This window comes from Pelecanus crispus, chromosome 26 (assembly GCF_030463565.1).
Source record: "Pelecanus crispus isolate bPelCri1 chromosome 26, bPelCri1.pri, whole genome shotgun sequence".
NCBI lineage: Eukaryota > Metazoa > Chordata > Aves > Pelecaniformes > Pelecanidae > Pelecanus > Pelecanus crispus.
This window is the reverse complement of record NC_134668.1, coordinates 840,620-944,061: the sequence shown is the minus strand read 5'-3', so window position 1 is coordinate 944,061 and position 103,442 is coordinate 840,620. Positions and strand designations below refer to the sequence as shown.

At 57.0% G+C, this 103,442-nt stretch overlaps 4 protein-coding genes across 5 annotated transcripts in view; 3 read left to right on the top strand and 1 right to left on the bottom strand.

The window, feature by feature from the left end:
- Positions 1-315: 315 nt before the first annotated feature.
- R3HDM2 (R3H domain containing 2) lies at positions 316-64,660 on the bottom strand. 2 transcript variants are annotated; one of them, XM_075724919.1, is made up of 28 exons: positions 64,104-64,660; positions 60,829-61,096; positions 36,603-36,734; positions 28,111-28,309; positions 26,923-26,964; positions 25,120-25,206; positions 23,393-23,519; positions 22,183-22,261; positions 21,354-21,413; positions 20,527-20,667; positions 20,028-20,136; positions 18,747-18,842; positions 17,129-17,160; positions 16,977-17,030; positions 14,302-14,534; positions 11,160-11,344; positions 8,350-8,439; positions 7,461-7,703; positions 6,730-6,856; positions 6,260-6,303; positions 6,068-6,184; positions 5,344-5,498; positions 4,918-5,018; positions 3,961-4,130; positions 3,632-3,776; positions 3,443-3,543; positions 2,599-2,683; positions 316-986 (listed from the first exon to the last, which is right to left on the bottom strand). In XM_075724919.1, exons 3-28 carry the CDS (start codon positions 36,686-36,688, stop codon positions 643-645), a joined length of 3,252 nt encoding a protein of 1,083 aa, XP_075581034.1. In that variant the 5' UTR covers positions 36,689-36,734; positions 60,829-61,096; positions 64,104-64,660; the 3' UTR covers positions 316-642. The 2 variants fall into 2 exon arrangements, with proteins under 2 accessions (XP_075581034.1, XP_075581033.1); XM_075724918.1 differs by lacking the exon at positions 16,977-17,030 and having other exon boundaries at positions 6,068-6,303.
- A 2,967-nt stretch (positions 64,661-67,627) lies between these two features.
- On the top strand, positions 67,628-70,305 carry LOC104028420 (inhibin subunit beta C). Its single transcript, XM_009479438.2, has 2 exons — positions 67,628-67,973; positions 69,563-70,305. The coding sequence occupies exons 1-2, from the start codon at positions 67,628-67,630 to the stop codon at positions 70,303-70,305; spliced, it is 1,089 nt and encodes a 362-aa protein (XP_009477713.2).
- A 9,834-nt stretch (positions 70,306-80,139) lies between these two features.
- Positions 80,140-82,014, top strand: LOC104034724 (inhibin beta E chain-like). Its single transcript, XM_075724927.1, has 2 exons — positions 80,140-80,440; positions 81,254-82,014. Exons 1-2 carry the CDS (start codon positions 80,140-80,142, stop codon positions 82,012-82,014), a joined length of 1,062 nt encoding a protein of 353 aa, XP_075581042.1.
- Positions 82,015-100,501: 18,487 nt separating this feature from the next.
- Positions 100,502-103,442, top strand: part of GLI1 (GLI family zinc finger 1) — a 5,796-nt gene continuing 2,855 nt past the window's right edge. Inside the window, exons 1-2 of the mRNA XM_075724873.1 lie at positions 100,502-100,535; positions 101,805-101,862. Coding sequence (XP_075580988.1) covers positions 100,502-100,535; positions 101,805-101,862 — 92 coding nt within the window. The remainder of the gene's footprint in view (positions 100,536-101,804; positions 101,863-103,442) is intronic.

Below are 103,442 nucleotides of genomic sequence, written 5' to 3'. Positions count from 1 at the left end.
CAGCAGCTGGGAAAAGAGGCTACAAATATCTGACGGGGGCAGGGGACACGACACCAGCCTCAGGTCAAAGTGCTCAGCACTCCTCTCCCAGCCTTGGCAAGCCATGAGCTTGCAGCCCTCGGACGTGCCAAGCACGGGGGCAGGACCTGGGCAGGAACACACCCTCCTGCGAGGGCCCGTTCCGCTCCCTGGCTGTCACCTCACCCCGAAGACGCAGCACGGGCAGCCCCTAGCACTGGTACTGGCAGAGAATGGGAAAGCAGCGTTAAAGTGATGGACAAGTTTTCTTTTTATATTTAAAAACAACCCCCCAAATAAAATAAAACCAAAAATACCCCCCCCCCAAAATAATAATCAGATTAAATAAAATGTGCAGTGAACATACCAATCAACACCTGTATGTGCGGTTCAACACAGTGCTTAACAAAACAATATACACAGGGTAAGGTGGGCGGGCATGGGCATCACTCCAAAAATAATAATAATAATAATAATAAAAAAAAAAATCAATTTCTTGTCTCTTAATTATGTCCATATAAATATATCCAGGAAGGAGGGTGAGAGGAAGGGAGGGCAGAAAGGAAAAGAGAAGGCAGAGGGAAGTGCCCGCAGTCCAGTGTGCTCTGTGCTCATGCGTGAGCCCTACTGTGAGCTGGCACGCTCCAGCACCCGCAAGTCGTAGTTCTTTTTGGCCACACGCAGCTTGAAGCGGCTGAGGGAGTTGTTGAGGCGGAGGGAGGCGTTCTGGGCAGCCAGCGGGCTGGGGAACACGGCCACGATGGTGTATAAGGCAGCAAGGTCACTGTGCCTGCCGTTCTCTGGAGTCCCGTTGCTGTCCCCACCGCCCCCATCTCCACGGCGCCCCTGAGTCTCTTTGAGCCACTGGATTTTGGCACCGGCCATGGCGAGCTGGGTGAAGAGCTTGTCGGCCTCTGTCCGCGTGATGCCCTCGGGCAGGTCCGTCACCTCCAGCACCCGGCCCAGCACTGCGGCGGGAAGAGAGCACGTGTCAGCGGCAGCAGATGCAGCAGCGCAGCGAGAGCTGACGCGCGGGCTCCTCACCAGCTCTGGGGCTGGAGCAGTCACCTCTACTTTGCCCAGGAAAGCAGCGCTTTGCTAAGCTGCCCCCACATTAGGAATATATTTTTTTAAGCCAGTCACTTCTTCCCCTTCAAACTGCTCCCTGCAGTGCCCCATCCTGATCCTTTCCGATGCCCGCACCCTGGTCCCCCCATTGCCTGCTTCAAGAGGAGACTGGGACCCCCACGTGCCCAGGGCTTCCGCAACACCAAGTCCTCCTTGCGTCCTTTGGCCAGGCTCGGCTTTTCGGTTAGGGCTTTCCCGGCTGCTCTGCCCCATCTTCCTACGCTGAGCCTTGGGTACCAGGATGGGGAGCTAACCCAGCTCGCCTGCCCTCTGTCCCTGGGAGGGAGGCGGACAGGCTGCACGCACGTCGACACGTGCGGATCCCGAGCGTGACGCTGTCCTGCGTGCTTCACCCACGGGGAGGATCCCCTTGTGTGCCCAGGCCAGTGTCAGGCCAACCTCTGTGCCTCTGCCCTGTGGTACCCAAACACTTCTGCTGCCTCCTGGCTCCAGCCCTGGCTTTCGGGCTTAGCGGAGGGCTGGCCGAATGGATTCTTTGCTAATATTAACGTGGCATGTCATGAACATGCCAGCTGCAGGGAGGGGGGCAGCTCTCCGGCAAGCAGCATTTAAAGGGCCCCCTGCAACCAGCTGCTGGTGGCGGTGGTGGTGACATGGAGGTGACATGGGGGACAAGTCTGAAGCCTCCAGAGAGCCAGGGAAGACTGCCTCCATTCCAGGCTCTCTGGCTCCTGCCCAACTCGCAAGCCTTGTGTTGCTGCGGGGAGAAGCCAGACCCGTGCCTCTCCTTCCCTCCCTGATGACAAAGTGGAGACCCCCCAGGGCGAGGAACAGGGAGCCCCTTCCCCTCTGGAGAGAAACGATCCGCTGGGGATTTCCGCCCTCGCAGCCACCCCTGGAAGATCCCAAAGCCCTTTACAAAGATGAGGGCTCTGCAGCTCCTGGCCCCACTGGGAAATGGAAGCACGAGAGGGCAGGGTCGCTTGGGAAGGCAACGGTGGGAACAAGATCTCAGGGGTCTGGACACTCACTTTCTGCAGGCAAAGAGGAATAAAATCTCAGGAGTTCTGCCAGCTCCACCTGCTCCATCATTTCAACCCTTACAGAGGCAGGAATAGGGCCCAGGTGTCCTGGTGCTCATCACTGACTCTCCCACAATTTCTCCCCGCTCTTCCTCAAAAGCTTTGGTCAGTGCCGGCAGTGTTTACCGGGTTCCTGAGAGCAACCCCCCGTCCTCCCACCTCCCAGCGGGCCCAGCTGACCGGGACCGGCTCTGCCGCACGCCCCAAGCCCGGCCTCACGTGGGCCGTGCGTGTTTGTGCGCGCGGGGGAGGCGGCGGCAGGCAGGAACCGCTCTCCGCAGCCACCCCCAGCAATGGGTTCTGTGGGATGGTGCGGGCAGAGATGGCATCTGGAGTCTCTGCCACCGCCAGCGACGCCCACGCAGTGGGCAGAGGGCAAAGAGGGAACTGCTTGAGGAGGGCCACTTGCCTACATCACTTGTCCCAAGGTCAGTGGATGCTGACTTGAGGGCCTGTCGCTTGCTCCGGTTTCCATGTTTCATTCCAGTCTGCCCCTTAAAGAAGAAAAATCGTAGCGAGTCACCTGAGGAGACGCTGCGGCCTCACAGTGCCCACAGAACACCCTGGGAGCGGGGGGGAAAGACCAAACTTGACTAGGCCACGGCTGTGGAGGGGAACGAAGACACCTGGGTGAACCTTGCACCCCTGGCACCTTTGAGGTTACACTGCGCTCGGGTAAGTTAGATGAGATCAAGGCACAGCCATGGTTCCAGGCCCACTCAAAGGACTTGGGGCTGACACTGCTTCTGGGCAAAGCTGGGAGCAGGATGAAATTCTAGCCCAGTGCCAGGCTCTAGGGAAATCCATTTACAACGGCAGCTCTGCCGAATGGATGGCAAGAGCCCGAATGGACGGCAAGAGCCTGAATGGATGGCAAGAGCCCAAATGGACGTCAAGAGCCCAGACAGACGTCAAGAGCCCAGACAGACGTCAAGAGCCCAAATGGATGGCAAGAGCCCAAATGGACGGCAAGAGCCCACATGGACGGCACGAGCCCACATGGACGGCACGAGCCCACATGGACGGCACGAGCCCACATGGACGGCACGAGCCCACATGGACGGCACGAGCCCAGGGTAGGCAGCCTGCTACCTAATCAAGGGGTGTGCAAGCACAGGGCAGGGTGTGAGACTCACTTCTTAACTACTTCTGGGCCCTGCCCAGGCAGGGCTGTCCAGGGGGAGAGGAGGGGGCCAGTCCTGCTCTGCTCCCAGGACAGTGAAAGGGTGGGTGGGGGTTTGGCCCAATTTTACCTGGTGTGCATTGTAGTTGGGCTGGTTGTGGAGCAGTGGTGGAGGACAGATAGACAGATTATACTGCAGTGGCTGGCCCAGCAATGAGTAGCGCCCATCACCTGCAGAAAAGAAGCAAACGTTTGTAGGGGTCTGAAGAAATCACAGGGAAGTCCCAGCTCTGTGCTTACCTTGTTACCTTCCCCTTACCTTGTGCCGGGCCCATGGGCCGGGGGAACTGCGTGAGGACAGGGAGGGGGCTCAGCCCCGTGCAGACACTGTTGAGGTTGGTGACAGGAGATGGTGTCGGGGACTGGGTGGGGGACGTGATGGGGCTGTTCAGCTGGGTGCTGGCCTGGGGGAGGGAGAGCGTTAGACAGCCCCGGTGCTTGCGACCGGTCCCACGCCTGTCTCACCACCACGGGACGAGCCCACCCCCAGCTCCCAGCCCATCCGGACAGCACGGATGCTGGGGTCCTCTCTCTCCCACCAGGCTGCTCCCAAAAGATGAGCTGCCTGCTTCCCAGTCCTCTCAATACCTGAGCACTGGTGTCTGGGTTGTACAGGTCTCCTGGCTTCTGCCCCCGCTGGTCCAGGCTGTAGTACTTACAGTGGCTCCACTGCACCACAGGGGGATTCTGGGGGGCCTGGGGGCCGTTGGGGACGTTCAGCTGCATCACAACCACGCCAGGACCTGACGGAGACACCCCTGGGGAGAGACGACGGCAGCGGTATTGCCCAGGCTCCGCGCACTGCTGCTGCTGCTGCTGCTTGCCGGGGGGGCAAGAGGCAGCCTACCTGTCTGCGCAACTTCGCACTCTTCCCTACAACACCCCCTCCGTACCCCCTCCTCTGCCGCTCCCGCCTGCTCAGATGGGCTGAAAAAAGGCCCCGCCAAGACCCAGTCGGGATCCCTCTCTGAATTCACAGCTTATATCAGAGAGCAACGGCTTTTAATCCAGGAGAAACGTGAGCAGAGGGGACAAGTTAAAGGCAACTCGGGTGACCTCTCTGAGCACCACAGCAAAACTTCAGGCAAAGGATCTCATCACAGAGCTGGGTACAGAGCTCGAGTATTCTGGCTCCAGCTCTTGCAGCGATTCACCAGGCCCCAGCTCACTTCCCTGCAGCTGGGACAGGATGCAGGAATCCCCGTGCTCCTCTCATCCCCAGCACTCCCCGCTCCCCTGAGCTGCCCTGGTGCCACCAGGCCGTGTTGCCAGCAGAGGGAGTGCGCAGCCCACAGCAGCTCCGCTTACCCACCCTGCCTGCCCACCGTGGCAAGGAGATGCCAGGCACAGGCCAGCATCAGCCTGGAGCAAAGTCGCTGTGCCACGTCCTGGTAATTCCCAGTGGACCACGGGATGGGTAAGACTAAGGAAACCCAAGCTGCCAGACTTGGCTGTGAATTGGCAGCTCTGTTCACTGCAGCCTCTACAAAACGGGATCCAACCCGTGCAGAATCAGCGCCCACCCTGACCGGTGGCCCCTCTTACCTGAATACTGCTGCTGCATCTGTGGCGGGCTGCAGGGTGACGGGGACTGTGGCATCTGATACTGCTCAGAACCTGGTGGCTGCAGGAACCCCACCGAAGGGCTGTGAAGGAGAGAGTGCTCTGGTGAGGTGCCGGGGATGGGGAGAAACAGCCTGCCCATCTGCGCAGGCAACCACCAGCTCCCTCAGTGCTGGAGATGGCTGGAAACACAGCCGCCTCGGGAGGAGCACGGGAATCACCGCATGCTGCAGGACAGCTGTGTCCAGAAGCGCTGACTAGGGGAGCTAGGATTGAGCCAGCTCAAGAGATGAGCAGCATCTGCGGTGCCCAGCCGTCTCCTCTAGCTGCGGGAGCAGGATGCTGTGCCCTTTCAGCAGGGCAGCAGGACCCCCTTCTCCCCAAGGCAGGCCAGAGATACAGCTTTACCTGGTGCCGTTCTGCTGGGCAGTTGGGATGACGCTGTAGTAGATGGGTACCCCTCCAGCCTGAAGCCCCCCCTGAACAGACTGGCTGGCTGGTACAAGCACTGGCTGCTGGAAGGGCTGCTGGACCACGCTCTGGGACTCATTGGCCACGGGAACCTGTGCAGGGAGGAAAGAAGCGGCTCTATGGAATGACAGGTAACACAGAGCAGGAGCAGGGAGAACTGGCCGCAAAGAGACACCAGCGAGGTCCGTACAAGGTAGAAGAGATGCCAGATGGCTGGCTGCTGCAGCCCAGAGCCATCCTGCTCAGACAAAAATGGGTAGACGTGGCACTCTGGGAATGGTTTAGTCTAGTCTGCCCTTGATTGGTTTAGCGTGGACTTGGTAATGTAGGTTAATGGTTGGACTGGATAATCTTAAAGATCTTTTCCAACCTAAATGATTTGATGATTCTAGGATTCTAAGGGCAGCCCCTGCCAGCTCTTCTGTGAACGCAATGGTGAAGGGACCAGCCGCACTCAGTCCTCCTCAAGATACGTCCCACACAGATTCAAATGCGGACGTGCCCTCCCCGAGCTGGCAAGCACGCACTATCTTCTCAAGGTGAGTACGTCTCCATCTTTGGCTCCATCACTCAGGCACAGGGACAGGGCACTTCCCACAAGGCCTGCACCGCTGAGACCCCCTCCCCAGCAGCCCCTCATCAGAGAGCAACCGAAGCCTACCTGGTACGAAGGCAGTGGGGTGTACTGGACCATCAGGCCTTGCATCTGGCTCCCCATACCGCTCCTCTGGCTGCTGAGAAGGCCAGGGGGCTGCGCTTGCTGCACTCCCATCATATTCTGCATCTGGCTCCCCATGCTGTTCCTCTGGCTGTTGAGGAGCCCAGGGGGCTGTGCCTGCTGCACTCCCATTACACCTTGGTATGTTTGCTGCTGGTTGGACATCATTGGCTGTAAACCTGTCAGAACAGGGCTTAAATGGAGCAGCTTCCCAGCTGGCCACAGGAGACAGCCTGACACTTGGCATATGAGGGCTCAAATCCTGCTTTGTGCCCATCTCTTGCTAAAGAGTGGGAAAAGGGCTTCCTTTACGGCAGATGTAAAGAGATCTGAAGGAAGCTCCTGGCTTTAAATCCACCTTCCAGCACCTCAGCACATGCTACATGCTGAGAGAGAGGGAAACGACTAAAACAGCCATTGCAGCCAGGCCAAGTTTCAACTTGCCTTTGCACCGTCAAGAGGCACTCTACAGTCAGCAAGTCCAGCAGAGACTGGGAGAAAAGGAAGTGCAGCCCGGCCCCAGACAGTGCATGGGAGATCCTTAGAGCCAACAAGAGTGGCAGGAAAGGGAAACATGCCCCCTCCCCACTTCTACACCCCCTTACCAGGCTGCTGGGACTGCTGGGGGAGCTGCTGAGTGCGCTGGGAGCTGTAGGCCACTGGGTGACTGAGAGATCGGTATTGCTGGCTGGAGTTCGGGTACTGCCCAGGAGGGTAGTAAGAAACCTGAATCTATCAGAATCAAGAAAACACGGTGATGAGAACACAAGAGGGAGTGGGACCAAGAAAGCTGGTCCCCCAGGACCAGTTTTCTCTCTCACCTGGCCTGGCTTCTGCCGAAGGAAACCAACCAGGGCTTTGGCTCTGGCCAGATGATAGCTCCTCAGGGAACCGCAGCCCCTTCCCGCTCCTCCCAGCCTCCACATCCAAGCCTTTCCCAGCACAGTAGTGCAAGAGCACAGTAGGCACAACTCTCATCACAGCTCAGGGGAACAATCCTAGAGGTCATAATGCCCTGCAGGACCCCAAAGAGAGCTTAGAGGTGTCGGCCCTGAATGTGGTCACTGTCCCTCCCCCAAGAAATGGCCAGAGGTGTCCCCAGAGAAGTGCCTTGTGAGCTCAGAGGGACAAGAGGGCAGAGATCATCCTGTGCCTAGTGAGGCTGTGCGCTGACCCGCAGCTTGGACCCCCGTGTGTTGATCCATCACAAACGAGCAGCAGAAAAAGAGGGGACCCGCTCGCAAGGAACTGTTCTCTGGACTGCTCCCCAGCAGCCCCTTGCCTGCCAGCTTTGGGCCGAGGTGCACGTCCCCTCCAGGCTTGCGCATGTCCTTACTTGCTGGGGAGGCTGAATGTAGCCCTGGGGCTGCAGCACCTGCTGTGTGGGGGCCGTGTGCCCTGAGGCCGAGTAGTTGGAGGTGGGAATGGGCTGCCCAGGGGTTGCCATGATGAATCCTGTCTGCTGAGGATGCTGGGAGATGAGGGATGACTGGAACATCGCCGAGGAAGGATCCGGCGCTTCCGTAGAGCCCTGTCGGCTGAGGCTGATCTGCCCAAAGGGGTTGCTGAGTTCGTCCGCCTGCATTGGGGAGAAGTGGGAAGGATGGAGGAGGACAGCATGTAGGACAACAGCATGTAGGACAGAGCTCTGCTGAGTAGATTGCAGACCCCTTCTCCCTACTCTCCGTGGAGGAACTCGCCCAAGAAAGGTCCCCAGCAATGAGCCACAGACCAAGAGCATTCTGCAGGACAGGGGTAGGGGCATGCGAGCTGCTGGGGGGGCCCGAATGCTCAGTGGACACTGGTGACATGCGGGGGGGGCCCCACACAGGCAGGGGTAGCCCCAGCCCAGAGGCCACGTCCCACGGGGCACGCGCCGCTCCCGAAAGACCCAGCGGAGACAACACAGGGGCTGACTGAGACCACAGGGCAGTCATGGCCCCTGGACCCCAGCGCTGGGCACCAGCGTTGCTTCCTGGTGGAGCTCTGGGCTTGGCACTTGCTCTTCCCCAGGCTCTTTTCAGTGCCCAGCCCTGGTGAATCAGGGTGAATCACAGCCTCAGGCATCCCACTGCCTTGTCCCCACTGCAGCGCAGAGCCTCCATGAATCCCAAACCCACGGGGTGCAGCGTCCACGACATACCTGATTAGCAAAAGCTCATACAACACAAACACAGCACACGAGTACAACAGAGACAGTGCAGAAGAGGAAATGGGGTTTATACCAAGTTGTACTGCTGGGGTGGAGAGACTGGCAAGAGGACTTGGGGGCAGGAGCTTGGAGAATACTGAACAGGCTGCAGCGCTGGGACCGGCTAAGACCAGCAGAGAAGGGAGCAGAGGAGAGAGATTTGGGTAGGAAAAGGGCGGGAGGGGAAGGAAGGATAGGAGGAAGGAGAGAAAGAAGGAACAACAAGGTTAGTCAACTGAGCCCATTGCAAACACACATAGGAGGGCATTGCAGAGGGTTGGAAAGCATGGAGACCAGAACGGGGGAGCATTCCTCTCTCTGTGAAGACACACAGCCCGGCCAGTTGCTTTGTGGAAGCCGGGAAGGCTGACCATGGCCGCAAAGCAGCGCTTGCCTGCATGAACAGCGACGCAAGTTCACAAAGGCCAGCTACGGCCAACAGCAGCAGGAGAGCCCCTTCCCCCAGCACAACCTCTGTGCCTCTCCCACTCTACTGCCCGCTTGTGCGTGGCACTGACGCCCAGCTCTCTCTGCAGTGCTTCTTGGCCTTTCCTCCTGGTAATAAATATCTTTTCTTCACTCCTGCCTTCTGTAGGGGCCCCTCTCACTTTGTCACTGGGAGGACCTGCTGATGCCCGTTTAGGACAACACCTGACTCAAGCACCACACACTGTGCTTTGGGCACCAAACCTGTAACGGTCAGCACGGGATTGTTTTTTTGAACATTTGCTTTGACCTCTGGTGGTTGATCCATCACAAACGAGCAGCAGAAAAAGAGGGGACAGAAGGTGGATGCACATGGGGGAGGCCACACCTCAAATGCTGTGTCCAGTTTTGGGCCCCTCAGCACAAGGAGGACATTGAGGTGCTGGAGCGTGGCCAGAGAAGGGCAACGGAGCTGGGGAAGGGTCTGGAGCACAGGGCTGGTGGGGAGCGGCTGAGGGAGCTGGGGGTGTTCAGCCTGGAGAGAGGAGGCTGAGGGGAGACCTGATTGCTCTGCAGCTCCTGGCAGGAGGGGGCAGGGAGGGGGGTCGGGCTCTTCTGCCAAGTAACCAGCGATAGGACGAGGGGAAATGGGCTCAAGCTGCGCCAGGGAGGTTTAGGTTGGATATTAGGAAAAATTTCTTCACGGAAAGGGTAGCCAAGCATTGGAACAGGCTGCCCAGAGAGGTGGGGGAGTCCCCATCCATGGAGGGGTTCGAAAAATGGGCAGAGGTGGCACTTTGGGACATGGTTTAGTCTAGTCTACCCTTAATTGGTTTAGTGAGGAATTGGTAATGTTAGGTTAATGGTTGGACTGGATGATCTTAAAGGTCTTTTTCAACCTAAACGATTCAATGATTCTATGATTTCTATGATTTTCAGACCTTTTGCCAACAGTCAAACACATGAAAAAAGTTTTTCCAGGACCTAAACCAGCCAAACAGTAGAAGATATAAAATAAACCCCCAGCAAGACACAGTGATGCTACACAAGCTCCAGCAGCCTGCTGTGTGTTCAAATCTCCCACCCAGGGCACTGTGCTCCGTCCCATGCCATGCTACAGCTCCAGACAGACACTCCCTGCTAGCCTCAGCGCTGGACCCTGCCTACCCCAGGGAGACACCTCATCCATACAACTGAGATGTTTCCCTTGAGTCTTAGTGTCCTCTGCAAACAGATCCACAACTCTGGAGCCAGTCCAGGGCCCAAGAACTACAAGCTCCCCCCATCCTCATACAGACGGCAACAGACAGCAAGGAGCTGCTCATGTTATCCGCAGGAAAAGCTGTTTGAGGAGGCTTGTTTCCTCCTCCCATCCCAGCCTACTGAAAACACTTAGAACCATACAACAGCCCAGGTTGGAAGGGACCTCGGAAGATCATCTGGTCCAACCTTTCATGGGAAAGGGAGCCCAGGTAAGATTATCTAGCACCCTCCCTGTCCAGTGGCATCTTGAAAACCTCCAGTGTAACTTCCAGTTCTTGTAGGAGACATCATTAAGTATGAGGTGATGAACCTGAAAGGATCCCTATAAAACTCACGGGCAGGCTGAGGTCCAGCACTGACACACCGCTCTGAGTAGGGCAGGATGGGAGGACTGAGGACACTTCCCGTGCACACCACCCAGCTCTGCACCCACTGAACACGAGGCAGCTTTGCTCTCCAAACGTGCCCCCCGGGGCTGGCTCCCGCCTTCCCCAGTCCTGCAGTGATATAGGGGCAGCTCTTGTGCCGTGGTTTTTCACAGCCTCAGGAGCAGAGCAGAACAAAGTATGTTGGAATGACAGCCACGAGTGCTTTCCAGAGGGCTCCATCCTCAGAAATAGCCCAGCAGGCTGTGGAACATCCCTTGGGTTTAACTTGGGGAGGGTCTGGAGAGTCCAGGCACAGTTCCACCCATCCTCCACACACCCAGGCATGGTTCCAGGTCTGCCTCTCCCCAGGACATCAGGCGACCAGCCATGGGATTTCAGCACTGGGGAGCTCAAACCCAACTATCGCTTGTGACAGTCCCTCACCAGGAGGGCAACTGGTTCCAAAACGTAACCCTGCCACTCAGCACAGGGCTACAGACCCCTTGCCAGGAGGGCTGCTGGCCCAAGCACACACAGAAGAGGCTGGCAAGTTGAGATGTGGCGCAGCATCATATTCAGGCTCAGCAAGGCCCCGAACCTTCTCCTGCTCTCTGCCAATAGCACCGAGGGACTGTCACTCCCTAACAGACAGCAAGCGTGAGGACACCCAAAACCCACTGGGCAAGCGTGAGTCCAGAGCACCCTGGGTGTACGCTGGCTCTGCTTCTACCTCCCACCTGTGTGCCCGAGGAGCTTACCGAGCCCTGGACACCGGGCAGCGACTCACCTGGGATATCATGTGGTTACTCATGGCTGGCTGCTGCTGGGCTGCAGGTGGAAGTCCTTGGGGCTGCGGTGGTGGCTGTTGGGGTGGCTGCGGTTGGGGCTGCTGGGCTGTGCAGGGTAGGAGGCCGCGGCTGGGCTGTGAAGAAGGGGACTGGCTGCATGCTTCAGGGGCACCTAGTACCAAACCTTGAACAGAGAAAGGCATGGCAGAGTTGGTACCTGGGAGAGAAGGACATTGATTCGTTGATGTCACTACCTCCTGTACTGCAGCCAGATTGCATTCTTTGCTGTCCACATGGGAGCTTCCACAGGGGACAGGGTGAGCAGGCTGCTGGCTATGTCACTGGTTTGCTTCACAGCAAACCAAGGTGTCGACACCCTCGGGATTCCGAGTGATTGTACCTCTCTGCTCCCCGTGTCCACGTCCACACACCCTCCACAGCTGGTCACAGCACCTCCTTCTCCCCCAGACCCGTGCATGCCCTGCCCCACACAGGGAAGACCAGGATGCAATTCTTGTTCCAGGCTATGGCTATGAGTTGTACAGCTGTTATTCCCAAGAGCGTGCTCTCTTCCCTTGTTATTCCCAAGAGCGTGCTCTCTTCCCTGACCCCAGCCTAGCACCCTCACTCCGAGCGCACAGCCTGCACAGCGGTCCCCAGCCACAGCTCTCAGGTAGCTGCTGTTTGTGTAAACCTCCAACGCTACTCAGAACGGCAGGGAATTAAAAGGCCAACGGCAGGCTGGTACGATGAATCTGCCCACAGGACAGTGCATGCTCGGTGCAGGTGCTGGCACGATTGGCACAGGGTCATAAAAACACATCTGTGTTGTAATTGATTCTTTGGAGGGGTGTGCTCTCTGTCTTGTCTGGAAAGCACCAGGCACAAGTCAGGGCTTTCTATAAATGCCACAGGCCTTCTGCTGGGAAGAGGAATCTGGCTGTTAACAGCAGCACCTGCCTGGCGGAAGGCTCCCCACCCCAGCATGAGGAGAGATTCCAAAAAGAGGGAGCTGCCAGAGACATGCACGTCAGCTCAGTACCACAAACCAGGCTGCGGAAAGAAGCTGGAGAGCTGTTCCCAGTCGCAGCTCAGTTCTGCAGCTAGGCATGGCCCCTGCTCGGACAGCAATACGTCGTCGTGATCTGCTCGAGTGCTTGCCCAGAACAGAGAGGGGAGTGAGGGAATCCCAATTTCTGGCCACATAGACCCAGCACACGCACACCTTTCGAGTAAAAGGCCAGGGGGTGGCATGCCAAAAGCAATTCCTTCCCGTGGTAGGAAAAATTGTTAGGAAAGAGTGCGATACATGCTGCAGGGCACCCAGCTGGGAATTGCTCTCCTCAGGATTTCAGTCTTACTTCCAGAAATAAAAGGGCTGTGAAACTATTGCTTGATGCCCAGTAGCTGCTATTTAACTAATTCTGCCTCTGATCTACTGCATTTCAACAGCTAATCTTCAGGCATTCTACTAAGGAGGTCTGTATCATCAGCCACATGGTGCAAAGAAGGACATATTTTGCTGACAGTTGCCCAGGGGCTGAATGCTGAGATGGGAAAAGAGCCCCAGAGTCCTGAGCACTTCTTCCCCCCAGAATAAACATGAGGATATGGAGGGTGGTGGGTTTTTTTTTCCCCCAAGTGAAAATTCCTTTGCTCCCCCCCCCCCCCCCCCCCCAAGACGTTTCTAATCACTCGCCATTATATAAAACCTGGAGATAAATTGGCTTCTGTTCTCAGGGGAGACCTGGAAGAAAAATACAGAAAAAGCAAAAAAGCAGATCCTCTCTTGCTCTGCTTTGCACATGGCTGGGACAGATCTTCAAATAACTGCTCCCATCAGTTGATGAATCAGTCCTGGAGGTGGTTGCAATAATCAGAATAAGTGCAGCCCTGAGCACAATGGAAAAAGGGTCCCAAGAGATGATGTAGGCACCTTCAAACTGCAAGATGAATGTGCAGTTTTCAAAGCCGGCCTGGGTGCTGGAACAGCAGCCTGGCTGCCTTTTAGATCCATCCCTTTTATTTGAAAGGGTTCTTGTGGAGCAGTCTGATCACCCACAAGCACCAATCTGCCTCCCCTCCCCAGTAAAATGACAGCTCTCAAGCATTTGGGGACCTGCTGCCTGCCAGTGAGAACGGAGGAAGCGAGACAGTGAGACAACACTGGATTTTGCTCACTGATATTGCACAGCAATTGTAACCAGCTACCATATGGCTCCTCAGTTACCACTGGACCATTAAAACGAGAGCAAAGACTTGTGGTGCCTCTTCCACAAATGCCTTTCACAAGCAGTCAGTTGAAAATAAAGGGCTCTGCTCCCCACCGATAGAAGGGCTGGGACCCTGCCAAGTGCAGCGCGCATCCCCTTGGGAAGCTGTTGTCAGTAACAGATTACCAGTGATGCCCCACAGTAACATTCTCCGTGCATGGGCTACCCTTTGCGTTACCTAGATGGAAAAGGAAGAACGGATCTGAAGCAGGCAGAGAGACTCATGATCCTAATTCCCCTTGGTGCTCCTGAAACCTTGAGCTGTATTCAACAGCTCTTGAAGAGCTGCAGGCCCAGCTCCCTGCCGTTATGTTTGCTCTCGGGAGTATAGTGAATCATTTTGAGAGAACATCGTAGGCAGACACCAATTAACACAGCCTTTGGCCGATGAGATAGACTGTGTGTCTGATGAGATACGCTAATTGGTGACACCCTTCCCTGGACCTCCTTGCTGGAAAGCAAGGAAAAGTGCCAGATGGTTCACCCTGACTAAGTCTCCTTAGGGCTGTGAGGGATTGTGGAGAGCAGAAAGGAATGGCAACATAACTTGCAGCACAGCAGGGGAGAGAAAACAAGGGGAGAGAAAATTGGTAGCTTGAGTTCCAGGGTATGGGACTAAACAATCTCCTTTGTCTTGGATAACTCTGCTAAAGGGAAGGAAGATCTGAGGGTGAGTAGGGAAAAAGCAGATGATGAACCAACTGGCATATCCCTGCCGAGGTACTGAACACATTCAGGTGATGCCAACCATGTCCCACTTTAACCAGAGTCACCGACCAGAGCATCACGAGCCCCAGTCCCCCAGCCTGAAGACTACGTCTGCGAGGCGCCCATTGGCAGAAGGTGTGCAGGGGAAACAGTACAGTACCTGCCCGGGACGTTCTGCTGGCAGCGCTGCCTTTGCTACTCCCGATGCTGTCCCCCCGTGTCAGGATGGAGATGCCACTGAAGCTGCTGGCTTTGGTAACAGGCGGTCGCAGGCTGCGGATGGAGCCATCTGAATCTGTGCTGCTCCATGGCCGAGGCTCCAGGGACTTGATCTCGCTCTCTGTGCTGCTCTGGCGGCTGCCTGAGGCCCGGTTCAAACTGTCCCGGTTGCCCCTGCAGAGACCGGAGGAGTTAGACCGCACCTCCAGCGGAAAGCGGCAGCGGCAGGACCTGCTGCATCAGTACCGCCGCATCGGGGCGGCGAGCCTGGTCAGCAGCTGGCTCTGCGACACAGCACGTTGGCACTTCGTATCGGGATCTGACAGCAAACACACACCCTGGGTCACAGCTTTCCTGGGCATGCACTGTGAAGACCCAGACACTGCTGATCTTCCTCAGCGTGTGTTGAGAGCTGGCTCCTGGCCCTTTTCCCTAGCCAGATCCCAGCCTGCAGGAGATGCCAGCAGGGTCAGAGCATGATCCCCTGCTAGAGCCCTCCTTGTCTCAGAACAGGGAGCTTTTAACAGAGCCCTCGAGACAAGGCTGATTGATATCTTCCGAGACCACTTTCCACACCAGCCCTGGCAAGGCTTTCTGCCCAGCTGGAACAGCTACGTGCTGGGACAGTGCCACGCTCAGAGCTGTGCTCCCACCGGTCACCCTCCCTTAGCCCCAGGCCAGGTCTGGCCACAGCAGGACTCTAGGGAGTATCAGCAATAAATCCCAAGCAGTGAGCCTGGTTTATCAGCCCAGCTAAGGATCACAAGCACGGTAATGGGTTCCTGGGTCGTCACTGGGAGAGTGGTGAGGAAGGCAACGCTGGAAGAGATGCTCATATAACGCTGCAGGCTGAGCCTGGCAGCAGCTCCACGCAGTTGTGGAGGGGAAAAGACAGCTGTGGAAGGAACTTCTGAGGTGATGTCCTGGGCTGCTGGGAGCATGCGAGTGCCAAAGAAAATATGTCTCTTGGAAAACCAGTTATATCCCTAAAGAGGTGAAGGAACAGGACTATGCAGCCTCAAACCCCGAATTACAGTTGACCTAACAAGCATCACGGTCAAGCTCTTGGGCTCTCTCCAACCAAACTCCGAAGGCTGCTCCTGGGGATGTTCAGCGAGGTGGGAGCGATGTCTGTGTGTGTGGAAGGGGCATGGAATGGCATGTCACGGCATGTCACAGCCTCTGCTCTGACTCGGCTGCAAACTCTGGTTCCCTGAGAACCCAGAACCCTCTCAAGCTGATTACTGCTAACCCAGCAGCATAAAGGTTCCGCTTTTTCTACGAATGCTCTCCAAACTCCAGGCACACTACTGCACCCTTGCTCTCTGAAAGCACTGCCCTAGGAGCTCCAGCCATGCCTTTCTCTCCAGTAGCCTTCCTACAGCCTGTTTCCAAGTGTGTCCACCAGCAGAGAGCTCTCTGCAATCAGGTCCATGTCTCAGCAGCGTGAATACAGGACTTCCAAGCGAGTGAAACAGCTGTATTGCTCTGAACGCCGGGCTTTGAGGGCGGTAGGTCTCTGGAGTTCACACAGACCTCACCTCCAGCACCACCACTGAGGGAACCCCAATCTCCTCAAGAGCTTGTCTATCTCTGTCCAGAGCTCAAAATGGTCCCAAGACCCACATATTCTCCCCCGTCCCACTATGAGAACCACAAAACAAAGACAGCAGGTTAACCAAGCTCTTTAGGACTGGGCACAACAGTCGGAAAAACTCCTAGCGCAGCCCTGGCTGCAGCTCAGCTCCTAAAGCTGCAATCGCATCAGCAATGGGTTTGCCACTTGCCAGGTGAGTTTTACTGCAGCCCCATGGCTGACCTGAAAAGTTGAACACCCCCCGCCTTGAACACCACTGCCACAGGCAGATTCCAGCACACAGTCCCTGTAACTGTGCTGAGGACACTTGATTTGCCACGACAGTGTCCCTCCAAGGATGGCCTGAGCCATGTGACGGACTGAGGAGAGGGGCAAAGCTGCTCCTACACTTGCCTAGATCCTCCTGTCCTGTTCATACTCAGAGATGCTTCATCTCCAGAGCTTTGGCTATTAAACAAGAGGACAGCAGGCATGAGGGTCTCTCCATTTTCATCCTGTTCTTTATCCTCCTACCTTCAGCAGCCTCCTGCAGCAGGGGTCTGTGCAAGGTGAGCCATCAGGCTAACTCCATCCTTTCAGCCCTTTCATCCACAGGAAAACTACTTAGTAAGAAAATGCTGCTCAAATATGTCCCCAGTGCCCTCTGCAGCGTACTCTGGTTGAAATGGAAGCCTGAGACACTTCATTGCTACCATTAAGCAAGCCAGCCTTTATAATCAGGGATTAGGGACAACCCCACCTTATCTGGATGCTGATCCTGTCACTGTAAGGGCAGGGGCTTTCCTATCCTTTTGGGAAACAAGAGGCGGAATGGTTTGAAAACTGCTGGAATCCTCCGGCTTCCCCATTCCTCCCTGCCGTTCCCACCTTCCACCCCTCCATTTTAACTGATGAATCAGCAAAAAAGGACTCAGAAATTGATGTTGCAAAAAATACAACTTCAAGAACTTCACAAGCAGCCATGCATGGGGTAAACTTACTCAGCAGGACAATGTACAAAATAAGTCACACAGAGATACCTAAAAATCTGCCTCCGTTTGTGAGAACTAGAAGAAAAGCCTTCTTTGGAGATTCTGTCGGTTAACATCAGAAAAAAGCATCATTATAGAGTCATGCAGTCCTCCATAGAGAAAGCCAGAGGTACAAATAGTGTCTGCTAAACAGTACTAACCTGCTATCAGTGAGATATCCATTCTGGCCAGTCTGGAAGCGCGGAAAAGACATGGAGATGGGAAGGAAAGAAAAGGGAGACTTAGTAACTTTGAAAGCAACAAACCCAGGCAATTTCAAAGCAAAGAGGAGCAAAGCACTAGCAGTATGGGGCTCGGACACAGTTTGCGTTGTGCACCAGTTACATGGTCACTCGGGAGTCTTGCTGAGCCTTCTGCACACCAGTCCCATTTGGCTCTCCATCCAGGCCCATTAGGAACCTTTCCTGCTACCTGCGACCCTGAGATCTCTCAAGAGTTTGCAAACCCGAGTCCTCAACTCCCTACTTCATTGCTCCAAGGCAGCTTTGATGGTAGCTTTGTCAACGGGACAATCAAGGCCAGACATACAAGGGTCCTCATTTGCTAAGTGCAGGCACAATTATCAGAGCCATGGAAAAAAAAAGGCAGAGGGCTCAAAGCCCCCCAGCCCACCCTGCGATAGTCACCCCTGCCTCTGGAAACCAGATGCAAAGCACTGGCTCAGCCCACGAACACAGAGCAAGGGTAAGGATACGCCCACCCAGCGCTGGGCTACCATGGGACAGCGCCCGCTCTAGGCCAGGGCTACAGGCAGAGCTGCTTACTGACACGTCTGGGGGTTGGACTAGAAGATCTTCGAATGTCCCTTCCAACCCAAACCATCCTATGATTCTATGTCTGGATGGCTTTGGGCCTGTGCACGTAAGACAAGTCCATGATCACACCTGGCTGGAGAGTCATCAGCTGAAGCCTGGTGACTTGACCAGGGCCTCGGCACAGCAGCTGCCTGAACATCCTCCTTGGGCAGGCACATGGCAATTCCCATTAGGACAAATGAAAGGCGTCGTCCCCTTGACGCTCAAAAGCAGCAGGCAAGGAGCTGGACTTTGAACATGATCCATGGCAGATGGGCACTTGGAATCGTCCCTGATTCCATCATTTGCCACTTGGCGCAGCATGGAGAGCTTCCTCCAGCTGGCAGACAGTACTCAACACAGCAGAGCACAGCAGCCTCTCTGAGCCAGACGTGAGCAAGGAACACAGCTCCGGCTTAGAGGAGTTCCACGTAGGGAGCAGAGATCTCAAGGAAGCAATAACCAAGCTGGACACTTCGTAAGAAAGACAATAAACGTACTGCCCCGATTCATCCTGTAAAGGCACGGAGCCCTGCCTGATACTGCAAGGCCAGCACTGCTTGGTCAGCAGGTCGAAGCTGCAGCACTGGAGAGAAGCTGGGGGAGACAGCTGCTGCTCCTTTCAGGTTCATCGACTGATTTGCTGGTCATCCCAGAAATGCCACTGCATAAGCTTATAATCCTGCCGGGCAGCAAGGAGCAAAACTGCCTCCTCTCTCAGTCCCCACACGTCTATTGCCCCCTGAAACAGGCAATTTAGGGAAGGAGCAGACTGGGGTGTGGCTCCTCTATCTCAATGTCTTAGACACCTTTGTTAGGAGCTGGAATTCAATGGTAGATACCAAGAACACGGGGAAATTTGTAGAAAAGGCAATGACGAGATCCGACCTCTTAGCATACTCGAGGACACCTTCTGCCACAAAGTTCCAGGAGGGTACCTGGCAAGTGAGTCATCCAAGCTTACCTCTCGTGCAAATATCCGCTCCCTGACCCGCTGATACTCTTCCTCTCGCTCTTCTATAGATTTGCTCCTTCTCCCATCCTGCAAGGGGAGTCTGATCTGAAGGGACAAACACATCTCAGCGGGTCAGCAGTTGCCAGCGGGAGCAAGGGGCGCAGTCAGCTGCTGATATTTTTATGTAGCAGTGTAAGTGGATGTGGCTTACGGAGTGTGTGCCTGATGCCTGGATGCAATGACACAGCCTCTGCCTTTGAACCTACCTTCTGGACACCTATGTCTAGGGATGAACATCCTGGAGGTCTTAGTGCACTCCACCTCCTGGATCAAGCACAACCACTCTACCTGAACTCTGCCTGATTCGGAAACGACAGATCAGGAATATCACCATGTGCTTCTGAAAGACAGTCTGTTCCCAGGGGTCAAAAGCTAAAGGCCGCTCTTTGGAGCATATGCCAACACAGCAAACTCCTGCTCAGTCATGGATTCTGTGCTTCGTGGGTAGCTGCATCACCTGCAGAGTGCCACCATGGGGAAACCAGAAACTGATACTGATTGCAACGACCAGCTCCCCATCCTGATGACTTCAGTTCAGAAACATGACCCAAAGCAAGGAACAGTGGTATGCTGGGGCGACGTAAAGATGGGAGCTACAAGAGCAAAGAGCATGAGATCCCTGGTGAAGAGGTCTCCTGTCTCTTGCCCCATTTTTGACGTTCAAGATTCTGTCTGACACAGAAAACAGCCACAGATGAACAAGCTAGCTCTGCGTTACGGGTGTGGTGCCACCTGTGACAGCCTGAAGGCAGCCAGAGCTTCGGGAGGGTTTTTAGCTCCGATGACTGGCAATGCTGCTGAGCTCAAAGTGTTTCATTTTGCCGATGGTTTCCTTCCAGCAGCACTGCGAGGTCCTGATGACTTCACAGCTTGACTCGCTGCAAGCCCCAGGGAGGGGTGGGAGAGATGCTTGGCAACACTCAGCTCATGGGCATTTCCAAGGAAACCTTAGCAAAAGGCTTCACCTTAAAGCCTGGCCCAGCCACCAGTTGATATTCAGGGTACAGAAAAGTACCCCCCCCCTACAACCCACACAAATTCTTCATACATTTCCACAGTATTTTGTAAAGTTTCATGATATATCTAGATACTGCTGCTTGGGTGGGGTGGAAGCTTCTATTAGAGAAGGTTACTGCAGGAAACCCAAGAGAAATTTAGGGTTGTTCTCATCTTAGAAAAGTTGCATTTGACTTTCATAAAGTATGCAGATACCCCACTGCCACCCCTTACCTGATTATCATCTCGGTCCATGCTGGTATCATCTCGTTTCAGGATAAACCTCTGCGGGAACTCTGCATTCTTCTCATCTTTGATGTGCTCAGAGAACCTCTGCTCAGGGCTGCAGGAAGAACCAGCCCTTGTTAGAAGGGAAAAAATGGAAATAGAACTGTCTTCATAAACCCACTGCTTTGCAGGGAGTGAGGGGGCGTGCAAAGATGTTTGTTGTGTTAAATCTCTCCTCTGTCTGATGGCAACAAGAGCTCCTGCCCCTTCTCTGAGAACTAAACAGGGTTAGGAAGGGCTTGCAAATACCTACACTTAGGACTGAAAGTGAAGGATTCTTCTCTTCTAGACAGGGGACCTGCCCTTCTTATGGAGGCAAAAAAATGTGGTGTGGAATCCGTCTCGCTCTGGACCACGCCTGGGCTCTGTGTCTGGGGGCCAGGTAGCACCATGCAGGGAGGGGAAGGGGATGCCAGCCCAGTTGTTCTCCCTCCCTCCCCCTTACATTCGTGTGTTACTGGTCTTGTTGATAATGACCGCCTTCCCGGTTTGGTCAACGTTATGGTCCATGCCGAAGTAGGCAGCTACCCGGTGTAGCAGCATCCTATGGTATGAGGTCATCTGAGGGAACTTCTTAAACTGATTGCTGCGAAGAGGGGAGAAAGCATTAGAATTTAGAAGGCCTTGAAATGGACGATGATAATCTGACAGCAAAAGAGAGATCAAGGCCAGAGACGCCTTAACCAGATCCCAGATCAGACCGTGCCACCCATTCCAAGCAGTCAGTCAGGATTCAAGTGCTGCTGCTTGCACTGAGCGTGAGCATGGGCTTACACTGCTCTGCCAGAGTTGGGCTGATTCAAGGGCTCGAGCTGAATAGGTCTTTCCTGAAACAAGACCAGCTTGTGCAGAAATGCACGTGTTTGTTTCTAAGCAGGAACAGGAGCCAGAATCAGAACTTATCCTGCGACTGCTCTGATCCTGTTAGATCAAGAACTTTGCAAGCTCTGCTGCAGACACCTGTTCTATCTCACGTTCTGGGATGTGAATCCTGCCCCTGGTTTCTCTACCCCCAATTTACGCTAGGAAGAGAAGCACAACAGCATTGATCTCCTTCCCAGTGGATACGGTGTTAAAGCAACTAATACCCAATCAATACGATACTCAGAAACCCTGTGTATGAACAAAAGGAGGTGGAGGACGTACAAGAGAACAGGCCTCCTAACCAGCGTGTCCGAAAGACACTCCCTTCTCCCCCGGCTGCCCAAGCTCCTAAGCTGTAAGTTACAAACCAAACCTCTTTTGCTTGACACAAACTTGATGATCACTTACTTGTTATCACTAATAAATTCCAGAATCTCCTGTTCTAACTTTAGTAGCATCATTCTATCCCTGTCAAGAAAAGAAAAAGGAAAAGGCCACCGTTAGACAGTGAAACACAGCTTTCTGTGCTTGGTACCCCCCTCCCTGCAACAGAGAAAAGTCACAAATACCCGGAGCAAGCAACACTACTAACGAGGCTTCACACATCCTTCACAGGAATGAACTAAAAAACTCCACATTTTTTCATATGCGGTAAATTAATTGCCAGATTTTTTTTCAGTTTAAAGTTGTTTTGCTAACAGTGCTTGGCTTTTGGTAATATTGAATCTCTGCTCTGCTGGAAGCTCCATTGGTAGAGACTCCAGCTTTGCTATTCCTATGCCAGCATTTGGCTTGATTACATTTATTACTGACACAGCAGCGGTTCCTTTAGAGGTTGGTATTTGACAATCATTTCTAGAAAGGGTTTTAAAGCAATCAAGATTCCTTCCTGCTCGCATTCAAACAAATGATTTTTCCTCTTTCTCTCTCTCCGTAATACACAATTATATGTTTTGATTGACTGCAGTATATAAAATTACAGTTGTGCTTTTTTGTTTCTACACTGCTCCAGCTCTAATAACGCTCTCTGAATTCCAAAACGGAAAGCACACTTTCAGGTACTTTCTGTAGTTGCTGCAGTCCCCCCTCCTATTCTCCTAAGATCCATGAATACACACATACACACACACACGCACACAAACACCACGGGCTTAAGAGTCAATCAAAGAAGCATCGGTCGCCAGGTCCTCCCTCCCTTCACTCCATCAGCAAGTTGTTTTACCAACTAGGGACCTACCGTGGGTTTTTTTTCAGTGTATTTACTAAAAATTCATGCAAATCTATTCCAGTGGAGTCTGTATATTCCTGGCTGGAATCTGAAACAACAGCAGCAGCAGAACAGATTAACAAAACACTGCGATAGAATAGACTGAAGGGAAGAGGTGTGTGTCTTGCTACCCGCATGAGGATGATGCCCCTGCATTGCTGCCGCAGGAAATTCACCCTCATTCTCAGCGCCGACTATTCACGACAGGAAGAGAGGAAGAAAAGCCCACCTTGTTACAGAACTTCACAGGTTGAGACACTTATCACCTGGGCTCAAGTCCAGTGTCTAGCACAGGCTCTGAACGCAACCTCTAGGTCAAGTTTCTCAAGCTGTAAAACAGGGACGGGATACCCCGTCCCCCGTGGGCAGCCGGAGGGCCGGCACGCTACATACAAGGCACTACGAGCACAAGGCTCCACTGGGACGCTGGCAAGAGGGGGATCAGATCAGTTCGTGGAAGAAAGCCTTGCCCCTACAACCAGCCTCTCAGAGCACGCCTGGGCTATTCCATGCTGTTACAAGAGGCCCCTGCAAGTGGAGGACACCATACTTTTGTACAAGCAACTTCTGCACCTTTGATCCCTCAAGCTATTTAACTGGAAAGCCCTGGCGGCCCTGTTCTTCCCCTCTCCCCGCACCCTTTTTAATTTAAAAGTAATCACAGAAAAAACAGCAAGCGAAACTGAATCTGCACCGGTGCAGAGTTGCCATCTGTACAAGGATTGCAGGTGCAATTTGCTCACCAGATTAAATGTGTATCTTTTAGCCATTTCTATGCCCCCAAAACCATACACAGAAGATCACACAGCAGAAACTTAGCTCACCTCCCTGCAGCTTCACATCTTGCCACCTGTGGCAGGTTTTATAAAATCAAATCTAAACTGAAAGCAGAAGTCTGTACAGTGGGTCTTCTTGGGTTTGCACCCGCACGTTTAAAAAGCCACCAGACCACTACAAACTATGCAGGAAGCCTGCAAGTCTGTTGGGGCACATGCCAACCTAGAGAAACCCTCCCTCTCCCTCCGCATGCTTTGCTCCAGAAAGGATGTTATAAAAACGATACATTCCTGTACAGTCATCAGCAGAGATAACCGCTCTGCTTCCAACAACTGTACCACTGGCCAGCAGAATCCTCAAAGCGGGCAAGACAGGACCTGCCCTGTTCAAACGAGCACCTGACCTCGAGACAGCATTTTCCTTGGTGCCTTTTCTTTATTCTTGTCTTTTTCTTCTTTCTCAGCCCCATCTTTCGTGGACTTTTCCTCTTCTTTGTCAGAGGGGCAGCTGACGTGCAACTGAATGATGTCCTGGAACAAAACAAACCAGGCTGGTCTGAGTCACTTGGACACTCCCTGGAATCACTGCCATGGCTGGAGGTGTTGGCAGCTGAGAAAGGCATCACGGAAAGGCAGGGGACTCAGGTCGCAGATCTGAGACATTTCCTAAGAGGCCCCGTTCCGAGAGCAGACAAAGCGGCCTCTCTCCCCACCCTCCTTCCAACAAGAAGCCTTCGGCAGGCTCTGAGGGGCCTCTCAACAGCATCTGTCACTGTTGAAAACCTTGCCTTGCCTGGATCACCTCAGAACCTAAACCACATGCTTCCCTGTTCAAAGCTGACAAAATGCTATTACGTTTTGGCCTCTGGAGTGCCCAAGGCGAGGTAGGTCCCGCACCGTTTCAGTAAGACTCTACCATCTAACCTGGAAAGGGAAAGGGCACGAGGAGAAAACGGAACGCACAGCAAAAGCTTATGCAGTGCGATGGGTGCTCCCTGTGCCACATGGGGCTTTCTGATGCTTCTCTTCACCTCCTCTCTTGAGTTGCAACTGCCCAGCATGGCCTGAGGATTCACTCTGCTCCACGGGAAGAAATGTTAAACACCAGCAGGATTGTCAAAGGTGATGTCAGACGATGCGCTGCTCAAATTCAACTTAAAACTGACTATAAAACCACTACCCTTTGTGCCAGCTGATCTTTCCCTGTCCTTCTGCCTTTACGCTAGTGCAGTTCCGTGGCACCGTGATGTGTGCTCACAGTCCTCCCAGTGACCCTACAGCTCTTAAGTGAAACCCACAGGCAGGAAAGCAGCCTCTGGAGCTGGGAGCCTCAACACAAGGAAGGCTTGGAGGCCAAGTACCCCGTTCAGCACAGGGGCGAGGTGGTCTGGGCAGCCCTCAGCCCTGGCACAGGCCAGGTTTGTCCTTGTCCTTGAAAGTAGCGTAGAGGTCTCTGGTCTACACCACAGACCGAAGCTGGTCTTAGGTGTGGTACTGCGTCATCTCAACGAAAACGGGCTGTAGCTAGCCACAACCTGATGTACAGTGAGCCAGCTCAGACCTCCGCACGCTGCACCATCTGGTGCTTCTAAAGCTTGTCTGGGCAGAGAAAGCTCAACCCATCTGCTCTTGCCGGGGCAGACAGGTTCTCGGTGCCTCCCTGACTGCTGCCCACCTTCAAGCTTCAGCTTCTCTGTCACTGCCCACAGTGACCACAGATGGGGATCATCTCTGCAGAGCACTCCATATCACCTCTCTGCGAGCTGGCTGCTTTCAGTCACTGCACCCTGAGCTGCAAGGAAAGGGCTTGCATAAAAACTTCCTTCCCGTGGCCAAAAACCCCAGGGGCTCTGTGAAGGCAAAATGCCATTCCATTTTTTGGGGGTGTAAGCCTGCACAACTGGAGTAGTTGTGGGTGCCCAGTGAGTTGCAGATGATTCCTTGTAAGAGAAGGGTCGTGACTGTACACATACGAGCAGTGCTCACAGGCATGACCGCTTCCTTCAAAAGCAGCCTCCTGTTGGAAATTCTTGGCTCTGAGAGGCACAAGCTCAGGACAGGACATCACTTCTAGCAAGACGTGGATTTTCCAGGCTTCCACACTCCACAGCTTGTCTCATTCTAGGCCTACCTGGGACTCCAGCAGCCCATCTACAAAGGGGCTAGACGATTCTTCACATACAGCCAAACTCCTGACCAGTTTAAGCTTTGAATTAGACTGGAGAAGGAAAAGAAAGAGTAGAGTTAAGACACCTCAGCCAAAAACGCAAGCACTTAAGTACATGCTGCTGCATTACCAAGCCGCTCATGCAGTCATTGTTAATGAAACTGCTAAAAAGGAGGACTACCAAACCAGCTTCTTGCAGCAAACAGGAATATACAAAGGCTTGGAGTCCTAGAGCAAATCAGTTATTTTCTTCCTTCAGTCTTTGATTAGGATTTGAACCAACCAAATTTTAGGTGAGAAAGTTCACTGCCTTAATTCATGCACTCTTTGACCTCTTCAGCCAGAGCAATTCCAGCCTCTCCCCTCCTCACCTGACAAGAATTAAAGCCATTAACAAAGGATAAAGCTGAAACCAACTGTTTTATTGTTTTTTAAGATGTGAAGATGGTTACTGTTCTTAATTAAAAGGCTGTCATCCCATTTGCACCTCGCCTGTCTGACCTGATGACTTTGGTTATTTTGGGTAATGTAGTAGTGCTTAGAGAAAATGCTTAAAATAAAACCTGCACTTTCAGGACTCTTGGCAAGTTGACTCACTTGGGTGACAAACAGGAAAAAAATATATCAACCAGTCACATGAGAACCCAGGCAGGATCAACAATATGGAGAAAGGCCTGAGGTGCACAGACATATTCTGCCCTAGGTATGGACAGGGCAGGAACTGGGATCGCAGCCTGTTCGGGTACTGCACAGAGTCCTGGCTTTTCAGACCAAACAGAACCATTAGAATATTTTTTCTGAACATTCTGTACGCCATAAGCAGCACATCTCTTTCACACATTACTTTCATCAAAACCAAACCCAGGCAGAACCCCTGTTAGAAATTTAACCGTTCTCCCATGCCTCAGGGCAGAACCTGTTTTCATTTGGGTTTGAACTTTTGTGAAAGATAAAAAAAAAAAAAGCAGGGGAGAAGAGACCTTTGCCCTCCCAATCACAGTTTTAAAATCAAGCCCTGGCAGCCTAGTTGGATGTCATAGCTGACCCTGTGTTGAGTAGGAGGCTGCACTAAATGAATCCTAGCTGGACTGGATGGACTCCTGAATTACGCTATGTTTCTATAACTGCCAAGCCTGGAAAATTCATGGCTACTTTTGATGAATTGCCTCAGTAGTTATTATCAAATTTTGCAAAGAAAAAACTGGGGTTAAGGCTAAGAAAGGTAAAAACAAAACCCAAACAAAACAGAACCCCACAATGGCTGCATTTTTACCCTGAGATTTTTGCCTACAAACAACGTTCTAGAACAGTGGTGTCCCGGAGCTTATTACTAGCAAAAGTTTTGGATTCACTAACATGCACGTGCCATCATTATGGGAGCAAATGTGGTATTCCCTGAAGAAAAGGGGCCTTATATGAAACCGCACAGTTATACTTAACTCTGGTTTTTAACTGGAGGGTGGAACAGGCCAGTGCACTGCCCTGTCCCTCCAGGGACACCTCTGAATTTAATTTCTGGTGTTTTGGGCTCTGGGGAGGGGACAGGTGGGGCAGTTAATAGCAGCAAACCGTTCGTTCGTGGGTAAGCGTGCGTTAAAAAGGAGCTCTCATGCTCCAGCGCACGAGAAGTTACTGTCCTGAACCATCATCATGTGCTGCATGTTGCTTCTGGAGACGGGAAAGACTTGAGAGCACCATCCTAAGGCTGGGATCATGATTTGGCTCAGAATGGTCAAAAGAAGAACGGGACGTCAGAAAACGTCATACCTTGGCTCTTTTTCTGGCATGTCCATGACTTGAAGTTCGCCTCTGTGGAGAAAGAGAAGGCAAGAAGCTTCATCGGAATGTGTACACTGTGAATGGTATCTGCTGTGCAAGGCAGCACAACACTGAGCGTGTAAAACGACCCTGAAGAAAATCTCTACCTGACAGCAATGGAAGCACCTGCAAACAGGAAGACCTGGAGAGCTGTCCTGTCAGGCCCCAGGTGGGCAAAAACTGCTCAAGAGACTTTACGTGGATTAGACCCAGCTCCTCTGTTTCTGACAGAACCAGCATAACTGTGAGATCATGGGGCATACAGGTGGAGGTGCGTGACACACTTCTAAGTGGGAAAACTAGAACTCTTCTACCATTCCTGGGACACAACGGCGATTCTAACACAGTGGATCATGAGACACACACTGCTGCTCTGATTTAAGAGACACCGAGTCATCTGTTATCCCTACCTTCTAAGAAACCTTTCCCCTTTCCACATTCCAAAGTGACCACAAGTCAGGCTCTTTCTGAGCAACACCGGTGTCTGCCCATGCAGTGGCTGAACAAATCTGGCACCAGCCACCAGCTTTAAATGCAGAAGCATTCAGCAGGTTGTTGAGGGTGGGCATTTCTTCAAGCTCAACGCTAAGCCAAAAGCACATGTGACAGGAAAGCAGAGCAGCAGGAATGAGTCCCAGCACGCTCCTAATGACGCTTGCGCAGCTTTTTTTTCCTTGCTGAAATGAAATCCCAAAACATTCACTTCCTATATGGGCTTTTTTAACAGCAGCAAAGCAATGGCCAAGCACCGTTCCTGAAACCAAGCTCTCCCTGGGATGCCTTCACTTCACATTAAGTCATTAACCGATCCTTAGGTCAAAGAAAGGAATAAGAGGGAGGTAACAGCCATGGGAGCAGAACCTGGGGACTGAGCACAAGTGCCCCCAGGAGCACACCAGTCTCATTTTCTCCAGGGCTCAAAGAATATTTAAATTATTCCACTCTGAGCAGAACAGATTCAGCTAAAGGGAGCAGCCTGCGAACACCACAGTCTGTACGGCGTGGTATCCCCTCGGGAGGTGGTAGCGCAGGCTTAGACCCCTAGAAGGGACAGCAACCAGCTTGTGTTTGCCAAGTAGGAGAGGGCCCAGCTCCGCAAGCTGGCGGAAGGGACCACCCACTCGTCTGCGCACTCACCTGAGACTCCTGGCGCACGCTGACCTCCTCCCCGCCATCCTTCTCCACCTCCTCCTTGCTTGGTGACCTGGATACGTATTTGGTTTTGTTCACAGATTCCTCAACTACCTTTTTTTCAGACTCCTTCATTATTTCCAGAGACTCCTGCGCTGTGTTGCTGTTTGACATCTTCAGAGCCCTACAGTGCAGCAACGGGCACCTGCCAGAAGAGGTGACAGAATGGGTAGAAGGGAGTCAGGGAGCAGAGAGAGTTTTTATCTGGAACACAAACTCTTGCACATACAGGTTGCAACTTCCTTGCAGCTCATCTTGCGTACAAAAACCCCAAAGCAAGCACTCCGACGACAGCCCACCCTCTCACCCCCTTGGATGCAGTCCCTTGCAGCACCTGGCTCGAGGGGAGCTGGCAGGACCTCCGTGATTCTCACCAGGACTCTGGAGACACCAGCAGGGCTGAACAAAGCCTCTGAGATACACAGAGCTCCCCGGTGCAAGCACTCTGCCCTCTAACTTCTTTGATGCGAGCGAGAAACTGGGGGTAGTCTTAATGCTAGCAAACATCCAGAAGCAGGGAATTCAGCAGGTGAAATAACCTCAAGCAACGAGAGGAGGTGTGCTCTGCCCCAGGACAAACAACAACAACAAAATATGCATTTTTTTCCCCAAATCCCAGCCCAGTCCTTGAAATTACTCAAATCTTCAGTGAGAAAACAGCCTCGTACCCAAGACATTGCCCTGGTTCCTCCTGTGAAATAAGGTCTCTCTAGCTGCCTATGGTTAGATACTTCAGGAAGAGTGGGAGTCAAACAATAACAGTCAAATTACAGATTAAGACAGAAAAAAAATAATGCTTCCCGACATAGTTGCGTTTAATTGCTTCCTTTTGATTAGCAAGAACACAGGCAGCCCACAGAGCCCCTGAAACCACCTCTGAATTCGAGCGGAATCTAGACAGGGCAGCAACACGTGCCTCAGTCTGCCGACAGTCTTAAACAGGAGCAATGAACATGTCACATATCCATTCATCAAATTAAGTGTTAATTCTAAACCGATTGCCTAGAACTGAAACGTCAGCCCTCTCAGCTAACTCAAAGCAGGCTGCTTTGAGCTCGAGCAAGGGCTAAACCAGCTTACATAGGACTGCAGAGGGATTCTGGTACTGAGGAACACGTTTGGAGAGACACTGCCTGCGCAGAACCCAGCGTTCGTCCTGATGACGGACGGATAAAGGCAGGATAAAAGGCAGGCCCATTGAGATAACTTTCCAAAGAGAAAAGGGGAAGCCTGAATTTGAGAGAGGCTCAAACAAAAGGCACTGGAAAACACAGCTGATGTTTAACAACTTGTTTTATTAATTACTTTGGCAGAACATGGCTGAAAAAGAGTCAGATCTCACAGAGATTTATCGACTCTTGGCTGTGCATGGGAACTGCTAATATTCATTAACTAATTCAACCTCATTCCCCTTTAATTTGTGGGGCTGCTGAACATAAACCACATTCTTATTGCACTACTGGAATCAGCTCCAGCTAGAGAAAGCAAGAGAGCACAATCAGCTGCTTCTAGTTCATGGATTCCTACAGGGATTCGTAACAAACTTGTTCAGAGATCCAGGGCAGATGCCCTGTTGCAAATGGAAAACGCTGTGTGTTACAGGCAAACCCCCGCGGCAGGGCTGCAGCCGGAGAAACCGCAGTTACCACGTAGCCAGCGTGCCTGGGAGATGCCAGCCCTGCACTGGATCCAAGCAAGAGGATAGGGCAGGACGCTTACTGACAAAAGGAGGAAGCTACGGTCACCTTCGCTTTCCTTCACGCCTGTCATCGCCCGTTCTAGACGTATGATCAGTTTTCCCCCAGCAATAAGACTCCGTGCTGTCAGTTCAGAGTCACAGACAGGAGAACCAGGAAAGGAAAAAGTTCAAGGCCTTGATGAGTTGTGTGGGAAATACCCCCATTGACCCCAGAAAATTCATGAAAAAAGGGTGCAGGAAAAGCCAAAAAAGCTGGCGTGGGTGAATGTGACAGGGCTGCACTGTCTGTTTTATGCACAGGAACCAGTATAGAATCGTAGAATTGTTGAGGTTGGAGAAGCCCTTTAAGATCATCCAGTCCAACCATTAACCCAGCACTACCAAGTCCACCACTAAACCAGTTAAGGGCAAAGCAGCAATTCCATCTTTCCTGGCTTGGGGGCTGGATTATTTTTTAATGAAAGTAAAAGCAGGAATCACTAAGGTTGGAAAGGATCTCTAAGATCATCAGCCCAACCATCACCCCAACACCCCCATGCCCACTAAACCATGTCCCCAAGTGCCACCTCTGCCCGTTTTTGAACCCCTCCAGGGATGGGGACTCCCCCACCTCTCTGGGCAGCCTGTTCCAATGCTTGACTACCCTTTCTGTGAAGAAATTTTTCCTAATACCCAATCTAAACTAAGATTAACCCAGAGAGATGGGCGTCACATTGGTATGTTTCAAGGCAGATGGGCGTCTCCGTAGAAGAGTGACTGTGGATGCTATGGGTTGATATAGGCAAGCGGATACATCCCAGCATCGTATGAAAACAAGGTATTTCTCACTAGAGAGAACGGCTGGAAGATCCCAGCCGCTGTTCATGTGCATTCATCCTGGAGCAGGAAGGTTACGAGAAACTCACTGTTAATTCCATAAGCAAATTCCTACGTAGCACACCTGAAAGCGGTAAGGCGAGGACACGAGGGGCCGGAAGGCTCTCTTCTCACCAGAGGGGCAATACCGAACAAACACAACCGGGCCAGGTCCCTGGGCCTGCTGCAGCGCTGAGCCGGGTTCCCTCAGCCCGGCACCATCACGCTGTACCAAGCAGGCTGTCCCACAACCAAACCGGTGGCTCCCGGCAGAAAACTGCTGCCATCGACAGCTTGTTACAGAAAAGAAACCAGAGAGTGGGCTGCTGTTGATGTTAGCCTCGCAAGACAATTCTGCAAACTCCTCTCCCTTCCGGCTGCTAATGATTTCCAAGCACGTACGTGGCGTCAAATGCCAGGCGGAGGAGAGGGCGAGGGCACCTCAGCCTGCTATTCTGCATGCTGATCAGCACAGATCCTTGCGCTGCGTGGCTGGCTTGCGGCTCCCTACCCCTTCCTGGCACAGTCCCACGGGACGGCGTGCGGCACCACAGACGATCCCATCGGCAGGCGTCTCCTGGAGCACCCCTGCAGGAAGCAGCTTCCCTTGGGAATGGCTGAGGCATCCAGCCTCCAGCTGCAAGGGTCTGCTCTTCATCCCGGCGGGCCGGGCATCCAGCAGCTGCCAACAGGAACCGCCATGGAGCTCCCAGGTTTCTAGCAAGCGCGCTGCCTGGGGTGGGGAGCAGGCATGAGGGAGTCGTGCTCTGCCGCGATGCCTCCGACAGGAACTAGGTCAGGAAAGGAAAAGGGAACGCTTGCTGGAGTTGCACGCCAGCCTCCTTAGTGGGAGTCTGGACTATGCAGGGGGTGAAGCTGGTAAACTCTGCCTCCCCCCTCCCCAAAACGTTCCACGCTGGAGGAAACTGCTCCGGCCTCATGTCCAGGCCAGGGGCCTGGCTTGTAAACAAGCCAGGAGGATTTGTAGCAGATTTCGGGAAAGGAGACAGAAGGAGGCACCTGAACCACACACATGACACTTAACTAAAGGGGGAATTTCTGCACTAAAATAAAGGAGCAGCTTTGTACAGCTCACTCTCTTCGCAACAGCCACCCTATAACAAGTTTTTACCCCCAAGCCAAGCACCTCAGTCAAATTTGAGAAGGGTAACGGAATCTTTTCTCATCATACTGCAATGTAACTTTGGCATCACAAGGGGAATATCATCAGTTTTCCCTGTCGTCTTCCAGAAAAGACGACTCGGAGCCACTGAGTTGGCATTTGTAGGCTGTCCCCTCCCGATAACCCTTCCATCCCTGACAGCACTCCTCCAGGATATTTCCCTGCACATAAAATTCAAAGAAGATATGTGCACTGCTAGTGCTTCTCGATAGCCATGCTTTCAAGAGGAGGTTTCCTTTCTGTATGAATGAATCAGCCCTGCTCTCCCAGGACAGGCGTGGGCTGCAGCGAGGGGGTGGCAGACATGATCTGCTGTGACAGACAGCGGCTTGCAGAGAAAGTGGAAGTTCAGAGGACTTGGCGGGGTGGGTGGGACTGAGCTGTGCCTTGCCAGGGAGATGAAAAACTTACATAGATGCAACGTTACGGAAGCCACGAAATCTGTGTCAGAAAAGCGAACAACGGAGCAACAGAAGGTGGGTGAGCTGCCGTTGATTTTTTGGGTTGGGTCTGGAGGCTGGCGAAGTAAACAGGCCAGCCAAGGCAGTGGCAGCGTGAACGCTTCGTGCATGCTGGCCAGGGGCCAGGGGAAGGGGTAGCCAGGACAGAATTACATCCTCCTCTTCACCCCGAAGGGGAACATTGAATTCCACCTCTGCTGCCTTCTTGCTACATGCAATTTGCAGCTGCCAAGCCATGACAATGCAGGCAGCAGCTGGTCCTGGTTAGGCAGGGAATAAAAGCAAGGAACTTCTGCATTTACAGTTAGGATGGATCCAGCAGCAAATCTAGGAAAGGCAGGAAGCCTGCTGCTAAATACGCTCTCTTCCTGGCCTTGTTTCTCCGAGTACAGACACGCTCCTGTGAGCTAAATGAGGATGCAAAGGAAACATATGGCTGCTTGGCTGTAGCTGCCTACATGCACGCTCCTGTGTCGCAGTAGGATAGAGGTATCTGAGGTAGCTCGTCCCACCGCGCAAGAGAGTCCAGCTACCTCTCAGTTTTCAGGGGGAAAGGAGACAAGTGTGAGTGGGCTCCACTTTCTCAGTCCCTGCCCAAGCCATGACCGCAGGAGCAAGTCTGCATGCTGACAGCCTTCTTGACCAGGCTTCACAATTTGCTTCAAAGACAAGAATCTTGACTCACTTCCCCTCCATCTCCTCCCTTGGTTACTAACCAATTCTTTTTTTTGCCTTCTGAGACTCACTCCAAAAGGCATTCAACGGGGCAGAGTAAAAATCTTATCAGACTCATCCCAAGTCATCAACGTTAACGGAACAGAGTTTTCATAGAATCGTTTAGGTTGGAAAAGCCCTTTAAGATCATCCAGTCTAACCATTAACCTACACTACACCAAGTCCACATTAAACCAATCAAGGGTAGACTAGACTAAACCATGTCCCGAAGTGCCACCTCTACCCGTTTTTTGAACCCCTCCAGGGATGGGGACTCCCCCACCTTTCTGGGCAGCCTGTTCCAATGCTTGGCTACCCTTTCCGTGAAGAAATTTTTCCTAATTTCCAACCTAAACCTCCCCTGGCGCAGCTTGAGCCCATTTTCATTACAGAGAAGGCTGCAGAGCCTCGCTGCCAAGAAGAAACCCTGAGAGCTGTAACAACAGCGGCCTTCTCCATCCTCAGGCTGGTTATAAAATATAAAGAAAGCATACTTAGTAACGAAACACACGCAATCACATGCTAAGCAGAGTTAAAGTGCTCCGAAGGCTCAGAAATAACATCCCGAGGCTGGCGATTCACCGGTGGGCAGGACAGCCCCCATCACGTTGCTCTGATGGACAATCAAAGTCAATTTTGAGCACGGGGAGGAGAAGCGGGCAGGAAGAGCTGGCCCAGCCCAAGGGCTTTGCTGGTGCAACTGGGAATTCAAACCAACACGCCAGCCTGGTAGGAGGGCAGGGGGAAAGCGGTGGCCTTTTTCCAGCATTTGAGTGTTTCGCTTCAGCCCTCTGTGTAAGGCTTTCGTATCAGCATCATGTATCACCGCGTACCTCCCGCACGGTTGAACGATGATGCTCTCCCGAACAATTTGCTCATTGGCTTCCAGGTCAACCAATGGGAACGGCAGCTCCATGGCAACAGGCTCCGTCGCTAGGATCAACCAGACAAGTTTGGGGGGTGATTTAGATTTCCCCCTCCTCGCTCCCCTTCCCCGAGCACAGCGTCTGCTGGAGAAAAAGGTTTATCGCAGGAAAAAGTGGAGGTGGTGAGGTGGAGAGGGTGCTGCAAATTCAAGGCATTAAAGCCTCCGTGGTTCTACTGACTACGTCAGGCAGCGCAGTGCTCCCTCTCTGCAGCGAGGGATCTTCAGAGAGGCTTTTGTCTTCTCCCTTTCTACCAGGACACAGCAGCTGCTAACATTTTTGCTGTATTAAAGTAGACCTACCACGTGCAACGAGAGGCTGTAATGAAAGGCTTTGCTAGTAGGAGCAACAAAGGCCACGTAGCTCCTGAAACATCTCCCTCCTAGGCTCCACTGGGGCTCCCAGTCTGCTCTGCAAAATGTAAGCTGCCTGCACCAACACCGCTGACTGGGGCATCCCCAGCATCCCATAAAAAGTCTGCAGCCTCAGCTTGAAAGCAAACAGGTAAAGCACCTTTCGAGCACACTCCCCTTCCCTCCTGTTGGAGAAAACAGCTCCCTATCGGAGCTAACAGCTCTAGGTAGAATGAGCGCCCGGTTCAGCGAGAAAGCCCCGAAACCTTACTCGGGAACACTCATAAGCTGCAACTATCTCAACCAATGAAGCAACCTCTCTCAAATTCTCTCCATTGCTTTTCTTATTATCAGTTGAAGAGAGGGGTTTAATTCCTCACTACCATACAGTTCCTACAAAATGTAGGAACAAAAAAAAAAAAACCCCTCAAAAAACCAAAACCAGGAGGCCAGATGTATTTGACTGCACAGTGCATAGGCTCCCAGTGCTTAGTCATTGCTTTAAATCTTAATCTCCACCCCCACATTACATCAAAGAGGTGAAATTATGATGCAGATGGAAGGGTTTGACTTCAGGTGGAAAGGGGGGAAAATAACCTTATGTGAACAAGGAGACAGGAAATGCAGGTGAGGCAGAAAGCCCTCTAAGTTAATTCTGCTGAATACCAGGAGGTCGCCAACATGTCCCTCCCAAATAATTCCAAGGAGGCTGAGGGAACACCAGTCAAATTGCCTTCATCCACAGCTGAGGAAAGCCCCCCCATCAACCTCTACTTCATATCTGCTGAGCAAATGGCTGCAGCAGCTTAAGGTGCCCATGGCTTTCCTGGCTGCTCACAAAACATCTGTGCTGTAAGGCAGGGCTGCTACAAGAGAACCCCTTCAGAGGCACCCAGCTCCGCGCCTCAGCGGAGCCGCTGCCCTCTTGGTTCTGAGGGGCTTAAGCTCAGGAGCTACCGAGCCTCTTCCACTGACCGTGACCCCGGGAAGAGGCCAGTGTCTGCAACAGCCTAGCTGTGGTGGCCACAGTTCGCCTCTGCATCCCTGGCGGGATGTAGGGATTGGAGCCTGGAGAAGACGTGTAATCCTAGAGCTGCTCTTCATTTCAAAATACCCTTAAAAAGGCTGTTCACTGGTCCAGGTCCTGTCAGCCCTGTTAAATGGCACAATAGCCAGGAGGCGTGTTATGGGAAACGTGAATTATCACCATGGCAGTAGTTCTCAGTTACGCAGTATGTGCATGGATTTCATTATGTAGACCATCTCAAACCACAAGATAATTTCGGGGGGGGGGGGGGGGGGGGGGGGGAAGAAAAAAAAGTTATTTTGTTACCTCCCTCAATCAATGCAAGCACTAAAATCAGGATAGGTGTCAACTTGCTATTACTGTACTCCAAAAGTGTGACACAACTGGTGGTGTTGTCATCATCTTCATGTGATACACAGGAATCAAACGTGCCAGAAGCAGAAAGGTGCGCTGGCATCTGAGGAAAGAGAGAATCAGAAAGACACAGCATGCTTCGCCCACGGGCTTTGAAAAGCCAAGCTTTAATAGCCTGCCATTTCCACCTGGGTGCAACTCAGGGTTTCTATCCAGAATGCTGCTGTCACCCCGGGTCGGGCCCTTGGAAGGCCATGAGCAGGACACACGCTGCAGTACCAGGGCCTTTCCAGCACTGCCTCAGGAAGGACGCGTCAACGCTGGAGGTTCATTGCACGTTTAACAGCATTCTCATGAGCAGGCTGCCGCCTCCCCAGGGCGGGCTCACTTCCCTCACCTTTGTGAACTACCTGCTCTATCTAGGGGTCTCCGCTCATCAAAATAACAGGCGGCACCAGAGTCCTTAGGCAGGCACAGAAGCAACAAGAATGCAGGGCCTCCCTTGCCAAAGCCTTGGGGAGCGCATCACCCTGGGGATGGGTAAACGTCTACATTACTGCAGTCTGAGAGTTGCTATTAAAAACAACACATCTCGCCTAGACACAATGGAGTAGTTTGCACTGGAAATGAGTATTTCAGCAGAAGATAAACCAAGAAGCACCACTTAAATGAAAACACATGAGGCAGAGCAGCTGTTGTGAAGGGACCACACAGCAGAGGTAACCGCCTGCCACGCAGACGAGCTCCAGGCAGGAGGGTTCCACCGCACAAGTTCCATTGCGCCAAACAAGCAGGAAAACTCCACTTTAACTCAAGTCATGGTTGCTTTTCACTTCATCATCAACATGAGAACAAGGCCCTCGTACAGGATGGGAAGAACGACATCTGGGCCTAAGACAGAAACTCCATCAGATCTTGTAAGGTAAGCAACGCGGTGCCCTGGGCAGCACATGGAAGGTAGAAGTCCTTTTAGGAGTGGAAGAGGTGTTCCTTCTTCCCTGTGAGGGAAGGAAACAGAAGATGCTGTTGAACCATGTCTGAAACATGAATGTGTCCAGCCACCTACCCAATGCCTCCACGTGCTCTGCAGGGGATTCTGCAGTTTTTAATCTGGTGCCTGTTGTGTTGAGATCCAGCCTCCTGTGGAAGGAAAAGCTCACAGTAGAACCCTTTGCACTTGTCTCAGGACAGAAAAATTCAAAGTCGAACAATTCATTTCTTTCCCCCTCCAGATTCCAGATGTTCCCACTCAAGACAGGTCTTTGCTTCCTGCCCCAAAGACCACGCTGTTCTTTTTGTGCAACTTAAATCGCTAGCTTTCACATCAAAGGTGGCTGAATTTCAGTAGCAAAGGAGAGAACTTCCATTCGTAACAGAGCCCTGATCCTTCAGAATGGGAGAAAGTATCAAACCAAGGCAGGATTCCCTGCTACAATTAAGAGGGTATCCTGGCATACCCAGCATGTCCTGCCACCCCCAGGTGTAATGCTCGGAAACATCCTTGCCACCTGAACCAACACGGAGGGAAGAAATGACACATCAGTGAAGTAACACGGATTCTGTTCATTGCCACGATTACAGAGGTGGCAATGGCCGCTGCACCATCACCCACTCAGCTGAGGGACTCGGGGGCTCACAACCAAAGGAAAACAGCAAAATCACAAAGGAAGAGCGTGTTGGGTTTTTTTCCCCTATACATGAAAACTGCTGACTGGGGGTAGTAACAGCAGGAAGAGTTGTCAATATGCCTGACAGGAAACTTCAACGTAGAGTTGACCGATGCGTTCAGAGAATCCAGCTTGACTGCCTGCATATTCAGGTCCTTTCCTTTTACTCCCAAAGCAGCCTATATGCTATGCAAGATCAGAGCTCCCATCTCATTTCTGCTGCAAAAAGTTGACAACACAGAAAGAAGGCAATCATTGGATTTGGGCATGCTGGGGATCTCCTGGGGAAGATAATTCAGTTCAGCACCAAAGCCAGAGGCTGTAAAGATCCCCAGATCCCACCAAAAGCCTCTTCCCCACCCCGACTAGGCTTACTGCTCAATTTTTGATGCATGTCGCCTTTTTATACGTATCAAGAGGAGAAAATGGTGTGTGGGGGAAGGTATCACATGAAGATGCAAGTGAGCAACCATGACAAATTGTCAGAAATCAGTTTAAAATAATGCATCCATTACTGTTACGGCACCATGCACTGGAACAGCTTTTACATTCAAGCGACCCGACAAGAAAAGCAGAATGGAGTTCTGTTTGCGGTGCCTGCTCAACGTCGACAGTGGTGCCTCACCCGTCTCACCACTGAGGCACCTTGACACCAGCTCTTTGCAGGAAGGTTTACTTTGCATTTCAAGCCCTCTAGTGCCCTAGCTGGAAACACCAGACTCAATCAGCAACCCAGTACATCTTTGCTGCTCTACAGCACTTCTGGGTACAAAAAATCTCTTAAGCACTTTGAACTGGATGGGTAAACTTTGCTTACACCTATTTTGCAGACGTGGAAAAGGAGACGCAGAGAATTCCTGCTACCGTTATTAGATGTCCGCAGCCCTACACGCCTCCCAGAAGCTGATGGGGTTGGACTGATCAGACAACACTGGGAGAAAGGAACCTATTGCGCAAACACCACGTGAGGGTTTGCAAAGAAAGAAGAGTTCAAATGATACTGAAGAAAGTGGGTTTAAACAGTCTCAGGCTTAAAAGTTCTCTTAGCCTGAAGTTCACAGCAATAGCAGCCATCTTCAGGCCCTCTGCCTTCCCCTCTGTTAGTCTAAGGGGATATTATTTGTTTGATGTGAAGAAAAAAAAAAAAGGTGATGCTGTTCTCTTTTCCTTTTATTTTGGGAGCTGCAGTGAAGCCAAGTGAGAACACTCTCACCCCTTGTTTACAAAATCTGGGGGAGAAAAAAAAAAAAAAACCCAAACAACCAATAGTTAAAAAGTGAAAGGATCACAGAAGCCATCAATATGAACAGTTTTGAGAAGGGCTTACATTCGGTCCAAACATAGCGCTGCCAATTTTTGTGGACAGTTCCTCTGAGGGTCCCTAGGCAGAACAATGGGAGAAAAGAAAAGATAAATCCGAGATGAGAATCTCCCCGTCGGAGAGTTCCCTTCTTCGTTTCACCCTGGTTTTCCTTTCCCTATCACGAGCTATTCCTGTATTCATCCAAAGACCAGGGAACTGCTCCCGTGACGTCAAAGCAGTTTCCCAGCAACAATTAATGAGGGCTGTCCACCACAGGGGTTTCCTGAAAAGCTAGCAAGGAATTATCCACCTACTTTCTACAGTGTCAAGATGCAACAGGACAGCATTGAACAGGAACTTCTGTTAACCCTTCCGTGGCTCGGAGGAAAACCCTGGCACGGTTCCCACTGACACATGTCCTAATTCTTTCACAGAACCCCAAGCAGAATTCCTTCTAGCTGAACCCATCCCTAATGAAATATGGCATCAGGTAGGAGACACCTGCAGACACGGAGGTGGCAACCAGGCTCAGGAAAAACCGCACGACATTAGAAATAGCGCTCTCATCCTCTCGCTGGCACACTGCTCTTGTGCCATGCCCGCGCCAGTCAGAAGCATAAGCACAAACGTTAAAAAGCTGGCTGAGAGAGCAAGGTATTCCCCGGCACAGCTCACCGCTCCTGAGCTGACCTGGGCTGGCAAAGCAGGTCCTCCCTCAAAGTTTACTAATCAGACCCAAAGCATTCCAGCTCCCGGCAAACCTCTTTGGGAGGAAGGCAAAAAGTAGGGCTGCCATCTGTATCCCCCCTTTCTGTTTTCAAGGCTGATGCTCCTGCTTCTTGCCATGCTGGCGGAGGGTACCGAGCCACCTGACACACTCAGTAGCCGAGGGGCACACCGCAAATACGAGGGGTACACTGTGGCTGTTTTCCAGGTGGGATCCAGAAATTGATTTGATCAGTGAACAAAGCGGGAGAGTGATGATGGAAAGATTAAAAAAAAAAAAAATCAACTTCATCTTTTGGCTGCCAGCTGCAAAAGTTGGACTTGGCAGCGAAGGGGGAATCTGAAGACCAGGTACGGTATTCCCCTTCCCACCTTCCCACAGCCTTCAGCCAGAGGAACTCAGCCTTCGCCTCCCCAAGTGCTCACCGCTCACTGCAGCGGCTCGTGCTGCTGTTTGCAGATCCTCAAGCCACAGGTGATGCTTCCAGTTTAAATAAGCATTTTAAAAGACATGAAGGGAAAGGAAACAGGCCGAGCGCACCTGAATGAAGATCCTGCAGTATGGTAACTGATAATACCTTGAGCCCAAGAAAACCAGCTCCTAGCACTAAATCTCAGATGAAGGGAGCATCATTTCCAGTGTCTTGTTTTTTAGGCAAGACTGGATGATGAACGTGCGTGAGGAGGTAAAGGCAATCCAAACACCCAATTCCTCTAAAACCAAATGCAATTCACTGATAGGTTTAAAAATAATTTAAAAATTGGGTTAATACATATGTGAACACAAATGTAGTCCTACAGAACACCAAATTGCATAAGCTATCCTGAAAATGTCATATGGCACATAGCCAATTAACTAGTCGACATTTCTCATCAACTAGCCGGCTTCAAACAAGTAAATCCTTTAAAGTATAACCCAGCAGAAGAGCAGGGAGTATTTTGTCTTTGCAAAATGAAGAGAAATTACCCAGGAGCAAGCTGCATAAACACCAAACTAAGACACAAGGAGAACCCATGAGACTGTCACGGGGAACTCCTTAATGACATGGAAGAGTACAGTACGCTCGTCGGGGATTCCCCTGTCTCCCGTAGGTGCATCCCCAGCATCAGAAAAAGAAGAAGGAGAAAGCTCATCTCGCATTCTCAAGTCTTGAATGGGATCACAGAGCCCCATATTCATTTTAGTACAGCACCATTTTAAATTAACCCCATTGAGCAGCAGAAATCCCATCACTCACTCACCAGAGATGACTGATGTCAGGTCCCTGTCCCCGAAACACTCGCCTGCATTTACACCTATGCTGTCTTTTGCATGGTGGGGGTATGGGGAGAGGAAAAGTCAAGTCTCTGGTCAATCTTTCTCAAGCCCAAAATAATTGAAGACTTATTCTAAAAATAAACTCACCGTGGTGGTTTTGCACTCTCAGCAGGTCATCTGTTTCCCGATTTCAACGGAGACTTCATTGCCACAACCGGCTCAAGAGGAATTTTGCCAAGATAATATTGCTCCTTAGAAGCCCCCGCCAGCTCTCAACCCTGAATACAACGCTAGCGATCTTTGCTGCTGCTACAGCAAGCTAATTGCTCTGACAAGCGGCTCTGAAGCAAAGCAGAGCCCAGCTGTTCAGAGGGATGTCACAGAGCGCTCTGCCAATAGCCACATGCACACCCCCCTCCTGCTCTCATTCAAACACTTCAATGGAACTGCCTCCGCACAGCCCTGAGAAGGCTTTAAAGATACAGCATCCTTCCCCAGCCCAGCGCCGGAGCAACACAAATGTAAGCGCAGGAGCAAAGAAGAGGTACCACAGTAAACATCAGCATCTTCCAGAAGAATTCAAGCACATGGACCACGCTTTGCAGAGCACCCTACACCTGCCGAGGTAAGTTACGGGCAGCCTAGCTTCACTCCTATCATTGCTGCTGTAACGTTTGCAAGGGGCCAGTTTGTTAATGGTTTCATTTCAATTCAGTTATTTTTTTTTTCTTGCTCATTTATTAGTGATTAAATACTGACAGAGACAGGAAACAAGAAATGCAAATGGCCCTAGAGAGGTTTTAAACCGCTTATCACTTGCTTAAATTTTCCACAGAAAGGGGTTTTCCACCCCAGACCTGGCGACTCTACAGGCTGCGATCAAGTCTCCTCTCCACGCACTAAAGCTTACTCTCGAGCGCACGAGGCAGCCTCGCTCAGCGTCAAGCGCACAGGCAGACTCCACGACGGATCACAAGCACACCCTGTCCCTCGCCAGGCTCAGAAGTTGCTTCTTGTTGGATCACGGAGATCTTCTGACCACGGCTCTAAACACCGGTCAACAGCAGGTAGGCGTCGTTCTGCTGCTGCAGCAACAGTTCCGGCTGGGCAGGAGCCCATCCTGGGCGAGGTGCAGCCAGAGCTGAAGCGAGTGCACTCTTGCGGGGCCAGCGCTGGCTTTCAAGCACGATCAGCTCCGTCAGCAGCCGGTCTCGAGGAGGATCCTTGCTCAGGCCGAGCTCTGGTAGCACTGGAGCTGACAGCGGAGCAAGGGGCACCAGGGCTCGCAGGGCAGCCGCCTGAAGACAAAAGCTTTGAAAGGAAAGGAGACGAAGATGAGAAGGCAGGATCAGCCTTGGGCTCAAGGAGATGGAGAGACTGAAGTGAGACAGTTGCAAAAAGGTTGAGATACACGGCTTTAACCAACAGCATCCACTGCAAATAGCGTAGTGCTGTGCTGGCAAAGCCTCTTCAGGACTTGCCTTTATTCACTTTTACTAAGTTAATGCAGTTTCTTCTAAATGATCCTCTGCTACAGCTGAAGAAACAGTCCAATAAAGCTTTTAAAAAGCAAGGAGACAAACAACAGAAACTTGGTAATTTCAGCTCCATGACAAACTGAGGTTCAAGTCTGTAAAGCAGCCCTGCTCTGCAAAGGACTTCAGTTCAAATGTATGCATGAGCTTCTGTCTTAACCTGCTTCGAAGCCTTCCGAATCAAGCCTGTCATGCCCACGCAGGAAGCAGGTGACTGTTCCTGGCCAGCTGTCCTCCCATTCCTGATGAAACTGCTGCGATCTGGCTGCAGTCAACAGCTCCTTGCTTCTGCCCACAGCAATACTGCCATTTGAAGATGGGGTCCCATGGCTAGAGAACTGGAGAGAAAGGAGTGACAGAGGGGCAAGACAGACAGGGGGTCAGCTGCGAGGCTGTATCGGTGTTTTCAAGTGAAGGGCCACAATTAATCGACCCCCACATTGGCCGAATGCAAAGGCTTCATGGATATTTTATGAGATTTCCCCATTAGAAGGTGGAAGGAAGACAGATCCAAAGGAGTCAAGCTCCTTTTGTGCCTCCTATTTCTGGCCACTTCAAGTTCTTTCCTCCCAATTCTGCAAAGAACTTTTAAAATGAAGGGGCCTGTTGAAGGAAACTGAACCATGATCTCCCAAGCTCTTTGAGAAACGGTCACGACTGTCTGAGCAGCGCAAGCTTGTAGGACGAGGGCCTTCAGCTGAGCTCACGGGCTCTGCTATGACAGTTTCTCAGTCTGCTGCACAGCGAGCCCTGAGAGGTAGCAAGTGACTGCGTTTGCAGCAGTTCCATGGATTGCTCAGCAGGAAATCAGCCTGGACGTTCCCCTGGCAGAAAGCATGTGCTCAGAGTGACTCCCTGTGGCAGCTGAACCCAGCAAAGCTGCGAAACGCAGACAGAGGTTAGATTAACAACTCAGCATCAGGGTTTTCCCCCCTTTTTTTAACTCATTTATTTTGGGTTTGTTTGTTCCTGTCACCTAGCACCCAGGCAGGCCCCTGGAGTTCCCAACCTGGAGTTCCAAGCCCCGAAGAAGCTCCAGCAGCTACTTTGCAAATGAAGAAGCAACAGAAAGGGACAGAGGAGTTCAGGTCCAGGACTGAGCAGGGCTCCAGCATACCTTGCCCAGGCCCAAGGATCTTTGCTCCACACAGACAGAGCCTTAAAATCTCCACAAAACCCTGTGAACCTAACAGAGCTTTATTTTGCTAAGGAACATCTGTGGCCTCCTGCATTTCGACTCAGGATCGTTAAGGACAGTTGCTGGCACCCTCTACTCTGGAGCCCTGCAGCGGCAAGATTAGTACTATAAAAGGAGGGAACTTTGGATGCTGTTCTTCCCTTCTACCGGGTCTTCCTGTTTTCAAAGACGCTCAGCTGGCAGAGCACGTTAAGCAAGCAAGAACCTACAATCAGCTTAGGACCCTCTGTTGAAACCCCACTGCCAGTTCTTAACATTGATATTAAAAGCAGAATGAAAAGCAGCTCCGTAAACCTGAGCCTGCAAACCTGATCTCTCGCAGTTAGACGCCTGGCAGATGGCTCAGCAAGGACAGATTTCCAAGTGGGAAAGCCTTCCAGCCCTAGGACACAAGCACCTACCCTAGAAAGCACAGATGCAACCTCCTGCACGCTTGTCCAGCTCTTTCAAAAACCACTGCCCATTATCTCTGAGTCGGCAGCATTTCATCTTCACGAAGCACGCGTGTGTCAGAGGATTTCCTGAGCTCCATCTTTCTCCTTAGATGGGGAGACAGTAAATCCCTGGTGGGGGGAGGAGGAGGAGGAGAAGGAAGAGTGAGGCAGCCCCAGCAGCAGCCTGGACAAAGCGCAACAGAGAGGGCTCCCGCCTTTCACACCTGAGAGCCGTTTGCTGCGGTATCACATGCGCGTGCACGCACGCACACAGCGAAACTAGGTCAGCGAAAGCGGGGCACAGAAAACGATGCAGCACCTCTAGGTATTGTCTGTGCGCCCAGCTTGCAGGGAAGCTGCCCAATGTCGTAATATCGCAGAGCAAACAAAGAAAAAAGCAACAAGACATGTTCCCTCCCTCCTTGGCAAACACGTATCAAATGAGCCTAGGCTCTAATTTGCCCAGCCCAGCTCCTGTTGAGGGAAGACATGGCAATTAGGTAGTGGATATAATCCCATCAGAAGGGGAAAAAAAAAAGTCCAAGACTTGTGACACCAAACTGGTGGGATGGCACTGGTGCAAACCCACACCACCAGCCCAGGACTGGGCTCCCGCACGGGACGGGCACGTACCGGGCAGCCCGCATCACGCACCTACAGCGGCTGCAAAGGGAGCAGAGCGTTACCAGTGGACTTAACCCATTCATTTACCCACGCAGAGCGGAAAACTCCCTCTCCCCTTAGAAAAGGTGAAAAAAAAACCCCAAACAAAAGAGCCTGGGACAGACTCCTTGTTGCAGGCATGTCAAATACCAGCACTCTCACTTCTGCCAGCCTCGGCCACCACAGCACCATGGGGATGAGGGAGAGAAGGCAATCCTCAAGCAGCCAGGGAGCTGTATCACGGACTGCTCTCTGGGCTGGAACAGAGCTCGCTCGCTGCATCCAGCATTAATTACTGAAGTGCATAGGTGGAAACACGCTCTCCAGACAGCACACACTTCCAAGGACACTATGAGCATGCAGACTGCAGGAGAGATTTGGAGAACTGGCTGCCTACCGTGACTCAACTTCAGGGTGCTGCCAGGTATACACCAAGCACCTGAGCTAAGGGATCAGCTTGGACAGGGAACGCTCTTGGGCAGACACTATCACAACCACCACACATGGCAAGTCAAAGATCTTTCCAAAGTCCTCCAGGCCACAGGCTTGGCCCGCTTTGCAGGAGTGTGTACGTAGCAGAAAGACTTTGTGTTTGGAGTCAGGAAGATGAGAACCGCAGCACATTGCTGCTGGGCGCGACCTACTCTTAAGTCCCGTGAAAACGGCTCCATGAACATCCAGAACCAGAGCAGGCACCCATGGAAAATCTGGAGACCAGCAGAATCCCTACAGTTGGGGCTGAAGGATGTTCTGGTCCAACTCCTCCTTTTCCAGGGGGCACACAAAAGGAAGAGGGAGAACGGCTAGGATTCCTCATTGAGACTATGACCACCTGAAAGGTCTCTCCACATCAAGTTCTACAACCAGCATGTTTTCCTTATCAGGCCCAAGGTCTCCTCAGAAGAGGCCACAATAAAGGAACAAGGGGTAGATTGAAGGGGGAGAAGGAAAAAAAAAAAAAAAAAAAAGGTACCTGCACAGTGGAGACTCCACTCTCAAAAGTCGCAAGTCAGAGAGTTGTGAGGAGGACAACATTCCGAGGAGGACAGAGAAACCCAGGCCATCAAGAACTCTCTCTGAATGGCTTCTACTACCAGAAAAGAGACAAATTTGGCTCATGCCCAAAGCAGCAAGATCCAAGAGTCAAGCCCTGGCCCACCCTGTCCCCAGCTCACCCTGCTGCTGGGAATCAGTGTCGCTGCAAGCGCTGCAGGAACACACACAAAATAAAGGCACCTGCTACCTGCTACTCTTACACACCCAGCACCTAAAACCAATGTGAGGACAGGGGTGGGGCTCCTGCAACTACGAGAAACAATACAAGAACCCTTGAAGAAGCTTACTCGGCCTGAGAGAGAACAATTCGGAAATTAGATCATAAGGCAGAATTAGTACTTCACTCCGGAGCCTAGCAGAAAAAAAGCACACTGCCCTAGATTTGGGTTTCATTGAACTAAAGCCTTTAGCTTCGCAGTAATCACAGCGGCATTTTCGCAGTGCACCGCAGAACGTCGCACTGGTCGGCCGCTGAAAGCCCTGGCGCTCACAGCAAGCTGCATCTGCCGCGCTTCGGCATTTAAAAGCATGCACTGCCCAGCCCCTTGCTCACCTGTTCTGGAACCACCTCGCCCTCTGAATCCCATCCCCCTTCAGCCCTCCCCCCACCTGATGCGAAGGGGAGGTTCAGATTGGATATTGGGAGAAATTTCTTCATGGAAAGAGTGGTCAAGCGTTGGAACAGGCTGCCCAGAGAGGTGGGGGAGTCCCCATCCCTGGAGGGGTTCAAAAATGGGCAGAGGTGGCACTTTGGGCCATGGTTTAGTGGGCATGGGGGTGTTGGGTTGATGGTTGGACTGATGATCTTGGAGATCCTTTCCAACCTTAGTGATTCCTGGTTTTACTTTCATTAAAAAATAATCCAGCCACTAAGCCAGGAAACATGAAATTAATTATTACTCTCCCCTTAATTGGTTTAGTGTGGACTTGGTAGTGTTGGGTTAATGGTTGGACTGGGTGATCTTACAGGTCTTTTCCAACCTCAACAATTCTATGATTCTATGACATAAAGGCATAGTAAACCTCACGTCACTAATGAGTCAGCACATAGGAAAGTACACACTTGCTCCACGCCAGCAAGACGTTCCCAATGCGGGAGCTGAACACGGCACCGGGTGAATTTTCTACTTGCAGACGTTTCTGGGCTGACTCGGCAAGGGCAGACCGGCCGGCCGAGCTGCTGCCCCTGCTCGCCCCGACACCCCCGAGCAGCAAAGCCCCAGGGCACCTCTCCCCCAGCCAGACCCTTCCCTCCTCCCGCCGGACCAAAAGGACAGCAGTGCCCCCAGCTCCATTAGGGAGAAAGTCCGGAAGCAGCAGGGATTCATCAGCTCAGAGGGACAAGACAAAGGCAACAGAATACAGGAGAGCCGGGAGAAGAGGGGAAAAAAAGAAAGGGATAGCAGGTGAAAATATAAATGCTGAGAGACACTCAAAAGGAAGAAGGGGGAAAGGGCAAATTAAGTTTGGTGAGTAGCTGGAAGAAGCCTTCAGAGCTGAAAGCGTCTTGCCCACCCGCTCCTTTTAAAGGCTGTGCTGCCATCTCTGATGGATAAGGGTGCCTGCAGTGGACGTGGCGGGGAGGAACACAGAAGGGTTTTAAATTTAAAAGAAATTACCATTTCCGACTAAGTAAAAATTAAACACCCCCACCAAGGAGCTTTGACTCAACCACAGCCATGCCCACAGCCTGACGCCGTCTTCTCCCCTGCACGTGCATGCACGCACACGTGTGTGGAGATGTCTTCTTCCTAGGCTGAAGCCAGTCTCCAGGCAGTAAAAAAGAATTTTTATTTTATTTTCTTTTTTTAAAAAAAGGGACCTTCCATTCAAATCTGGCTCAGCTGAGGATGTGTTATCATGGCAACCATCCCCTCCCCGTCTGCCCCAGCAAGGAGAGTATTAAACACACTGGGATCTGAATGATCCTGCACCGGCACAGGCTGCGACCGAGCCCCACCAGCCCCTCCAGCCCCTCTCCAAGCTCAGGCTAGCGTGATTTGACATGAACCAAATCTGTCAATGGCTCTAGACAGACACGTGGGCAGTAACGAGCAGTGGGAAAAAAAAAAAAAAAAAAAAAAAAAAGAAACCCACGTAGCACAGTCCATTCAGCTCCAAACACTGATAAATAATTCAGGAAGAGAAATGCCGCAATACAGAGCGCAGCACGGTTTAAAAATAGAACATGCGCCGATACCAGAGGAATGGAGGAGAAGGAGAGAAAAGCAGAGAGGTGGCATGAACTAACGCATGTGTGTCAAACAAACCAGGCAGCTCGTGGATGCTGCAGCAACCTAGCTCCGCATATCGATCCCAGCAGGTGTTTATTTGCTTACCCTTTAAATTGGGAATCCAACCCAATTATTATTAACATGGCAACAGCAACCAGGGCTACCCCTCCTGGATCAGAGCCCTGCAGCAAGGCATACACCCAAAGGAAAAAAAAAAAAGAAGAGAAAGCCTCCCCGCTGGAGAGCTCGCAGGAAGCACACCGGGGGGAGCAGGTACGGCCCGCGTGCACCTGCCCACCCTCCCTGCGAGCGCGGCAGCGACTGCAGCGGCACGGGCACCTGCCTGGCGCCCAGGGCACGGGCCATAGCCCGCGCGTCCTGCTCGGGTGGGGAGCGCACGTAAAGCTCACGCAACAGAGGCCGACCCTGCAGAACTTCTTTGGGACAATCTGTTTTCTATTGGGGGGCGAAGGCGAAACAAGCACCGACCGTTTCCGATGGGAAAGTTAGAGCCTTCTTCTCTATTCAGCCGTTTTCTTTTAAATCCAGCTACCTTAAGTTCAGACACTTCGACTCATCATTCATAAAATCAGTTGCCGGCCAACTGTCCCAACATTTATATCCCACAAAATATATGTAATATACAAAAATAGATATATACACAAACATCACCACCACACCCCTGCTAGGCAACAAGCACAAAGAGCTCAGAAAACTGTTCTCTCCGGATTCCATTGCCCTTCCCGCACTAATAAGTGCATGTTAAAAAAGAAAAAAAAAACCCAAACCCAACCAACCCAAACCTCGTGCTAACCGAAAATACTCAACTGTCTGAACAAGCCTGCAATACAGGTGTCGCTTATATTTTCCTGGTGGGAATTAGGACACAGCAGAAGCGATTTAAGTAAGGTTAGAAAGGTCATTATCAGATCCAAGAGTTCCTCCTTCCAGCTGCAGAGCCTAACACATTTCGCATTTACTATCAATTACGAAGGAGCTCTGGTCACAGATACAGTCCCTTTATCCCCATTTGCCATCGGGCTGCTCTAAATGGTCTTTCCAGGTTTCGCAGAACCTGTGAAAAATACTTTGACAGATGGCTGCTTTTTTTCCCCTCCTTGCAGTTTCAAAAAATAACACCAGAAAGACACCAATCTCTCCATGCTTCCTCGTGACAAAGAATGATACCAGTTTCCCAAGTACTTGTAAGACAGGGAACTGCCGCTAATAAGAAAATACAGGGTAAATTTTTGATGAGGAAAAATAAAATGCTGTCACGTACAGTTAATTCACAACCTAATAAATCTGTACACGGAAGCGGCTTTCCATAAATATTTTGGGTTTTCCCCCAAATATATAAAAAAAAAAAGTTATTGAAGACATGAGGGAATAAAAGCAAAAAAAAACCCCAAAAAAGTAAAAGGCCAATGAGAGGAAGTTCAAGAGACAGACCCGATGCCTGCTTGTAAGGAACTTCAGTCTTAAAGAGAAAATCATAAACAAGCGGCTCCTTGGGTTTCAGCAAAGATTTCCTAAAATGTATTTTGCCCTAAATTTGAGCGAAGGTGAGCAAAACTCTGTTACTCGGTCTTAATCCCTGGAACACTGCAAGGCAACACCTGTCCGCTTCTCTGAAGGGCAATTTTAATGGAAGTCTTGCTGAAATCTGTGCACGTCGCCTGCCTGCGTTGTCACGCGGCTCCGTTAGCTTACGACGACTGGTGTGGTTTTAACTACGTGATCACATTTAACCCGAAACGTGAACCGCTGCTCCGAAGACGCTGAAAAGAGGCTCTAAAAGGGAGAGGAAAAAGAAACACAAGCTTGCGTGAGAGGTGAAAAGCCCGTGCTTCAATCCACCAGCTTGTCCGTGAGCAGGCAGGAGCAGCGGGCACCCTGCAAAGCCTCCTGCCCACTCCAGCCGCGGGCAGCCAGGCAGAGCCAGCGCTGCCGCGCAACACGCGCCTGCATTTACAACGCAGCCGCGCAGCCGCCACGTCAGGTCCAACGGGCGGGTGTTCCCTGCCTCGTCTCCAAGGTGAGGTTTCACGGTCCTATTTAGGCGTTCTACGAGCGCGGCTCGCGCTGGCTGGTGTCAGCCTGTGACCGGGCGCTGCTGAGTAACCAGAACTCGCGCGCCGGGCACCGGCTGGCCGTGAGCTACGGGCGATGCTGCTATTCCTGGAAAGCACGTAACTTTACAGTACTAAAGGAAGGTGTGATGAAAGTAGTCCAACCGCTGCCTCAGGCCCCAGTAATTTTATATACGTTATCAGAACTGCAGTTACAAAAAGAATAAATCTCCCAACAGCCGCAGAATTTCTAATTTCAAAGTTTTGTACATTTAAAATATTGAAAAGCTCGTAATGGGCACCTGAAGTCAATCCCATGTACAATGGACTTTCACATGTTAAAAAGCCATGCCTGTCTCAGCCCCTGATCAGAGTTTTGCTCACTCAAGGTCACAGCAGGTAACAACATGTCCTCCCACCCCGCTCCTGCACCCCCAGCGGAGAATTTCCCTGCATTACTTCTAGCCACCGATATTGCTCAAGGGTTTCTCTCTGCAACACCTAACCACACTATTCCCGAACAAGTCATTACAAAGATGCTTCCTCTCAACAAAAAAAAAAAAGAGAAAAAAAAAAAATCACTTTGCATTTTACTAGTCCATTGGATACAAACCTAAAATTATCATGGAGAGTAAGCTTAAGACACAGGCTGTGGTTTATCAAGACAGAGCGCATGGCAGTGCTATAGGTTTCACTCCTGGGAAGTTTTTAACTCCAGGCACGTGCTATGCCTGTATCGAAGGCTCCTTGCCAAGGTTGACTCGATCAGCTCGGGACATGCTGTTATCGGTACACTTTTGGGGTGGGGTGGGGTAGAATAAAATAAATTAAAAAAAAAACCAAAACAAGGCTTATACAGTTGTGCTGACCTAATTTGTGTGAGCCTTACTTGTCCAACTAACATTTCAGCACCACAGCCACTGTGAGGGTATTCCGACGGATCAGCTAAAAGCTCAAAAAAAGCCCTCTGCTAAGTGAGCAGATGAAAGAGAACCTATTAACGTTCCCGCTAGCGGCAAGACGGAACCGTGAGATCAGTCCTAGCACAGGATCCATCTGCAAGACGTTGATCGGTAAGAAGCCAGGCTCACCGGACAGTTCATTTACTCACATAATTACGCTGGTACAGCCTCAGCACAGAGCCCGTTAAGGCCGGAGGTTTCATTATCCCGGTACTGGTTCCCATAAGCAGCGGCTGTATCGCAGGAAGCACGTTTGTGCCGATACAAACACAGCATCAGGCAAGAGGGCAGAACTGCCTTCGCTGCACCAGCACAGCGAAGCCACGCCGCTTAGCCTGCTAAAAATCACACGTGCAAAAGCTGAGATTTTTGCCAGTACCGCCTTCCCAGCTTTGGGGAGCTACACGCTGGCGAGACCACGCCTGAAGCGCGCTCACAGAGGGTTTCCCAACACCCAGCCGGTTCCGGTGAGCTAGACTGCTTCTGTAAAGCCCGTGTCCCCGTCTGAATGAAGCCAAACGGTCTCAGTCCTGGTCTCAGGTTGAACTGATCTGGGGGAGACCTGGGGAAGTGCAGCCCCCAGCTTTTGGGCTACTGCAATTTTAATGGAGAAAGCAGCTTTGAGGTCGGAGCAACCGCAACTTCTGTGGAGGCAGAACACAAGGACCTCTCTATGCTATCCCCACGTTCTGGATCTTCGTTCTCTTTTCTGTCCATGCGCTCCCCTTTCCCTCCCAAGGTCAAATCCCAACAGAAGGATTGGGCTCAAAGCACCTGCTCGTTTTGGTTTGGACACGGGGAGCAGGACAGGACCCTGCTCCCTAATAGAGAGAAGGCACAAAGCCTCCCAAAAGAGGTCAGCTTCCGAGGTACAGCGAACACCTTCTGTAATAGAGTGGCTCTTGTGTCTAAACTCAGCTCGGGAGAAATTAGTTTCTCAAAGAAAAGGATGTCAAAGCAATATAAAAATTTTAAAACTTCATTAAAAAAAATACAAGCGAGCTGCTCTAAAGAGTAGGCTGCATCTGCCCACACTCAATAATCATCACCGAAATTCACTGGGAGGCAGCGGTGACTCAGCCTGCAGCACACAGACAGCTTGTGCTCCCAATACATAATGAAACCGGGCTCCGTACGAAACCAGAAAGCCGCATGCGCCCACTGACAGCACACATGCAGGGGAATCCCAGCCCTGAGAGACAGGCGGGGAATCGTCAGCCCTTCCTCTTGCTGCTGCCCACACTCGGGCAGAAAAGCGTCTCTGCAGAAGCACACCTCACCTTTGCTTCGATCCGGGAAGGAGGTCGTGTCGTCTTCCAGCTGGCTTTACCAGGACTCAGAAATCAAGAGAAGGTTCAAAAGAAAAAAAAGATGGAGGAGAGAGTGATATATTTCAAGGGGGAGGGAAACTAACTCTGGTCCTCAACTGCATCCCACTATCCTTTCAAATGTCACCTCCAGCTCTTTAAAAAAAAACAAAAAAAGGAAAAAGAGAGCGAGAGAAATCTATGCATGGTTTTATTACGTCGCTCCATTGCGTGAATGCATTAATCATACTTCAGTAAAAAAACCTTAATGTATACAATTACTGCAGTTCACCTCCTGCCCAAGAGCCACCAGAAAACATAAGGCTTTCTTACAGATTGTACCGCTTGCTCCCATACTCATGCTGTCACATCACTTGAAAAATGCGTTTCTCAAAGACACTTTCTGTGCTGGCCTCCAGAACGACTCCTGCATTCAGGCATCTTCAGCCTTTTTCTCAGAACAACCACTAGCTCCCAGCAAAACCAACTGATACAGAAGGCCACTCGGCAAATGAAAAAACCCATCCCACGGAACCAGGACTTCAGCAGCATAACACATTTGAGTTACAAACCCTCCTACCTGTTCCCAGCAGGGCACCGGCCCTGAGCCAGCAGCAGGACTCCTGGGTTCTCACCCCAGCGTCAAAAGGCAGAGCTGAGCTATCTCAGCCAAATAATTTCTTCTCCCTGCTCTTCAGCTCATCCGCCTGTAAGACAGGGATTATGTGCACCTACTCACAGTGGGGTAGAAAGGATTAACACATTACAGCCCTACTCGTCATTGGTTTAGTGGTGGACTTGGTAGTGTTAGGTGAATGGTTGGACTGGATGATCTTAAAGGGCTTTTCCAACCTAAACGATTCGATGATTATTGCTGCAAACCCCCCTTCTAAATCCCTCAACATACAGTCATGGGTGTGGACAGGATGGGATGGGGGGTAGGACCGAAGCAGCTTTGTTATAAACCCCCACTGCGGCACTGACAAGGGAAGGCCTCCCCGAACGTCGCCATGTTCCTCGTGAGAATAGAATCACTACGGTTGGAAAGGACCTCCAAGATCATCAACCCAACCATCACCCAACACCCCCATGCCCACTAAACCATGTCCCAAAGTGCCACCTCTGCCTGTTTTTTGAACCCCTCCAGGGCTGGGGACTCCCCCACCTCTCTGGGCAGCCTGGTCCAGTGCTTGGCCACCCTTTCCGTGAAGAAGTTTCTCCCAATATCCAACCTAAACCTCCCTGATGCAGCTTGAGCCCATTTCCTCTCGTCCCATCACTGTTCCTTGGGAGCAGAGCCCGACCCCCCTCCCTGCCCCCTCCTGCCAGGAGCTGCAGAGCGATCAGGTCTCCCCTCAGCCTCCTCTTCTCCAGGCTGAACACCCCCAGCTCCCCCAGCCGCTCCCCACCAGCCCTGTGCTCCAGACCCTTCCCCAGCTCCGCTGCCCTTCCCTGGACACGCTCCAGCACCCCAATGTCCTTCTTGTGCTGAGGGGCCCAAAACTGGGCACAGCATTCCAGGGGCAGCCCCACCAGTGCCGAGCACGGGGCACGATCCCTGCCCTGCTCCTGCTGGCCACACTGCCCCTGACACAAGCCAGGATGCTGTTGGCCGCCTTGGCCACCGGGACACACTGCTGGCTCATGTTCAGCCGCTGTCGACCAACACCCCCAGGTCCTTTTCAGCCAGGCAGCTTCCAGCCGCTCTTCCCCAAGCCTGCAGCGTTGCGTGGGGTTGTTGTGAGCCAAGCGCAGGACCCGGCACTTGCCCTTGTTAAACCTCATACAGTTGGCCTCAGCCCATCGGTCCAGCCTGTCCAGGTGCCTCTGCAGGGCCATCCCACCCTCCAGCAGATCGACACTCCCGCCCAATTTGGTGTCATCTGCATTGTTCTAAGTCCCAAGGCTCCTCCAAGCAGCTCTGGCCACCAAAGCTCTTCGGATCTCTCCAGGCTTCCTGCAGCACGCGCTTGCCTTGCACTCCACAACAGGGAACACCCGGGCTGGGGAAGCTGCTGCGAAGCAACAGGCCTCTCTCTGGATTGCCCACGTGTAAATTTTACTTCGTGTAACACAGTGGGTATACACCTTCTCCTCGCATTTTTTTCCCCCCATACATGCATGCTCCATATGAAGTCACTTAAAATTAAGTGCTGACATTGTGAGGGAGAGAGAAGATCTAAGTCGTCAGTAAAAGCCCTCTTGCCGCTCCGTTGATTCTCGCGTGGGACACACCTTTCTGTCCTGAGCCCACCTAGTCCCCCAGGTGCCAGAACTTGGTTCTGCGCCTCGAGCTCCCAGTCTGAGCAGCAGAGCCTAGCAGGCTCAGCTTAACTCACTGCCACGCAGCTGCTTGGCGAACACTAACAGTCATCTTGTCCTCATTTCTGGTTTTCCCACCTGAAGCCACCTGGTGCCACCGTTCCAGTTCCAGGGATGGCTGTATTTTTAAAGACATGTCTAAAGCAGCAGCTAAAAGAGTTGGGGGAGAGAGTTTTTAAAGCCAAGCAGGCATTCTAGAAAGAATCTGCCTCCTCCAGCAAGGTTCTGGCCCTCACCACAGCATTGCCACATCCTATTTATTTTGCCGACCGCTGTTCCACATTCTGCCTGTACTTCCTGACGTTATATTTCTCCAAATGGATGTATGTGAGAAGATTTATGAAGTGATGGGTATAATCCTGTAGCATCTACAGCGGTGGCAGGGTCTGTGCAAGCGCTCACTGTGAATAGCCACTTTGGTTATAGTTTTCCAAAAGCATTCGCATTTAGGCCAGGCTAACAAGAGCCTTCCAGTACTCAGTGATTGCTAAGGGCAGCCAGCGGGATTCCCAAAAAGTTTTCAAGAAGATTCAGAGTTAGGCACCTGTTACCTGCAGGAGGATCTCCAAGGTCTTTATTTCCAAAAGAGGCCAAGGTGCCAAATTAAAATTCAGCATCAACTGGAAGTGGGTTTGGGATGCTTTTGAAGCTGTTACCCATTAACAGTAAATGTTGGTTTCCATTATCAGACACACGCACAGTCCGACTCACAGCCAGGCATCCCCCGCTCGCCCCTTTCCTTTCTCCTAGAGGAGGAATATTTTGTTGCACCCCTTGCTCCGCCTGCCAGAATGTCATGGCCACACACTGAACAGAGCCTAGGATACAGACTGCCATTCCCTTTCTAAACACTAGCAATGTTCCTCCATTTTATAGAGAGACAATAATAGTCAAATCAACAAGACAACAACAAAGGGCAGAAAGCTAAAGTGCTAAAATCAAAACTCGCACTGACGGACGATCTCACGTGTTCAGCAGGCCACCGGCATCGCCCGGGGGGCTGACAGCAGCACGGCTCCACACCTGCTTCTCACAGACGAGAAGGGGAGGCAGAAGGTCCAAGCCACAAAGTTCTTGTGACATGATTCAGAAGGAAGACACCACATTGAGTCTTCAGTTCAACCTGCCACCTGAAACCCAGCTGTTGGGAAGCTTGCACTGGGAACAGACACATACGTTGTTCTGCTTCTGTGTTGAACTTGGATTTAATAAAGCCAGTTGGGCAGCAGACACAAAAGCTCATTTGAGGCCACCTCTCTCTACTGTCTGGGGAGACTGGATAGTATCTGCCTTGACTCTCACTAAAGTCTCCAGAGATCTGTTTTACCACAGCTCTACTTGGGCTACATTTATGGAACCCGTTAAAAAGCATGAAGTTCGTTTAGGTATCTGCACTTTCACGTTGCCAGGCAGCTAATTTCTGATCCTAAAAAGCAGTTATCCAGAAAGAAAAAAATAAACAGGATATACACTAGATCATCGATGGATCTAGGCATTAACGCGCCAAATTACAAGACCCTTCAGCAACTCGGCCAGGTCTTTGCAATGGTGCCAGAGTGGGTGGGGAAAGCAACAGTGTTTGGGACGTTGTAACCAACACCATTCCCTAACACTGGGCGAGCAGCAGCGTCTCTTCTGCCAGCACTTTCACACATTGAGCGACGTCAAATGTATTTTGAGTGCCTGATGACTGCTGATAGTAGGGGTGATAGTAGGTCTCTCAGCTGGTTTTCCATGGATTCACCATGCTTGGTCTTCAGAGCTGGGGTATCTTAATGGACAGATACACAAAGCAAAACTTCTTGACAGAGGAAGTTAATAGGTGGCACTAATTACCTCTAATTCACAGCCAAATCATCCCACAGATCAGCCAGAGAACAAGTCTTCAGGCATTTAAAAAAAACCCAAACTAACAACAAAACACTGCAAACACCCTTTTCCACCTTGTCTAAAGTGCTGGGAAGGATCAGCTAAATTGAATGCATTGACATAAACCTGGCTGCTTGCTCGGAAGCAGAGTCTAGGCTGTCATCAACTCTCTTTTTGTACTCCATTGTGCAGAGGAAGCTACCCCACAAATTCCATCAGCTTTAAACTTCTTTCCACCACCATGCCTTCTCCCCAGAGCAACGCTCTCTAGCAAGAGCGAGGAAATGGTGGTGCTGGAGGTGCCGAGACGTTGCATCCATTTGGGAAGCCCATCAAAACTAACAGCATCCAAACATGAAGCACCTAGATAGCCAGGGCTTTCAGCACCTCTGCAATAAACCACAAACATACAGCAACAAAATCTAATAGAGCAGCACCTATTTTGCGAGCATTAACTTCCAGAAATCCACACTTTAAAAACCAGCAATGGTCATGTAAAAAAAAAAAGCAACTAGAGAGGCGAAGTCAGCCTTTCAGTCGTATCTGGCAGCAAGAAGAGGAAGGCTTGGTAACAGCTCATTCAGGCAGAGGTGGTGACTGAAGGTCAGGACTCTGGGCTCTTTTCAGGCCCAGGCACTTCCACGGCATGCTCCAAGCTCCTCAGCAGTATGGAAGTGTTACTTACACCTCACCCATTCCCAGGGCAACGGCTGTTCCTAAGGAACTGAGATCCTTAGATGAAAGAAACTGGGAGAAGGACAATGGGTTATTATTAGAAACTAGGATTGACACAAGCTGGAAACAGCATCCAAAATGAAAACTAACTATTCTACCCATTTAAGGCTGATGCTTTAGCCTCAGTGAGATGCAAATGCAGCACCAGCTGAAGTGCCGCCTTCCCTTGCCACAGACCCAGCAGCATTAATCAGCATTGCCACTTATTTCTCTGACCTCTCCGACTCTTTTAAGATACACCACCACCTACAGCTGCAGCTGTAGGCACTTCCAAAACACATAATTAAAAAAAAAAAAAAAAAAAAAAAAAGAGATTCAGACTAAGGTAAAAGTTAAATTCACTTGGCCCGCTGGGCTTATTTCCTCCCAACATTACATCTCCCTGCCAGGGCTATGTCAACAAGCAAAGAGACACAAACGTCTTCTGCCTTTTAGTCGCTTTAGGGGCTGAAGAACAAGTTATAAGTCTTCTGACCCTGCAGTCATGGTGAGCAGTTCCTCATAACTTCAACAGGCATAGAGTCATTTTGATGTGGGTTTCAGTCTCTGCCGGGACCTTTGGATCAGGCCACAGAAGTAGGTTTGTGAAGAATTTAAGGCAAGAAATGCAGCTCGGCACAGGCATGCAGAGGAAGTACCAGAAGCACAGAATATTGGCAAGATCATTTTATTAAGAGTTTATCTTTAGCCAAATAATAGCCCTTTCAAAAGGCTTCAGCACTCAGGTGCCAAGCTGCATTTCCTGCCTCTCGCTGCACCATTACACTGGACTTCCTCCTCTGCATTACTCAGAGAGCAGCAGCTTGCTGAGCAACACCAAAACCCACTGTACTTGGGGAGTGATTGAGTCGGGGGGGAAAAGGCAGCTCCAAAACCCGTTCTGAAAGTTTTGATCCATATCCTGCTGCACAGCCTCTTTGGCAGCCACCTCCTCCTTAAAAAAAAAAAAAATTAAAAACAAAAAAATCAAATTCTTAAAATGAGTACTGATTTAGTTGAAGTTTACAAAACAATATAATGAGATGAAGTACACTGCATACGTACACTTGCAAACATCGGTGCTGGGACTACCTGCATGCATTCTTCACACTTTTCATACAACTCTGCCCATTTTGGCATAAAAGCACTCTGTTCCTCCACCTGCTTCTAGGTAGGAATTATGCAATGACAAAATTTCTTATAGTTAACATTTCTCCAATACACTCATTCTTTTCTTCATCCATCAGCATCTACCATATGAAGGAAGACAAGAAATAAAAGTTAAAATAGATAGATCGGAACTCCAGAAGACGGTGGGGGAAATCCAGACTCCGCTGTATTCAGAGAAAGCTTTGGTTCGCACATCACATTTGCAAATAATCAGAGGGTAGAGTGGTGGAGGTGAAGACAACACCTGAAGAAAGGCTGAGAGAGTTGGGGTTGTTCAGCCTGGAGAAGAGAAGGCTCCAGGAAAACCTTACTGTGGCCTTTCAAGAATTAAAGGGGGCTTATGAGAAAGATGGAGAACGACTTTTTACCATGGCCTGTAGTGACAGGACAAGGGTTTTAAACTGAAAGAGAGCAGATTTAGATTGGATATAAGAATTTTTTTTTTTTTTACGATGCAGATGGCGAGACGCTGGAACAGGTTGCCCAGAGAAGCCGTGGATGCCCCATCCCTGGAAGCGTCTGAAGTGAGGTTGGAGGGGGCTTTGAGCGACCTGATCTAGTGAAAGATGTCCCTGCCCATGGCAGGGGGGTGGACGAGACGATCTTTAAAAAGGTCCCTTCCAACCCAAACCATTCTGTGATTCTAAAAGAATTTAAGCACTGAACTGAACCTAAGCCTGGAACCAGTCCTACAGACAGATTTTTTTTTTTTTAAATTATTATTATTTTCTTAAGTGGGTGATTCATACACCTTCCCCCTGAAAATGAGGTTTTAGCATAGCAGCACTGACACAATCTTAAATTTAGCAACACAAATGGCATCACTACTGTGAGGGGAACTTGATGCATCTGTGCTCTGACGAGGGCAGGGTATCACAGGCAGAACAAGAGGCGCTGCAGAACAGCTGGAAGAAGGGATTTGACATGGACATTCTCCACTGCTCTCATCCATAGGCCAGCACCGAACAAGAGGGTCTGCTTCTCCCGCAGCCAATTCCTTGCCACCAGTACAGCAGTTTCCTTCCCCTTTAATTCAGTTGACCGGGCCCCTCTATTCCCTCCAGCCTCTTTTAAAGCCTGCTACAGACAACCTGTGACAACTACAACAGGGACAGGCAAGACCAACCAACATTTATTCAATTTCTGTGAAACTGAGCAATGCTCCCACCCCAACACCAACTCCTCCAGGCAACAGCAGAATCCCAGGTCCTCATGCAATAGTTTCCCAGCCACAGAGAGCGCGGCTGCGTGTAGTTTGGTAAGTTCTCTTACACATCCATCTTACTTGAGAAGGTGCTAGCTTACTCCCAAGGCTTGGCTTTTATAGAATCATAGAATCGTTTAGGTTGGAAAAGACCTTTAAGATCATCCAGTCCAACCATTAACCTACACTACCAAGTTTTTACACTACCAAGTTTTTACTTAACTAGAACAAGACATGCAAAGTTGCAATGGTTTAACTCCAGGAATAACATAACAACTGAGACTAGTCAAGCCAGTGCAGCTTTGGACATATATAGTACACCACTCTAAACCTCGTTCGCTGGGGTTAGCTCATACTTGTCACACAAGCCAAAAAAAACATATGCAGCACCACGCTGTTGAAACCAGCTACGTCGCATTTCTAGTTAGATGCGATGCAGAGTAGCGCAGTCAGAACACCCTGGCGCTGCTCTCGGCCACAAGGAAAACTCAGAAACTGAAGTCCAGCATAACCAATTCTAAAATATTCACCTAGCAGCGAGGCTGCAGGGAGCCTGAAGCAACCGTTTCGACAGAAAGACTGTATTTGCCCCAATAGGGATTAAGTTCAACTGTCAGCACAGCACATCGTTCTGCACACCACCCAGCAGGCTGCTAAGAAAGGCCCTAGGTAATGCCGGAACCAGAAAAACAGAGCTAGTTCTATGCAAGCGCAGTGCCTGGGTAACTCGGATTGTGTCTGGGACCCCAAGAAGCACCACCGCAGGAGTGGTATGCAAACAGGCCAGCTTCCTCCGGCATCTCGGCAAGAGACGATCCACAGGCATCCAACAAATTCTACCGTTGCAACGCAGAGGATGTAAGAGGCCATGGTCTGCTATAAGATGCATTACGTTCTGGCAAGCTGCACAGCTAGAGTTCAAAGCATCTGCTTCTTCCAGCCCAATGACCGGTACCCTGGGAGACTGCAGATCCTGTCCCAGACCAACAACAAACAACGAAGATACCCGAGAAGAAAGCCGAGAGAACTAACTAGTTCCTTTAATTCCACTCTGCTGAATGGACTACCAGCCTAGAGACTTGACCCGCACAGCAGGTGGCTGCAGCACGAAGCAGCGCTTGACTAACCAGCATTAAGTATCTCAGAATGGAGAGAAATACAGCTACGCCACAGTACAGAACTTCTCAGTTTTGATCCTAGGAAGGTCTAAGCAAACAAAGCTACTAAGACTCAGCCAAAGAGGACGACGCTACGAACCATTGTCCGATATTGTTAAATCACTCCAGGTTTCACCTTGTTCATGCTATGCGGGTAGCTCAAACTGTCCCTTAGGAACCACTCGGCAAAAACTGCAGTGCCTGGTAACTAAGGGGTCAGTCGGCTCCATATCCTACTCACCTCTAGGGCACCAGTCCCCAGCCAGTCCCCACTCACGCAGGGGGAGAGATAAGAGAAGGGACCATATCCAAGTGACGTTTCTCCTTCACAACTGGCAGGAGTTGATTTGGGAGTCTTAATCCAGCTCCTCAAAGCCAGATGGGTGTCTCCAGCAAAGCATCATCACTGCAAGCAATCTGTTGAGCTCCATCCTCACTTGTGCAATCCCTGGAGTCTGGAGGAATGGCTTACTGTCCAGTGAAGCTGCCATCAAACACCACTTTGCCATCTTGGTGGACAGAGAAGAAGAAAATCAGTCTAATGTCTTTCCTCATCATCTAGTTTGTTCCATTAAAAAAAGAAACCAAAAACCTTATATTTGTAAATACACGTGCACGCACACACTGGAAGACGTTTCCAAAGTTTTTCTATGCAGATACAATCTGTCCTTGCATTCCAAAGAAACAGGAATGAACGGGGGAAACCTTTACCAATATATGTTTAACAGCTCATTGGAAACACAAAGAGCTGTGGATGGATAAGTGAGACCCTAAGAGAACATCTACTGGGGGGAAAAAGAAAAAAAAAAAAAAAAAAAAAAGAGATTTCAGCAAATCACCTGCAAACTACTGAATTGCCGTTTAATCAGGAAGGAAGATTCCGGCAAGCATACCTGGTGTGATTTAATCGAGAATTTCCAGCACAAATGCAAAGAGAAGGACACAGAGGTTACATCAGGCAGCCTTAATAGGTTATAGGGAGCAAACAGGGTAGAAATAAAAAAGAATGGAGCATAAGGAATCGGAACTATTTGAAGTAACCACATGGAACCAGGTCCCAGTTCTCAAAGGGAGATGGAGAACAGGTCAAGGCAAGAGATAAGATGAGATTCTCAACAAGTACCAGTGACAGAAAACCAAACTGAGACCAGCCCCGTGTACGCTGCCAGCAGGAAAAGGAGTGCTGAGCCAGAGCTTTAGAATCCTCCACGCAGACGGAGGAAAACAACTCTTGTGCACGCCAATGATTTGGGGTATCGGTGGCCTACAGCGCACTCTCCTCTACCGTATCCGTTCCTTGTAACGCCAGCCAGGCTTCTTTGCACAGCTGCCAGGTGAGGACAGCTCTGCCGCTCCGCGGGTCTCCAAGGAGCAGCCACAACGCCATACCAAAGAGCCTCTCCCCAACCCCCGCCTCCCTACTGTTAGGATATAACTCTTCAGCCTCTCCTTTGTTTGGTGATAAACAGGCACCAAAGCTTGGCAATATTCCCAGCTCCCCGAGTAGGTTATCTCCCTTTATCAAGTCTTCTTTCCAGCACTTCTCTTCCCCAACCCTTTGGGTTCCTTACACTTTTTAAGCTTTGACTTTGCTCCAAAAATGAAGACAGCCAGTATCCGGCACCTACTGAGCAACACATGTAGGATTAAGAGCAGCTCTGCCTCTCCACCTCACGTTGCAGCTGAATCCTCTTCAGCAGAGTGGTTCAGATCCTCATGGATCACTTTGCATGAACAGAGGCCGCAAAAGCGGTGGAGGCTATAATAAACTCAAGGTTTCTTTGTACTCACAATTACAGTGGCATCCTTGAGCTCTAAGAAAAATAAAGGCTGTCCTGGAAGGTTGGAAGCTTGGCACTTCTGCCAGAAGCTTGCTTAGTGTTCCTTGCAGCAAAGCTCATTCCCTTAGCGCTCTCACTACCAAGGCACACCTAGCTGCTTTAGCAGCACAGAGGGCTGGAAATACACCTTGTTTTTCCAGACATCTTTTGTCAACACTGAAGCATCACAAAAGTATACAAAGAACAGGCAGAGCTAAAGCAGTTGAGCTCAGCTTTAAGTGCTCAGGAAAAAAGCTAATGCATTTCTGAGCTGATCAGTCTCTGTTAAGACGACACCTACAAGGAACAGGTCACTCAGATTAGACAGATGCACCGAGTAGGGCGCTTGGTAGTATCTGCAAGCTGGGAAATCAGCTCCCAGGAACAGGAATCAACTCACCCCTCTGAAAAATCTAACACCTGGGTTTGGGCACAATTACACTATGTGAAGCCAGCACAGACAGATCTCAGACAAAAAATGCGAGGGAAGTGGGGACGATCACCCATGTCACGTTTTAGCTGAGACACAAAACTGGAAACCAATGTGGGGGAATTTTAAATTCCCCCAGAGGTCACAAGTCAAAGTGTTCAGGAATGAACAGCAAGGATTCTTGGTGACACTCCTTCACGGATTTTTTTTTTTTTAATTATTATTAATTTTTTTTATTAGGAGCAGGGAGTTGCCTCACAAGGAACACTTCACAGTGCAGGGGGTTACTGTGCGTAGCACTGCTGAAGGGCAGGGAAGAACACGAATGTAAACCTGATGTCCAAATTAAAATTCAAGGCAACGTCTAGAATGGGTCTGTACAGCCAGCCCTGATGTCCTGACCGCTGCATCTTCGTTGCCTCCGACAGATAAGCTAAGCGTAGCGCAGGTCAGCCAGGCTCACCAACACGTAGCACACTCGTGCTGCAGTGAACAGTCAGCCTGAGGCTGTGTGGGAACCAGGTGAAGACACGGCAGAAAAGGGCATATCCTGGGAGGAGCGAAACGAGAGCGATCTTACACCAAACCCTGTGCAGGACAAGTAAGTTGGAGTAAGTCAAAAGGATGCAGCTGTAGCAGAAGCAAGTACAGACCCTAGAGAGAAGAGAGGCAAATAAGGACTTTACCAACAAGTTCAGATTCTCTGTGACCGAACGAAGAGCTGGAATAGCTGCTCATGTACAGAACAACCAATAAGAGGCAGCAGAAAACCATCAGGGTCTGCAAATCACCCTCAATGGGCCAGTTATGAACTGGCTAGGGCCTTGCCCACCATTTAAGGAGCTGGCACAGTCTTCGCACAGCACTCCCCCAGATCCGTGGTGCCCTCTTGGAAGGCAAATGCCCTCCTAGAAGCAGTTTCTGAGAGACACAACGTCATCAAGCCCTTTATAAAACCAGAGGCCAGTGCAGCGGCCTTGGCCTGGGCTCACGTTTCTTGCCCATCTCAAAACAAAAAGAAACAGGCCAGAAAGAACAGTGACCGGAAACCAGAAAAGGTTGCCATCGGCGAAAGAGATAACCTACATCAAATTCTAAAGGAAATAAGGGAGGGGATTAAAAAAGATTCACACAATGAACAACAGAAGAGAGGTAACAACCCACCAGCTACATCTGTGTACACACTGTATCAGGAGCTCAGTAACACAACCTCTATCAGCCTGTTTCAAACAGATCAGAGGAAGACTTTAAGTAATATCAACTTACCTGTGAAACTTGCTGCCAGAACACTGCACCGGCAGGAGTCAGAGGCCACTCTGACACTCAGGCAGGCAGCCCAAACATCTACGTGAACCCAAAAAAGCCCTGTGAAGATTTAAATGTGTCACAGGGCAGAGAGCACCGAATAACAAGCAGAAAAACAACCCTTCCGTGTATCCCGTCAGTGGCCTACGCAGACCCTCTGAAATCCCTCCCGAACGCACGCCGGCCAAGCCAGAAGACAACCGACTCCGCAGCATTTGCACTCCCGTTAGCGCACACAGCCGGGCCCCAGAAGTCAGGATTGTTTCCAGGAAAGCATTTCAAAGCAAAGATATAATCCAGCCACCAAGCCAGGAAACACAAAATTACCACTCTCCCCTTAACGGGTTTAGCGTGGGCTTGGTAGTGTTAGGTTAATGGTTGGACTGGGTGATCTTAAAGCGCTTTGCCAACCTAAGCCATTCGATGATTCTACGTTGTCTGCGACGATACCAGAAAGCCTCGCCGTGCTTGCCTGGCGCTAGAATGGCCACCAGCACCGCGAGGCCTCCTCTCCCACCTGTTGCTCCTCTTCCTCCTCGGCCTCTTGCGAGCGCAGCTCCGCAGGCAGGCGGCTGGGGAGCCAGGCAGCCCCAGCAAGGCCAGACAGCTGCGGGGGGCCCGGGGCTGCCCCCCGCACCCGGCCCAGACCCCCATGCGCTCCGCCGGGGGAAGCTGCCCGCCGCCACCCCCGCAGCGCGGCGAGCCTCGCGAGCCCCGACGGCCAGCGACGCCCGGAGATGGCGGAGACCCAGCCCCGCAGGCGGGGGGCACCGAGCGCTGCCCCCCGAGAGGGGCTGCCCAGCAGGCAGCCACCGCCCGCGGCCGCACCCTGCGGGCCCGCAGCGGCAGAGCCCCGGGGACGCGCCAGGGCCAGGACCGCCGGGGGCCGGGACGCGGGAGGACATCGCAGGCGGGCGGGCGGGCGGCCCGGCCCGGCCCGGCCCGGCCCGGCGGCACCGGCGGCCCCGGGCGCCGACCCCGACCCCCCGCCGCGCCCGGCCCCCGCCCCCGCCCCCGGCGGCGCGCACTTACCGGGCCGGGCCGGGCCCTGCAGCGCGGGGCCGCCGCCGCCGCCACCACCGCGGGCCGGGCCTGGGGCAGCGCGGGCCGCCCGGGCGGGGCGGCGGGGACGGCGGGAGGACGGGGGGGAGGGCGGGGTGCGGGGGGGGGGGGGGGAGAGGCGGCCGGAGCGGGGAGAAAAGGGGAAAGAAACGGGGTTTAAAAAAAAAAAAAAAAAAAAAAAAAAAAAAAGGAAAGAAGCGGCGGGCCCCTCCCCCGGCGCGCGTGCGCGCTGCGTCACTGCTCCGTGCGCGCTGCGTCACCATTCCGCGCCCGCCGAGCGCCCGTTGCCATAGCAACCTGGCGGACGCGGCGCCGGGAAAGCGCGGGCGGGACACGGCGGCGCCCCCTGGCGCAGCGGACGGCGCAGAGGGGAGCTGAGGCGTTCCCGCCATTCGGGGGCGGAGCCAGCCCGGGGCACCGCCTATAGGGGCGGGGCGAACTCAGGGGCGGGGCCAGTCTCCACGCCCCCCCGTGGCCCCGCCCTCCAGCGCGCGGCACGCGGGATGCCGGCTCCGCCCGGGGGTTCCCTGGGCACCCCCCGTCCCCGGGGGTCCCGCACCGTGGGGAGCCCCACACCGTGTCCTGGGCACCCCCCAGCCCCCCGGGGGTTCCCCATCCCCTGCACCGTGCCCTGGGCAGCCCCCTGTCCCTTGGGGCCCTGCACCGTGCCCCGGGCACCCCCCTGTCCCCCGGGGGGCCCCACACCGTGCCCTGGGCACCCCCCGCCCCCTGGGGGTCCTGCACCATGGGGGGCCCCACACCATGCCCTGGTCACCCTCCTGCCCCTTGGGGCCCTGCACCGTGCCCTGGGCACCCCCTCATCCCCCGGGCGGCCCCACACCGTGTCCTGGGCACCCCCCTGTCCCTCGGGAGCCCTGCACCGTGCCCTAGGCACCCCCCTGTCCCCCAGGGGTTCCCCATCCCCTGCACTGTGCCCTGGGCAACCCCCCGTCCCCCGGGGGGCCCCACACCATGGGGGGCCCCACACCGTGTCCTGGGCACCCCCCTGTCCCTCGGGGGCCCTGCACAGTGCCCTAGGCACCCCCCTGTCCCCCAGGGGTTCCCCATCCCCTGCACTGTGCCCTGGGCAACCCCCCGTCCCCCGGGGGGCCCCACACCATGGGGGGCCCCACACCGTGTCCTGGGCACCCCCCTGTCCCTCGGGGGCCCTGCACAGTGCCCTAGGCACCCCCCTGTCCCCCAGGGGTTCCCCATCCCCTGCACTGTGCCCTGGGCAACCCCCCGTCCCCCGGGGGGCCCCACACCGTGGGGGGCCCCACACCGTGTCCTGGGCACCCCCCTGTCCCTCGGGGGCCCTGCACAGTGCCCTAGGCACCCCCCTGTCCCCCAGGGGTTCCCCATCCCCTGCACTGTGCCCTGGGCAACCCCCCGTCCCCCGGGGGGCCCCACACCATGGGGGGCCCCACACCGTGTCCTGGGCACCCCCCTGTCCCTCGGGGGCCCTGCACCGTGCCCTAGGCACCCCCCTGTCCCCCAGGGGTTCCCCATCCCCTGCACTGTGCCCTGGGCAACCCCCCGTCCCCCGGGGGGCCCCACACCATGGGGGGCCCCACACCGTGTCCTGGGCACCCCCCTGTCCCTCGGGGGCCCTGCACCGTGCCCTAGGCACCTCCCATCCCAGGGTTCCCTGTCCCCACACCATGCCCTGGGCACCCCCTCATCCCCTGGGGGGCCCCACACTGTGCCCTGGGCACCCCCCACCCCCCAGCAGTCCCACACCATGCGGGGCCCCGCACCGTGCCCTGGGCACCTCCCGCTCCCCGGGGGGCCCCGCAGCATGGGGGGCCCCACACCGTGCCCTGGGCACCCTCCTGCCCCTTGGGGCCCCGCATCGCGCTCTAGGCACCCCCCCTGTCCCCCAGGGGTTCCCCGTCCCCTGCACCATGCCCTGGGCACGTCCCCTGCACCATGCCCTGGGCACCCCCCGGTCCCCCGGGGGCCCTGCACCATGGGGGGCCCCACACTGTGCCCTGGGCACCCCCCCATCCCCCAGGCGCCCATGCAGGGCCTCCTGCCATCTGGGGTGGGCAGCGGGGTGGGAGCGCGGTGGCCTCCCTTGGCCGGAGCAGGTTGCCTGGGGCTGAGCCCCGCGAGCAGGATCGTCATCCGCCCGGGTCCACCTTAACCGGGGCGAGCTGTGCCGTGGCTGCCCTGTGCCCGGGAGAGGCTCCTGCGGGATCACAGGGGCGTTTATCTTGCCCGGGATCAGCCAATATTTGTGGCCACGTCAGGAGAGCGAGCCCTTCCTCGCTCTCTGCTCCTGCGGAGTCCAGCGCTGCCATCCTGCCGCCACGCTCTGCTCTCCCCAGCGCTGCTGTCCTGGTGTGACTTCGGCTTATCGGACAGCTGGAGGAAGGGTGTTTGCTGAGACTCCCCAAGCCTGTCACCTCCTGGCACCCAAGATGACAGCCACGGTGGCTTTCCTGCTCCTGAGCCTTCTGAGGATGGCGGCTCCCAAGGGAGTGCGGTGCCCAGCCTGCGGGCTGGCAGCCCTGGCCCCCACCACGCAGCGGGACGTCCTCATCACGCTGGCAAAGCAGAGCATCCTCTCCAAGCTCCGCTTGCCGGACAGGCCCAACATCACCCAGCCCACGTCCAGGGGGGCCCTGCTGACCGCTCTCCACAGGATGCGTGCACAGCACATGGACACGGCCATCTCCCCAGGGATGCCCCGTGACAGCGGCATCCCGCACCTGAGGCCTGCGATGGGTGTGCAGGAATACGAAATCCTGAGCTTTGCCAAGTCAGGTGTGTACAGACCCCGCATCCCATGGGCATGGTGGGATGGGCCCTGAGGTGGGGGGCACGGAGGGAAGGAAGGTCTTTGCCGAGGGGAAGGTGGTGAGAGGTTTCCTCCTCTGCATGGGCATTTCAAAAGCTCCGCGCAGGGGCATCACGCTCCTGCGAGCAATGCCGGGCTATGCACCGGGCCGGTGGGCACACTGCGGCTGGAAGGCCCCGCAGTGAGAGGCTCCGTATCCAGAACCTTTGCACCCACGTCCTGAGCTCACCCCAACCGGCTGCCCCTTGCCACGGGCAGAGGAAGCGCTACTGGGGCTCTGGGGCCCCTGCCATACGTGCAGCAGATGGGACGTGTTGAGGCAAGGGGGGGGTGCAGGAGCAAAGATGGACTGCTGTATCACGTGAATTTGGTGTCCGTTTCTGTTGAACCCTCCCCACGTGTACTAGAGGTGGAGGGGTCAGATGGCCGTGGTTTTCAAAACGTGATTTCAAGCCTAGATTCCCCATCAACTGGCAGTGTGGGGACTTAGGTCTCCAAAGCCCATCTGCTCCCCGCGCTCAGCTGTCTCTGCTTCCTACCCAAAGCGGTGGGCTGCCACCTTTCACTCCAGAATCAGCTGCGTTCCTGGCAGGAGGGAGCTCCCCAAAATGCGCTCAGGGGTCCTGAAAAGTATCCCTGGAAAAACAGGGTGCTGTACCCCCCACTTCTCCCAGGCAAATGCAGCCACCTTTGGAAAGGAGCAGAATCACTGCTCCATCCTGCAGATCGTTCTGCGCCGGCGCTTTGTCCAGCCCGAAGTGCTGCTTGGTGAGGTGTGGGGGGCACACACTCCCCTTGCAGGCCTTTGTGTGGTTTGCGTGACTGCTGTGGGATAGTGAGGGCTTGCCGCATCCTCGAAGACCTCTGGGAACAATGCTCTCCGTGGTACATTGTGTTCCCGTCCATGAGGACGATGGGGAGTTGGCTCCTGGCGCGGTGGAGCGTCTGCCGGAAGAGCCAGTGTGAGCCACAGGGCTGAGCGCAGCCTCTTGCCCAGCTGCGCTGTGCTGGACCACGGAGGAAGGGGATTATGTCCTCACGGGCAGAGCTGTGCCAAGGAGCCCAGCGCTGCTCTCGTGGTCCCCCTCAGCCCTTCCTTCGCGAGGAGGAAGAGGCAGCTCTGCAGCCTCAGCAGCAGCAAGGGTGGGACATGCTGGAGCACCATCAGATGATGGTTCCGGCCAGGCAAAGCAGAGGTCATCCTGGAGGTGCAAATGAGCGTGGCTGCCTTGAATCCAAGGCTGGTTTACACAGATAACGTACTCCAAAATCCTCCAGCAGCTTCCCTGACAAGGGGGATATCAGGCCGGAGGAGGTGGAACCAAGCCGGATTGCTGCGTTCAGCACCGGGCCCAGACGCTGCCACTTTAGAGCGGTGTAAGATGGAGGAGCAGCAGCAGCACAGGGTGGTGGGGGTCCCTCGACGCCTGTATGTACTGCGCCCTGCTCCCCGCTTTGGATACACCTCCCGTTTGCTCCGACTTGGTGGCCACTGGCTGGGGGAGCTCCCCCTCCTCCCTTCACCTCCTGACTCTGCTTTCGGTTCTGTGCACAGGGTCCTCCACCTCCCGCAGCGTTCGCCTGCATTTCCACTTCACCGGGGAGCTGGCTGGGAGCACCGAGATCCTGCAAGCCACCCTCTACCTGTTCTGGGCAGCCCCCGGCCCTGGGACGCATCCTGTCACCGTCAGACTCTTGCAGCCAGATCTGACGGGGCTGAACATGACCGTGGCCAGCGAGACACGGCTGGAGGTGCAGAGGGCCGGCTGGGCCACGCTGGATGTGGGCCGAGCTGTCCAGAGCCTCTTTGGCCAAGGGAGCCAGAGGCTCACTGTGGAGCTGGAGGTGGCGGAGGACTGGGGGTCTCCCCTCCTGGCTGGCCACCGGGATTCCCACTGGCCATTTGTGGCAGCCCAGGCCCGGGCCAGGATGCCCCACCGGGTCCAGCGGCGTGGCATTGATTGCAGCGGGGACTCTCGGATGTGCTGCCGCAAGGAATTCTTCGTGGACTTCAAGGAGATCGGCTGGGAGGACTGGATCATCCAGCCGGAGGGATATCACATGAACTACTGCGCGGGGCTCTGCCCCCTGCACATGGCCGGCATCCCTGGCCTCGCCGCCTCCTTCCACACGGCTGTCCTCAACCTCATCAAAGCCAACAACGCGGACGCAGCCGTGGACTCCTGCTGCGTGCCCACGCAGCGGCGTCCCCTCTCTCTGCTCTACTATGACCGGGACAGCAACATCGTCAAGACCGACATCCCGGACATGATTGTCGATGCCTGTGGTTGTACCTGAGCGGCTGCCTGAGGAGGCAGGAGGGCAGGACCTGTGCTGCGCAGGGCTCCCCTCCTCCCGGCCCCTCTCTGGCAGTGTGAGATCTGGCGAGCTGCTGGGAGACTGGAACCCCGCCAAGGTGTTTTCTCCTCCTGAGGTTGAAGCATCAAGGGTGATGCTGATTCCGCAAGTCCTCTCCTCCCTCACCTCCCACACGGCTCTTTTCCCCCTTCAGATCTGCCCATGGATTCCTCTCTGCCCATGAGCCACGGCCTCTGAGACCGGCTCCTGATGGACACCAGACCCTTCTACCTGCAGGACTCTGCAGAGCACGGCTCCCCGGGCAGCTCAGGGCAGCCCCGGCTCGCCCTGCTGCTGGTCCTGGACCAAGGCCGTGGTGCAGCCCTCAGTGCTGCAACACGAACGTGTGCTCTTCAGGTAACGGGTCCCAGCAGCGGCCACCTCAGGCTGCTGGGGGAGAGAGAAGCTGACAAGATGCTGGGGGATGGCTAGGCCAGAGGGGAGGGGGCCGTCCACGGGGCCCCGCTCCTCAGCTGGACAGGAGATTGAGGGGGGTGAGGAAGGGGAAATTGATCCCAGTGGGAGGAAAGGGTCTCCCTCGCCAAGCATCCCAGCTACGTGGAATTCAATAAAAGACTCCCAGCCGTAGCGTGTGCGCATGTATGTGTACACGTATGTGTGCCCTGTCATCAGCCAGCACGTCTTCCACCTCTCCCCAAGGTGCTGGACGTGCCCTAGCGCAGACAGCCCCAAGATGGCACGGAACTGACCCGCTTTGCCACGCGCAGTCCTCTTCTAACCAACAACTTGGTTATAAAACCCAGGCAGCGGGGTTGGGCATTTGCCACCAGGACACACTGTGCCCAAAGACTGCAGCGCTGCTGGCCCCCCCAGCTCTCGTGCTCTCTGTCCCTTGGCTGCCTTTCCCGGGGGGATGCAGAATTCCTGCCTTGTCTCAGCCAGATCCAGGGCATGATATGGGAGCCCCTGGACACTGGGGACTTGGGATTCCCACTGGGGAAGGCACCATTCCTTGGTTGGGCCACAGTTTCCATTCCACCATCTATATTTGGCCGTTCTTGTCCCAAGTCAGGACAAAACTGTGAACTCTTCTCCCTTTTCAAGTGGATGGAGACCGCCAGGCAAGACTGCCAAAGCCATGGTGCCCAGGACACCCACCCTTGCCTCCAGCCCCACGCCAGCTCCCTCACCGTGGAGCAACCTCTCGACACGTCTCTGGCCCGCGGCCCAGAGCAGCTGCCCCCCTTCACTGCCCCTCGCCAGCCTGGCTGGCAGCGAAGCGGGACATGTCAGTGCCGTGAGAGCTGGGGGCAAAGGGCGGCCCGGACACATCAGCCCCCTTACGTAATCTCATGTTAGGGTTTCTCCACCGCTTCCCACGTGTCTCCTGTGTGCGAGGGCTGGGAAAGCAGGGAGAGGGTGCTGGGGGTGGGAGGTTCACAAGGGGAGCTCCTGGGGCGATCCTCCGAGGTGCATGCAGCTGGCTGGGTGGAGCTGGGTGACCGCACTCCTGTGGTCATAGAATCAGAATCATTGAATCGTTTAGGTTGGAAAAGACCTTTAAGATCATCCAGTCCAACCATTAACCTAACACTACCAAGTCCACACTAAACCAATTAAGGGGAGAGTAGCAACTTCGTGTTTTCTGGCTTGGTGGCTGGATTATTTTTTAATGAAAGTAAAACTAGGAATCATTAAGGTTGGAAAGGAGCTCTAAGATCATCAGCCCAACCATCAACCCAACACCCCCATGCCCACTAAACCATGGCCCAAAGTGCCACCCCTGCCTGTTTTTTGAACCCCTCCAGGGATGGGGACTCCCCCACCTCTCTGGGCAGCCTGGTCCAGTGCTTGACCACTTTTTCTGTGAAAAAAATTTTCCTAATATCCAATCTAAACCTCCCCTGATGCAGCTTGAGCCCATTTCCTCTCGTCCTATCGCTGGTTCCTTGGCGGAATAGCCCAACACCCCCTCCCTGCCCCCTCCTGCCAGGAGCTGCAGAGCGATCAGGTCTCCCCTCAGCCTCCTCTTCTCCAGGCTGAACACCCCCAGCCCCCCCAGCCGCTCCCCACCAGCCCTGTGCTCCAGACCCTTCCCCAGCTCCGTCACCCTTCTCTGGCCACGCTCCAGCACCCCAATGTCCTCCTTGTGCTGAGGGACTTGTGATCCCACCCCAGAGGCTGGAGACACAGCTGAACCAGGTGGGAAGAGGGTCAGCAGAGGGAGGAGGGTGCTGTCAGACCCCCTCCCCATCTGGCTTGAAGCGCAGCTTTGCATCTGCTGTCCCACTCCAGGATCAGGCTGGGATGGTCAGAGCCATGAGCAGCTCTGGCCGGAGCAGGAGCCAGGATGCGCATTGCCCCGCAGGACCCGTGACACCTTGAGCAGGGATGGAACAACCACTAGCGGGACACAGCGTCTGCCCACGTTGCACGTGTCCTGAGGCAGGCGCTCCCACCAAGCCCTGCTTGGAGCGGGGACCCGTGCCTCCGCGTCAGGCCGCAGCGGCCGCCGTGCCAAGATCCAGGCTTCCAGGCCCTGGTGCCTCGAGGACTCAGACCTGAAGGGTTCCCGCTGACCCAGCTGCTGCACAGGCAGGGTGGAAGACTCAGGGATCAATACTGTCTGGGACCCAAGGCCACTTGCGCAAATCCAAAGAGGGTTTGGTGTTTGGTTTTTTCCCTTCTTTTTCCAACGCCTCTTTTCACTGTCTGTATTTATTGAACAAACAGCTTTCCTGGGGCTGGTGCTGAGCTCTCTAGGCTGCAGCAGGCACGGGCAGGAAGGCGCTGAGTGAAGGGGCGCAGGAGCTGTTGGCTGGGCCCCATGGCCCTGCAGACGCCTCAGCTCAAGGCAGCACAAGCCCGAGACCCTGAGCTGAAGCATCTGTAGGTGCCACAAGCCCTCGAGAGGGGTTGGGATGCCCCCAGTTCCCATTCTTGGCCCTGCAGCCCTCCTGCCAGGCGCTTCCCCACTCCCCATGGGGCTCAGAGCAGAGCAAGGCTGGCCGCCTGTCCCGGCTGCACAGCCCCTGTGGGGCACGGGTGCCTCGCCTGCAACGGCCCCCTCTCCCTACCTGCTCCCCAAACCCCAGCTCTGCCCTTTGCCGGGCTGCACGTGCACTCTCCAGACACCGCAGGACATGCAGCAGGCTCTGCCCACCGGCCCTGCGGGGACATTGCCCCTGCCCTCAGGCACAGGGGTGGGGGGCATCTCCCGGTCCAGACGTCCCCGAACCTAGGAGCTGTCACCATGTTGCCTGCTGTCGCCTGGGCTGTGGTGTAGCCAGCCCAAGCCCCACCAGGCAGCTGCATCCCAACGGACATGAGGGTGCTGCTGATTCGGGGTGCCTGGGTTAGCAGCAGCTCCCCCAAGAGGGGTCCCAGTCTCTGAGACCCCTCCGTGTCCCTGGCAGCTTGAGATCAGGGCAGAACACGATGTCCTGGGGGTTTGCCAACCGCCTGCAAATGTGCCTTCTCCGGTGCCTTCGGGTCAGAGGTTCCCCAGACAAGCAGGGTCCGGGGGCCCGCAGCACAGGCCCTCCTCTCTGCGCACGCAGCTTGTCTCGCTCCCACAGGGAACAGGATGCCTGGGTGCAGCCTACAGCCCCTTCCCCGCTCCCAACACGGAGCAAGGGTGACCAGGGTTCAGGAATCTCCCAGTGGCACTCCCACCTGGGGAACACCGCTGGGTGAGGAGGATGCAGGCAGGGAAGGGCGATCCCCTGGAGCCAGGCACAGCTGCCGGCTGTCGGGCTGGCACAGGGCAGGGGCCACGGCACACAGGGACCACGGCACGCAGGGACCACGACACACAGGGGCCACGGCACACAGGGGCCACGGCACACAGGGACCACGGCACACAGGGACCACAGCACGCAGGGACCACAGCACGCAGGGGCCACGGCAGGCAGGGGCCACGGCACGCAGGGACCACGGCACGCAGGGACCACAGCACACAGGGGCCACAGCATGCAGGGGCCACAGCACACAGGGGCCATGGCACGCAGGGACCAGGGCACACAGGGGCCAGGGCACGCACAAGGAGCTGCTCAGCCCCCACGGCTGGTGGCCCAGGCAGGAGCCGTGTATTTATAGCCCTAACAAGCTGCACGTGGAAAAGTGACTACCTGGCCTTCACCACAGCCCTGGCTTATTTTGCAAGTCTTCTCCCTCGTCAGCGAAAGTAACCTTGGTGTAAGTGGGAAGGCAGAGTCGCAAGTCAGGCTCTTCAGGAAGCAGAACTTATTGCAGCCTTTCAGTACTTAAATGGGGCTGATAGGAAAGATGGGGACAATCTTCTTAGCAAGGCCTGTTGTGACAGGACAAGGAATAATGGATTTAAACTAAAGAAGAACAGATTTAGACTAGACATAAGAAAGAACTTTTTTACAATGAGGGTGGTGAGGCACTGGCACAGGTTGCCCAGAGAGGCGGTGGAGGCCCCATCCCTGGAAACATCCCAGGCCAGGTTGGATGGGGCTGTGAGCACCCTGGGCTGGTTAAAGCTGTCCCTGCTCACTGCAGGGGTTGGGCTGGGTGACCTCTGAAGGCCCCTTCCCACCCAAAGCATTCCATGATTCAGAACAGAAAACCTGAGAGCAGCAGGGTGAACTTCCCTCTGAGCATCCGCTCCTCCTTGCCGGTGGGAAAAGAGAGGGGATGAGGGCGGTGTCCACATCACGGCGTCCCCTCTCCCGCTGCTGTGAGGTGGCACTTCTGCCGGGGTCCCCTGTTCGCTCAGGGGGCTTTGGAGGGGGTGTCTGAGGCAGGCGTGCCCGGCTGCCCTCGCAGGCTGCCGCGCTGGTCCCGCTGGCCACCACTGAGCCTGGCAGGGAGCCGGCCCCGCAGCCCCCCCAGCCTGGCCCAGCGCGGGAGACGCCATGCTGACAGCATTGACCCGGCGCTTGGGCTGTGCCAGATCTGACACAGAGGGGAACGCGGGGCTCCGCGAGGTGCCGTCCGTCCCCTCGGCCTCCGCACCCGGAGGGCGACAGGGATGAGCGGCTGCTGCCGGCGGCTCCTGAAGGAGCCTTTGCCAGTATCAACAGACCCTGAAGCAAAGGTCCAGGCGCGGTGTGCCAGGGTGGCCCTTGGCAGGGCCTGGCTCTCAGGGGAGGGGTGGGAATTCCTGAAAGCCCCTGGTGTTGCCTTGAAAAGGATTAATTTTTAATTTTCAGTCTCACGGGCACTTTCCAGCCAGCAGCCCCCAGCTCGGAAGCACCCGGCGATCCACGCTGGGCCTCCTCCGGCCCGGCTGGGCCGAGGTACCGGCCCCGCGCCGCTGGTCCCCGCTGCGCGCCCGGGCGGGGGAAGCCGGCGGGGCCACCGGCGCCCATCGCCCCGGGAGCCCCGACCCCCACGGACCGCCCCCGCCCGCCCGGTGGCCCCGGTGGAGCCCAGCGGAGCCCGGCGGAGCCCTCGGGGCCGTGAGCGGCTCTGCCCCGGGTCACTGGGCGGCGCCCGCGGGCCGTGAGCGGCTCCGCAGCTCGGGAAGCGCTGGGCCGGGCGGGGGGCAGCGGTGCCGGTGGCGGGGGGCCGGGCCAGGCCCGCTGCCTTGGCCCTCTCCCCTCGGCCGGCGCCGGGGCAGGCAGGCCGGGCCGCTGCGGCGGGCGCCGAGGGAAGCGGGGCCGCCGACCTGCCCTGGCCCGGAGCCCTGGCCCCGGTCCTTTCCCGCGGCCTGCCCAGCCCCGCCAGCCTCCAGCCCTTTCTCCAGGCCCTGCCCTGGGCCCCCTGTCCATGCTGGCCCCCCCAGGGCCCAGCCCGTGCCCCCCGGCGCTGCCCCTGCAAAGCCTCGGGTGCCTGCGCCCACGCTCGCTGCGCCGCCGGCCCCGCGGGCCCTTACCCCGAGCCCCCAGCCCGGGAGCCCCTCCGGCCCGCGGCCTCCGGCGCTGGCTCCGGGGAAGCGGGGCCCGTGGGGAGGAAGCTTTTGCAGCGCCGGAGCCTGGGCTACGCCACGGCGCGCGGGCGAGGGTCGCGGCTGGCTTTGGCGCTTTGTTGGCTGACGTGGGTGCCAGAGCCGCGCAGAAATGGGTGTTCTGGCCACAACAGGTGCTGGTGCATGGCGGGGGGGGTCTTGCTGAGCTCTTGGCGGCTGGGGAGGTCCCTGCTTAGCCCGGTCCGTTGGCACCTCTAGGTCAGGTCATCAGGTGCCATGCTTGCCCCGCCGGACATGAGGTCGGAGGCCCAGAAGCCATGTGTGCAGCAAGTGCTGGGCCTGGGGGGGACCTGGGTGGGGGGGTGGGTATTTTGGTCAGGCCGGTCCCTGGGCTTTGCTTTCTGGGAACTGCTTAATCAACAACACACTTATGCAATAGGTGCAAGAACCACACACGGCTCCGCGCTGACCCCTGGCCTAGATCTGGTGGGCCAGAGTGCGCGGGGGGGGCACGCAGCTGCGGTGCGAGGGGCAGGCGGAGCGGATGCTCTTGCTGAGCCGGAGGTGAAATGGGGGTTCGTGGCGGCAGCTGCGGGGTGCTGGCCAGCGCAGGGGCATCCTGGCAGGTTCGAAGGGATTAATCCCTTTGGGGAGACCTTGCTCCCCAGCCTGGAAAAGATGGTGGGTTAGAGATTAATTCACCCTTTTTGCCACAACTCTTTGCCTCCTCCATTTCATGCTGTGCCACGGCCCTGATCCTGGCTCTGTGGATCTGGCAGGGAAGGAGGAATTCAGCACAGCATCGTGCATCAGTTTTGCCTTTCCTGCATGCGTGACGCTGCGGTGTGGCTGCCGGGAGGTGGTGGTGGCACAGAGGTTTTTAACGACCCCCCTGGCCTGGCACCTGGGCTGGTGCCACTCAGCGGTGCGGCTTGGGACTCCCTCCAGCTTGCTGCCCGTGGGGAGAGCGTCAGGCAGAGGGACGTGCTTCCCTCCATGGGTTGAAGGCAGGAGCAGCCCTGCCCTGTGGGGCATTTAACCTGCCCCGAGAGCCAGAAAGGAAACGCTCCGCTTCCAGTACGGGAACATGGACTAAAAGGCAGGGGAACGGGCACGCGGTACACACGTGAGCATGTCCACAAATGGAGCCCGTATCCAAACGTTCGGGATGGGGGACTGAGCATGTGTTTACGAGGGAGGGTGCAGATGCGCGTGTACCACCGAGCGTCTGCGCGAGCGAGCGCGTGTGCGCTGCGAGCGCGCATGGTGCACCTGCGCCTGGCTGAAAGTGCCATCTGCTCGGTCCCGCTGGTGCCCCAGCAGCGCTGCCTGCGCGCTGCCTGCAGCCGGGGCTCGCAGGCCCTGTGGGAGCCGTGCTCCCAGGCCAGGCTGTGCCCACTCTTTCCTCCTTGTTGACATTCCTGGGCTATTCTGGGAGCTGCCAGCAGGCCCAGCCAGCTGAGAACTTCGCCCCTTGCACTACGGTTGCATCATCTCCGGTGAGTGCTTTTTCCCAGACAGCCCACTCTGTTTACACGTCACCTCTGTGCTTGGCCAGAGGCAGGGGCTCTGCGTGGTCAAGACCTTGGAGTCAGCGTTGCATGGCATGGTGGGCACAGGACATGCCTGAAGGGCTGGCTGGCCTTCAGGTTCCCACCGCGCTCTGTGGGTTCCCTGCTCTGGCACGAGAGCGCGGGGCTCTCCCGCTCCCCCAACACCACGGCGCCTTGCGCCACTTTCCGGAGATTTCTACAGGACGCTGCCCTGGCTCAGGCCGTGCGCCCTGCTCTAAGCACAGCACCTGCGGCTCAGGATCTGAAGAACATCTTCAGGTTGATGTGACGCTGGCTGCCACCTCACGAGCCCTCAGTACAGACAAACGTCCATTTTCATTTGTGGGGAGGAGGGGGCATAGCAAACGCCTTCGCTGGCCCTGCCCAGCTCTGTCCCGGCGTGAGGCTGGAGCGGGCAGTCCAAAGGATGGGCTCAGACCCCCAAACTCGTCACAGGATAGGAGCGAGAAAGGCCCAGAGGTGTGAACAGTCCCAGGGAGCTGCCGGGGTCATCCCGCGAACCGCTCCCGATCCCCGCTGGGTCCCCTGTCAGCAGTGAACGAGGCTGGCCCCGCGAGGATGGTGAGGGGGTGCCCGGGGGGCAACGCACAGGCTGCGCGGGCAGGTCTGCGGGCTCCGTGGGCAGGCGAGGCCGGGATCCAAGCTGGCAGGCTGCTCCGGGATCGTTGCTCTTCCACCCAGCCAGGATTTGCCCCAGCCCACACTCCCTGCAGGTTTTGGACCAGGCAGAGGAGCTCAGCACCCTGCTGCACCCATGGGGGTGCCTGGCTGGGTCCCTCTGCACCCCTGGGCAGATGCTGGGGTGAGCTGCAGGCAGGCAGAGCCCAGGTGCACACGCGTGTGCAAGCCCCTCAGGTGCACCCCTCAGCACGTACCGCTCTTTGCACACACCCATACGAAACCCCCCATGCACAACCGCCCATGTAGTGTCCCCCCACCCATACGAAGCCCCTCATGTGGTGTCCCCCCACCCACATGAAGCCCCCCATGCACAACCACCCGTTTAGCGTCCCCCCACCCATATGATGCCCCCATGTAGCGTCCCCCCACCCATACGAAGCCCCCCATGTAGTCTCCCCCCACCCATATGATGCCCCTCATGTAGCATCCCCACACCCATATGAAGCCCCCCGTGTAGCGTCCCCCCACCCATATGAAGCCCCCTATATGGTGTCCCCCCACCCACATGAAGCCCCCCGTGCACAACTGCCCGTGTAGCGTCCCCCCCCATACGAAGCCCCCCGTGTAGTGTTCCCTCCCCCATACGAAGCCCCCCATGCACAGCCACCCATATAGCATCCCCCCACCTATATGGAGCCCCCCATGCACAACTGCCCATGTAGTCTCCCCCCACCCATACAAAGCCCCCCATGTAGTGTCGCCCCGCCCATATGAAGCCCCCTGTGTAGACTCCCCCCACCCATACGAAGCCCCCCGTGCACAACCGCCCGTGTAGTGTCCCCCCGCCCATATGAAGCCCCCCCGTGTAGCATCCTCCCACCCATATGAAGGCCCCTGTGTAGTCTCCCCCCACCCATACAAAGCCCCCTGCGCACAACCGCCCGTGTAGCGTCCCCCCACCCATACGAAGCCCCCCCGTGTAGCATCCCCCCACCCATATGAAGGCCCCTGTGTAGTCTCCCCCCACCCATACAAAGCCCCCTGCGCACAACCGCCCGTGTAGCGTCCCCCCCCCATACGAAGCCCCCCGTGTAGCATCCCCCCACCCATACGAAGCCCCCCGTGTAGTCTCCCCCCACCCATACGAAGGCCCCTGTGTAGTCTCCCCCCGCCCATATGAAGACCCCCGTGTAGTCTCCCCCCACCCCCACGAAGCCCCCCATGTAGTCTCCCCCCACCCCCACGAAGCCCCCCGTGTAGCGTCCCCCCACCCATACGAAGCCCCCCGTGTAGTCTCCCCCCACCCCCACGAAGCCCCCCGTGCACAACCCCCCGTGCACAACCGCCCGTGTAGCGTCCCCCCACCCGTGTCCAGCCCCCGCGGTGCCCTCCGCGGGCCGGGGGCCCCCCCTCGAGGCCCGTGTGTGGCCGTGGGCCCCCTCCCGCGGGGGGGGTGGGGGCACCCTTGCAGGGAGCGGGGCGGGGGGGGGGGGGGCGGCAGCGGAGCCCCTTCCCCGGGGGCCAGCGGGGCCCCGGCCGTCCCCCGCCGCGGGGGGGGGGGGGGGGGGGGGCTAATCCCGGTAATCCCCCGCCCCGGCCGCGGCCCGACGGGACGGGACAGGCAGGGGAGCCGGCCAATGGCGGGGGGGCGCCGGGCCCGCCCCCGGCCGCAGGTGCCCAAAGCGGGCGGGCCGCCCCGCGCCACTCCCGGTGCCGGCCCGGTCCGTCCCGTCGGTGCGGATGGCGGCGGGAGGCGCGGGCCCGTGGCTGCTGCTGGCGGCGGGGCTGCTGCCGCTGTGCGCGGCGGCGGCGGAGCCGCGCTGCCCGTCGTGCGCGGCGGGCGCGGAGCGGCGGCTGCTGGAGGAGGCGGCCAAGCGGCAGCTGCTGGAGAAGCTGCGGCTCCGGGAGCGGCCGAGGCTCGCCCACGCCGTGCCCCGCACCGCCGTGGCCCGCGCCCTGCGGCGGCTGCAAGCGGGCGGTGCCCGCCGGGGCCCCGCCGCCGATGAGCGGGGCTACGAGATCATCAGCTTCGCGGAGCCAGGTGGGTGCGTGGGGCTCGGCGGGCGGCCGGGCGCGACCCCCCGGGGGTGCCGCTGCGGTCCCCGACGGAGCCCCGTCGTGAGCTCACCCCCGGGTGAGCCGGGCTGCGCCTGGTGCCGGACCCCCGGGCGACCCCCCCCCCCCGCGCCGGGCCGGCCCCTGGGGCAGAGTCTCCCCGCCCTGGGCTGGCGGGGACCCCCAAGGTGCAGCCCCCTCGGGGTGCTGCGGCCCCGCTGGGCCGGGGTCCTGGCTGCTGGCCTCCGTGCAGCTGGCTGAGGGTGCCCGGGGCCGGGCAGGCTGCGATGAAACCGTTAGCTAATGCACCTGCCCTGCAGCGGTGACCTCCCGCTGCCGTGGGAGGGCTCAGCCTGGGAGAAGGAGAGATGCGTGGCCCCTCTTTTGCTCCTGCGTTGGCCCCTTGGGGGCCTGCCTGGTCCCCTTCCTGAGGGATGGGGGCAGCCCAGGGGGTCCGGGAGTCCCGGTAGTTGCTCTTGCAAGCTGCAAGGACTAGGTCGGAGCAGGGGGGAGGGCTGGAAGCACGCTCCAGCCTTGCGCTGTGCAGCAAAGGGAAAGGGTCAAGCGGGAGCCCCTGGCCCTGTCCTGCGCCCGTTCTGCCAGGCAGGGTGGGACAGTCCCCCGCTCCAACACCACCCCGCTCTGGGTAACGTTCCCAAGGAAGGGACGGGGACGGACTGAGGGCCCTGTGGAAGGAGAAGCAGCCGAAAGAGATTGGCCTCAGCGTGCGGGCTGGCGGCGCAGCCTTACCTCCCCAGCATCCTGCGGCGTTCACCTCCTCATCCCTTTCTCCCCTCAGAGCCCACGTCTTCCTCTGGCTTGGGGCTGCAGTTCCAGTTCAGCCGTACGCAAGACCAGGACGTGCACATCCTGCAGGCTCAGCTCTGGCTCTACCTTCGAGTTCCCCGAGACCTGGTAGCCGGCCTCACCCTGAGAATCTTCCTTGCTGGTGGGGAAGGTGATTTGGTGGGGGGCAATCGCACGTTGCTGAGCGAGAGGCGACTGAGCGCTAAGGGCAGCGGCTGGCGCGCCTTCACCCTCATGCCTGCCCTGCAGAGTTTCTTTGGGGGAGAGCGCAGGACCCTGCGGCTGGAACTGGAAAGCCGCGGGGACGGGGGTGATATCACAGCGATAGTTAATGCCAGCCGGTCCCACCAGCCCTTCTTGGTGGCCGAGGCGAAGGTGCGGGAGCCAGGACGCCACATGGCTAAGCGCAGCCTCCGCTGCAGCCAGAACTCCAACTTCTGCTGCCGCAAGGACTACTACGTGGATTTCCGTGACATTGGTTGGAACGACTGGATCATTAAGCCTGAGGGCTACCAGATAAACTACTGCATGGGCCAGTGCCCTCTACACGTGGCAGGCAGCCCCGGGATGGCCTCTTCCTTCCACACGGCCGTCTTCAACCTCGTCAAAGCTAACAACATCCAGGCATCGGGGCACTCCTGCTGCGTGCCCACGCGACGCCGGCCGCTCTCTGTCCTCTACTTTGATCGCAACAGCAACATTGTCAAGACTGACATCCCCGACATGATTGTTGACGCCTGTGGCTGTAGCTAGGGTTGGGGGAGCCGCGCTGGGTGCCCCCCTTCGCCAGGACTCTCTTTCTGGTGGGGGGGGGGGCAGGCAGGGGAGAGCTGGGGAGCTCCCTTGAGCTGGAATCAGACCGTGGTGCAATGGACCCCCTTGGAAAGGGAGGGAGGGAGGGAGAGGGTCTCATCAAAAGGAGCAGGGGTTGTCTCCAGAGAGCACCTGGGGCAGGGGTGGGGACACGGGGGACAGAGCCAAGGCTGCATCGGACTGCCTGAGTCTGAGCTGGGGAGGTTGGTGACTTCGGGCATCCCTGCCCTGACCGGCAGCATCCCTCCGGTCCGAAGCCGATCCCGCATTTCTGGTGGTCGTGTTGCCCTCTGCGTGTGGGGTGAGGGGGCCCTGCATGTTCACGTTCAGGGTGTCTGGGGACAGTTTGGGACTCGGCCTCCTTGAGAGCGGAGTGGGATGCGGGATGGGGTCTGTTTCCTCTCAGTGGGAAGCTGGGGGACAAGAGGCAGTCCCGCTTTTCTCCCCTACTGCAACAATTCTTCCTGCATCAAATTTGGGCCTATTGTTGGGGACGGGTGGAATGGGGCACAAATAACAGGCCTGGAAGATGAGGATGAAGGGTGTGACGTTGTCAAGAACCCCAAAACCGCAATGGCTGGACACGGTCCTGCTCTTGGCAGGGCATGGAGCTGTGAAGGATGGCCTTGCGTCCTGGCCAGCTCCTGCGTTTCCCCTTTCATTTCCCTGGGGTTTGTGCTTCTCTTCCCTGCTGCCCACCCCACCGGTCAGGTCTCTTCCAGCCCAGTGCCTCCTTACAAGGAGGTCCGACTCAGACTTCGCCTTTAAGACCATGCTAAAGGTACAGATTTTTTTGTACCTCTAGTTTTGCAGCTATTACTGCTTTCACGGTAGAGGTTTCTGCAGCTGTTGGGACTCCCTGGTGCTCCATCCTATCTACCCACCTCTCTACTGAAGATCCCACCTCTGCCTTTGCCTTCCTGATACTCGTGTACGCGGTGCGCCCACATGGCCTGTGCTTTTAATTTATTTTAATACTTTGGTGCGGCTTCCCCAATAAATGGGTGGAAATGCAACATCCAGGCTCCGACTGCTTTCTCCTGGCACCACCTACGTGAATGGGGGGGGGAAGGAAAATGGTCCTGCTTGGCCAGAAGGTCTGCTCCTGGCCCAGACCCCTCCGGCTCTGGCTGGGAGGATGCTGGGCTCGGGGGCCGGAGCAGCGCAGGAGCTGCAGGCAGCGCTGCTGTGCTGGGAGGTGAGAGGAGCTGCGGTGCTTCTGGGGCTCCCGGGGTGCTGCACACCGAGCCCCTGGGTGAGCAGGGCTGGGGGGTGGGGGGCTCTCCCTGTGCATGGGGGACCCGGGGATAGGGTGGGGGCTGGGAACTGGGTACCAGCTCGCTGGGGGCTGCAGAGGGGTGGCCTGCAAGGTGAGCATCAAAGCTGCTGTTTCCCAGCGGGCAGGTGCTGCTGGGGGGCATAGCCCAGCCTGAAGATGCTGTTCTCCGCCCGGATCGGTCCTGAACCACAGCTCTGGAGACTCTTGGCCCCAGGGGGGTGACCTCAAAAGATGAGCCACAGCCAACCCCCAAATCCTGTGCTCCCGCTGCAAATACCAGAGATTGTACCCCAGTCACGTCTCGCTGACCTCCCCAATCCCCTCTCAGATGCTACCCTAAACGCCACCCAGTGACCCCCGTCTCAGCCCCGTAGCAGCCGGTCACGGAGCCTGGCAATGCCCAAGCTGGTGGGTGATGGGGAGTCTCCCGTGTAATTTGGGGTGGGATGCTTCTGGAGCGGGAGGCGATGCCCCCTGCTCATCCCACTGGGATCCCACATAGCTGGCCTGGGTCCTTGTTGCGCAAGCGCCCGCTCAAAGCTCAGTTTGGGGCTGTTTTATCTGGGGACAAACCCACTTTGCTTTCCCAGCTTGGCCCTGTGCTGCACCCTGCAAGCGGACAAAGGGCAGCTTTCATCAGCCGGCCGCAGCGGGCATCCCCCCAGGCTGCAGGGGCAGCACGGCCGTCACCCACACTCCCCAAAATATCTCCACCTGTGGGGAAAAGCCGACCGCACCTGCAGGATGCCTCAGCCTTCTGGGCACTCCCGCAGCCCCAGCACACGCGTTGTTGACACAACGGGGCACCACGTGTGCTGCCGTACACGTGCCAAGAGTCGCAGGCACGGATTTCGGATAAGCGCACGGGGATGCGCGCAGGGTCTTTGTAGTCTCCCCGCTCCCTCCCCGTATCGCCGCTCTTGCCCTCGCAAAGTGCGACAGGGTGGGGGGCGTGCAGGGAGGCATCCCGCAACGACGCCAGATATCACTGTTTTTTTCCTTTGCCGGCAACGCGGCGTCTTCCCTGTCGCAGCGAACGTGTGTTTCTGTGCGTGTGTGTGGGGGCTGTCCACACGCGTGTGCGTGATGTGCTGACTCACTGACACACTGACACGCTGACCCACCAGCCCAGAGCCAAGATGCTGAGCTGGCTGCTGTGGTACCGCTAAGTCTTTAATCTGGGTGATCATCTGGCCCTGCTCTGAGCCGCTTTAACTTTCCTAAACAGGAGGCCAAGATTAACCGTGGGGTGGGGGATGCGGCGGGGCTGGGGGTCTGGCGGTTGAGCGCCGCAGGGTGGGGAGCTGCCCAAGCGTTGTTTCCACTCGGGGAGGGCTCAAAGCTGCTGGCAAAACGGACCTGGGCCTGTCTGGCCACGCAGATGGCCCCTTGGGAAGAGGTAGGTGGTCTTGGGGAGAGTCCCCAGACCCCGGGAGGGAGGCCTGGCTGGGGTGGTGTGGGCAGCAGGGCTGGCCCCGCGCAGCGCCCAGCGCCCGGGCGGGCCTTTCCTGGCAGCTTAGCCGGGGTCACGCTCAGCTCAGGAGTAAATCTGCTGAGCCGCTTATGTCTATTACAAAACGGGCATGCGGGCAACCCCTCTCACCTGCACCCACCACCTTGGCCCCTGCCTTGGGGCCGATGTGGGACTCGACCCGCTGCAGCAGTCTGGGGGCACCCCAGGACACAGCTAGCGGTTCTCCCCTTGCGTCAGAAGAGGGGAACCGTGCGGGCGTTGCCACCTCCCCTGCATGCCGGGGCCTCCCCGGGGAGCAGAGGCACCCCTCCTCACCCCTCGCTGCGTTGGGGGTGGCTGGCAGGAAAAGGAACTGATCTCGGGCTAGGAGAGCGGGGAGGGAAACTGAGGCAGGGAGCAGTCTTTTGCAGGCCGTGGCTGGGAGGCGAGGTGTCTCCTGAAATCTCTCGCATAGAGTAATCCCCGTGTTGTCCCTCTGCGCCGGGGGTCCTGTGCAGTCAGTGGAGAGGGCGTTTTCCAGCGCTGCGGCGTGGGTCATGCCATGATGCTACTCCTGTGGTGCACCGGCCGCTGCTGTGCGTGATGACACGCAGGGGCAGCAGGAGGACAGGCTAATGCCGAGGAAGGCAGAGTGCCCGCAGGGGGGGTAATCCTGCTAAGAGGCTCTGAGGTCAGGCTGGGCGTGTGGCACAGCTCCCGTCACCTTTGAGGCTCACACTAGACACGGGCAGCATCGTCCCAGAGAGCAGGATGGAGCTGGGAGCAGCTGAGCACCAGGGCGGGGTGAGAACGCACACATCCCCAGGAAAAGTGCGCCGGGGGTCACCTGGGGAGCTGAGCACGCGCAAGGTGGGGCATGTGCTGCCTCTGAGCGGGCTCTCCTCCCGCGGCAGCCCCCCGGGAGCAGCCCTTTGCCAAGCCCTGCTCTTGCTCCAGCCCCGCTCCAGCGCTCGTGGCACCGCTGCCCTGTCTGCTCTGGGCTGCGAGGCTCCAGGAAGGCACCGCCTGGGGCCCGCAGCTCCCGTCCGGGCTGTCCAGGCAGGGGGTTTATACCTTCGGACTCCCTTTCCCAGCAGTCAGGGAGCAAGGAGTAGGGAAAACGGGGCAGGGGCAGAGGTGCGGGAAGGAGCAGGGTCCCCAGCCCCTAAGCAGGTCCTGGGGAGGTCAGCCTGCCTCCCCACCGTGCCCTGCCGGCATTGACACGTGCGGTCACGTTCTGGCTAGGGACAGGTGGGCAAAGGCCACTTTCCCTGAAATAGCTGCTTGCACCCAGGGCCGGCCTTGCTCTTCCCCTACATTTAGTCACCGTGGCACGGGGGGAACTGACCTTCATTGTAAAAACAAACAATGGGGAAAAGCAGCGCTGCTGGGTGAGAAATTAAATTCCTTGTAACCCCCGCTCCCCTCCCCAGTCCCTGGAGCTCCCAGGCCTTGCTCAGACACCCACGTTCCCTCCTGCCTCCCTCGGGGAGGGTCCCACCGTTGCCCTGCTTTCCCTTCACACGGGACAGGTCCTGGCTACCCGCAGACCCTGTGAGCTGGACGAGGCCGGGCTGTTTCAGGGAAAGGGGGCTGGCTGTGCAGGCTGCTCGGGGCGTAGGACCCACTTGGGGAAGGGAGCAGAATGCTCTGCAATCTGCTTCCTGAGCTGCTACAGCCCCAGCTCTCTGCTTGCCTCCTGCACAGACGCACAAACGTGACGTGGGACGTGACTTTGCCCCCCACGGGGATGTACAGCTGCGGTGGCAGCTGAGGGGGACCGGGCCATACGCAAATGACAGTCACTGCCAGGCCCTTGAGACGGTCTCACACCCTGCAGCGTGCGTTATCCTCACCCCCTCCGCCCCTGGTAGCCCTGGAACAGTCTATGTGGTGGAGAAACATCTGGGTGGTGGGTAGGAGGCTGCACTGCAGCACTGGTGCCACACCGGGACACGGCGGGGAGAACCGCTGGGACAGCAGTCAGGCTAGGGGCCACGGGGCGAGCAGCCAGGGGAGCTTTTGGTATGGGAGAAGGCTTTTTGAGCCACAGACATCGTGGCCAAACAAGGAGGCACCCGGGGGACCCGTTGAGGCAGCCCCGGGAGGATTGCTCGGCGCCTCAGTGGCTTGCAGGATGGGGAGGCAGGAGGATTTCTAGGTAGAAATGAGAGGGCTCATCTCCTGAAGCAGCGGAACGGGATCACCTGCGAGGATGGGAGGGCTAGCTGAAGGGGAATGAAGAGGTTGGAGAGCATGGGGGCAAGCTCACGCAGCCTGCACCCAGCACCTCTGGTTCTGCAGGCAGACGCCCGGGGTGCAGCTGCCCTGGGGACAGCTGGGGAGAAAGGCCCTGGCCTCGCAAGGTGGGTGAAGCTGAGCTGTGGTGAAGAGGAGCGGTGTCCCTGGCTGGAGGAAGAGCCCCCAGCCCTACTTGCTGAACCATGTGCACCCCCGGGCAGGGGCCAGAGCAGCCCCCAGGCCTGCACCCTCCCTGGGCCCCCGAGGCCTCCACGTCTCTTGGGGGTAGCACCTGAAACGCTGCTCCCTCCCCAGCATTTCAGGGTGGGCTGATGTGAAGAGAGCGATGTCCCTGCGGCGCTGGGCAAGGGCCCCACCGGCCCGGGGGGGCGAGCAGGGGACCGGCCCCACCAGCCGTGGGGTGGCAAGAGGGGGAACGGCCCCACTGGCCCTGGGGGGATGAGGAGGGGACCGGCCCCCCTGGCCCATGGGGGCAAGGAGGGGACCGGCCCCACCAGCTGTGGGGTGGCAAGAGGGGGAATGGCCCCCCTGGCCTGTGGGGATGAGGAGGGGACCGGCCCCACTGGCCCGTGGGGACGAGGAGGGGACCGGCCCCACTGGCCCCGGGGGGACGAGGAGGGGACCGGCCCCACTGGCCCGTAGGGACGAAGAGGGGACCGGTCCCACTGGCCCGGGGGGACGAGGAGGGGACCGGCCCCACTGGCCCGTAGGGACGAGGAGGGGACCGGTCCCACTGGCCCGGGGGGACGAGGAGGGGACCGGCCCCACTGGCCCGTGGGGACGAAGAGGGGACCGGTCCCAGTGGCCCGTGGGGACGAGGAGGGGACCGGACCCACCGCCCCCGGGCCCGGGCCGGGAGCGCCCTCGGGTGCCGGCAGGGACGCGGCTCCTCCCGTCGCCGCCAGGGGGCGCTGCCCCGCGGCGCCGCCGTTCCCGGGGTCCCGGCCCCTTCCCCCTCCCCCCCCCCCCCCGCACACGGGCGGACCCCGGGGACTTCCCCGGGTGTCGGGGGGGCTCTGGCCACTCTGGGGGGTGCCAAGGGTGACGCGTGGGCCCAGCGGCCCAGGCTGCTGCAGGCGCAGCCCCCCCGCCCGCCTGCGCTCTCACCCGGGTCACGGCGGCGCCCCGGGGCGCTTCCCTGCTCAGGATCGGGCCCTGCGGTGGCACCGCCACGAGCCTCTGCCAGAGCGCGGGACCCCTCCAGAGCACGGCCAACCTGCAGCGTTTCCCGTCAATCGCAATCCCCCCTCCCGGCTGTTCCCCCCCAACCCAGGAGCCCGCTCGGGATTTCCTCGGCAGCGTCCTGGGCAGAGGCTCGCCGGAGCCCCAGGCTGCCTGCAGCCCTGGCCCGGGTCTGGCCAGGGGGACGGCCTCCCCCCCGCCCCCCGCATGGCAGCTCCAGCCCCGGGGAGCGTGAGCTCCGCTCAGCGACACCCAGGACGCTGCCGCAAGCTCTGTCTGGATCCCCGGCCGTGTCTGGGTGACGCTGGGTGCTGCGCCCTGCTGGGAGGCGTCACCCTGAGACACCCCCCCGGCTGCCCGCTCCCGCCACTTGGGGGGCTCCGGCCTCTCCGAGCTTCGGCCTCTTCCAGCTTCGGCCTCTCACAGCTTCGGCCTCTTCCAGCTTCGGCCTCTCCGAGCTTCGGCCTCTTCCAGCTTCGGCCTCTCCGAGCTTCGGCCTCTCCCAGCTTCGGCCTCTCCCAGCTTCGGCCTCTCCGAGCTTCGGCCTCTCCCAGCTTCGGCCTCTCCCAGCTTCGGCCTCTCCGAGCTTCGGCCTCTCCCAGCTTCGGCCTCTCCCAGCTTCGGCCTCTCCAAGCTTCGGCCTCTCCCAGCTTCGGCCTCTCCCAGCTTCAGCCTCTTCCAGCTTCGGCCTCTCCGAGCTTCGGCCTCTCCAAGCTTCGGCCTCTTCCAGCTTCGGCCTCTTCCAGCTTCGGCCTCTCCGAGCTTCGGCCTCTCCCAGCTTCGGCCTCTCCCAGCTTCGGCCTCTCCGAGCTTCGGCCTCTCCCAGCTTCGGCCTCTTCCAGCTTCGGCCTCTCCAAGCTTCGGCCTCTCCCAGCTTCGGCCTCTTCCAGCTTCGGCCTCTCTGAGCTTCGGCCTCTCCCAGCTTCGGCCTCTCCCAGCTTCGGCCTCTTCCAGCTTCGGCCTCTCCGAGCTTCGGCCTCTCTGAGCTTCGGCCTCTCCCAGCTTCGGCCTCTCCGAGCTTCGGCCTCTCCCAGCTTCGGCCTCTTCCAGCTTCGGCCTCTCCCAGCTTCGGCCTCTCCCAGCTTCGGCCTCTTCCAGCTTCGGCCTCTCCGAGCTTCGGCCTCTCCAAGCTTCGGCCTCTTCCAGCTTCGGCCTCTTCCAGCTTCGGCCTCTCCAAGCTTCGGCCTCTTCCAGCTTCGGCCTCTCCCAGCTTCGGCCTCTCCCACCTTCAGCCTCTCCCAGCTTCGGCCTCTCCCACCTTTGGCCTCTCCCAGCTTCAGCCTCTTCCAGCTTCGGCCTCTCCAAGCTTCAGCCTCTCCCAGCTTCGGCCTCTCCCAGCTTCGGCCTCTCCCAGCTGCAGTGACGGGACGCGCTGGGACCTCGGTCCCCCGGCCGCCTCAGCGGGGCCAGGCCGGGCGTTAGGAGCGTTGGCGGGCGGTCGGCCGTCACGCGCGTGCCGCGTTTGTGCTCTACGCGCGGGCGCACGCCTTTGCACGCGCCTGCGTCCGTTTATCCGCCCGCGAGCCTACGCGCATCAGCGCGTGTGGGGGTACCCGCGCGCACGCCCGCCGCCTCACGCACAGGTGCACGCGCCTGCGCCCACCTCCACGCGCCGCCGCGTGCCAACGTCGCTCGTGTCCGCGCCGGCCGGCGGGCGGGCGGCCCTTTGCCCGCCTGCGGGACCCGTGCGTGTGCACAGCCGGTGCACGGACGCGGCGCGCTGCGCGTGTGCGCAGCTGCGGGTGTGCGGGACGGCCCGCGCGTGTGCAAGGCCCGTGGCGGGCGGGCGTGCCCCGCGTGTGCACGATCCAGCCCGGGTTTTCGGAGTGGCTGGAGCCGCCGGCGCTCCCGGCCGGGGTCTCCGTCCCGAGCGGGTTCGGCGCCGCCGCCGCCGCCCAAGTTGGCGGAGCGGGACCCGCCGCGGCTCCGCCGGTTTTGCCGGGACGCGCCGCCCCCGCGGGGCTCCGGCAACTTTCTCCGGGCGCCCGGGGCGGGCCGGGGAAGTGCGGGGGGCGCCGCGCCGTCCCGCCCCGCCCGCCCGCGTCCCCCCCTGGATGTTGCCGCTTCTCGCCCGGACCGAGCCGCGGCTGCAGCCGGGGGAACGGGGAGCGCGGAGCCGCGGGACCCGGGGCCGCTCGGAGGTAGGAGCCGTCGGGGCGAGTCGGGGCCGCGGGGCGGGGTTCGGGGCTCCCGCGGGTCCCCGCTGCCCGGGAGGAGCCGGGATGGCGCCGGACCCTCCGCCGGGCCCCGCCGTGGCCGTCCCGCGTCCCGTCGGCGCCGGGGTGGGGGTGTGGGGGGGGACACACCTCGACCGGGGCTCCCCGGAGCGGGGTCGGGCGGTTGCGGGGAGGCTGGGGCCGTGCGGGGCGATCGCTCTCGGGGGGCCCGGCAGCGGGGGGCGGGCAGAGCCCCCCGGCCCCGCCGCGCTCCCCGTCACGTACGCTCGCGCTCCCACCCGCTCCCACGCCCTCACGCTTCGTCCGCCGGCTGGGTGGGCTGCTCCGGCCGCCCCGCCGCTGGGCCCACCCGGGAGAGCCCCCCGCAGCTCCGCTGCTGCCCGGCTTGCGGGGTGCTGGACCAGGAGCGGCGACTCGGGTGGACCTTGCGGCCCTGGTCCGGGTGATGCAGCGGCTGCAGGACTGTCCCCAGGCGCACACGGACGGTGAGCGGTGCCACCCGCGCTGCTGCTGCTGCAAGCTCCCGGCCGTCCTGAACCCTCGTACCCTGGGCCCGTCATGGTGCACGCCGGGCTGCGCCAGCCGCCTCGTGGGCCTCCGCACCCAGCTGCTTCGGCAGGGCACGGAGCTGGCTGGAGCAGCCCGTGCGCCCCGCAGCCGGCTGTATCCCCCACCAGCAGTACCCCCCGTTCCCGGGGCCCTGGGCAAGGCTCCGAGGGGAGAAGGGTTTGGCGCTGGGACGATGGGTCCCCCTGCTTCCCTGACAGCCTGCCAGGCCATGTGGGCAAGCGTCTGGCAGGAGTGAAGGCGCAGGGAGATTCTGCGCGCCCCAAGGAGTCTCCCAGAAACCGCGGCGAAATGCCCGGGGTCCCAGTGCACCTCAGCTTCCCGGCCCTTGGCCCGTGGGCCCCGGGGCCGCGCTTCTTCCCTCCCCATGTGGGCTGTAGCGGAGGCTGCCGCAGAAGTGTCCCACGCCTGGGAAGCCTAGAATCGTAGAACCGTAGAACAGCCCAAGTTGGAAGCGACCTCGAAAGGTCATCTGGTCCAGCATTTGTGGGAAAGGGAGCCTAGATGAGTTTATCAAGCCCCTCTGGTTTTGCGGGGAGGGCAGAGCTGCTTTTCCACATCTCTTGTGGAGCGCCTTGAGCCCCTGCCTGTGCCGGTTCTGGGTGTCTGTCAGTCCTGCATGCTTGCGCAAGGACCGCTGCTGGCTTCGGTACTCGGCGAGCTGGGGCTGGTGGCGGCTGGGTTGGCTGAGGGGGCTCAGCCTTGAGTCCCCTATGGCTGGGACCAGGCTTGACCTCTCTGGCAGAAGGCTCCGGGTGCCTCCCGTGCCCCCCTGGATGCTGGCCCTTTGGCCACCTTTCTAAAGCTGCCGGGACCATTGGGTTCAGGCGTTGGCTCTGTGTCGCTCCCTGGCTGGCGTGAGGAGTCTGGGGCCGGCAGAGCAGGCTGGCCAGGGTCAGGCATGGCACAGAGGAGCAGAGGGAACTGGCTTTGCCAGCATGAGAAGCCCCTGAGCAGGGCATTGTGAGACCTGGTCAGCCTGGCTTGCAGCTGAGCATGAGCCTATGCGGGCACAGGTCACCCTTTTTAGGGTCTGACCAGAGCTGCCTGCAAGCAGCAACCTTAATGATTCCTAGTTTTTACTTTCATTAAAAAATAATCCAGCCACCAAGCCAGGAAACACGAAATTGCTACTCTCCCCTTAATTGGTTTGGTGGTGGACTTGGTAGGGTTAGGTTAATGGTTGGACTGGGTGATCTTAAAGGTCTTTTCCAACCTCAACAATTCAATGATTCTAAGGCACCCCCAAACTGCACCAAGCCAGGGAGCCAGGAGCGCAGGCAGGCTGACGGCAGAGGACACGCTCTGGAGAATGACCCTCTCTGTGTCTTGGTGCCCTGGGCCAGGCCCTGTGCACCCCTGTGAAGTCCAGATGCTCCCTGAGCAGAATGGGGGGCACTTGGCACCGCGGTGACAGCCTGAGGGCTGTACCCCTCCTGCGAGGAGGGGGAGGCAGGCAGCAGGGTCTGAGCGGGGCTGGGTGGTTGTGGCATTTGCAACGCTGTGTTTGGGGGTCTGGGAAAAGAGTAGATACTCCAGGCACAGCTAAGGTCCTGTGCCCAGCCCTGGCAGGGATGTGGGGGCCCAGCAGATGCTGCTGGATACCCGGATGCCGGCGTTTTCCCCCGCTCTGCTCTGTAGGCTGTGCGTGGCAAACCTGAGCTGATGGATGCAGCGTCCCGAGGGTGGGCATTGGCGTTTGGTGCAGGGGCGGGTTGGCTGGCAGGGAAGAGGAAGCAGCTGGATGAAGTTTCTCCTTCAGAAATTCAGACCTAGGAAAACTTGCCAGTGTGGCTGGGTCTGCTGTGGCCAGCTGAGGCAGAAGCTGCCTCCATGGGAGACAGGGGATGGCCAAGGCACCTACTGTCCCCTCCATGCTGTCGTGGGTGTTTGAAGCCGGTTTATCGATGCACGTGTCTCTGCGCAGTGCCGGCTGGGTTGGTCCCTGCCCTCCCTCGAGCCTTTCCCCAGCGCAGTGAAGGCTGCAGTTACGCAGCAAGGGTCTTCGAGGGCAAGGGGGTCTGCTGGAAATCGAGACCATGGAGCAGATCCACACCAAAACTCCCCGTGCCTGGTAGGACCCCCAAATTCCCCAACTACCAATGATCCCAGCGCCTCTGAGGAGCCTGGCGCATCCCTGAGCCCACCAGTGCATACCCTCACGCATCTGCCAGCCCAGCTGCCACGGTGCATGCGTGAGCTCCCTGTAACGCTCGTGAGCAGGCTTGCGAGGCTCTCCGAGCGTCTGTTGGTCACCAAGTCACTGGTTGCTTGTGGGGGGGGTCCTCATCTCCCCCATGTTCCAGGGTCTATCACAAAGACAAGCACAAAATCAGGAGCAGGTTGGGATCCGAAGGTCGCCAGGCTCCCGTGGCTGGTGTAGCGGGAGGTGGTGGAACAAACTCGGTTACTGCATTCCCCTTGCAGTGCCGGAGCTGGCTGAGCTGCGAGAATCTCCCTGGAGCAGGGAAGTTTCCATCGGGGGGGGTGAATCAGTGTGGACACCCTGTGACGCGTGCTGCCATGTCAGGGCGGCCTGAGGAGCAGCGGGTGTCGAGCTTGGGCTTGGAGGGGGATTTGCAGCTCACTGTCCAGAACGGGAGAGGGGTGGGTGGGTGGATGGGCTGGAGGACGTGAAGGCCCTTCTTCCAGTGCACCTGGGGGATGCTGTTAGGGACAGATGGCAGCTCAGGGCTCCAGCTGCGGTGCTGGAGACGCTGGCCAGCCCGTAGTCCCTTGGCAACACCGCTCTCCCCACCACTCCAACGTGCTGGACGAGTGTGCACGCCCTTGCACATCCACGCACCTGATGTACACGCGTGTCCACCCGTTCGCACGCGCGCAGACGTATGCGCACCTATGCGTGCGCATACCCGTGTGTGACATGGCTGTTACAAAAGGGTGTTTGTGGTGGTGTCTTTCCTTCTGCAGGCCACCGGGCCTGTTCTTGTCCATCTGTACTGACATACGAGAAGAGGGGAAACCTTGAGCATCTGGTAGTTGGTCAGAGGGAAGGGCAATCCTCCACCCAGAGCGTCCCCCAGGAGCGTGTACGTGCGTGCACACCTATGGACGTGTATACGGAGGGGCCCGTTGTGTGTGTGTGTGTCCACGTACCTGTGTGCACAATCACCTGCCCGGTTGGTGTCTTGCACCTGTGGTACTGGAGTCTCTCTGGGTGCCTCAGTTTCTCGTGAGGTCTCCTGGTGTTTAGGCATCCCGGTGATGTGATAAATAAAAAAGGTCCATTGGGTGGGGCCTTGGTGAGACTGAGGGGATTCTTCTACAGACATCCTCGCAGGAACACAGCAAGTGTACCCACCGCAATCCTTAAGGCACATCAAAACCCTTCAGAAACTGTGGAATAACAAGGTGAACAGCTGATAAAATAGCTGCCTCAGAGCGGGAACAAGCAGCAAAAACAGAGTCGGGTTTCAGCTCTGCTGCATCCGGGTCTGACACTGGGGCGGGCTGGGGGAGGGATGTTTCCAGATGTGGTGCAACCCCACCGTCAAACTCCCAGCCCTGATGCAGGGGGAGCAAAGCCCTGGCTGGTGCCCCCCATGGTGGCAGCGAGCGTGGCTCCGGGTGACGGGGTTGCTGTGTGGAGGGACAGAGCAGGTCTCCAGGCGAGGAAGAGGAAGGCGGGCGGCCGTGGCAGATACTTCGGGAGAGACGAATGTGTCCCAGCAGGCAAGGGATCACGGGGGACTTTTGGGAGCAGCGCGAGGGCTCTCCCACCGCCACCTCTCAGCAGACAGAGGGGGTCTCCTGCCCCAAAGGAGCAGCATCTTACACTTCCTAAATCCCCAAGCGCTGTGCTTACCTTGCTCCATGCTCAGCATGTCAAGAGACAGGCAGTTCCCCAGATTAAAAGGGATTGCTATTGTATATCTAATCCTTTAATGACTGCTGAAGTCCCTGCCGGGTCCTGCACATCCTCCTGTTCCCATCTCCTGAGGAATCCTGCAGGATGGAGCTGTTGGGCCGGGAACAGGCTCAGCGTGAACTACCCCGCCTGCAGCGGGAGGACGGACGGCACTGCGGCCCGCTGCCCGCCACGGCCCACCTTCGCTCGCTCGGGACGGCAGGATCTCCTGCACTGCAGCCCCCACTCTGGGGGTGTCCCTCCACCTACCACCCGCGGACGCTGGGCTGGGGGCGATGCCGCGATGCCATGGGAAGGAGCTTGTGCCCAGCGGGGGCTCCCGCAGCCATGACTCAGAGCTGGGCTTTTATGGGTCCCACATGTTCAATTTTGCTCTTTCCCTCCAGCACTGGAAAGGAAGGGGGAAGCATAAAAATTCCTTATAGTGGCTGCTGCCATGTGCGCACCCCCCCTTACCCTCACCCCAAAACCTTGCCCCCACCCAGACTCCAGCCTGATGAAGGTAGGAGCCAGGGAAGCAGCTTTATGTGAGCGGTTTGCAGGGGTAGGGTGTGCTGGGGGCCAAAGCAAACAACGTGCAAGCCCGCGACAATTGCCTGCCTGCCCTGGGACCACCTATCAAGCACCACCACTCCTGCCCGGCTTGCCACGGCTTCCTGAGCGGCTCAGCCTGTGGTTGAGGGCCAGCGGTGCCTGCTTTGCAGGGGGAACGGGCACAGGGCGCGTGGGGCCATCAGCTCCCACCCTGCCGCCCTCCTCTGTGGGCTGTCTCCGCCCTGGGATACACTGGAGACCGGGCAGCTGGGGCTGCACCCCAGGCTGGCCTGCCTTCCCCTCTTCCCAAAGCACACATGTGTTAGCGTGTGTTAACGTGTCTAGAGGCATGTCAGTGCATGGTCATGAGTGGGTGTGGACGCATGCGGGAGCGAGGGGCTGGATTGTTTTGTCCCCTGCTGAGATGCGGCGTGGGGATGGTGGTGTTCTGCGGCTGGTGTACGGCTGCGCTGCTGGAGGGGTGGGTGGGCTGGGGAGGGACCTCTGGTCCTTACTGGAAGCGGTGCGAAGGGCAGGGAATAATTTTGGCATGGGGTGGGGAATGAGGATGCATTACGTTTTGTGAAGGTGGCAGCTGGGGCTGGAGAAGGGAGGGAGGGAGAATCAAGTGGAGGATGTCCTGAATCTCTCCTGGCATGGATGTCTCTGCCCCTTTCCCTCCACGCACGTGTAAACTTCCCCCAAAGCTGGTTCTTCTCTGCCTCATCTTTTCCAGGCGAGGGACCACCTTGGAACGAGCTTGGCAGCCCACACCAGCATGGGATCACGACCCTGAATCGGCCCCTTTCAGACCCCCTGAACCTGAAGCAATGTGCTTTGTGGCAGCTGCGGTCCTGGGCAGATTAGCTGCCCCATGCAGAGGAGCTTGGGCTCGCCCCAAAGGCCTGGCCTAACGGTGGGGTCAGCGGCGTAGCAAGGCAGCTGGGCGGGAGGTCTTCACATCAGTTCTGCCGCAGGCAGAGATGAGAAAGCGCCGAGGGTCAGGGGAAGCAGCTCCGCGGCGCAGGCTGGCCTGGCCCCAACTTGGGCCCAGCGCAGGGAAAAGGGGCTTCTTCCAGGGGGGGAATTTCACCGTCTGTCCCCTCCATCAGTGGCCTTTCCCCGCCCGCGATGGGTGCCAGCTGCGGTGCCTGGGGAGGCCGTACGGCGTGCCGGAGGCATCGCGGCTGGGGAGGAGCGCGTTGTCGCTGCCCTGGGAGGCAGCTAGGATGTGTCCCCTTGATCCTGGGCCGTTGCCGGCGTGAGGGAGCGTTGGCTCGCCCGCGGCTCTCTTCCAGCCTTGCGACTCGCACCTACGCGCTGCGGCTCGGCCTGGCCCTCTGCCGCGTTCCTCTCCTGTGTCTGCAGAAGTGCCCCGGCCGGGGCTCGCTCTGAGCTGCTGCCCCAGAAGGCAGATCTTAAGCCAGATCAATGTTTTTCCTAAGGCCCTGTAGGGTTAAACCAACTGGGCATGTGGCTGACCCTGGGTCACAGGAGGGCTAAGGCGAGGGCTTGCAGGGGTGTCGGCGGGATTGTGCCTGCGGCGGGCTCCGGGGTTTGCCTGCCCCAGGGCTAGAGCCCAGCTCTGCTGAGGGGGTGAGGAGGATCTGCAGCGGTGGCCTTCTGGGGCACGTCCCCATCCCTGCCGCACCGCTGGACCCTGCTCTCTGTCTGCCTCTTCCTGCTGCTCTGGCCTTCCATCGCTCCCTCGGCGAGTAAGGGTTTGGGGCGACTGGGCTTGCAAACGTAGAGCGGCTCCCCCCGAGCTACTGCTGTAGCTCCCACCATGCACATGTAGACAGGCACATACGCACATTCCATGCGTATGTAGACACGCATGAGCACACGTGCAAGCACGCGTGCAAACACATACATCTGTGAGTACATACGCTCCAGCCCCCCCCCCCCCCCCAAAAAACATACTCACACAGAAACACAAATCCCTCTCGGCTCATGCAAACGCATATGGCCAAACTTGTGCGTTCACACACGCATGCTTACAGAAACACAGATGCCCCCACGCATGCACGCGCAGAGCCCTCCCCCGGGCCCCCCACGCTGGGGGCTGTGCTGGGCGGGTTGATGGATTGTGCCACACACAGCTCAGTGCTGCTGGTCTATCGGCTGGGATCTTGTCCGCACGGGCTAATCCAGCCCTGACATCACATTCCTCCACAGTGGGACTCTGGGGCGGTTAACCCTGCCGGGGCTGGGCCCGCGGCAGGAGATGATGGGGACAACGCCGAGGCGCAGACAGGGCACCCCCCCCCAGCCCTGTGTGCTGGGCTGGATGGCAGCCACCCCGCTGCAGCACGCTGCACCCGCTGCTGCAGGCCGGCCGGCCGCGGGGCTGTCGGAGCTGGTCGGGAGCCGGGGAGCGTTCCTGGCGTGCGGTGGGAGCTGGGGGGTGGGGGGGTCTGCCCCGTCGCAGGGTGCGGTGGGGTGCAGCCGGCCTCCTCCTCCTCTTGCAGCCGGGTCTCCTGAGGGCGCGCGATTCCCCTGGCAGTGCCTACGTCTGTGTCTCCCCCTCCTTCCCGCCGCCTCTGCTCCGCCACCCAGCAGCGCAGGCATCCCGGCTGTCGTCCTGCGGTACAAGCTCACTGCATCTCCTTTCCCTCCCTGCCTTTTGCGCCTTCTCCTCTGCCTCCTTCCCTTACCCCCCCCCCCCCCACCATTCCCCAGTGTCCTCAGGAAACTGGAGCCAGATGACAGATTTTAGATGTGTTTGCAGGAAATAAAAGGCAAGGAGCTGGGGGGGAGGGGGATGGCCAGTCCTGACCCCCTCCTGCGCGGCGTTTCGGCGTCTGGAGCCAGCCCTGCTTCGACTGCTCCTGCCGCTGGCTGCGCTCCTTGTTTTCTTGGCAGAGAGGAGGAGGAATGTGTTTCAGTTTGAGTTTCTTGGCAGGAGGAGACCGAGGGAAGATTCCCCTCAATCCCGGCTGCGCCTGGCTCTCAAATTTATGCCCATAGGCTGCGACTTGGGTGGGCCGCGGCGGTGTGCGGCAGGCGGGGGAGGCGAGCGCGGCGGTGGGGGAGCCGCGGGCCAGTTCCCATTGGCTTCCCGCATCCCCGGCCCCCACCGGCTTCCCCAGCTCAGGGGGCCACCGGGCTCCGGGGAGCCCCTATGGACCCCGTGGGCTGGGGGGAGCGCCCTATAGCTGGGACCTGTGGGTCCTGGGTGCAAAAGCCTTGCATAGCCCCCCCACCCCGCTGGTGCTCAGCAGGGGGAATGTGCGGGATCGGAGAGCGCCGTGTCGCTGCCACCGTGCCCACCTGGCACCTGCCGGCCTCCAGCCGGGGACACCCAGCCCTTGCCAGGCTGGGGTCTGCTCACCGAACTCCTCCGCTCTGCCTGCACCCAGGAAGGGGAGGCCGTGCTGGCCCGGCGGGCCCCTGACCCCCCCCGCCGTACCACGGTGGCCAGGGACTGGGGGTGGTGGGGAGCGGAGCCCCCTCGCGCTGCCCCCAGTCCCGCGTGGGGGGTGCTGGAGGGGGGCACGGAGGGGCTGCCGCCCCAGGCAGGGAGGTGGTGCGCAGGGCTGGGCAGGTGTGAGGCGGGGGTAACGCGCCTTGTGCTACGTGCCTGCGCGTTCCCCGTGTGCAGTGGTATGCTGTGCACGCGTGTGCGCGCCGCCTGCCCGCGTGTGCTCCATGCATATTTATGTAGGCCTGTGCGTATGCATGTGTTGCGTGCGCGTGTGCTGTACGCACGTACACGCAGCTTTGCATGTGTTCCGTCGGACATACGTGCTCTCTGGTGTGCGTAAGCGTTTGTACGTGCTCCGGTGTTACGCAGGTGCTTTGTGTGTGCACGCGGAGTTTGCGCAGTGGCCGCTCCGCAGGCGTGCGCACGTGCGCTCTGTGAACGCGTGCGCGTATGCGTGTGTGGGGATGTGGCACGTGGTGGGCACGGTGGGGGCTGGCATAGCTCTGCATAGCGAGGTGAACGGGGCTAATGGCAAGGGGACATCACCACGGCTATGGGGGAATTAACCCTTTTCCTGGAAGTGGACACAGACGGTGCCCCGTCTGCTCGGAACTCGGGGCAGCGAGCCCGCGGTCCAGGTTGGGGCGAGGAGCTGCAGGCTGGCGGGAGCCCGGGCAGAGCCCGTCGTCGCAGTGCTGCAGCAGCGGGTGGGCGCGCCTGTCGGGACAGGCACAGCCCCGCTCCCCGTTGGGCCGGGGCGGCCACGGACGGTTCCTGTGCTGCACGACAGCAGCCTACCCTGCGCTCGTACAGGGGAAGGGGCTGGTGGGCTGTGACGGTGGCTCTGGGGCAGCCCGGGGGAGCTCAGGCTCTCGGGAGGGGGAGACAGGGGGGGCTTCAGCTTTGCTGAACTCCAACGCCCCCCCATCATCTCCCAGCTGCCCGCGTGCCTCTCCAGAGCCGTGCACGTGTGTGTTCGTGCATCCGTGTGCGTGTGCGCACACGTGAACAGCCGTGTGTGCAAAGGGCTTGGGCGGGGGGGGGTGCCGCGGTTGACCCCACTAGGCAAACTTCTGCGAGGGGCTGACGAACCCTCCCTGCGTTAGATGTCGTGGCTGGGGCGGGGGGCCGGTGGGAGGCTGCCCCTTGGAGCTAATCCCCCAAGATTTGCCGCAAGGCCCGGGTGCAGCAGGCCAGGTGAGAGACCCCTCCTCTGCTCCCACCCCGCCGCCCCGGTTCCCGACTCATCCCTGTTTCCCCTGCTTGCCCCCCGAGCCACCACCTTCCCGGGCACCTCCCTCCCCCTCTGCCTGCCCTGCTGCCCCCCCCTCCATTCTTCCCGGCTGACACTCTCACAAAGCCCCGAGACGAGCTTTCAAAGGGGCAACTCATGCGGAAGAATTGCTGCCCCCCTCACCCCCCCCCGTGCTCCAAACACAACCCAGCACTTTCCCAGCGGGGTGAGGGGCTCCCACTCCCCCAGACCCCTTGTTTGGGGCGATTCCCTCCATCTCTCAAAGGGGGAGGCTGAGGGGGCAGGAGGCCTTGTTCCCAGCGCCACCCACATGTGCCGCTCCCTCACCCTGTGCTCCTTTCTCCTGCCAGAGCCTCTGTCCTTCGTGTAAGCCCTCGGGGGTCTCGGGGCAGGACAGCGACCATGGGTGGGGACGGAGCTGTGGGCCAGGACCTGGGTGCGGGGGCCAAAGGCAGGTGGAAATGCGAGCCAGGCAGAGGGCAGGAACCTGCAGGCAGGGATGCGATAGCGGGGCTGGGCTGAGCCCCGTGGGCAGGGGTGCGATGCGTGGGTGGGACGAGGCAGGGTTTTGACCCGCAGGCAGGGTGGGGACCCATGGGCAAGGCAAGGGCTGGGTGGGACCTGCAGATGCTGCAAGGACCCGTGAGGAGGGCAGAGCAGGGTGCCAGCTCCGGTCCTTCGACCGAGAACGGTCCTAAGCGTCTGTGCCTCAGTTTCCCCTTTCGGCAGTTAGGGCTCGCCATTTTTACCTCTTGTGTGCTTGAGTGCGGGGGTTTGCGGGGGCGTCTGGGTACACGCGCATGTATTTCATTCCCCCTGTGACGGATGCTGCGGTGGGCTTGGGACTCTGGCTGGGCCGGGACCCTCTTAGCGCAGCACCGAGCGCGCGGGCACCTTGTGAAGTCACCGTCCGGGGATGCTCGTGATGGGCGAGCACGGGGTGCCCTGCGGCAGCGTCACCACTTGTGCCAGGCTGTCAGAGGTGGCCTTGAACTGGGCCGTGCTCTGATCTGTGCTGCGGTCCTTGCGCTTAGGGTGCGTTAACTCCCCCGGGCTGGTGCCACGAGGGGCCTGGGAGCCTGCCAGGCGCTGGGGGCACGGGGACAGGCATCCTGGCTTTGGCGGGGGGGTGGCGGGTGGCCTCCGGTGTTTGGCCAGGTGGCTGTGGTGACACGGAGCTGCCATGGCTTGTACCTCCTGCCCCCACCCAGCCCGCCAGCGGCATGCAGTTTTCCACACGGTTTACGTCTCTGCGGTGTCGGCGAGGGAGGAGGGGACGTGGGGGGCTGCATCGTGGCCCCACAAACGTCTCCTCTTCCCCAGCCCCTTCTTCCTCCCGGGTCCCTACGGCCCTGCGCCCCAGGTGGGGAACGGCCCCCGGCTCCAGGGGGGAAAGCGGGAGCCCGTAGGGCAGGGAGGGCCGCCCTGATGGGGAGGCAGCACCAGGATCTGCACGTGTGGGAGGGGGAGAGGGAAAATGCCAGGGGCCACCACGGCAGGGCGGGCGTCCCAAAGTTTTGGGGTGTGCGGAGATAGGCGTTCGGCGGTGGCTGCTGAGTCAGATGCCCTCTAGCCCAGTTCCTCTGCCTAGGACCCTTGTTGTTCGTGTCTGTGCCCCAAAATGGGGGGGGACGGGGTTTCCCCCAGCGTCACCTGCCCTTCCCGCCTTGGTGGGCTCGGGGCAGGGGGCTGTCTTGGGGGGCAGGTGGAGGTGGCCAGTGCAGAGGGTTGCGGCGTGGGGCCGCGGCAAGAGGCCTCAGGCTGTGGGCAGGGTGGGGGTGGCCGTGGGTCGTGGGGGGCAGCTGGGGGGGGGGGGGGGGGCGGCCGTGGGTCGTGGGGAAGCAGCCGTGGGCTGTGGGGGGTCACAGGGTGGGGGCAGCTGTGGGCCGTGGAGGGGGTGGCTGTGGGTCCCAGGGAGGTGGCCGTGGGTCGCGGGGGGTGCGGTCGTGGAGAGGTGCGGGGCGGGGGGCAGCCGTGGGTTGTGGGGGGGGGCGGCCGTGGGCCATGGGGGGTGCGGGGGCGGGGGCGGCCATGGGCCGTGGGAGGCAGCCATGGGTTGTTGGAGGGGTGGCTGTGGGTCACGGGGGGCGCAGGGTGGGGGCAGCCGTGGGTCGTGGAGAGGTGGCCGTGGCTGTGGGGGGGACAGCCGTGGGCTGTGGGGGGATGGCCGTGGGCCATGGGTTGTGGGGGGCACAGGGCGGGGGTGGCCATGGGCCATGGTGGGGGCTGTGGGGAGGCGGCCGTGGGTCTTGGGGGGGGGCGTGGGCTGTGGGTCATGGCGGGGGGCCGTGGGGAGGCGGCCCTGGGTCTTGGGAGTGTGCAGGGCAGGGGTGGTTGTGGGCTGTGGAGAGGTGGCTGTGGGCCGTAGGAGGGGGGCCGTGGGGGGCACAGAGTGGGGGTGGCTGTGGGCCGTGGGTTGGCGGCCGTGGGTCGGGGGGGGCGTGGGTCGCAGGGGGGGCAGCCGTGGGCTGTGGAGGGGTGGCCATGTGCGTGGAGAAGGTGGCCGTGGCCATGGGCTGGGGGGGGCGTGGGTTGTGGAGGCATGGCCATGACCGTGGCCATGGGCTGGGGGGGGGGGGGGGCGTGGGTCGTGGAGGGGTGGCCGTGACTGTGGCCGTGGGCTGTGGGGGGGGCGTGGGTCATGGAGAGGTGGCCGTGACCGTGGGGCTGGGGGTGGGGGGTGTGGGCCGTAGAGGGGTGGCCTGACCGGGGGGCGGGGGCGGGGGGGGGGGGGGGCGTGGGTCGCGGAGAGGTGGCCGTGACCGTGGCCGTGGGCTGGGGGGGGGGGCGTGGGTCGTGGAGAGGTGGCCGTGGGTCGCGGGGGGGTGGGGGGGGGGCAGCCTCGCCCCGGGGGGTCCCGCGGCCCGCGCTGTGCTGCGGCTGGGGGGGCTGTGGGCCGTGGAGGGGTGGCCGTGCCCGTGGGCTGGGGGGGGGCCGTGGGCCGTGGAGGGGTGGCTGTGCCCTTGCCCGTGGGCTGGGGGGGGCCGTGGGCCGTGGAGGGGGTGGCCGTGCCCGTGGGCTGGGGGGGGGCCGTGGGCCGTGGAGGGGTGGCCATGCCCGTGGGCTGGGGGGGGGCCATGGGCCGTGGAGGGGTGGCCGTGCCCGTGGCCGTGGGCTGGGGGGGGGCCGTGGGCCGTGGAGGGGTGGCTGTGCCCGTGGCCCGTGGCTCTGGCCCGGGCCATGAGCCGGGACCGGGGGGGCCTGCGCCGACCTGGTGGCCCGCCCGTGCCCGGGGCTGGGTCCGTGGGCCGTGGGGAGGGCAGCAGCGCCTCGTGCCGTAGCCAGCGGGGCCGGGGGGCTGAGGGGGTGGCACCTGGCGCCGGCCGGGGGGCCCTGGCCTGGG

What these genes read in the sequence shown, in the direction of transcription:
- R3HDM2 (XM_075724918.1), bottom strand. Translation starts at nt 36,688, where the DNA reads ATGTGCTGCCCAGGGCACCGCGTTGCTTACCTTACAAGATCTGATGGA. An exon ending in CACCCCAGCAGTACAACTTG is followed by an intron (nt 7,704 to 8,349) that starts GTATAAACCCCA and finishes TCCCCAATGCAG; the next exon opens with GCGGACGAACTCAGCAACCC. An exon ending in GCCCATGGGCCCGGCACAAG is followed by an intron (nt 3,544 to 3,631) that starts GTAAGGGGAAGG and finishes TCTTTTCTGCAG; the next exon opens with GTGATGGGCGCTACTCATTG.
- LOC104028420 (XM_009479438.2), top strand. Translation starts at nt 67,628, where the DNA reads ATGACAGCCACGGTGGCTTTCCTGCTCCTGAGCCTTCTGAGGATGGCG. An exon ending in CCTGAGCTTTGCCAAGTCAG is followed by an intron (nt 67,974 to 69,562) that starts GTGTGTACAGAC and finishes TTCTGTGCACAG; the next exon opens with GGTCCTCCACCTCCCGCAGC.
- LOC104034724 (XM_075724927.1), top strand. Translation starts at nt 80,140, where the DNA reads ATGGCGGCGGGAGGCGCGGGCCCGTGGCTGCTGCTGGCGGCGGGGCTG. An exon ending in CATCAGCTTCGCGGAGCCAG is followed by an intron (nt 80,441 to 81,253) that starts GTGGGTGCGTGG and finishes TTCTCCCCTCAG; the next exon opens with AGCCCACGTCTTCCTCTGGC.